General features: G+C 45.9%; 1 protein-coding gene across 1 annotated transcript; it reads right to left on the reverse strand.

Annotated features, from left to right (window-relative positions):
* Positions 1-11,331: 11,331 nt before the first annotated feature.
* MKLN1 (muskelin 1) lies at positions 11,332-94,390 on the reverse strand. The gene is given in 22 exon segments (XM_033161591.1): positions 11,332-11,742; positions 15,343-15,397; positions 18,761-18,863; positions 23,403-23,542; positions 25,145-25,259; positions 29,956-30,103; positions 38,453-38,542; positions 38,545-38,581; positions 39,524-39,676; positions 39,678-39,746; positions 40,221-40,336; positions 40,339-40,381; positions 40,383-40,433; positions 52,529-52,641; positions 61,672-61,737; positions 62,411-62,488; positions 69,375-69,567; positions 71,142-71,251; positions 76,361-76,449; positions 78,861-79,003; positions 80,952-81,021; positions 94,248-94,390. Coding segments are annotated over 22 exon segments (2,214 nt in total). The 5' UTR covers positions 94,358-94,390; the 3' UTR covers positions 11,332-11,620.
* Positions 94,391-144,179: the final 49,789 nt, after the last annotated feature.

Genomic DNA, 144,179 nt, shown 5'->3' on the forward strand with positions numbered 1-144,179 from the left:
AAGGCAAGGCTCACAGCAATGTTTATAGGCCCACTTTGAAAACTATTCCAAGGCTAAATATCAAAAAGAAAAAAAGAGGGGAGGATATAATATGCATTGAGCTGAAGGGATCAGCATCAATCTGAACCCCCTTCCAAGAGCATCTCATGTTTTTCTTCTTAGTAATAGCTATAGCAATATATTTACTCAATGCAGGTTGAAACAGCCACCTGTTGCTTTTATTGAAAGAGAAGGAAGGTGGGGGGTTTTGTGCCTTTGACATGCATGGTTGTTCCATAAACCCATTTAATGGTGCAATTTAGGGTGTAAAGCTACTGAGTGAGCTAACTTGCATGTGCAATAGGGGATCTTAGCTGTGGGGTCTGAAACAGTGGAACATTTGCAGAGGGAAGCTTGTATCTCTTTGGAATGGGAATTGCACGATGCCCCCAAGCCTTGTTGGGCTCTTTCAGGTTCCCAAATCTGCCCTTAAATTTAAAAAAAAAATCAAAAAAACCTCACATTGTTCTTGCCATGCTGCAAGCATGACCTTTCCAAAGCTCCGATTAATTTAAGCCTAATTATTGGATTTCACAATTATCGAAAGAGATGCTCTTAAGGACTTTACACAAATCGCCATGGGCACAAGGAACCAACCCTACAACTGTTCTGAATCCATCGCAAGTTGTTTCTTCGTCTCCTTGCACATTTGATACAGGAAAGTTGTCGAGAACATCTCACCATGCTTTTTGAGATAAGTTATAGGAATGGAAACAGCTAAAAAAAAAATGAGACCCCGTCCTAGTCCTATTCAGAAGACAAAGATTAAGGATGAGATAAAACATGCCTTAAGTCCCATTAATAAAAGACAATGTGATGGCTTCTGATGAATCTGCCCCTTTTGTCTCCCCTCAGCTGTGGGACCTCTGAGGAGAGACAATGGGATGGTGGGTGGATTCTTTGATATTTCCTTCCCTCCTTCTTTTTTAAAAGCAGATTTATGACAGCTATTTGGATTGTATCTTAGGTCAAATATAACTTTGGAACCCGCCGTCAGAAATCGGTAGGTTCCTAATCCATTTGAACAGGAACTCCCAACTCCCAAACATTGGCAAAGCCATTCTCTGGACAGGAGATGTAAATTTAGAGGCTGTAAATTTAGAGTCTCTTACTGGCCCGGCTTGAGTTCGGTGCAGGAGGAAGGAAGCGTTCAAATGTCAGAGCGCTCGGTCCTTGCATCTTCCTGTATCAGCCCAAGGAGATTCCAGAAACAAGGGGATTCCAGCAACTCCTATTAAATACCTTGCCTTTGCAGAAAAGATCAACGTAACATTTTCCTATCTTCATCGGTAAATACTAGAGTGACTGTGTGTGGCTGTGCCACACTGATTTTGTTTTTGTTTTTTTATAAAAAGGAACTATTTCTAGCATTCTGCTATAACCATAAGAAAATTAATATTGTCTTGTAGGCTCACACCAAGGTCCCTGATCCCAAACTGTACCTCCATCACTTGACCACCCTTCCTGTTCCAAGCAAAGGGCCCCAGAGAGACTTGTTTCTTAGTGCATGGCTGCTAGTTGATGGGAGAGGAACCTGTCCTCTTCAGCCAGGTGTGTCAAGAGGTAGTGATGGCATGGGGGAGATTAGAGTGTATTTGTGCGCAGCTCAGGTCTTTCAAGTGGGTACCAGCTCTGGGCTGGGGCAATGACATCAGTAGCCCGCTTACTTCACCCTCCAGTAAAAGCATCACAGTCCTTTCCTCAACGAAGCAGCCAGAGCTAATGTGGCTCCCCAGGTGTTGTTGTTGTTGTTCAGTCGTTCAGTCGTGTCCGACTCTTCGTGACCCCATGGACCAGAGCACGCCAGGCACGCCTATCCTTCACTGCCTCCCGCAGTTTGGCCAAACTCATGTTAGTAGCTTTGAGAACACTGTCCAACCATCTCATCCTCTGTCGTCCCCTTCTCCTTGTGCCCTCCATCTTTCCCAACATCAGGGTCTTTTCCAGGGAGTCTTCTCTTCTCATGAGGTGGCCAAAGTACTGGAGCTTCAACTTCAGGATCTGTCCTTCTAGTGAGCACTCAGGGCTGATTTCTTTGAGAATGGATAGGTTTGATCTTCTTGCAGTCCATGGGACTCTCAAGAGTCTCCTCCAGCAGCATAATTCAAATTCCCAGGTGTTGCTAGACTACAACTCCCATCATCCCTGACCATTGCCCCTTGCAGGCTGGGGTTGATGGGAGCTGGAGTCCAGCAGAAGTGCCACTGGTTTATCTCCTAGCTGGTGCTGGCACCTGACTGTCTCGAGAGACAATGGAGTGCGCCTCCGGGGTTGAAGTCATACCGCTGAGTTAGCAGCATCAAAATGACCTCTCTGGGACGCAAACCTTGGCAGTGTGCATGCAGGTCATGGGCTACCCAGATGACAAGACACCCACCCTCGGCCTGGCTGATGTGGTCCAAAGGTCATAGAAACATAGAATTGTAGTGGGGGGGTTTTTTGGAGAGGAACCAAGGGTCATCTAGTCCAACCCTGCCCCCCGGCAATAAAAGGTGCAGCAATAAAACAGCTAGCACAGGGGTCGCCAAACTTACCTGGCCTCGGGCCGGTTCCTCCAGCGCCGATTGTGCGGAGGGCGGGGGAGTGCGCACTCGCTTTTTCCGGCGCAGCACCAGAAACAGCTTGTGAGTGTGCGCACGGGGCCTCCGCAGACCCAGAAGTGCGCCAGAAATGACGTGTGCACAAAAGCTATTTCCGGCGCTGCACCGTGCCAGAAGTGCGCTGGAAATGACGCTTGCGCATGCGCACGAGCTATTTCCAGTGCCGCGCCAACCCGGAGATGGGCAGCCGCACCCTGCTGCGCCGGTAAGAGTGGGGGTCGGCGGGGGCCGGATAATTGGCTCGTGCGGGCCGTATCCGGCTCGCGGGCCTTAGTTTGGGGACCTCTGAGCTAGCACATTTGCAAAGCTGAGCAGGATTCGGTATAGTTTCACATTGGATGTGTTGAGATTCATGTATTGCACGAGGTTGCACTCTTTGATTTTGAGTCTCCATCCTTGCAGGAGAGCCTTCCTATTGTATTAGGTGCCTTGGGAGCAGCTGTGGTGCACATTTAGGGGCAAAGGGCTCCACCAAAGGACAAAGGCCACTTTGCTATTGTCACCATGGATGGAAACGGAGGGTGTTAAAGAGTCCTTTGCCCGTTTGTCAGATCCTGCAGAGTAAGTCAAGAGATCAGGGGTCGGCTTACAACCTTTAATCTAATGTAGAGCAGACCTATTCAAACAACCAAAAAATATGCACCTCTTTCTGATATTGGGTCAGGGAGACAAAATACGAAAGTCTTCACCCCAGTTACTAGTCTGTGGAGATATAAGACAATCTGAAGGGGGCGAGGGGGGCAGGAGAACAGACTTTCCTGTCACTTCCCCCAATTTTCTTCCTCTACAACTAGACCATCAACAATTCAGTCCCAAAAAAAGTTTGATCAGGTTATTTGGTTATGTTAGTTGCTCTGCTCCAGCTATTTTTCAGGTGTGCTGTTACTCGAAAGGGATGGGAGGGTGCTTTAATGTGTTACAAAGGAGACCAAGATTGCAAAAGTAAGTCACCCACCCCCCACCCCCCACCCCGGTTCATGCAAATGAAAGATGTGAACTTCTGGTTAAGACAAGGACCCCAAAACGACTGCAAAGTCTAAATTTTGGGAATCCTAACAGGAAATACTAATTACACCTTCAACATGGCACTACGAACGTACAGTGGTACCTTGGGTTACATACGCTTCAGGTTACATACTCCACTAACCCAGAAATAACGCTTCAGGTTAAGAACTTTGCTTCAGGATAAGAAATCATGTTCTGGCGGTGCAGCTGCAGCGGGAGGCCCCATTAGCTAAAGTGGTGCTTCAGGTTAAGAACGGACCTCCAGAATGAATTAAGTACGTAACCAGAGGTACCACTGTACTAGCAACTTGGGAACACTGCTAGACCCTCCTATTGCCCTGTTTGTTTTTATTGCTGCTACTGCAATTTACTGGGGGGGGGGGTGTTTTTGTTAAATCGTACTTTCTAGTGTACGAGCGGCTCCAGAATTCTTATGTCGTTATGATTTAAAACCACAGAGTGAAGCAGGTTGAGGGGAGAGAGAAGGCAGAGCCCCCCCCCCCCCGATTCGACACTGAGTTCCCCACATCCAGAGCCAATGTGTTTTCCACTGTACCCTGCAGGTCCTCGATGCGCCTTTTCGTTTGTGAATGGACTGCAATGTGCAACCTAGCCCCTTTCGATTGTGATATGTGTCTGAATGCTACTTTTTATGCACTGTGCAGCTTCCTCAGCGTACACTTAACTGCGCTGAAACAGGAGTCTGATATACACTGGAATTTTAACAGAGGAACTGGATTGTAAAGATTATCGTTGCATTTTCCTACAAAGTATATTTTGAAGACACCACTTATTTCTGTCAATAAAAGTTTCTTTTGTGAAGGGTTGGTGGCCCATCTTTTTATTTTATTTTATTTTCATAGTCACACAAGGTGGCAGTGGTTGGGAAATCTTACTACTTTCTCATGTTGCAAAATCTCTTTTCCAGTTTCTAAACTTGCCCAATTAAGTAACCTGGTTTATATCTGGATCTCAAAACTGGGAAGTGCGATGTCTGGAAATGATTCCTTTTATTACATGTGGGCAAGGATGTGTGGTTACAAAAAGGGGCCTAATATGCAAAGATAAAATTTATACCCCAGCGCTGCACACCTACTTTTGCTTTTCCTCTCCCCATCACTGGCCAGTGGCCCCTAGCACATGATCTAGAAGTCAATGTGGCCCTCAGCCTGAGAAAGGTTCTCGTCCAGTCATTTCAATGGATCCACACTCAAGTGACTTTTAACACTGGACAGCAGTCACTGCAAGAGGAGACCCAACTAGGTGGATATGGGCTGTCTTGACTTCCGTATCAGAACGGGGGTTATCTATCTGTGCTACATTGACATATGAAATCGAGGTCTGTGTTTTAAATCTCGCTAGGTAACTAAGCAGCAAAACCAAAATTTCTACCAAAGCGCTGCAAGAAGTGATTCCCACGACAAGATGGGCATTGATTTTTGTTGTTTTTATTAAGAAAAAAATGAACAAAATACATTCTCTCTCCGTATATACATTACATACAGCATAATTCTACATTGGTAAATGCTCTCATATCATTCCAAAGCAATCCTTAATACTTCAACCTGGGGTCACAACCATTTTCCTTATGCCAAGTTAGGAGGGAGGGAGGATGGGGGGAGAACACAAGGGGAAATTTATACTGCAGGCTGAGAAAAATGGAAGTACCCAAAAACAGCCAACAGCAGTGAACACAGTGTGGAAGGTTATATGACACAACGGATCTCGGCTCCAAAAATCCCACCCTCCCCTGAAGACGTCACCATAGAAGGAAGGAAGGATTTAACACTCTGCTCACTCGGCGGAAGATTTCGAGTCATGCAAAACATCCCGTGTTAAGTGCAGTCCAGGTCTTTCCTGGCGTGGAAGGCAGAATTGTAGAGCTGGAAGGGATCCAAGGGTCATCTAGTCCAACCCCCCATAATGCAGGCAGAATCAGTAGTCCAGAGCCCTAGCCGCGGGCATCGCCAAACCGCTACCTCTGATCCCTGCTGGCGGCATGATCAGGAGCTAGATTATGGGGAACAGGGTAGGAAATGGGTAGGCCTGACTCCACTGGGGCACAGACTCTTATAAACCCTCGTCTGCTTCTGTCAACTGCATTGAACTCCAGTGAGGTTTCTCCAAGAGAACTTCCTGGAAGACTGGCATTTCCCAAGCCGGTGAATCCACATGTTTTGGGCTACAGCTGCCATCAGCCCCAGACAGCATACCTGCAGCTGCAGTCCCCAAAAAATTGGTATCACCAGCTGTTTGTGGGTCTGTGGTAGATTTCAATCCAGTTGGGCACATGTGAGAGGGTAGTGTTTGGGGTTTTTTTGTGCCTCTGGAACCATGTCTTGGGGCCACTTTGTCTCTGATCTCAAAGTGTTCCCCAACTCAGATTTTTTTTCTTTTTAGTATCTGTTTTCTTCCACATACATATATACATCCATACCAGAATTGGGAGTCTCTAAAGCCAGGTGTAAGCCATCTTCAGGCTCACAAGAACCGTGGTTTCCACAAGGAACCTCAGGAGCTAAGTGCAAAACACTGTGAAACACTTAGAATGAAGGAACAAGGTTCTGCAAAACATCTGTGCAGACCACGAAAAAAAAAACCTTTCGGTCTCGGAACTGACTCCAGTCTTTTCGGGCAGAGATCCAGTCCTGGTTTCCCCACAACTGTTCTTAGGGGTGCTGTGTCCTGCCTGTGGTTGGCTACTGTGCAAAGCAAGATGTTGACCTGGACAGCCAGCAGGGCTCTTCCTATGTTCCTAGCAGCCTGCTTTGGAGACGGGAGCCTTCTTGTCGCTGCTGTCAGAAACCCTTTCCCCCTCTACTGAAAAACCACCCGGAGCCAGCAGGTCCCCCCCCCCCCACCTCCTGACCATCCTAGCTCTAAAATGCATCAAGCAGGATCCCAACAGGATCCCTTTCCCAAAAGTGCACAAGCTGCCTTACCCAAGCTTTGGAGGATGTTTTAATAATTAAATAATATTATTATTTATACCCCTACACATCCACTATTGTCACGTCCTCAAATAGCACACCGTCAAAGCGGATCAAGTAGATCCGCTGATGGGCTAGTTCTCCCCCAGGCATGTCCTACAAGGAGAAGCCTAGATATCTTCACGCCACTTCCTTCATAATGGCAGTTTCCTCCAAATAATCTTTAGGGTTTTAGTTGGGGTTGTGTTTAGAATTGGAAATAACTGCCTCCCTACCCACCAACTGGGTCTTCAGCTTTTAACGTTTTCTGTGGGGAGATTGGCAGGGCGATAGAGGAGTTGAACTAGTACAAACCCATCCAACATGCAACGCACGTCTAAGAAACCGACACCAATTTCAAGCTGACAGTAAGACAAGTTCCTGAGACAAGCATCCACGCCAGTGTGTGCATGTGGGGTTCGATGAAGCAGCAGCACCTTAACAAGCCGGGAGCTGTAGTGTTTTCATGATGACGGAGCAACGTGCACAAAAGGAAGCCTAGGGCTTGCCGATTGGTAGGTCGGCGGTTTGAATCCCTGTGACGGGGTGAGCTCCTGTCGCCTGGTCCCAGCTCCAGCCAACCTAGCAGTTCGAAAGCACGTCAAAGTGCAAGTAGATAAATAGGTACCACTCCGGCGTGAAGGTAAACGGCGTTTCCGTGCGCTGCTCTGGTTCGCCACAAGTGGCTTTGTCATGCTGGCCACATGACCCGGAAGCTGGCTCCCTCGGCCTATAGAGCGAGATGTGCGCCACAACCCCAGAGTCGTCCGCGACTGGACCTAATGGTCAGGGGTCCCTTTACCCTTTACCTTTATTCCAAGGGGGAAATCTATGCAGGCAAAGATAATTTCCTCCAACGAAAAAGAAACCTTTAAGAGCCATGTTTATGATATTGCAAATACCACGGAGCAGGTTAATACAGATTTTATATTCCTCTTCCTTCCCCATTACATAGCCTCAACTACTTAATTTATGGAACGAAAGCCTGGTATTGATGTGCTGTTTGGTTTCCTACACTTTACAAACCTGACGTGGTCGGGAAGTGCTTATGAGGAACGACTTAGGGACCTTGATATAGATGGAAGAGAAGACTGAGATGCTAGCCATCTTCAAGTTAACAATATGAATTTCAACAGGGACAAATGTAAGGTTCTGCACTTAGGCAGGAAGAACCAGATGCTGAAATGTAAGATGGGGGACGTCAGGCTTACTAGCAGTATATGTGAAAAGGATCCAGGGGTATTGGTGGACCACCGTGCTTAATATTGAGTCAACAATGTGATGCAACAGCAAAAAAGCTAATGCTATTCTAGTCTGCATCAACAGAAGTCTAGTGTCCAGATCAAGGGAAGTAACAGTACCACTCTCTTCTGCCTTGGTCAAACCACACCTGAAATACTGGGTCCAATTCTGGGCACCACAATTTAAGGAGGATGTTGACAAGCTGGAACATGTGCAGAGGAGGGTGACCAAGATGATCAAGGGTCTGGAAACCAAGCCTTATGAAAGGCGGTTGAAGGAGCTGGGGTATGTTTCACCTGGAAAATAGGAGACTGAGAGGATATATGAGAGCCATCTTCAAATATCTGAATGGCTGTCACATGGAACAGGGAGCAAGCTTGTTTTCCACTGCTCTGGAAGGTGGGACTTGAGGCAAGTTACAAGAAAGGAGATTCTGACAGTAACAGCTGTTTGACAGTGGAATGGACCTCGGGAGGTCGTGGACTCTCCTTCCTTGGAGGTTTTTAAGCAGAGGTTGGGTGGCCATCTGTTCTGGATGCTTGTGCTGAGATTCCTGCATTGTGGAGGGTTGGACCAGATGACCCTTGGGGTCCCTACCAACTCTACAATTCTATGAAATATCTAAAAGTGTGTCAGATAGGACACTTGTTTTCTGCAGCTCCAGAGGGCAGGACTTGAACAAGTGGATTCAAATTACAAGGAAGGAGTTTCCGACTAAACGTTAAGAATAACTTTCTGACGGCAGGAGCTGTTCAACAGTGGAACGGACTCCCTCAGAAGATGGTGGACTCTCCTTCGTTGGAGGTTCCTAAAAAGGGGGTTGACAGTCGTCTGCCAGAGATTCATTAGTTGGACTAGATGGCCCTTGGGGTCCTTTCCAACTCTACAACTTCCCCAAGAGCTGAAAATATTGAACATATGCTGGCTGAAGGGGGAAACAAATGGAAAAAATCAAAAAACTCTCTGTTTTTTTAATGAAATAACTAAGTTGGGGAAGTGCATTCTTTGTGAAGACAAGCATAATTTGAAAGTTATAGAGGCCTAGGAAGTTGCTGGATAAAAGCACCGAGAAATAGTTAAAGATCAACCCCCTTGTGTTTTCCCCAGCCCCCTCCCTCCCCACATTTCCCCTGTGCAAAAGGGCTGCACGGTGCAGGACAGGGAATTAACATGCCAGCTTAACCTTACGCAGCTTCCATTTCAAAGGCTTCTGGGCATGAGGTTTTCATCTCTGCCGTTCACCAAGATGGCCCTCCCACCATGAGAACTGTTGCTGAAACAGGTGGTGGTGGGGGGGTTGTGATCTGGTTTTCACCTTCACCCTCCCACGCCATCACATCGCTTATTCTTAAAGCATCTGCTTGCCAGGTTACAGGCGCCACAACCATAAATCTAGTCGACTTTTTTGGGGGGGGGGAGTGAATCAGCTGGCACGTCTTTTGGTGCTCCGCGAGCCAGCTGATTTGTGGGCCAATTCAGTAGCAAAAGAGGTGTCTTTTGGTGCCGCACTGCCCCGCAAGCCAGCTGACTGACGTGGGATTGCAACAGCGCCATTCAGCTAGAGGGAGTTTTCAGTCGCCAAACCTGGCGACAAGACATCTCCACTTGCTCGCAAAAGGCTGGTTGCCAGTCTCAAAATGTGACTGGCTGCTGGGGAATTTCGAGCACTAACTTATTCTTACAGCATGTGCACGCCTCTAACCCAGTCTACTTAAACTGCATGTATTTGGGGATCGCATTCTTACTGATGGGGCGAGCATCCCAAAACCTAGCAATGCACGCTTAATACACACCTTGGTACTGAAGTTTTAGTGTAAAGGCCTGGGGGAGGTGGAACGGAAGGAATAAGCTGCTTATGTTATCAAAAGTGTGTCTAAAGACAGGCAAACCTGCATGAGCATCTAAAGGGGAGGTAAATGCACACCCAACATATGCACAGTCCCCTTCAACTCACCCAGCACTACGACTACAGGATATACCTGATCTATGCTGTCTGTACAGCCTGCTGGGGAGAGTGTTGGTGTGGGATTCTTACCCCATGCCTGCCCCCAACTTTTCTGGCCAGAGCTAAGGCGTTAACTCAGGCATTTCCTGTGCAAACAGGTCACAGAGCAATGAACAAGGTGGAAGGGTTTAAAAGCAACCAGTCTGCATCAATACAAACTGATGAAAAGAGCAAACTTTTTTTTTTACTTTTCTTTTTTGCTACAACCTGCAGTTTGAAACACAAACTACAGCAGCTTCTCCTTGCAAAGAGGCAAATTAAGCAGAGCTTAGGATGGACCTGTGCAAGTTGTGGGAAAGTGGGGCGTAGAAGATAGAAGCTCTAAACCAGAGGGTAGCCAGCGTTTTGGACTACAATTCCCATCAACCCCAAGTTGGCCAAGCCAACGCTTAGCAAGGATGATGGAAGATGTTGCCCCAAACATCTGTAAGGTCAGCAGATCGGATACACCTGCCCCAAGCTCTGCCCAACGCCTACTTACAAGATTCTGTTTGAAAAACAGAATGGATACAAAGCTCACAGAATGCAGGCATGGCCAGTGTTCTTCACTGTGTTTGGTACTGAACTGCCACAGTGTTCTTCACAGTGGTGAAGGTGGGATCAGACTGCATTAAAAACAAAAAGCAATAAAAACCCCAGAAGCCAGGCAACTGTGGTAGCACCAACCAAGGGATGGAACTACTCATCATACATGAACTGAATGCAAAAACTGCAGCGGCTGCTTCTTGTTTAAAAACAAGGGGGAAGGAAGCTACTTCGGAAGGGGAGCAAACTGCTCCAGCTTTCCCCCCTGCCCTCTGCTGAAAATTGCCCCAAATCCCTCCACCAACATGTTTATCTCCACCAACATGTACCTGGAAGGAGGTAAGTGTGTGCTTATTTCCAGCACAAAAGCTGTGGCCGGGGGTGGGGGGTGGGTGGAGATTCAAGCGCCACCCACTTTCCCACTTGCATCTTCTTCCCGGCGGAAGTGGGGCTGTTGTCATTTTGTCACACGAGTTCGCGTTTCAAGAGTACTTCCCTCCCGGAACTGTATTTATGTTCCCATTTGCTTCTTCTTTGCAAGATCTAAAAGTTGCCCGCTAGAGGGGGCTAAGCTTCCTTCTCGGATTTCGCTTTTCCTTCGACAAGGTCACGCCACGACTGCAGTTTATGAGATCAAAGCCCACAGAGAGAGAGAGAGAGACGCGCACACGGACCCCTTGCGACACCGGAACCCACTGCCGGTGTTCACAAACGCCGAGAAGTAACGCTAAACTCAGCCAAGACAAACGTTGGGACAAAATTACAACGATGCCCCCAAATAAAACCCAAACGACCTCCCCCGCCCCCCAAAAAAATTATCCAAGACTTCATTTTGCACACACACACACAACAGGTGGTGGGAGGGAAGGGGTACTGGTAAGTATACATAACTCAGATGACCATGTGATTTGCTTTCTTCTCGTCAGCGTTCATTCACTTTTTTAAAAAAAAGCCAAGGTCAGAAAATATATCTATGTATGAATTTCCATCAGAAGTATGTCAGTTGCCTTTTATTAGCCCATTTGGTATTTATCCGTGAAGCCACCTCCCCGCCCTGCTCTGAAACCACCTTACTCTTATTATAGTGCAGTCCGCCAGTCGCTCAGTCAATCAAGGCAGGCACACACACACACACACACAAATTAAAAATACTGAAAAGCAAAAAAATGTCCTTCTCCCAGCCCCCGCCTTGCCGCCCTCCCCTCCTCCTTCCACGTGTCCAGCCAGTGCCCCTGTCACAGGGTGATGAGGTCTACCAGGTTGCCCTTGGGCGGCGTCATGTTGTCCGGAAAGAAGTTCACTAAGGTATCAAAGAGCTGAGTCCGTTGGGCGTAGATGTGGTCGACGTCAGAAAACCCTGGAGATGAGGAAGAAGAGAAGAATCGTTGAAAACATGGCCCGGTGTGTGTGTGTGTGTGTGTATTCTAGATGTTTATCTCCCACGCTCCTGGAGGACCAAAGGTGGGAGGGCTGCCCACCTGCCAATCACATGACATTAGGTGATGATCCGCTTTGAAATCCCAACTGCTGGGACTGCAAAGGGCATTCAAACAGCTCTTGCTAAACATCCTTGCATTCAAACACTTCCTATCACCCATCAGCTGATAAGAGGGGGAGCATGCCTTCAAACAAACAAACACCCTCTCTGCTTTTCCTTTAAACCATGTAGTTGGCATGACACCCTGAAAATGACAGGGGTGTGTGTGTCAAATGGGCAGGATTGGAGGGCCGTGTTTGCTCAGATGTTCCCCACCCTGAGTCCCCAGTGACTGGCAGTGGCTCTCCAGCGTTTCAGGCAAGGGCTGATCCCAGCCTCACCCGAGATCTTCTGCGTATAAGGTTTTTGGCCCTTCTTCAGCCATGCAGCCCACTGGTGGTCTTGGGACACTTGCACCTGCCCTAGCCTACCCCCCCACCCCCCGGTAACTGCAAAGATGGAAAATACAGCCCCATTCAAACGATGGAACAATTACTACAACCGGAGTCAAAATTAGTCCTGCTATCTCTGATTAAGAACAGAACAGAACCAATAAAGACTTCATCCTCTTTTATTAACTGCAGCAAAAAATGGGAAAACTTTAAACCAGGGGTCAGAAACCTTTTTCAGCCGTGGGCTGGTCCACCATCCCTCAGACCATGTGGGGGGCCGGACTATATTTTGAAAAAATATATATATGAACCAATTCCCATGCCCCACAAATAACCCAGAGATGCATTTTAAATAAAAGGACACATTCTACTCATGTAAAAATACACTGTTTCTCAGACGGTCCGCGGGCCGGATTTAGAAGGCGATTGGGCCACATCTGGCCCCCGGGCTTTAGGTTGCCTACCCCTGATTTAAAACACGTATCTTTCTGAAGCTTGGATTTTGCAAGTATGGGACATGGTCCTTATGGACAGATTAAGCATTATTTAACGAAAGGAACGTTGATGGGGGCGGCAGGAAGACTCAAACCTTTTATACAACACGGTATCCTTTTATTGACTTTGTTAACACAATCAAACATGGTTTTCGCCCTACATCAACTCATGGAACCTTACGGAGAGACACTTTCATTTGACTGTCTTTCTTGCAGCATCAAAAACTACAACCACCAAGTGCTATTTCTGTCTCTCCCATACAACTACTAAGCTCTGTTTCCCTTGCATGAGTATGTTTTGCTACTTGAAATAAAAAAATCATTTTTGAAAGAGAGAAGATTCAGCCTCGTATATGCAACTTGGGCTCCTCAGAGCCAAAGAAGGGTGAATGCTTCTAGGTTTTTTAAGATATATGGCTATTTTTTTCTTGGATACAATATGAAGGAATTATATTATGGCTTCTAAGGCAGATATCCTGTGCAGTCCAACAAATTATGGGTTTTATACACAATCATAACTTATTTTTTATCTGCTGCTGAGTTAGCAAAAGGCTGCATAGTTTGTAGCCAGAGGAATGAGCACCAGAACTATGCAACCAGGGTAAACAAAAGCTTACAAGCGACTGGGTCCAAATAAATGCTTAGGAGCCTTCTTCAAGCGTTTATCTAAAGAGGACTAAACTTCCACTTTACCCCCCCCCAAAAAAAAATAGAGGGATAGGGGAGTGGAATGTTAATTAAGATGGAACAGCTGGATGACAGGCCCACAACGTGCCATTGCACATTGTGTACATCACACAAGGGACCAAATGCTGTAAACAAACCTATCCTTCGAATCTGTGAGATGCCCTTGAAATGTTAAACCAGGCTTCCCGGATCTTGATTATTGTTTTTTTGGACTGCAAAACGGTTTGCCATGCCAGCCGGGGCTGAAGGGGAACCTGCAGCCTTAAATATCCAGAGGAGAGGCCAGGATGGGGGAAGGCTGAGTTGCACCAGAATGTAAGAGCTACAAGTTCATCCTGCTGGTTCATCCCACAAATGCTTCGGTGGAACGCAATTGCCCTGCAGCCGCCAGGAGCCAGGCCAAATGTAACCCAGCCAGAACCAGAGGTGAGGGCTTTGTGCTCCACCTAAGCAGTTTGCAGGCGTTTGTAACACAATAGGCAACGGAACAGTGGGGTGAACCTATGGGAAAGCGGTTCCCACGGCACTTTAAACAGAGCCTGATGGAATGAGGACCCCAACAGGGATTGAGCTTCGAAGGCTGACTCTAGTCTTCACATTCCATTTCAAGGTTTGATGCCAACAAGCAGGGTCGGATTTAGGTTTGATGAGGCCTTAAGCTACTGAAGGTAATGGGGCCCTTTAAATGTCCAGCTGTCCTTTGTCAACAACAAACTGTCACTGTTTTTTGTGTTGAATGTTTGCTATATGGCAATTTATGGACCTAATAGGTATCTAAAGCCATGAATGTTTGCTATATGGCAATTTATGGACCTAATAGGTATCTAAAGCCATTTGCACCTAACAAATGTGTGTGTGTGTGTGTGTGTGTGTGCGTGAGAGAGAGAGAGAGAAATTGCCAATGAAGATTGACAATGAAATCCAGAAGAAGGAGATCGAGGGAAGTCACCATTAAGATGTGAGGGGAAATATGTTAGGAATATATAAGAATTTTTTTTGTTATTTGTTTGCTTTTGTATTTGTATTTGTTGTATTATGTTTGTACTTCTTTTTGGAAAAATGAATATATATTTTTTTAAAGCCATTTGCACATAACAAAATAGGAGCCTACACAACACAAAACACTGTTGCTGTATGTAGGTTTTATTTTATTTGTTTTTTTTATCTTGTATTTTGGAAATGTACATCCAGGTTTTTGGGGGGGGTTTTGGTTTTTTGGGGGGGGCCCCAAGAGAGTGGGGCCATAAACTATAGCTTGTTTAGCTTATACGTAAACCAAGCATTGCCAACAAGCCTTTGATTCTGATGGTCGTCTTGCCTTCTACCTTGCAGATTAGCAATTCATGGGAGGGGAGGAAGATGTGGCTTGCGCAGCCCAAACCCTGCTTTTACAGCAGGGGTCTCACCTCTCCCACCCCCCACCCCCCCAGCAAGAGGCCCAGCTATCACTCAAGTTGCTGTTATAAAAAGTGGTCACTTCAGGGGGTCGTGGCAGAGGGAATGCGAACAGAGGATTATTTTAGTTTTGGGAGCTCAACTCCGGACTTTCTGGTTCTGAGAAGTTTGAAAACTTTGCTGTTTTCCTTGACACGCTGCCCAAGGAGAGAAACGTGCCCACGGCTGGGAAGAACAGCCTGAGTTCACGCACTTGAGTAACACAGTCTGCCACAGCAAGCGGAGGATCAGTCTCTGCCCTGCCTCCGTGAAGCAAGGCTTGCTGGGGCTGCCAGGATGACATGGCACAAGTTAATTTGTTTTGACCGATCCCTCCACGCCTGTGTGGCTAACACCACCGTCCCATGTCTGGAGTGCTGACAGCCTGAAACGGATCCCCATGGCGTTTCTGGGGATTTAGGACAGAGGCTTTTGAAACTGCACCAATTCCTGCTAGTCTGAAGCATACTCACCCAGAGCGCTCAGGTCGGAGCCGGACTTGAAGAGGGCTGAAGCAAGTAACTGGAACTGGAGAGGAAAACAAACAAGATGTTATTTAATTTTATTTTTAAGGGTTCAACATGTTCCCATGAGGGGCATAAAGGCTTCTTGATCAACAACAATGAAATCACTTTGGTTGAAGGTTGGGGTGGTTTTTTTTTCTTTTCTTCTTTTTGGTGGGGGGGGGGTTGTTTCTTGACACATCTGATGCCGCCAAACGGAGGATTAATGTTCTATTGCTAAGGAATTCTGCTTTTAAAACCAGGTCTTTCCGACCGCATCAATTTATTGCGCTGTCATCTTTGGCATTTCACAAACGCGGCCGAGCCTTCAAGAAAAACCGCTGCTCATTGCAAGCAAGCCAGACTAAAATATGAAGCCCGATTCTCGTCGGAATGGAGATATATGGGCAGTGGCAGCATGAGGACTCTCTCAGCTATGACGACGGAAAGAAAGACCCGTGCTCTTGTCAGGCAAAAGCTAGGACGACAGATTTATGCATCCTTAATGCAAGCCCTGAAATGGCTTGCCCTCTTGCTGAGTTTTATGCAGATGGCAGACTTCCCTGGGTGGTGGAGGAAGCCAATTGAAATCAGCCCTTCCCAACCTGGTGCCCCCTCCCAAAAAAGGTGTTGTGTTAAATACAGTAATAATTTTATTATTTGTACCCCGCCCATCTGACTGGGTTGCCCCAGCCACACTGGGTGACTCCCAACAAAATATGAAAAACACAATAAAAGATCAACCATTAAAAATCTCCTGATACAGGGCTACCTTCAGATGTCTTTTAAGAGTCATATAGTTGTTTATCTGCTTGACATCTGATGGGAGGGCATTCCACAGGGTGGGCACCACTACTGAGAAGGCCCTCTGCCTGGTTCCCTGTAACCTAAATTCTCACAATGAGGGAACCGCCAGAAGGCCCTTGGAACTGGACGTCAGCGTCCGGGCTGAACAATGAGGGTGGAGATGCTTTTTCAGGTATATTGAGCTGGTGCAATTTAGGGATTTAAAGTTCAGCACCGACACTTTGAATTGCGCTTGTTAAAAGCTAGACCACATGGCAGAGGGATGCTCCCTGACCAGCTGCCTTCAGATGTACATGGTACCAAGAGGGGCATCGCTGACAGCCAGCTTTTTGAAAATTGTGTGTGTGTGTGCACGTGTACACACACACACACGGCGGGACAACTGCACAGTCCTTATCAATAGCTTGGTGTGGAGCATCTGAATACCAAATGTTGTTGGCCCATATTCTGCTCGACAGCACCCAGGGGGCATTTCATAGGACACCAAGGGAACAGGACACTGGATTAGGAGGACCTTTGCTTCAGTCCCCACTGAAGACACTTCAAGACACCCCCAGGTGAGATCGTAGTTGCTTCTGAAAAGCTCTGCCTCTTTAAAGTCAGCAAAGGGGTTTAAATACCGCCAGGAACAGAGGATTCAAAACCATCAACCGTCAGGGGCTACAGGAGCATCTGCAAGTTCTCTCCGGGAAAGTAAGCTATAACTGTGGACTGCAGTTCTACTGGTGAGTATACCCCATGGAACTCAATGTGACCTGTTTCAGAATTGCATTTTAACACTCATTTAAAAACAAAAACAAATTTGCCTTCTCCTTCTGGGATCTTTCATTTACACTGTATTAGACTAATCCGATGCCTGGCCAAAAACTGTTCTGTCCAGAACACGGCGTTTGTTTCATTTGGCTGCGTGGCCTCAAGCTGCTGAACTAGTTTCCATTTATTAACGTCAGGCTCTCTCTCTCTCTCTCTCTCTCTCTCTCTCTCTGATATGTAATTCTACCTTTTCTGCAGTTATCGCTTGCAATTTGCGAGACGGGCCTCCCAGGAGAAACGTAAGTGAGTGTCAAAGGCTTCTCTCTGGCCCCTGGTTAATACGCTCACTCAGAATTGCACCATAAAGCTTTCCCTGAAACCTGCGGCCCTCCAGGCAGTGTTGCGCTAAAACTCCAGCCAGCTTGGCCAATGGTCAAGAACAGCAAGGCTGGGAGTTTGGCAACATTTGGAGTTCCCCACACCGGCACTAAAATATACCACTCTGGGATGAAAGTGGGAGGACCACAGGTCCAACTTCTGCCCATGTTTTGTTTTTTAATCGCCTGCATGTAGAAGACTAGTGTTGCAGGGAGAAGGCTAGGCTGAACCTCTCTCTCCAGCATTTTCTTTCTCCATAAAGCACTGGAACACACTAACACACCACACACACACACCCCTGCAGCCTGAAATGGTACATTCCAAGGAAAGTGTCATCCCTTGATTCTGCTTGATATGAAGTGGGCCTGAGAGTTCCAACTGCCCTAGAGTGGGGTTTCCCAAACTTGGGTCCCCAGCTGTTTTTGGACTACAATTTCCATCATCCCTGACCTATGGTACTGCTAGCTAGCGCTGATAGGTGTTGTAGTCCAAAAACAGCTGGAGACCCAAGTTCGGGAAGCACTTCCCTACAGCATCATCGGTGACCTCTAGATGTTTAGGACTACAACTCCCATAAACCTCTAGGCTGCCCTGGAAGTGTAGCATTGACGTACCCCATGCATCCAGTTCAGATAACAGGGTGATTCCTTCTCCTTTTACAGGAAGTTGCCTCTCCGGAAGACTACATATCCCATAGACTTTTAATGTCAAGGCTGTGGCATTTATCCAACAAGGTTGCTAGAAAAGCATGAGGCCCCAGCATGTTCCAAGAAGCTGGGACTTAAATCTTGGGAGATATCACAGATCCAAGCTCCTCTTTCCTACCTGTAAAATGGGGGTTGTTGGCTCGTGGTGAGGAGGAATGGAACTGTGAATAGAAAGCTGCTCCATAAGTTATGAAGAGCCACTCGCAACAAAGGAACAAGGAAGCTCGGACAGCAAGCAGGAGAGGAAAAGGGAGAACATGCGGGGCAAACCGGCGGGAGTAACTGCAAATGCAGCTGTCGGCAAGGATTGGGCTCTAAGGCTACGGTGCACCACTGATTAAGAAGGCTATAGAAACCAGCAATTTAAAAATATATAGTGTGTTTTCAATGTACGCGACGCATTGCAGATTAACAAAGAGGCCTTACCGCAGTCAGGAGCTGAAGATGGCAAAAATAAAAAAACGTAAGGGCAAGAGATCTAGGACAAGCTACTTCAAAAGGAAGCCTTGATATATCAATCCATCCAAATGCAGAGCAGATTTAGCTTCTCAGGAGATGGAACTGTGACACTCATCCACCACGCTAGCCAGGGGACCAGGGGCTTTGGCCCTGAACTGTTTTTGCATCTGCAAGCACAAATTCGTGGAGGCAGCCAGATGGCTCTGGGAACGCCGCAATATGAACCTTTCCACGTCAACGGGAAGAGGGAAGAAAGCTAGCCAATCCCCACCAACACCCCTTACCTCTTTCGTCTCCTCTGGGTCCGAGTGGTCTACGGTGACGAACAAGTCGTTCTGCAGGTATTTCAGGGCACTTAGAGGGTCTGTCTGGGCCTTCTCTTCAAACCTGGGGAGAGACATGCGAGGCAAGGGTTTATAGTTCACAGATTGCTGGAGGCGGCTTAAGAGATCGTTCTTTTGAAAAGCTCGGCTGCTAAAAAGAAATAGCCTATTACCTACCTTAAGTGATGCAAAGCTACCCTGGGTCATTTCTGCAAAGACTGCCTGATGATAGCATGAGCTCAGGCTCAGGCCTCCGTGCGAAACAGGGGCTCAAGTTTAAAGGTGTTTGGGAGAAGGCTAGATCAGGGGGGATTTACCTGGATTTTGGCTTGACTGAAGCAATATGAAACAGTAGGGACAATCCAGTTCAAAACAAGGTGCCCCCCCTCCCCACCGCCCACTCCATAGTGCTTTCAAACTACTGAGGTTGCAAACAAAACTTTCATCAATGCACCCGAAAAGGAAGGAAATATAGCCAGAGATGTCAGTGTCAGCCTCTGAAATGGAATTATTTTCAAGGGCCATCTGTCCTTGTGGAAATTTAGCTACAGGAATGGTAAGGCAGGGCCAAGCCTCATCCTTAAGTCAGCTCAATTGGTTAGATAATACCAGGGTTGCAGGTTTGATCCCCACATGGGGCAGCTGCATATTCCTGCATTGCAGGGGGGTGGACCAGATGGTCCTCAGGGTCCCTTCCAACTCTGCACAAGATACAATAGCCATCTTTCAAATATCTTAAGGGCTGTCGCATGGAAGATGGAGCAAGCTCGTTTTCTCCTGCTCTGGAAGGTAGGATTTGAACCCATGGCTTCAAGCGACAAAAGAAAGGAGATTCTGACTAAACGTGTGGCAAAACTTTCCGACAATAAGAGCTGTTTGAGAGTGGAATAGTCTCCCTCCGGAGGTTATGGGCTCTCCTTCCTTGGAGGTTTTTAAGCAGAGGTTGGATGGTCACCTGTCAGGGATGCTTTAGCTGAGATTCCTGCATTGCAGGGGGTTGGTCTAGATGACCCCTGGGGTCCCTTCCAACTCTATGATGTCACAGGAAACCACTCATTGAGAAATGCTGTCTTCAGAAAGACACAGAAACCCCAAAACGCACAAGACAAGCTCTCCACGATTATTACTTGGTAAATAATGAATTACTGAACAAAATTGTTTCAATTTATATCCCGCCCACCCTGCAAGGAGCCCAGGAAGACAAGCATCCCCCACCCATTTTAATCTTAGCAACCCAGCATGCAAGGTCGGCCTTGGTCAGGAATGTGGAACCTGCAGTCCTCTGGATGTTACTGGACTCAACTCCAACATGGCTAAAGTTCAAGGATGATGGGAGATGGGAGTCCAGAAACATCTGGGAGGGACGCAGGCTGCATGGTTTTGTGATCAGCACAAAAACCATGCTTTAAAACTAGGTCCTCAGCTGCTGCTGGACTACAAACCCCCATCATTCCTAGCTAACAGGACCAGTGCTTGGGGTGATGGGAGTTGTAGTCCAACCAGATCTGGGGACCCAAGTTCCAGAAACACTGCTTTAAAATATGAGCTTCCATGTGGCGAGGGGCCACCTCAAAGTCTAACAAGCTCAGAAGAGAGGCTATACATGTCAACAACTCGTAGTCCTCCCCAGGAAAGAGCAGCAGCCTCAAATGACCACGTCCTGCCAGGTTTAATTCTACAATGGCAGCTACAGGCTCCCCACATCTGAATTCAGGCTTGCGACACGTGACGTGTGTGAGTAAAGATCATGGGAAAGTCTAGCTTTGCAAATGACGGGGCACAACAGTGAGAAAGAGAAAGGATTTATGGGAGAGAAAGGATCCCTCTCCCTACTAGCCAAGAAGAGGGTGGGTGGATTGGAGAGATCATTTCAATGAGCTATGCTGGATTTCCATGGGAGACGGCACCCTATAAACAAACGGTTGCTAGGCAGGATAGCCATGTTCTCCCTCCACTCTCGGAGGCAGTATGCCTCTGAATAATACCAGAGGATGGGAATCGCAAGGAGGGAAGAGTGCTATTGCACTCAGGTCCTGCTTCCAGACTTCCCACAGGTATCTGGTTGGCCACTATGAGAACTGGATTCTGGACCAGAAAGGCCTTCAGCAGCGATGCCTCCAGCTCCTCACTGCACACACGCATTGCAGCTGTGATCTTATCTGTTTTTAGCATTTTTATCCTGCTCTTCAGCCAAAAAAAGCTCCCCAAGAGCTTTACAGATATTTAACGTCCAAGTCAGTCCCAGCTAGAGATGTGAAGGCCTGGAAAAAACCCAGGAAAAAAACGTTTTTTTCCTGAAGCCTTTTTTGTTTTTATCCGTGGAAAAAGTGAAAAAAAATGTTTCAATCCGAGCAAACATTCAGTTTTTAGAAGTCCATCATAACTGTGATAATGACAGACACAAGAGAGTAGATGCAGAAGCAGAGACTGAAACTGATACTGATCATTACAGTTCAGAAAATGATTCTGATTAAATTTCATGCCCATTTATTGAAATTTAGTCCCACTTCCTTCTTCAGTTCTTTTTATGAGAATGGTTTTTTTTAATACTGTGGAGAGGAAATATGAATAATTGTTACTTCTGGATTTTTAAAAATTGTTTTGTGGAGTTTGTTTTTGTTCCACATAAACTAGTAAACAGTTCAGGAGATTGTTGCTCCATTTGTTACAAATACAAATAAATATTATTTTAAAAGTAAATTCTGTTTGTAATAATTGTTTGGATACACTATATTTTTAATATGCTAGTTGTGATAATTTTATGCCCATTAAAATTGTCCATAGTTATATTTTATGTTTCTAAAGTAACAGAATTGACTTTCAATCTGGAAAAGAAAAAAGAAGTGCTAATGTAGCATTTTTTTTTCAATTTTCCCAAAAAAATTCGTTTCCACCCAGAAATTTTACAGCTCTACTCCCAGCCCCTCAGGCTTATAATCTAAAAGACACAGGGGGGGGGGAGGGGGAGGGGGAGGGGGCAGAAGAGTCAAAGAAGTAGCCATGTTTCCCTTCGCCTAATCCTTAAAGGGGGGGAGTGTCACCATCCAGGTGTCACTCTTTTCGTGGCAGCAACATTCATTCCTCAATGTTCTGTGGCTGATTCTTCCCCCTTGTCAGACAACAAATGTATCTGAGCAGTCTGGTGAAATTTCAGTGCTCAGGCACGTCTCATCGACTGCGGCCATGTTCCGTTGTTGTCGTTCCTCGTGTATGTTGGGAAAGCAGTGCATCCCAAGTAGCCTGCCTCTTGAGATTCATTTCCCATCTGCTACGCTCGCTTCCAGCTGCAGGTGTAAACAACCCATACCTTGAAGCTCATGTGCGCCACAAATGCAAATATTTTACTCCCAGGTAGCACCTAGCTGCATTATTGTTCTTGATGCCCGGGAGGAAATTGAGCTGCATGGCTGTGTCATGCATCCCTAGCCCACTGAAGCGACACTAAAACAAAACAGCAGCGCTTGAGTTTTCCTTCTTCCAGGACTGCAGTGGGGGGGGGGGCAGCTGTCACTCACCTATCATGGCTGGTAACCATTTATTTATAGGGGACAGCCTCCCATGGGGTCGTGGAGGAATGGTGGTGCCTTTGCTGCAAAGGGGAGCTGAGACACAGGGAGCGCTGAGTTCCACAGAACCAGTTCTATACCTGCCAACCATGTGCCTTCAGGCCTCTAAATCAGGGGTAGGCAACCTAAGGCCCGTGGGACAGATGCAGCCCAATCACCTTCTCAATCCAGCCCGCGGACGGCCCGGGAATCAGCATGTTTTTACATGAGTAGAATGTGTATTTGTAATTCATTCATTTTTTTCTTCAAAATATAGTCTGGCCCACCACATGGTCTGAGGGATGGTGGACCGGCCCATGGCTGAAAAAGGTTGCTGACCCCTGCTCTAAATTGTGGTTTCAAAGGATTACACCCAAGAGGTTGGATGGCCATCTGTCATGGATGCTTTAGCTGAGATTCCTGCATTGCAGGGGGTTGGACTAGGTGATGCTTAGAGACAGTTTCTTCCAACTCTACAATTGTATGATTTTATTATTATGGGAACCTTTTTTTAAAAAGGTGTATGTGCTTTTTTAAAGAGGGGGGAAATACTGAGGTTCAGTGCCGAGGGCCTTCTGGTGGTTCCCTCGCTGCAAGAAGCCAAGTTACAGGGAACCAGGCAGAGGGCCTTCTCGGTAGTGGCACCCACCCTGTGGAACACCCTCCCACCAGATGTCAAAGAGAAAAACAACTACCAGAATTTTAGAAGACATCTGAAAGCAGCCCTGTTTAGGGGAGCTTTTAATGTTTAATAGATTATTGTATTTTAATATTCTGTTGGAAGCCGCCCAGAGTGGCTGGGGAAACCCAGCCAGATGGGCGGGGTATAAATATATTATTATTATTATTATTATTATTATTATTATTATTATTATTATTATTATTATTATTATTATACTACACACATTTTGATGACAATAGGAAAGAACCTTGAGCCCTATTAAAGCAACAAGGCTGAGCATTTAAGAAAAATAATCACATAGGGTTTCTGGCATACTCCCACACACTCTTGCTTAATGCCAAGGGACTCGCTTCTGCAGTCTCTTGCAAGCCTGTACCTGTGTTTCCTAATTAGGTATTTGCAGTGGCGTAGAAGGTATTCTTTCGAAGGCCGGCAAAGCTTCAGGGACCAGAAATCATCCAGCCGCATCTTTGGAGAACAGGATTTGCCTGGATTCCCTCCAAACAAATAATGGACCTTGAAAGACAAGAATTGAGATGTCAAGTCATAAACAGCAGCATGGTTCAATCAAGAGTGCTGGATGAGCCAGCCCAACCTTTGATGTGCTCCCCCCCCCCCCCCAGGAGCTCCACCTGAGCAGCTGCTTGAGGGAAGGGGATGGGGGTTGATGCGTGCCCAAGCTGTTGGGTTTATCCCACATGCCTCTTGCGTTGCCCTCAAGGTACAGAGAAATAAAGCCGCAACTGCTCTGAATTACCTACTTTGTGGTAAAGCGGTATAGAAAGGCCGCACAGACACACACCCTCTGTTCAACTATTTCTGGCAAACCACCACTGGTCAAATGAGAAACTATCCAGCAAGATGGGCAGTAAGAAAGAGATAAACTGCAATGAGCTCAATGAAGAGAGATATGACTGTATACCCAATACATATGCTGAAAATCATTATGCCAATGAATCGGATATGAAACCGGCTGCTTGATTCTGGGAACCCAGTCACATAACGCACTCATCTGTCCTCTAGGAAGCACACATGTATCAAAAAGTTGGCATAGGGCTTGAACTCAAGCCTCAGCCCCCTGGTGGCCTTTATATTTGGCTTGGCTTCCCAGGGACAAGCCAGGCGTCGATAGGCAGGACTTGCTTTGCAAGAGGAGGGAGGGGGGGCACTTTTGGTCCATGGCGCAGCTCATCCTCACATATGCACTGACCTGGTGCCCACCCCACCACCCCCAGAGCTCCAGGCCACCAGCAGCACACAGAAAGGAGATAAGATGCATCAAAATGGAGCCCAGTTTTGCTCCTCTTGGTGCCATGGTGCCACCTTATCCTGCACTCGATGCTTGCTTTGTAAATGGATGTTTATGCATGCCGAGAAAAGGGGCAAGGAAGGGTTACTTTAGGTGTGCTGTTTAATTTGGGTGTGTTTGCCTGCACCTGTAGCTAGTTAAACATGTGAGAATGAGTCAGCAATCTTGTGAGAATGACTTGGCACAATCTACATTGTAAATGCTATTGCGTTTAAGGCAAGTTTGCTCTTGGCCAGAGCACAGTATGTATGCTGTAAGGCAGGGGTGGCCAACTTCCAAGAGACCGCGATCTACTCACAGAGTTAAAAACTGGCAGTGATCTACCCCCTTTTGTAGGGTTCAGGTCAAAGTTGTTGAGCTTTTTTTAGGAAGGAAAGCCATCCTTGTTTTGGGGGGGTTGCGTCAAAGTTGAGCTTTTTTTTTTTTTAGGAGGGAAAGCCCTGTTTGGGGGGCTTCAGGGCAAAGATGGGGAGCCAAAGCTGCTAAGCTTCTTTGGGGGGAGCCAGTGAACTACCAGTGATCTACCACAGACGTCCAGTGATCTACCAGTAGATCACGATCTACCTGTTGGACATGCCTGCTGTAAGGGGACTGTAAGGAGGCTCTATGCTGTATCTACAACTGTATGCTTTATATAAGTTCCTGGAACTGAATTATTGCCAGTAAAGCAACTGACTCCTCTTAGAAATGTTGGGCATTTTTCTGGTCTTTGGCACATTCCGCTGGCACTGGGATGGGCACTCTTGCAAATGCCCCAACATACTTAGCATGGTTGACCCGATTCCCGCCCTGTGTCCAGACAAGCTTACCTTGTGCAATTCATCATACACAAGCTGGTGTGCAAAACGCGGGCAGGGCTCCTCCTCTTGGAGGCTTTTGCTTGGATTCTCTTTGGCGGCCTGGTCGTTCTTGTAGACACAAGACCTGCAATGCAATACGAGATGAAGCGATTCAGAGTTGCCAGGCACCAACAAATGCCTAGCTGTCACCTGTTTAGCAGCGGCTTGTACCACTGCCGCCATCAGGATTCAAACTATCTATTTGCCAAATAAAGGCTACCTGGGTGCTGTCATCAACCCCTCTGTAATAAACTTGCGGCATTTGTAAGCACTCGTTTTTTAAACAAAACTGCTCTGAAAAATGAAAGAAGCTATTGTGAAAAGCAATGAACAAGAGCCAGAATACTGAAGAACGCTGCCAGGATAGTTCTCAGGCAGGAGGAAGAAACAAAAACTAGGGAGACCACTTCCGGGCATGCGCAGGTGGTGGCATTGCGGGCATTCACGACCCGATCACACGCACAGGGACTGAGAGCTCAGCCCCTGTGCAATTGGAAGGATTCCAGCCGCATCGCCCAAAGGCCGACCAACCTGGTCGGCCAGGAGGCGTGTCCTGCTTCCCTTTAAGCAGGAAACGGCGGGAATCCTCTCTCTTTCATTCCGGACCCCAGCTGCATAGGTTCTCCCACCCACCCATAGCTCTTGACCTTGCTATGGACTTCAGTTGGTTGCCTCGGTTGGCCAAGGGGCCTGGTAGGATTTTTTCCACTTGGACTAGCCAAGGCGGTTTTTTTCACCTACCTCATAGCAACTCGTCACAACTTTGGTTTGGTGGTTAGGCATTGGAAAACATCAATAGAGGTGAGAAGGGGAGGTAGTGCCATCACCTGCCCCTCATTCAAAGGGTATTCCGTTAAAGGATTCCGGGGGCGTGGCCCTGTCCGAAGCCTAGGGAGGTTAGGGCCTAAGGCACGTCCCTAACGGTGATCACAGGGGGAGTTCCAGTAGATACACATCACTGGGCTCCTTCCTGGTGGTTAACCCTTTCTGGACTTCCAACACACGGGTTGGGGTCGGATATAGTCAGTTAGGGTCCAATGCCTAAGCCAATACCACTCAACATCCGTAACCAATAAAGTTGTGGCCTTTCCGCCCATTAAACCTATATTACATCTCACGTGTTATTATTTCCCACGGGGAGGGAGGGACATTGCCATGCAATAGACAAAGCTCATGGATGATGATGAGGAAGCGGAATGGTGCCTATCCATGGTTATTAGGCCTGATAACTTCAGAAGCAGAACTGCAGAATACAGTCATACCTTGGTTATCGAACAGCCTAGTTCTCGACCGTTTTGGCTCCCAAACGATCAAGGCCCGGAAGTGAGTGTTCCGGTTTTCGAACGTTTTTTTTTTTGGAAGCCGAACATCCAACAGGGCTTCCGCGGCTTCCGATTGGCTGCAGGAATGCTTTGTTTTTTTTAATGTTTTGGAAGTCAAACGAATGGATTCCGTCTGAATTCCAAGGTACAACTGTACCTCCGAAACAGCATTTGTTGGTTGCAAGCAACAGGGAGGGCTGCAAACTTCACACACTGCTCATGGGCCTCGTCCAGAGAATAATAGTTGGCCAGTGTTGGAAACAAAATGCTAGAGTAGGTGAGAATGGATCAGGGCTGGAGAACCTGTGGCAGACTAGGTGCTGCTGGACTCCAGCTCCCCACAGTCCCGGATTGTTGGCCATGCTGGCTAGGGATAATGGGAGTCCAGCAACAGCTGGAGATCCTCAGGTTGACCAGCCCTGGAAGAGAACGTTAAATGGCCAAGAAGTGTCATAGGATGCTAATCTATATAGCGCAACTCTACTGACTCCCTGCATGCCGATCTTCACTTTTCTCATCCCCCCCCCCCTGCACTTTGAAAGGCCTTTATCTGTCAAGGTAACACCTTAAGCTTCCCCTTGTCGACTCCTCCTGCGCTTCCAGGTATCCCCACTCATCACTATTGGGAACAATTCCTGCCCTTCCCGCCCCCTCCCAAGCTGTAGGCTTGCCCATATTCTTCAACATATTTTAATGCCACTTGTCGGTTTAACAAAAGGGCAGCTCTTTAACAGTGGTAAGAATGTCGCACGCAGCAGAACAGTAAAATGGAAGCAGGGATAAAAACAGCAGTGCTGCAAAAAAAAACCAAACTCATCTCAGTAAATCCAGCTTAGACCTGCTGGAAAACCTGTGTGGGTCAACAGAAACCTAGAATTTCAGTCCCAAATGAGCCTTTCTGCATATAGAATTCCACATGGAAGGGGTCACATCTGAAAAGCCACCCCCTCCTCTCCCAGTGACCGTCCATCTTATTCAGAGAAGGGTCTGTTTGTTCTTCCTCAGATCATCCTTTAAGATACCCAGTTCCCAGCCCATTCAGGCTTTAAAAAGGAGAGACGTTCTTGTTTTCCAAGTTGCCTTCAAAAGCAGCTCCACATTCACTGCATTACAGTGTTTTAAACTGGAGATTATCACAGCATAGATGGCCTCTGCATCACTTCCAAGCAAGGCCTACCATGGTATTAGTACTGACTATTAATCATGTAAGGAAACTGGTTTATTATTTTTTAATCTTTGTTAACATGTATAATATATACTTGGAGCAATTCCAAATAACCAACGACACCTACACTCCCCTTTCAGAGGCCGCTGCTGAACCAGACACCACAGAGAAAATGTCCCCATTAAACATTTCCTACAGGAAAATTGGCCCTTAACTGCCCGGCATTTGTAACTCCTTTTTCCAGCGCCGTCCCCTTTGAGTTTTTCTCGGCAACCCATGAGCACCAGAACATTTTCCCCCTTCTCAAAAAAGTGCTGAGATGCTCCGCATTCCTGATGCTATGCCAGAATCCACACAGACAACATGCAAAGTCTTGGTCTTGCAACAGAAACTATCTGGGAGGCACATTCCAAATCACAAAAGCACAAGTCTGGATTAATATATCCAGAACAAATGCCACCACCGGGTTCTGTTCAGAAATGCCCCCAACAGAGGCGTCCAAACAAAGGGAAGGAATTGAGGAATTAGGAGAGCATGGGTTTGCCCCCTACTTGGTCACTGTGTGATGGGCCTCACATCCACACAGGAACCTACAGGTAAAACTCAAAAAATTAGAATATCGTGGAAAGGTTCATTTCTTTCAGTAATTCAACTTAAAAGGTGAAACTAATATATGAGATAGACTCATGACATGCAAAGCAAGATATGTCAAGCCTTTGTTTGTTATAATTGTGATGATTATGGCGTACAGCTGATGAGAACCCCAAACTAACAATTTCAACTTTGGGGTTTTCATCAGCTGTACGCCATAATCATCACAATTATAACAAACAAAGGCTTGACATATCTCGCTTTGCATGTCATGAGTCTATCTCATATTTTAAACTCCAGTAGCTAATGAAAACAATTGCTTACATAAATGGACTTTTCCATGATATTCTAATTTTTCGAGTTTCACCTGTACATGCTCAGAGACTAAAGGCACCAAGGCCCCAAATTTCCAACCAGTTCACAACAAAACCAGAGGGGAAATGCTGTGTGGCTTGGACCCACACACCTCTGACGCTACACACACAGGCTGTGATGCTAAAGCTATACCCAAATCCACAAGTGACCAGTGTGTGTGTGTGTGTGTGTGTGTGTGTGTGTGTACTCACGCGGTCATGCTGACAAGCTGTGACACTCCCATCCCTCCACCTCCGTAGGCCTAAGAAAGCAGCCCTGCTGGATAGGACAAAAGGCCCATCTGAGGCAGCATCCTGTTCTCAGTGGCCAATGAAAGTCCCCAAGCATAACCATCGAATTGTAGAGTTGGAAGGGACCATGTGGGTTATCTAGTCCAACCCCCTGCAATACAGTAATTTTTCGTCCAAGCTGGGGCTCGAACCCATGACCCCGAGATTAAAAGTCTCACCCTTCACTGACTGAGCTATCACAGCTGCTGCGTGTGATATTCTTTCTGACAGTGGCAGTAGATTACTTAGCATTCATGTTACAAGTTAACGGTTGATGCTATGTGAATACAGTCATACCTTGGTTCTCGAACACCTTGGTAGTCGTACGTTTTGGCTCCCGGACGCAGAAAACCCGGAAGTTAAGTGTTCCGGTTTTCGAACATTTTTCAGAAGCCGGACATCCAACATGGCTTCCGCTTGAGTGCAGGATGCTCCTGCAGCCAATCAGAAGCCATGCCTTGGTTTTCGAACTTTTTCGGGAGTCAAACGGACTCCTGGAACGCATTAAGTTCAAGAACCAAGGTTCCACTGTACTAAAAGTAATTGTTCCCGGCCACATTTTGAAAAGCATTCACTCCTTTTTGATCATCTTATCAGGGTAGCTGCCGGAAGGTTTAATTTTCATGACCATCAGCTCTTCCTCAATGCACGTTTTTCTACACATCACTCCTCTGAAGCCTCTACTTCGTATGAACAGAAAGTGCCGAAGAGCACTAGGAAGTGCAAATGAACCTGTTCCTGGTGCATGTTTACAAATATATGCAAAACCAGACTTTTTACTGGGTCTCTTGTCTGCAAGACTGAGAGCAGCTTATGGGTAGATATGGGACACTGCTTCCCTGAAAGGATCTGATGTTTCTTTCCAGGGAAGTAACTAATGGCAGTGATGTTTGAGGAGTGTGGACAAAATGCCACTTTCTCAGGCCTGGGTTTAAAAAACCCGGTATCGCTTCTGCTTACATGTGGCTACAGGAATACACACCCTTTGCGAATTAACACGAAGAGGCAAATACTATTTCACTCCAGGGGGAGGGCGGAGGGGAACCTTCTGCCACTCACCAGCTGTTCCGTACAATGTCATAAATCCAGAAGGAATTCCGAACATTCTCTTCCCTTTTCTCCTTGTCTTTGCTAAGTCCAGACAACACATGGATTTCGTTCAGTTCCGGGTCAATGGTAGCTCTTTGGGTGAAGCCGGTCATTGGGACTGTTGGTTGCGGGGAGAGAAGAGCAAAGCGACACAGTCAGTGTACGGTGGTAGCTGCTGGTGGTGTATTGCTAAACATGGCTATTTGAACTACAGAAAAAGAACCACTAGATGGCAGGAAAATCACAGGACCTGAAGAGACCCAAAGAAGCTACTCCAAATGTCTTGCCCTAGTGCAGGATCGACGAAGCTAAACCCCCAGTTCTAGCCACAAAACCTTTTGCAACCCAGCCAACTCATCTCTCCTGTGCCTTCATGTATGCTAAATTTTGCGAAAGCAATTTCTTTTAATACTAATTTTACTGCATCTGCTCTTTTTAAATTCACGCTTATCAAAGTCAATTGGTGTGAGATAGGGCGATAAATGGTGCTTGGAACGATGGATGGCATTGCCTTAAACTTCACAGCAAAGCTTAAAGAAGTTCAGAAACAATAACCCAGGAATGCAATTCTTATTCCAAAATCAATATGCATCACAAAGGCACAGATATGGATTTTTTGCACATCTTTTGCCTTGCACCAGACACCGACTGCATGAAGATTTCCTATTTTATCAAGATTCATTTCTTCCCTCCCCCCCCCCCCCCAATCTCTTCTATCCCCAACATCAGATCTACTCCTCCTGGAATGGAAATTGACTGGAACCACACAATTTCATGGTTTGGTTAATCTCCAGGACCCTTATGTCTCAGTGAACAGGAAAGTGGAGGGCAGAATGTTTTGGGTGAAATGGGAAACTACAGTTGATTAGGGACTTCCACATTGCATCCAGGCCTGCCAGAAAGTGGGGGAGGAAGTGGCCACACATGCAGGCACAAGGCTCACATGTAAGCTGAGACGCGATCATCAGAACGTGGCCATTGACCTTAGAAATATTTGCCTCGCTGGCATGCTGTTCACTGTACTATTCCCTCCCCCCAAAAAACCCTGAACAGATATTTAAAAGGAAAGGTCCCTCTTGCGATAATTCTCACAAAGACCACAAAAGGGGCATATCAAAGCTGTCCATCCCCCCTTGCTTTTGCTTTCCCCCGCAGAGGATTACTGGAGGTTTCTCTTTAATTCCCATAAAAGCATAATCAAATAATTGGCCGCTCCCGTTGTTTGTTGGGCAAGTCCCTGCTCCTGTTTCCCTGGGCAACCAGGCTTTCAGCAGGCATGTGTGACCAGCATGTGATCTCTGTGTGCTGGTTCTGTTTTTCTCTCCCCCTCCTTCTGGATCAGTTTACAGGTATTGTTTGGGGTGAGGCGTGGGGTGGGGGCTGGAGGAGAAGCTCCGGGAGAAAGTACCTGGTTACCCAAGGCACGTTGCTCAGAAAAGACATGGCTTGCAGGCGCCGGCAAATCACACAACTTAACACTTTGAAAGCCACCTGCAAGAAGGTAATTTTCTGCACAGAAGGCCCCTTCCCAAGGAGTGAAAATTCGGTCTGCGGCTAATCTTGGTTTATGGCTGTTTCCATGCAAAGGAGCACAGTGTGCAAGCAGCCGAGCTCTGCCGGTTGCTGCTGTTTTTCCTCCTCTTAAAAGCAGGGAAAACATCATGCCGTGACTAAGCAGTTCTAGACGATGCTCGGCTCCCCCACAAAACAAGAGAAAGCAGCACGTGGCTCGTTGGAGGGAGAGAAGAATCCTCATCCAAACCCATCTGCCTTCCATTTGGTTCAAATTCGCTACCTCATTAGCACGGCAGTGGAAAACAGGGTTATCCCCCTGAGCTTTTTGGTATCCAAGAAAAGCATTAAAAAAACTGGCATGGCCCAAGGCTGACGTCCGAAACAAGGGATGCGTCCGGATGCTGCAAAGAAAGGGGCTTTAAGCTGTTCTCAGCTTTTGGCATGTTACATTTATCCCTGGTTTAAGACCAAACTGGAAGGGTCAGTAAAAGACCTGTGACCGGACCTCAAGGGTGTTAAAAACAGCAGCCATGGGATGCGGTGCAATTCAGTCAAGGCCAAACTAGAGATGCAGACTGGATAGGAAAATCTTCTTTTCAGTAAAGGTTGTTTTTAACGGTTCTCAGCCTTCACACATTGGGCTTTTATCCCGAATCTGACCATTAGTTCTATCTAGCTCAGTATTGCCTACACTGACTGGCAGCAAGTCCCCGGGGTTTCAGATGAGGGTCTCTCCCAACCGTAGCTGGAGATGCTGGGGATTGAACCTGCGACCTTCTGAATGAATAAATGGGATCTACAGCCAATCTGTACCACTGGGCTATGGCTGCCCTGAAAAAAGGTAGTTTCATCCTTTTCTGAAAACCATCAAAAGTAGTGGTGACCGTCACCACATTGGGGAAGCCAATTCTGGAACTCCAGTGTTGTGTGAAAGCTTCCTTTTGTCCGTCAAGGATTTCCTGCTAACCAATTTCATTCGGTGACCCTGGGAGTTTTAGTGTTATGGGAGGGAAAAGGGGGGGGGATTCTGTCCACTTCCTCTGCCCCACGCGCAGTTTCATAAAAACAAGTTTTACCGAGCCAAACAGCCAGCAAATAGCCGGATGGCAAAAGCAAACACAGCCAGTTACACGCAGCATGTTGGATGGGAGTTAAACTTTGCCTCGAGAAATGTAGCTGAGAGTTCACAGGAGGACTTTAGGAAGTTGTTTATAGAGTGTGTGACAAAGTGGAATATGACGCATGGGCCATGTGAGCTGAGCCATATCAAAACAGCACAATGGATGGGCATTCCTTCTTGTTTTTAAGTGGACACCTCATCTTTGCAGGACAATCCATCTCTTGCCAGAGACAGGAAAGGGGGCCCTCCCACACACCGCAGCATCTCAGATTAAATGTTACTGTAAATCAAGCGGGTTTCCCCCCCCCCCTTCAGCAAAAGCACACTTTGAATTTTAAAAACAAAGAAGGATCGCATTTAAAAAAATGCCAGAAGAGTAGCCCTAAGGAATAAAAACTATTCTGTAACAGCAGGAGAATTAAAGAGCATTATTAGCAAAGAGTAACAGCTTGGGAATCAGTCCAGATGTGATTTCAAAATGCACCCACTGCTATGAAATCCCTGCCCCAAGAGGGCATATGAACAGATTCTCAGAGAAAGGGTACCCTCTAGTCACCTTGGAATAACAGCACAATCTATTTCTGTATCTATCTATAATTTTTATTGAAGATTTTCTTGTTTTTTCTAGGCCCAGGGCTCCAATTTAATTACCCCACATGCAGACCATTAAGCAAGCCCATTTCTTGCACCAACATGCTTAACAGGGAGAACATTTTAAAAAGCTACTACTCCCTGCATGCGTCCCTCTGCACATGCCAATACCGAGTATCTATTTGGTATTAATGTTTTATTGAAAAGTTTTCAATTATAAAGAAATAAAGTGATACAGCGGACCCTCGGGTTACGCACCTCTCTGGATATGTAATCTTCGGGTTGCGAAAGCGGCAAACCCGGAAGTATTTTTCCGGGTTTCACCACTCGCGCATGCGCAAAGAAGCGGCACCTCTGGTTACGGATTTTCAGGGTGCACACGGACCGCCGGAACTAATTAAATCCGTATCCAGAGGGTCCACTGTACAAAGAAGAAAATAAAAATAAAAAGGCACAAAAATGTGTAGAGAACAAAAAATGTATACAAAAAATACCCTAACCCATGCATTCTTTTGAAAGTTTGATATTATTTTCCTAATACATATGTAAATATTAACAGCCTACTACATTTTGTTTAAACTCATTCTAAATATTGTCATATTTATCCAAAGCAAATCAACGTCTGTAAGCAATCCATTCGTAAGTTGCGAGTGTTATCATATTGTCGATCCATTTATTAAAGGGGATTATATATTTACTAGTACATTAAACCCGTTAAATTAACGGGCGCTAGAACATACGTTGTCAAATTGTTGCCCCAGCAACGTCGGGGACATGCGCAGAGCTGACTGAGCGGCTCTCGCGCATCCCTGTTGCCCTAGCAACATCGGGAACACACGCAGAGCATCTCTGCGCTCCAAGTCCCAACGGCTGTCCGTGGGGCACATGCGCAGTAGCGCAATCCCACGGACACAGGGACTGGACACAGAGACACTTGCACTTTATTATTGTAGATTCTTCTGGTTTATCAATGTAAGTCTCAGCTACCATTAGAGCGTGTAGAATCCCTTTATGTTGTCCAGTTCTTACCTTCCAATACTGCATATCTAAAGGAAGAGGAGGGGGAGCTCGCCACTACTGCGCACATGGAGGCTAAATCAGGTCAGGAGCAGGTGGTGGAAACAGGGATGGCCATCGCTTTCGTTAGGGTAGACAAGCGACGGCGCTTAGCACTCTTGGGAAGCTGCCTTATGCAAAACTAAGTTGCCAAAACTTTGGCCGATAACATGATAGAAGAGGCCATGTTCACAGCAACGAACTCCAACGGGTCACCCTGCAGGAGTTTAATGGGCAGCCCGGTGTACCAGAACAGAAAGTACTTCACAGCAATTAAGCTGGCAGGGCTGCAAGCTGGTGCAGCAGAGAAGGAAGACATGAGCCAAGATCTTCTGTCTTTCAGGGATTTAGTCAACTTTACCGACCCTCCTCTCAAAAAAAGCATGTGCAACTAATTCAACTGAGAGGCTACGATTGTGTACCCTGCTGGTTCACACAAGCCTACGTTTGTGAGTTTTAACGGGGATTCCTCTGCAACAGCGAAAGGGTAAGGCTTGCATGCCTTGCACCAACTGTTTTTAAACAGCCCTATTTGGGAATACTCTAGCCACGGTCGCTGTCAAGACGAAGGGGCCGCTGCCCTAACAAAGGACACTGAGACAGAAGCATCACTGCTGTGTCAAGTTAAAGCTCTGCCTCATTAAAGCAGAGAGAAACAGCAAGCGTTTTACAAACTGGGCTTGGGTCCGTTATAGCCCATCGTGCGCCTTGTCAGATATGCCTACTGGGCTATTAAATAAGTTCTGTGGGTCACTAGGGGGTGCAAGCTCTTCCACAAAGGTGTTACAGCAAGGCATACTAGACAGAAGCTCTTGGCAGCTGCTGTTCAGCTGCTCAAAGGCCTGGATCTGGACACCGTCTTAAAACCAGAGCTCAAGCATGTTTTGTATTAGGGTGCCCCTGTTGTCATGGGCTGGCCAAATGTACTGCAGCCTTTAATTAATCAATTAGATCTTTTGATGTAAAACTTTTTTTTAAAGAAATGAACTGAGCAACCCATTAGGTTTCAAATGTTTTGTTTTTCAATTTAAACAATTACCCAAAGGGGGGGGTGGGAACCAGCCAATGACAGGCACAATCTTAGGAGCGGAGGGTGGGGGAAATGCCTCTTCTCCTAAGGCATTTACCTTCAACTGGTGGATCAGGGCTCACTTACTGGGTCACATCCTGACCTATCATAGGTCAGAAGAGCAGCACAAATCCCATACAAATGTATGGTAAAAAAAAATTAAGAAGTGGGTCCTCAGTAAAAATCATATTATTATTATTATTATTATTATTATTATTATTATTATTATTATTATTCTGCCCATCTGGCTGGGTTTCCCCAGCCACTCTGCATGCATGGGCTAAAAGTGGGTCCTTAATTTGAAAACTACTTCCCTAAGGTTTCTTTTACAATATATGTTAGGGGTAATGTGAGTGGTTCATGTGCATATCAAAGAACATAGAAAGCATGCTGTTTCTTAAAGACTCAAATGTATGCAGATTTAATGCATTAATTCAAAACTCATCTGATTAATCCATTAAGATTTCTTTAACTGGATTACTGGCAGCTACTGAAATTTTTGGGTGCCATCTTTACAGCAAATAAAGGGGCCCCCCAGGCACAAAAGCACAGAAGTTTATGTTGTGTGTGCAGAACTCTCCTCTCGGTTTTTTTCCGCCTTCTTCTCAATTTGCATGGCATGACTATGCAAAACTTGGCCTCTTAACTGAAGCTATCCACGCTATCATGTATTCCGCCAAAGCTGGAGAGAACCAAAAATGCTCTCAAGTCCAGCTTTCATACATGAAACAGCTCTGCCAGAAAGGAGAGGGGAGCAACATAAAAATGGCACCTACTTCCTGAACAAGTCTGGGTCACAGCTGCTTCCCTCATTAAGACGCTGTCGAGCCAGCTGTTTTTTCTGGCTTACTCGTTACAATTGCTAGGTATGTTCCCACCCATAGTCTTATTGCTGGCAACCAAAGGGGAAAAGGTAGGGGGATGAACGTTCAGCACTGTGTAGTAAGTGCTGAGCACACGAACTTAAATCTAGAGCCTCCCTGTTCTCCAATCAGTAGGCAGAAGCTTAAATAACTGGAGTTTGGGTAGGTGCCCACAATATTCATAAAGCCAATTTGCAGGGCCTCCCCATGCCCGACAAGAATTATGATTCTCTGTAAGGCATTGAACTCATCGTACGTTTAACAACAGAAAGTTGCTAGATAATGCTGGCTGCATGATAATATTCTAGGTTCCAGTCCCAACTATGAACCAAAAACAAAGCATGTTGTTCTTGAAAAGCAGCCACAGTTGTGAAATGGCAGCTTTGATTTTGTTATTTTATTTATAAAGCTGTTAAGGTGTTGTGAAACTAAAAGCCTTATCCATGAAAATTAAAAACTCGGGACACTGGGGCAGGTTACAGCAGCACATAAAACGAACAGTAAGGAAACAAAATTAAGAAAGTCTAGATGCCAAAGGAGCCAGTGTGGAATTTTGATGTGCCAGACATGCTTTTGTATCTTCTTTATGTACAGATGCGCCAACCAGATTATGTCCCTCTGCAACCCTTGGGAAATTTGAGATATTTGGTTGCAATGTTTCAAAAACTGAGAAATCTGTGAATGTTTACACAGCGAGCATTGCTGAGACAGACAGACAGACAGACAGACAGACGTGTGTGTGTGCATGCGCTCAGACAACAATTATGAGTTATAATTAGGATTACTGGTTAATGTAGGAGAGTCAATCTAGGGGAGAGGGTGGGGAGAGGGACCTCTGCTTGTGTTCAAAATCACTGAAAACCAAGCCCCTCTAACGAAAGCAACTTGTCGTCAGCATTTGCAGTTTTGACTATAATGGGCTTTTGTTCTTCCTTGTTGGGAGGCCAATTCTAACATTTCCCTTCACAAACAAGGGAAATGTTCAGAGCTGTTTATTTACTTTCTTAGACACATGAGGACGGTAAAACTGGCATTCTATTCATTCATGATTTCTAATGAGTCACTCGATAACAAAGTCTGCTATTCAAAGTAAGCAGGACAGTTTTTTCGTTTTTCTTTTAAAAAGGCAGAGGCTAATTATGTTGTTGTCCTTTGTCTAACTGGAACATGCAATTAATGTATCTGGCCAGGAGAACATGGCTGAACGTGCTTAGCCATAAGACAGGGGTCTGTTTTCAATGGAAAGTGAACTCATCACAGGTGTTTGCTAAAAACAAGAAGCCACATGCTGTTGTACCAAAAGGAGGTGCGATTTCAAGGGATGGGGCCATGGCACTCACTCCTGGTGGTGTGGTAGGGAAGGACAGGCTTCAGGGGTTAAGCTGTCCACCTGACATCACCCACCCTAATTCACACTTTTCTTTTGGGAATCTGACAGCCCTCTGCACCTTATTTCGGCAACCATCATCCCTATGATCCAGTGAGAGACCATTCACAGCATTTGCCACCTAAAGACCAGCACAACTCTTTGTAATCTAACAGGGGCTCAGTGACGGCAGCAGTGTTGTTTGTAGCCCCTGCTTATTTATATACATATTCTCTGCATAGTAAAGCTAGTTATCAAAATACAACTTTGGAATAATTCTCATTTCACCCCTTCTTTCTGGATCAGCAACTGCACCATTTATGATGATGAAAACTATTACTTTTCTAGGAACGGAGGCTGGACTACGTGTTCTCTTAATTGCACGAAAGCAATTAATATGTACAGTTTCGATAATGCAAAAAGCTGCCACAGCGTGAGGAAGAGGCGTGGGCTCAGATGGATCAGGGATGTGGAACACATGGGGGTGGGTGTTAATCCTTTCCTCATTCTGCAGCTCTGACAAAATCCACCCCAAACCAAAGCTACCCTCAGTAGAGAAGCTTCCATCAGCTCCACACACCAGTGCCCTGATCCTACAAAGACACTCCGCATAAGGTAATTAACGTCATTTGCTTTTGTGCAATGAACCACAATGCGTGATCTGACCCCACAAGTATCTTAGACAGCAATTTGAGGTGCTATGGAATAGGGGGAGGGCTGCCAATTCTGTGTTGCAACCCTAAGAGTATCACCAAATTGCCTCTGAAACAATGCTAGGTATCTCTGGCTGTGCAAATGAGCCGTTGAAATGCTGCATCATACAGATGCCAGCTTCCTATACCATTAGCACGGACAGGAATTCAAACATATGCAGTGAAGCCACTCACCCATCCCTGAATCTTTCTTGGTTCCATCTGAGATGATATCCACGTGATCACTGTCTACATCGTAACTGAAGAAATCGTTGAGGTATGTTTCGACCTCTGGCCACCAAACACGTACAGGCAACGATTTTTCTGAAGGGAAGAAAAGGTGGCATTTCAGTGACCAGGAGGAGCTTGTGAGCACATGGCTTGCAGTTCAGATGCCACGCAGCACACCTCAGCTGCTCTCAAGCCAAACCCTCTCTGGAAACTTAGTGGGAACCACTCAAAAATACCCTTGGTTAAGTTATTTTTTGCCCTTTAATTGTATAATTGATTTATTACTTTGTTGATTAAATTTAGGAATTTATTACAAAGTGGTACACTTTAATAATATATACCCTATATGGTAACAATAGACTAACATAATTTAGGCAGAGGGGGAGAAAAATGAGAACTTTAAATGTCACTATTACAATCTGCTGCATCCCTGTTCACAGAATCCTGCCAGACGTTCAGCTGCTAAAACAGCAACTGGTCCAATTTCAAAGTTATGTATTTATGCTAACTTGTAAGGTTACGGCCAACGTACTATTCTGGCCAAACGCTAAGAAGGGCTCAGCAGTTGCTCTCTGGGAGCTTAGAAAAGGGGAGAAAAACACTACAGAATGGGCAAAAACCTCAAAAGGATTATGCGGGCAAAAGTGTGTATAACAGGGATTGCTACACTACCTTGATGTTAACTTGGAAGATTCCATAGATTGAAATTAAATCCCAACATTATCCCAGCTACTCAATGTATTTTTGAGTTAAGAGAAAAGAGACACACCTTCAACAAGCAAAAACTGGCACTTGTTCAGAAGAAAAAGCAACCTTTCAAACTTTCAAATTTCCTATTACAATAACATACCAGATCCACAGCAATTGGAAATAAGGAAGCCAACATTCCCTTAGTTCACAATACTGGAGATTAAAATTGGCCCTCTGTTGGTTAATCAACTGTGAGCCCTGCCTTTGCACTCGTTTTCAAGTGCTGCAATGCAACTGAGGCTAAGGGTTGATGGAATAGTGCCTGGGCTTAGTGCTAGTTCTTACTGAATGGAACAACATGCAGTGCCCTATTCTGGACTGGATGTCTTCAGGGCCAGCATTACAGGAATCCTCTCGCAAGAGTTTCCACGTCCGGCACCGGCAGTCGAAGGCGAAGAGGCCACTGAATTGTGGCTCACTGGCTCGGCTGTCGTCCACAGCTCCCGTTGCACGTCAAAATCCTTCCCCCGAAGGTGTAGATCATGTGCTTCTCTGAATCCATACACATCTGCAAGGAGAGGAAGCGTGCATAAAAAACCACTTAACGGTACGCTTTTCTATAACAAAAGCAATGTCAAAATCAATGGTTAGAAATATAAAGTAGTGCTCGTTGAGGCCGCTGACTTGGTGCTCTGAAAGTTGGCCCAGGAATAACTGGATTCAGAAGGCTCTCTTTCTTCAAAAGCCACAACTGGGCAGACAGCGTAGCACAGTGAACAGAGAAGAGAGCCTTTAAGAATCAGAATACTGAAGACACCAAATCTCCATTCAAACTTCTAATGGGGCCAATCAAGTAAAACGGCCTTGCTGAACAGTAGCTACAGCCTCCGTTCCATTCAGCCCCCAGTCCCAATAACCTACTTCAACAAACCCCTAACTGAAATTACGTTTCCTTCCCTATCCTCTGTCTATGTTGGTTTCCTGACTGTAACCCCTTGGGGCAGGGGCCTCCCCCCCTACATGGTTTGTAACACCTGCAGACCTGATGGTCAAACACGAGCTTGGGGCCTCCATCCGCAGCGGTGTCCTCGCTGAGCAACATCCACGTGTTTGTGTCGATGTCGTAGCGATAGAAGTCGCTTTTCAGAGACTTGCTGTCCTCACGGAGGAATCCAGGTAACGGCCCAGCGTGTAGATCTGCCTCCAGCTGGATGTCGATGCACATCTTGTGGCAGGACCTGGCGCTGGGGCCATTCTACGGAGCAGAGAGAAAACAGAAAGCTAGTCACGTCTCACAGCCAACATGGCTCAGGGTGTTAGAAACTCGCATATAGGTGCCAAATGGCACCTTAAACCTGGTTACGGTTGCTATAACAGAATGCCCAGGGGCCTTTCTTGCAGTGAGATTTGCTGCTGCTGCTGCTGCTGCTGCTGTTGTTAATTTTCATTTCTGTACCACTTTCAGTGTTCGAAACTCCCATTGTTCTAGGCGCATTTTGCGACAGGGAATTTCATTAGCGCGAGCTGTTTCTGAGCAGTTTCTTAGCTCCTATCTTTCAAGTTTCAGTTTCTAACACTGACCGCTTTATAATTTACAGGGGGGGAAGTCTCAAGGCGGTTTACAGCAATTAAAACATCAAATCCAGAATAAAACAAATTCAAGCTTCAAGGGAAATATTTCAGATCATTCTCTAAGTGTCATTTTGCTTTCCCCATATTATTTTACCTACTTAATTTTTAATACTGGGTTAGACTGGACTAGACTAGACTCACTTTTCTCAGTCTGACTAACATTACATTATAAAAAAATAAAAAAATCATTCCAGTAGCACCTTAGAGTCCAACTAAGTTTGTTCTTGGTATGAGCTTTCGTGTATCTGAAGAAGTGTGCATGCACACGAAAGCTCATACCAAGAACAAACTTAGTTGGTCTCTAAGGTGCTACTGGAAGGATTTTTTATTTTATTTTATTTTATTTTGACTATGGCAGACCAACACGGCTACCTACCTGTAACTTTCCCAAGGAAAATGTTCATGCTTTTATGCCCACCTGTATTCCGCCATTTTATTTAGAGTGAAGAAAATAACTCGGCAAAGTTGCTCGTTGTTATACCATGCTGAGTGGATACCAGTAAGTCAAGTTATGCAGGGAATTTAAGAGCTGCGGCATTCAGCCAAAATTTACAGGAATAAAACTGCTTTTGGGACAGTGGGCTTTCACAAGACGTAAGCTCCTGAGTCACTAAAACCTGATATGGAACATGGGAAGGTTCACTAGGAGTGGGAAGACAAATCCGTAAGATGACATTCTCCTTAAACACACTTGCCCTCAGTATCCATACCAAATTTTACAAGAAGCATGCCGACCTTTGTAGCTCAAAGTTAAATTTTAAAAGCCTATCTCAACCCAAGCAGCTCTAACACATCTTTTGTCCAAGGAGCAGTGTGCATGGTACTTTAAAAAAAAACAACAACAACAACCCACCACAACAACCCTGAGATATGGTTGATACAACCACAACAACCCTGAGATATGAGATAAGCAATATGGTGAAGTTGGGGTTTGAGCCTGGTCAGAAAATACAACCTACTTTCCCACTACTCTGAAAACAACTGGCCGTTTTATCGAGCATCGTAAGAGGGAAGAGTCCGAATTTTGCAGGGTATACGGCTGCATGAAGCTTCCTTACAGAGGGCCAGGTTGCTGGCTCATCTAGCCCAGGGTTTCCAAAACTTGGGTCTCCAGCTGTTTTGGACTACAACTCCCATCATCCCTAGCTACCGGGACCAGCGGTCAGGGATGAAGAAGCTGTAGTCCCAAAACAGCAGGGAAACCCTGCTGTAGAGCAAAATGAACTGATTTGAGCCATCATCTACATGTGTGCTCTTCAAACATCTGGATGGCTATAATATAATATAGACAACATTACGGTGGGAGTAGCTAAAATATCAAGCTCTCCATGGATGACTATTCCCTTAGGGAGGAGTGGAAGGCGAGGCAGAGAGAGGAAGCAAAGGCGGGGCTGTCGGGCTCCATCAGCAGCCAGCAAGACAACTGTGAACATCATTGCTGGAGATTTCAACCATGCTGAACTTAAAACTGTTCTCTGAACTAGACAGACCATAGGTCTCTGTTCCTTGTACCAACATACATCCCCTCAGGAAACGGGCTCTCAGTATAACAAGGACTGTTAAAATCTGGCATGAATGTGCTACTCACCAGCTGAAGGACTGTTTCAAGAGATATTTTCGACATCTATGCTGTATCAATCGCTGCACAAGTACTGTTTTTGTGTTGCTTTTTTATGGGAAAGCATCCAATTTCATTGTATTTGTACAATGACACTAAAGAAATCTTATCTTATCTTATATTGCCTCTTAATTATCTCTTCTCCAGGCTAAACTTTCTCAACTCCTTCAACCTTTTTTCTCACAGGAAATCTGCCTCCACGGCCCTCTTCATTTCTGTTGCCCTTCTCCGGACCCATTCCGGTTTTTCAATATCCTCTTTACAGCTATGAAAACCTTTAAAATCCAACAAGCATGGCGACTTAACAAAAGTAATCTAGTGAATCGGCAGTCCAACTTCTCTATGGCCCTTCTCACAACCAAGCTATAAGGTGATCAACCAGGGTCTGGACTGTACCAACTCACACGGGGGGGGGGGAGGCACTCTCTTTGTGATGGCCTGGGAGTCAGACTCAGATGCTGAACCTGAGGGATCCCAGCCTGCACAGGATTCCCCGGCTCCAGAACCAGCTGAGCCAGGGCTAGGGCTTGAGCCTGAAGGATCCCCACCTGTGCTGGATCCCCAGGTGCAGGCATCAGCAGATTCTGTTCTGGCTCCTGATGGGAGGGAGGACCCATTGCCTGCAGGTGCTCCACTCCCAGCCTCATCAGAGGAAGCTGAGGCAGCCCCTGGGTCCAGTAACCCACCAGCCTCTCCTGAGCTGCAGAGGCTCAGGGCAGAGAGGCGAAGAGAGCTAAGTGCTTACAGGAGGAGTGCTCGCCTCCAGGCCCGGAGGAGAGGCGAGTCTCCAGAGGATCGGGGCCGCCCTAAGCATAGGGCCAGATAAAAGCCAGCCAGCCCCAGCCCAAGTTGCGTGAGCAACTTAGCTGCGAACGTATGCTTGACCCGCAACCTCGTGCCTGCACCTGCCTTGGACTTTGACCTGCTCCCTGCCGGACTGACCTCCTTTGGACCCCTAGACCCAGGACTGGACTTGGACCTCGCTTCACGGACAAACCCCCGGGGCCAGCACACTCTGTTTGAATACTTCACTCTAACAGGCCACTTTTCAATGTGAAGTGATGACTGAACTGCTAGTCTTTTCCACCACACCTAGCTAGGAAGGTGGGACCCTGACTGACTCCAGCTACAAAAGCCGACTTGGGCTTATGGGTTTTTGTTGCTGTTGTTGATATTAAATTTTTGTATCTTTACTTTTAGATGTTATGATTGATGTTGAACTTGTTCAACATTCCTTACTATTTGATGTGTTTTATTTATTGTTTACGACTGCTTTTGTTGTAAAATCATAGAATTGTAGAGTTGGAAGAGATTACATAAAATGATGGAGATGATGAATTAAAATCTTGATGTGTCAAGCCTCCTGTATGCAATGATGTATTTCTTTTTCAATGCATTTGATAAGGCAAGCCTCCATGGACAGTCTTTTATGGGCGCAGTCCACACATGGGTTTATCACTTTGCATGTTGCTTTGTGAGGACTGGGGTGACATCAGTCCCAATGCAAGCACAGCATGTGGAATTTTAACGCTTTCACTCACCTTCTAAAACCCTCATCAGAACGAGCCTGGAAAACCTCCCCCAGAGAGGAAATTCCACAAGAAACAGCCAAGCCTTTGCTCCAAGGCAGCCAAGTTAACGCAATGCATAGCTACTTATGAAGCGTTAGGATTGCCTTTCCACAAAAGCCAAGAGTAGAAGCCAATTCCGACGCAACTTTTCCCCTTCCATGGAAGTGCACTGGGTTGATGGAAGAGCATAACACAGAACACCCTGCTGACCTTTCCTTGCAAAATCCAATTGATTCTTCATTCCTTCCTGGGAATCACTCCAAAGCCTTCCCATGGGAATGTTTTGGCCGGCCTAGCCCTAGAAACGTCTATTCGTAACTACTGCAATATACTCCTTTTAGGCTTAAGGCTGAACGATGAAAGAATGAGTGAGCTAAAATCTTAGTCAGAACCTTTTTTTAAAAAGGCAGCTTTGAAATTTCATATAGCATGAGCTAAAAGAGAACAAGCAACGAAGGACCTTATACTAGACAATGTCCACCTGACTGAGAATAGCAGAATGGACGGTTTCTAGTTAATTCCCTGATTTGAAACCAAAATCCCCAAATGCAAGAGTGAGCAGCCGTACCACATTTTCAAGAGTCACGTATCCTGTGCTCAAGCACAATATTTTGGTCCAGGCTGTTCTATGAACAAGTCCCTGCCAATGCAAACAAGTGGGTTTTGCTGTGACCAAAGGTCCTTTCTCCAGTTATAATTCAAAACACGGAAGAACAAGATCAAAAGCAAAGCAGTTCCTAGCATGCCAAAATGCCTTGTTTACCATCGCCTATTTAAGAAGAAGATTTGTGTAGTAAATGGTGTGGTGTGTGTTTATGGTAGACTTAAGCCCTGCTTCTAGAAGGGAAAGCCTGAATTCATGTCCCTGCAGGCTTCACCCTCCGAACCACTTGCATGAATAAGAAAGAAACAGAACTTGGGGGGGGGGGCAGAATCTTGGCCTTCTCGATTTTGGAATCAAACTTTCAAACAAAATGTTTGGTCTTAAGGAGCTTTGCCTGCGAAGGAATTGAGGAGGAAAGGCTCTTAAGAACGCTGATCTCGTAACATGCTGCAGGATGCCACATGCCCGGGCTGCTGAGAGATCTTGGTAGCGCTTTTCACAAGAAAGGAACAGGAAGCCTGGAACAGAGACTGCATTCGACTGCAAATACTTTGGCTCCGCTCAGAACATTTGAGAACTGCCGGATACAAAGGAGTGAAGGGGAAATGGAGAAAATGGGAGTGACCATAACAAGGCATTCCTCTATCTCCAGTACTATTCGGGACTCTCCCCACCCACCTCTGAAAATGTAGGACAGAGAGCTAGTATACTGCACTACTAGGAAAGTCCCCGACTCAAATTAACTTCAGTCACACGGCCACTAGGAAGCTCACAGGCGAGGCTTGTTCTCCAGATGACAACTATGTTTTAGTGCTACGTCCAAACGTAGCATTTTTCAACGCCATTTAAAGTCTGTGATGACACACCGCCAATCATTTTGCTGTCCGATATTCATGAGTACTTCGTGGCAGTTTCTACTTTTAAAAAATAATATTAAAACAAAGCAGTGCCATTTTAGAGAGGGGTTGGTTTAAGTGCAGCTTTGTCAACAATGGACTGTTTATGGTGAACTGCATAGGTGGTTTCATCCGATTCAGGAGGATTCTTCTCAAGTTCACAAGAGCGGCACCTGGGGACATTGTGGTGTAAGATAAGTGCAGCCAAGTGTTTGCTTTGCTGTGCGGAGACATGCCTGGGAGCTGCAGCCAACTCAAAAGAACAGGCAGCAAAAAAACGGGCAGTTGTCAAATGGCAGAATGCATGCTTTCTTCGCAGGGGGCAAGTATATGTGTTATGCTGGTCTTATTTACAGATAACAATTCTGTCCGGAACAAGCTTAAAAGGTGCAACAGAACACAGCAAAGTTCATGTGCAGGCGACAGCTCTGAAATCTCAGAATTCAATTCTTTGGAGAATGATTGCTGTTCTTTACTTACATCCCCTCCTTATTTTAGAATGTTGCTCTCACAGAAAGAAAACATAGAGTGAACACAAACATGGTGCAAAATTGGATTTTAAAGAATTTAAATTACCCCTTGGGAACAATCCAATGTTAGGCATAGTCAGAGCAGACCCACTTCCATCAATGGACTCGACAATGGGTCTTCTCTGACGTATTTGGTTCTCATCCATAAACTTTAAAAATAAGTAGTGTCAGACAGACAATCACAATGTTACTGTACGATATTGTGTCATTTGTATTTATTTAACGTTACTGCACTTTATACTGTATTATTAATTCTTCAGCAAAATCTAAAAGGCCGCCGGTTAGCTACACCTACTTTATGGGTAGCAACCAAATCATAGACAGAGAAATTAAAGTATAAATAAATAAGAAAATAACCCTACCTCCCTCTTTTAATTAAAACTTAAGCCCTAACCATGAACTGGTTCTGAAAACAAAATAAAAATTTTTTCCAGTAGCACCTTAGAGACCAACTAAGTTTGTTCTTGGTAGAGACTTAGTTGGTCTCTAAGGTGCTACTGGAAAGAAATTTTTATTTTGTTTTGACTATGGCAGACCAACACGGCTACCCACCTGTAACTGGTTCTGAAAGTTTTTATTTGTGCATGCACACGAAAGCTCATACCAAGAACAAACTTAGTTGGTCTCTAAGGTGCTACTGGAAGGAATTTTTTATTTTATTTGTTTTGTTTTGCTTCTGTTTTGTTCTCTGTTCCAGAAGTATTCGACTCTGCTTAAAATATTTATTTCCATTCCCTCCGAAGCAAGAAGACTATCTTCAAGATCAGCATCTTTAAAGTCCGTCCCCTTTAGCTCCTTTGGCAGACCAAGTAGTCACAAGACCCAAGAAACAAGTCTGTGCCGTTTCCTTCCCACCCCCACCCCCACAGAATTCTGACATGCAATCAAATGCAGTTATTAAAAAAGGCTGTTACCACTGATGGCAAGCAACAAGGTATTGTAAAGCCCAACTATTCGCACAGCTAGTTGTTTATTAGTTTGTCAGTCATTTCCAACTCCTCTGATTATTCCGTGGGGGACCCAATCCACAAAATATTAATGACATAGCGACTCCTACTAAAACAGGACAAGAGATGAAACCCAACGCACAAAACAATTAAACTCATTTGTTTATTGTGCTGCTTCTATTAAACGCTAATAAACAATTTATGATTTAGCAAGGGAAGAACGCTGGGACCAGGCAACTCAAAACCAAAGCAGGGGCATTGCTTCATGCTCCAAGTGCACAGCACAGTTTGTCCTAGGGCTGTTTTTGAGGTTTTATGCCTATCCATGCAAACAAGGAAGTCCTTCCATCCACCATTTCTCAGAAAGACCACCAACATGGCATGAAAAATTGCATGACAGCCAAAAGGAGCAAATCGTTCTAGGAACATCACCATGAATTGCAGCTCAGGAGTAACTACAAAAGATGTGTCCCATAGTTCCAAGAGATGACAAGCGTAACTTGATTGACTGATTGCCCAACTGCCTAAAGTGATGCTGCCACCATGAAATCTGAAATATTTTTCAAGCTTTCAGCTGGCACTGCCTCATTTTTATAATTAATCGCGGGGTGAAAATTTTATTCCCTGCACCTATTTGAAGAGTCCAAGCTGCTGTGCTGCATTAAATTTCCTGGGAGACATTCAACATCAAGATATGTGGGTAAGTTACCCTACAGGTGAAATGCGAAAATTAGAATATTGTGGAAAGGTTCCTTTCTTTCAGTAATTCAACTTCAAAGGTGAAACTAATATATGAGATAGACTCGTGACATGCAAAGCGAGATATGTCAAGCCTTTGTTTGTTATAATTGTGATGATTATGGCGTACAGCTGATGAGAACCCCAAATTAACAATTTCAACTTTGGGGTTCTCATCAGCTGTACGCCATAATCATCACAATTATAACAAGCAAAGGCTTGACATATCTCGCTTTGCATGTCATGAATCTATCTCATATATTAAACTCCAGTAGCTAATGAAAACAATTGCTTACATAAATGGACTTTTCCACGATATTCTAATTTTTCAAGTTTCACCTGTAGATGCTACGGAGAGGGAGGGAAGAATGAAACATTCAGTTGCTGTCTTTTTGGCACTGCATTTAATATAATATGTAAACCTGGCCCATGTCCCTTTATAAAAATCACACATGATTACAATGCTGCCATTTCAGTCTGTAATCTTATTTTTTTTTATTGACTAGTAAACCCATCTCCTCCTCTTGGAAATCTTACATAATAACTGTGCATGGGTGTAGAAGTTTACTTTCATACATTTGGCTATATCAGCTTTCTTCAACCTTTAGTTCCAAGGTGGTGTTGGACTAGAACTTCCATCATCCGTGACCACTGTCTCATCTGGCTGGAGAGGATGAGTGGTTGGAATCCAACAATATCTGGACCCAAGGTTGAAAAACTGTGGACTATACTGTGCCCCCTTTACGCTGCATCACCTTGTTACACAATGTCGGGATTCCAGCTAGCTTTAGGACTAGCAAGCTCCTTTGGAGACAGATCCACCGTGAAGTCTAGGCTTCTATTGCATGAGAAATTACCAGCAGGATACAATGACATCAACCTTTGCCGTGTCCTTGCAAAAACAAACATTTGCTTCTGTATCATAAGCCATCACCAGACAACAATTTTTATCCTCCTCCAACATTCCAACAGCCATGCGCTCACTTTTCTATCCTCAGGGCAGCATAAACGCAGAACCAAAGACCCAAATGTTCAAACAAGACCTTAGGGACAAAAAACAGCTGCAATGAGGAAAGATTAAGTTCATCTCAAGATGGTTGGGAGAGAAGCGTTCTAAGCAAAGCCTTTTTCCAAGTGTTATGTTTTCTGGGGTGAACATTCAAAAATTAAGTTCTTCCTCAATGGTGTTTTGCAGTGGTGCAATCCCAAGAGGATGGTACCACACCCCTCGGCCCACTTCAGTCAGCTTTGACAAAAGGGAAGAAATGCAAAATAAATCACAGTAGGATTCAGCAACGGGTCCCCCACGGCTTCTTTTTCAGCCGTTCTGTTACAATGGGCTGACTCCCTTGGCAATCTTGCCAAATTTTTCGCTCTCAAAAAAATAAGCCAAGTTTATAACGGAGCCACTACCAAACTGAAGGCTATAGGCATACCGCCATTCGAACACACACCTTCTCCATTTTGTCCCAACCTTGCCTGATCACTTGCATATACTAGGAAGATGCAGCTGAAAGCTTTCACGTCACCTGACAACACAATGGTGGCAGTTCAAAGGGGAGCTGAAAGTGTTCCTAAGGCACTGAGGGAGATGCACGTGAACAAGTCCTTCGTCAAGAGACTTGGCCTGAAGTCATCTGCTAAATTTCATGGCTGATCATCAATCAAGTCTAGGTTTCTTCACATGCGGACTCAACAGGTTTGCAGTATAAGCCCTGTTCTACCCCAAGTTATTTCACCTGTTTGGTAAAATAGGATGGACTGACTGTTGTCCCTGAACTTCCTTTGGTCCCTTTGTTTAAAGCGCTTTACACTACTACCTGCTTTGCATCTATAGCCATAGCCATCTCACGGTGGTGGATATTAACCATAAAAAGTGAAAAATGTTCTTCCGTGCTCTGGGTTCAGTTTTCAGGTTTCTGGTCCCGGTGTCGGTTCTTTTAAGGTGCACGTGTCATTTGGCTGTTCATATTTCATTGTATGTGAAGCCTATCAGCAGGATGGAATCCCACCCCCTCCTGGGATCTCAAGTGTCCAAAATTATTACGATGTTTGCTCCTTCCTCGTGCTGCCGCACCCTGTTAACTCCTCCCAGCTCTGGGACATCGCATAGTTTGAGAGGCACAGGTATGTGCTAACTTAGTTGACATTCTGTCTTAGGAACACCATCCTAGTTTCCTATACAAACATGCATGCTCTCTCCAACCCTGTCCACCAACTCAGCCTGCTGCAAATCTTGCAAGATCTTAACCGAATATAGGGAAATAAGCTTGACCGAGCATCCTCAAGCATTAGCTACAATTTGGCCTCAGTTGTTTCTTTACAGTAATGGGCACATAACCCAAGTCAAGCCATCTAAACTCTGGTCAAATGTACCTTCTTCTCTTCTTCCCAGCCCCATGCTTTCATCCTGCAGGCAAGCTGGCACAAGAAGCCAAGATCAAGGTGATGCAGAGCAGGGGTTTCAACATATTCTCACTAAGGGCGTTACAAATCTGGAGACACCAAGAGGAATAACTTATTCTAAAGCTTTCTGGTAAGCTGAAGTTGCCTACCAAACAAGATCCCCATTCACAGCCTTTAAAGTGGAAATTAATAGCCTGTTCCGTGACTACTGAGAAGAAAGTCCAACTAAGCTCACTGGAGTTTACCCCACAAATAACTGAACAAGACTGCAGCCTAAGCCTCACATGCAATACCAGCGTCGAGGTTCAGGATTTGAATAAACATGTTATAATTCAAAAGCAAAACATTTTTTTTCTTAGAATCCATTTGATATTCTCAACAACTCAGTACAACAGATTGTTCCTTTTAGTGGCTTGTTTATGAACAAGCTGCCCTTCCTCTTGCAGGAACATTGGAAGCATCTCCCTTGTTGAGCTTATTTATCCCGTTCCAACCGTGACCTTTGCAGTTGGCCTCGAGATTTTTGTCACAGTCCAGAAGCGTGAGTTTCCTGGCCCAGAAGCACACCGGCTGCTCTTAGTAGGGAGTTTTTCTCCTTATCTGCAAGAGGAGAGCTACACCATACCCTCCTTCAAAATAGTAAAATACTGGCTTCCACAGCAGATTTCACACACACAGCATATACTTAGATCTCCTCCTTAACTAACCATCTATGATCAAGAGGCCTCTTTCCATTTGCAGAAGGAATGGGGATCCAGCACAGCATACAAGGGAGTAGGTGGCACTCAGAGGGTTGCCCAACAGTGTTCGAAATTAGCCAGGTACCAGGTACCTAGCTGTCAGCCACTTGCGACCAAAAGAAGATGCCAGGGCAACAGGATGGCGCCTGATATCTCCACCATCTGGGGATCATTGGATCTGCACTGTTTTCACATGCTACTACCCCATCAGTTGTATTTTATCTGCACAGTTGGAATGAATTTCTAGAACCAAAATGCTTTTTCTGTGCAGCCTGAGCAGGAGCAGTCACCATTAAGAAAAAGAGGGTGAAATAGGTCGATAGACATGTGGACTGTCCCTGGATCAAGTGACTTTTCTTCTTTAAGTTCTCAAAGCCCTTAACCTAGCTCAAAGTTGTCATCTTAACTAGCCAGGTCAATCATTCAGTCCATTGTCTGAAAAATAAGACTTTGGAGCCATCTTGCCCCCAAAATGGCAACAAGACATTCTGTTTTGGAGACTGCAACCTTAGTTTAAGGAGTCATTTGGCACCTAGCTTAGATACCTGAGTTTCTAACAGAAGAAAAAGAAGAAAAGTTTGGATTTGATATCCCGCTTTATCACTACCCATAGGAGTCTCAAAGTGGCTAACATTCTCCTTTCCCTTCCTCCCCCCACAACAAACACTCTGTGAGGTGAGTGAGGCTGAGAGACTTCAGAGAAGTGTGACTAGCCCAAGGTCACCCAGCAGCTGCATGTGAAGGAGCGGGGAATCGAACCCGGTTCACCAGATTATGAGACCACTCTTAACCACTACACCACACTGGCCTACACTGTGGCCTAACCCTCCAAGGGAATAAGGACAAGAGGAAATTAATCAAAGTCTTCCCTTACACCTTCCACTGGTAGATACATCCCATGAGCAGAACTCTGCTCCTGAGATGCTCCCACTAGTGGAAGCTTGGTTAGGAACTAAGCCTTAGTATTTACATGCTGCTTTCAAGTGTCCAACATATTCTGCCTACAATTTTTTGTGCCATTTCTGCAACAATCCTGGAAGGCAGGCCAGTATTATACCCCCGATACAGAAGCCCGAGGCTGAGAGAGACTTGTCCAAGGCCACCTTTGGACTGCCTGGAGGAGAGCTAAGCCAAGGACTCCCTGATTCACTCCTCACTCTCTCTTAGCCATTCTGCTGCACCAGTTCAATCCCTGGGAGAGGGGAGGGGAGAAGAGAAAAGTCTTCCAAGTTTTACTTGAGTAAAACCCATTTAAAAATCATCCAGATACTCATCTCTTCCCAAAGTTTCATTTAGTTAAGTGCTTCTTCTGCATGTATATTTGGAGACATCCAGTAGTAGCTTTCGGTACTGATGTCTCCCATCAGCTCCAAACTCTTCATTAAAAAAAAAAAATTCATTCTGTTCTGCCAAAGCATCTTGTTTATTTCTCGGCAATGGAACGGCCAAACTTTTCCATCAACTATTATGAAATGCATTTGAAATCCAAAAAGGGTCATGACTTCATATTCTCTTAGAACAAGCACGGAGGGGATGGGAATGTTAGTTTCCGACATCACCTGGCTCAAGGCTGAGCTACAATCAGGGTGTTTTTAAGAATTGTGTTGCCTTGGCAAACACCAAGCTCTGGTCACATGGCACACTCATAAGAAAATGCTTGAAACTTGCCTCTTTTTCAGTATCTCTTGATATACACGCCCACTGGTTCTCCTTTACGCTGTAGGCCCAGAAGTCAGCCAGGTCCTGAGTCCCGTCCCAGCCGCCAAACAAATATACTGTTTCTAATCAAAATTTCAGGGGAAAAAGGCATTAGTTTGTGAACAAAACAGATTGAAGCATGAGATCATCGTTAGAATGTTTGCTTGCAACATCTATAAACACTTTCCAAATTTCAGGGTGGCACTCAACCAAGTTTAAATCAGTGGAGGCCTACTGAAATTAATGGACCTAATTTAGTCATGTTCCTTAATTTTAACTGGCCGATTTCAAGGAAAACTTGCCTGAGTATCACTTCCTTCGGAATATGATAGCTTATCCACTAGGAAGATGGTGGCAAACTCTTAGTGTAAAAAGCTAGCTGTATTCTAATGGGGCTTGGTCAAGACGTTCCTGGTGGGCCGTGTACCTAACCATTTGGAGGTTTTAGAAGCATATAGGCTTTGATACTATCTATATGAAAAGGATCTGGTTTTGTGCTAGGAGAGGCACTGAGTAGCTCTAACGGACCAAAGAGAGGTGGGATTAAACAATGCTGTCCAATCAGATAAAAAAGAAAGGATTGATGGACACTCAAGTGAACCTTCTACACACCTAGGATTCAAGCAGGGTAAGTGCACAGAGGCCCTCAGAGATGTCCTCACTTATTACGTTCCTTCACAAAGAGCAAAGTGAAGTTGCAGTTTCTGAGTTAAGACTATACTTTAGTGAATGGAGGGAGTTCATCTCAGTCATAAGACAATTGCATTATAGGTTGGCAAGTGGTAGCACCTAGGCCAGTTCTGCTTACACACCCTCCCGAGACATCCAAACGTTTATCCCCTTCCTATACTTCCTAAGCGGTTTGGAAAGAAAGGACTCTGAAGTGAGCAAGTGGGGAGGTGAGGACCTTTTGTAGCCCAAGGGCCACATTCCTTTCTAGGCAGCCGCTGGAGGTCCAGATGCTGCATGTGAGCATAGCCAGAAGCAAAAGTGGATGGAGCAACAAATGCAGATTTTATATTTGCTGTAGGGTCTTTTATTCACAGACAGACAGACACAGAAACACACACCTTTCTATCTTCCAACCAGACGGCATTATCAGAGTTATAGGTGAAAACAATTAGAGTACAAAGTAAGGCTGGAGTGGAGTATGGGAGACATCCGAGGGGCAGATACAGAAGCCTGCACTTGGCCCTGTAAAATATCAGTTATCCAGAAGTGGTAGGGGAATTTGTCAGTTTTTACTTGGCACCTGGTTGCACACTTCCTCCAGTTCCCAAACCTTTATCCTGAGTGTGGCTCAGTTTTACACCTATCAGAGAAGGAAACCACTTTGGAAAGAGCGATGGAGCGGAATCACAACCACAAATAAAGCCGGTGGACCTCAGGAGGAAGAGAAGTAGGGAGATCGTGATGGCAGCTGGAGGAACTATTGTGCCAAGGGAATTTCTACCTCAACCTGCTCCCCAATGGCTTTATGCTTTCTCCAGGCAGAGCACTACTGCTTTTTTTTCTACTGCTAGAGAATGAAAAACACTGCACAAGGGCCGCCCAGGTCACTGGTTAAGAGCCTCCCAACTACCACAAAACAGGTGAAAGAGGTAAGAGAAGAATAATAGAATTGTAGAGTTGGAAGGGATCCCGAGGGTCACCTAGTCCCAACCCCCTGCAATGTACAGAAAAAGAAATCCTGCAACAGGATCAAATGGCAGCTCCATTTTTATTTATTTGTTTTAAGTTAGCATCTTTTGGCAACTGCTGGTGGCTGGGGCTGATGGGAATTGTAGTCTAAAACACTGGAGGGCAGCAGAACACCTGCCTCCCACAACTGAATCTTCTCAAGCAACACGCAGACACGGGAGAGAAAGTGCTGGGTGTTTCCTGGCCTCGCTTCTCAGACGGCAGGCCTCAGAGCCTTCTGTCTTAGCAGACAGGCTGGTGGGAAAAGGGTTCCCTAAAGAGATTGGGGCGAAATGGCTGCTTTGGTCGGGGTAGTTGCTTAAGCCGACCCCAATGATTCCACGCCAAAACTACTTACTGAAATAAAATATTAACGTATTAATTCAAAGACATCTGGGCAGCTTTCCACCCGACAGCAATAACGCATCTGTTTTAGAAAGGGATTTTAAAAGGAGGCGGATAGGAATTATTGACCCCTGTCTGCAGCAGTGCTAGTGGCTGCCACTGGCACCATCGCCAGGAGGTTACCTTGGGTCATTAACTTTAATTACCCTTCCTTTCTGGGCACAGGGCAGCCAATGTTCCTTGCAAAGAGCAAGTCCTTTTGTGTGCCTAAGTTCTCACAGCTCACAAAACCCACATTTGCCACAATGGCCCGATTGATAACTGAGGAAAAAACACAGGGATTTGGCACGTGGTACATATCCTACTGGACCTTGGGCAAAACGCCATGCAAAGCACGGAGAGGCTGCACCGATCACAAACCTGAATTGAATCTGGTGGGAGCTGGTGGAAACAGCATCCACAAGAACTGGATCCATCGCCATCCTAGACTGAACTCATAAGATCACAGAAGGGACAGGAGAGAGGCAAGCTTGCTTTGCATCTCGCTTTGCAACTGAGCCTCAGCTCAAAAGACAGAGGCAGCATACCTCCTCAGTGGAATGAGCAACATTTGCCTCTCTCTCCTCTTGTCTCCTTAGCTGATACTATAAATAACAAAAGTTATTTTTGGTCTGCAATTGAACTTAAGAAGTACGGAACAAGCGCTGCCTTTGTAATGCAAGTCTTATCTAGATGCAAATGCTTGCTCCAGAATTTGCATCAGTCCCCATAGCAATGGAAAGAGAACCCAGATGAATCAATGGGCCAATGGCCCTCTAGCGCAGCATCCTGTTCTCTCAGTGGACGACCAGAGGCCTATAGGAAGCCTGGAATCAGGACCAGGATCGCAACATCACCCTCTGCTCCTGCCGTTCCAGCAACTGGGATTCAGGAGCATTCTGACAGTGGAGGTAGAACATAGCCCCCACCCCATTACAAATTTCAAAGCCCTCATTTAAAAATAAATCAGAACCAGGAAGACCATTTTATTCCCACCACCCCTTAAACATCTCTCCACAGTGTCCTGTCCATCCTCTTCATCCACGTTTCCTATGAAGGATTATCTTGCCCGGCAGAATATTCCACTGGTGAATTGCTCTTAATTAGAAAGCTCTTTCCCCATGTTTAAGATAGAGCTCTTTTTCCTTCAAGTCCTTTCAGGCCATCTGCTGAGTCCTTAAGGTGATTGCCTGCGTCTCCTCTACTGGTACATCTTCAGAATATTTAACGGCTGTTAAAACGCTCCTCGGAAATTTCCCTTCTAAGAAAAGCATTTGTTTCTTTCATGGAAAAGGCCCAAGTGGCAGGGAGGTATTTGACAGTCAACCTTTGCTTGCACAATCACAGTCACGTCAGCCTCGTCCGTAATTACCATTTGCCTGATACGCTTCACCAGAACACAACACACGCACTGCTCCCAAGTGAGCGTTTTCAAAACAGGCTATATTCCCGTGTCTTCCACTTATAGGCTCTACAGTCTCTGAAGCCTATTCTTCCAATACATACCTTTCAAGCATTGTCCCTGCCTGACGCCACCCCCCAGCTACTTTGACATCACAACCAGTAGTGTCTGCTTCTGTGATGCAAAACATGCATATAGCCAAGAAACGGAATTAACAAAACATGTACCAACTCCTTTTCATAGAATCAGAGAGTTGTGGGGGGGCTGAGGATCATCTAGTTCAACCCCCTGCAATGCAGGGATATGCAGCTGTCTCATACGGGGATCAAACCTGCAGCCCTGGCATTATCAGCATAGTCCTAACCAGCTGAGCTTCCTTTTATAGGAGGATAAAGCACAGCTGCTTACGTAAATGTAACTCATTTTAGAGCAGTAAAACACAGGAACTTAGGAAGCTGCATTATTCGGAATCGACCATCGGGTTCAGCTAGCTCAGGGGTCAGCAACCTTCGGCTCTCCAGAATGTTTCGGACTCAATTCCCATCATCCCTGACCACTGGTCCTGTTAGCTAGGGATCATGGGAGTTGTAGGCCAAAACATCTGGAGAGCCGAAGGTTGCCTATGCCTGAGCTAGCTCATCATAATCCATGCTGACCGACTGACATATTTAATTGATTTATATACCACCCTTCATCAAAAGATCTCAGGCCAGTTTGAAGTGGCTCTCCAGGGTTCCAGGCAAATGTCAGGGACTGGAATGCAAAGCAGGTGCTCTTGCCACTGAACTACAACTCCTACTGTTTAACAAGGGAATACTAAACCCTCAACGATCAAACCATGCAACAGCAGTCAAAATTACCACTTGTAAATTCTAACAGAAAAACAGCTTTAAAGTCACAATGGTATAATTCATTACAATGTAGAACATAAGAGGTTTAAGTTAACAACAAATTTAAGTCCGTATTCAAAAGTATTCAAAAGGGTTGTTTTGTGTGTAGAGATAGATACACACTGATCACTTCATACGTAGACACTACATGTGAAAAACATAGTACTCTACAAATTAACACGAACTCACAAATTAGCTGATGAAGGCGTTCATACCGAAACAGGGCCCTGTCCTGGGTTCTATTTCTGAATCGACTCTTGACTCCGGCTCTACACACAAAACGACCCTTTTGAGTACTTTTGAATACGGACTTACATTTGTTGTTAACTTAAACCTCTTATGTTCTACATTATAACGAATTATACTATTGTGACTTTAAAGCTGTTTTTCTGTTAGAATTTACAAGCCAGCAATTCTTACCAGAATATATACTTTTATTTGACTGCAACTCATGAGTAGGATTTATTCCTAGCATTGAAATTTCTGGCCAGAGCTCTTGGTGTACTTTGTTTCGGTATAATTAATAACAAGAACTCCAATTTATCTATCGTCAAAATTACTACAGCAGAATACAGGAACCACCCATTTTACTAACAGAAAATCAGATGCATTATCCATTCTCTAGAACAAGCATAGGCAAACTCGGGCCTCCAGATGTTTTCGGCCTACAACTCCCATGATCCCTAGCTAGCAGGACCAGTGGTCAGGGATGATGGGAATTGTAGTCTCAAAACATCTGGAGGGCCGAGTTTGCCTATGCCTGCTCTAGAACCACCATCTAAACAAATGCAGTTTCGCTTCCCAGTTTGGGGGTGGGAGGAAGAAAGGGGTGATACCCTCAAAACTTTCAAGGAGAGGAAGGAAGAACTTTCTGACAGTAAGAGCTGTTGACAGTAGAACGGACCTCCTTGAGAAGCTGTGGACTCTCCTTCCTTGGAGGCTTTTAACCAGAGGTTGGATGGCCATTTGTCAGGGATGCTTCAGTTGAGATTCCTGCACTGCAGGGGGTTGGACTAGGTGACCCTTGGGACCCCTTCCAACTTTACGATTCTATGAATTCCATATTCTAGAGACACAATGCTAGAAGCCCTGTTTCTTGTTAAAAAGACAAACCACTAGTACTTGGGAGTCAGCTCGATTAGGAGACCTTAATTTGGAAGGTGGGCAGGATTTACAGACTAGGAGATGCTCCCTAAGATTTTAAGCTTTAAGCTTGCTTGATGCCATTGGAGACAGAGGCCTGACCTCCGGTTATGAAAGCACATCCCCGTACTCCTGCTTGCAGCGACGCTGACGGGTTACGTAACCATCCTCCTCTGACAGGAATTATCATCAATTCCATAGCACTGTGAGAGCAAACACGCACACGGTTGCCCTAACAAAGCGTCTACAGTGATGTCTCCTGGCCTCGCGAGGCACTAAGCAAAATATTAAAATGGATGCCCACAAGACATGCAATAAATTGGCAGGGGGGGGATCTCCTCCGTCAGGTAGCTGGCTAGTGAGCCAAGTGCTGATTCATCCCCACGCCAGGCGCTTTGCTATTCATAGCTTAGCAATATCGTGTCATTTTTTATCTCGGTGGTGGTGGGAGGCTGCCTCCAACTCTAGGACCCCAGGCAGCCGTTTGCGCTAGACTGGCCAGAACCAGTCTTTGGGATTTATGCCCATAATGAGAAGAAGAGGGGCATGTTTATGGAAAAGTAATAAAGTACAGGTGTCCGTCTGCCTCAAGCAAACCAGGGATGTGTTGTTCCTCGGCGAGATACCAGAGGAAAAATCTTCTGGGCCCTTCTTAACTAAAGAAAAAGGAAGCTTAAGTCCAATGCAATAGAGACGGAATTTCCATTTAGCAAGAGATTGTTCAGGATACAGAAGGCCAATGTCACGTTCCATGGATCAAGATAAGTCTCGGACAGTAGAAAAACTAGGATGGGGGGACAGTAGAAAAACTAGGATAGGAAGCTCTCCTGTGATCAAAATAGGCCCCAAAGGTCACGTAGCAAATTAGAAGTTTTCCAGATGACATTAAGGCAGCTAACACTTTTTCAGCTTGGAATAATTGAAATATGCATCTTCAAGGCGGCAGATGGAAAGCTATGTAGCTCAGCTTTATCAGAGACTTATGGGATGTGGTAGCAAGCATAGGAGAGCTTCTCGTTGGCCGGTAAATTACTTAGAGCCACTGAATATTGGGCTGGCAGGAAATACAGGCTTGCAAATGTGGTGAGGGGCTGCTGAGAGGAGAGCAGCAAGCAGCAAGAGCAGTCCACCTTGAAATTCTGGCAGCGACTGACACACCTTTAAAATTCCTCAATCACACTTGGATTGTTCCAGATTGCACACATCCTGAAAAGTGTCAAACAAGCTTAAAATAGTGGGAGCACAAAATGTCCTGGTACTATTTGCCCAGAAAAATCAGACAAATAGCCACTGGTCACCAGTACCTTCCCTGAACATGTGGCAGTTTTAAAACGACAGCGGGTGTATGTCATAATTTGTTGAGACAAACTGCAGAATTCCAGAAACTGGCCTCCCTACAAAGTAACTTCTGTTATGCACGTCAGGAGGAAATTTCCTATTCTATTTCTGCCAGAATAATAACGTTAAAAAGTATTCCACTTTCTGTCCACTGGAGGGTGCTTCCCTGCTGCATTAACAATCCCTCCGGCATTTAACGGTATAACTATTATTTATTATGTGACTGTTAACTAGAAGCTGTACAAAAATGATAAAACAGTGTCCCCACACAAAATACTATGAACTAACAAAACAAACCATGAGGGAGGAAAGAAAATGAGGGAACGGTTAGGAGGTGTGTATATATATATATATATATATATATATAACCAGAAAGGCCTTGGATTGCTTTAAAGTTGTTTATAAGGTTTATATGCTGCCTTTCGAAACAAAAGTTTGCCCAAAGTAGCTTAGAATCAGTATCTAAACCAGTATCTAAAAAGTTAAAACTGAAACAGCAGTATAAGACAATTCCTAATCTAGACCCTATAGAAGAATGCTTACAATTTTTAACAGAGAGCAGCAAAAGTTTAAAAATCCAACCCATCATTTTAGCCCAAATGCAGCCATACTTTAGGACCGTATTTTCCGGCGTATAAGACGACTGGGTGTATAAGACGACCCCCAACTTTTCCAGTTAAAATATAGAGTTTGAGATATACTCAACCACAGATTCTCCACCCGGCGTATAAGACGACCCCCGACTTTTGAGAAGATTTTCCTGGATTAAAAAGTAGTCTTATACGCCAGAATATACAGTATTTTAAAGCCTACTCTAGGTCATTTCTCTTAATTCAGCATTCCTTGTACACATATGTCTACCCTGAAAACTCTCTGGTAGAGGTTAAAAGCAAGCAAGTTGTACTTCAGAATGAAATAGCTTTTCTATTCATAGGTTTATTTACTTATTACAGTACTCCTCGAAGCCCTTAAAACAGCTTACAAAACTGGGGAGCTGGTATGACCACAGTGACCTGAAAAACTGCAGCTAAGATTGAATAAAGTCCTCAGTGTTCAATGAAAATAAGAAGGGTGAGTGAGTCTATTTCAGAGCAACCTCTTAAACAGATGGTTCTGGGATACCGAAACGTATTTGGGTAATCCGAAATCACCCAATAAGAGTGCTATTTACGCAAGCACCAAAGAAAATTTGGATTCACCAAAAAAAAAAAATGTTTATCGTGACTGAGGTAATGGAAAGCAAAAAATAACTGCAGACCATTAGTCAATCTCCGCAGCAGAAAGGTTTCCTCCCAGCAATCAGACCCCAAAACACAAAGTAAAAACTCCATCCGCCAAGGACCTCAAAGAAAACTTTCTCCTGGTCCTCAGCCAGATGTCCACCCCACTCGGTGACATCACGTCTCTGGTTGAAACAGTCGCAGAAACCTCAGACAAAGGCAACCAGCCTTCCCTGACCCTTAGGGGCTCCTCAACTGATCCACCAAATTAAAAAATAACCAGTTAAACCAAGCCCGAAATACGACTGCTTTGTACACTGAGCAAGGGACGACACACTGATCGCCAGAGCCATGAACCTGAATCAGTCCCTGATTCAACACACCTGTCTTGACAGAAGGAAAGCTCAAGAAGCACAGGGCATGAAGCAGACAAAATCAGGACATGCCAGGCTAGGATCAGACGGGCACGGTCCTACCCACCAGCCAGGGTTGTTCATGTACGAAGATTCGGTATGCCAGGCAAACAAAGTATGTAGGCAAGCAGAGAGAGGGGTCCAGGAAGAAAGGAGGAAGAGACAGGCAGAGGAAGCATAGTGGAGCTAAACCAACTGCCTCACACAGGAAAGGTTGGAAACCTTTGGTGCCAAGTCTGCACAGAGTTCCCATGAAGCTATGCAGGACTCCTGGCAATTATTCAGGCTGCAAAACTAGGTGGGTCTGAGTAAGACAGGTCCCGAGAACTCCAGCCCCAAGAGCCTGATCCCAACATTGCATGCTGCAGAACAATTTTGTTTTAAGTGAATCTGCTTCTGGTCTGTGATCGTGTTGCGTTCCTCCAGTTAAACATATCTGTTTGCACCACTGCACTGGAGGTGGAAGGAGCTGGGGCCAAAAGCTCCCTGCCTAATTCAGCTATGGTCCTCCCTTTTGCTGGTTTCTCAACAGTTTAAGCTGAACCTTGAAATAAGGTCACCCACAGAAATGAGCTCTATAGCCAGATGCAAAACCAATTATAGTTTTATTTTAAAAAAGAAAAAAACACTAAAGGCTGCTCACCTGTCTGCACGTCAATGACCATTTGATGGCCGCCTCTCATTCCAGGCCTGCTGTCCTCACCATCACCTTGTTCGAGTTTAAAGGAGAGAAATCCTCATTATTCTACATGGTTGTGAGTTTCCCCACACACGTATTTAACTGCATTCAAGATGCGCAGAATTACATAATTCCAAGAATGAAAACGACAGCACTGGCTATTGTAACACAAAATATGCGGGCGTCAAAACAGAATGCTGAAATCCAACATGATACACTGTACTGGCTAGAGTGTTGGAATGAGACTGGGGAGACTTAGGTTTGAATTTCTATTTGGATTCAAAGTTTATTGGATGGCCTTGAGTTAGTCCCTCCCCAGGTTCTTGCAGGGATAACTTGAGAAGACCACATACGTATGCCACCCTGAGAGCCTGGGGAGTTAGGGTGGGATAATAATGCAACTTTTTCCCCCATCAACCCCATGTGAAATATGTGCATCTTGAAAGGACACTTTCCTCTTCTGAAAACAAAATGAAACGAAAAGGCTGGAGCATATTCTCACTGACCAGGTCACTGTATTATTTTCATGACCTTATGGGATCTGAAGTGCACATACAGCCAGTGAAAGGAGGCATTAAAATCCCTGCGGTCAGCTCCTGTTTGGACCATGATTCTTACACATTCTGCACTAGCTTCTGAAGATCTTCCAGGAATAGCCCGCTACAGACTGCGTTGCAGCGAATCCAATACAGTATTGTCTCACCTTTGGTGCTTTTGGGGATTATCTGACCCCACCGTGGTTTGTATTCCTGCTGACTGATGTACTGGTTGAACAAGCCATCTGTTTTAAGGGGGGGGGACGACAAAAACAGGAGAAAACGTCAGCAGCCAGCCGCTTCACAGAAAACATCACTTAAAAAAATAAACTCTGCTAAATACTATACCTTTAAAAAGTAAATAGCATGAATTAAAAACTGATCAAAAGGCACAGTGAGCATTTTGGAGCAGAAATCTTGGTAATAGAAATTGTGGAAAACCACCAAGTGGTATGATGAGGTATCACTCACAATCAAATACATGCCAAGTAAGAAGGATATACCTCCTCAGAAAAGGTGGGGAGCCAAACTTAGTAGTTTTCAGGTGAGGTGGCATGACTAGAGGCAGTCCTAAGGCGCAGAAAGAGAGGTTTGGAGGACCACATTGAGCCCCAAGGCTTGAGTTTCTCCACCCCTGATTTATGGTGTTTTATTGCTTCCATTGCATATTTCCTTTTAATCAGCCGCTCACCACTTTAAATAAATGGCAACAGCAATAATACCCTTTGACCAGGATAGATCTCACTATGTGGAGACAGGAGGGGAGTTCAGCCAGAGAAACTGCTGGAGAGCATCGCTAGCGGCTCAGGATGTCAGAATGTGTGCTCCTGCTCAGGCAAGCTGGATCCTGTCCTTGTTTTGAGGATGGATGAGAATGCTTCGAAGCGCAAAAGCCTTTGCATCTCATGCCTGCAGAATTCCCCTGGCAGCTCCTAAGACCCAAACGCAGCATGGTGCTTTTTTAAAGGGTCGGGTCAGGATCTCCAATCAACACCCCCCCAGGATGACTTGTGTCCCATGCAACGCTCTCCCACCTCCAGCTGTGCTTGTGACTTCCTTATAACCCGGCTTTTCTTGCGCAGGATGCTGGGCCTGGAGTTCTTCCAGGCTTCTTCCCAGAAATATTTCTCCCTTGGCAGCCACTCCGCTTTCAATCTCCTTGTGCTAAACACCAACAAAGGCTTGTTTTGAGCTGGCACTGGCCAGGGAGGGAGGGAGGGAGGGAGGGAGGGTGAGTTGGTTGAATCTTGTAGAAAGCACCTGACCCCTCTCCTCCCATTCCTCTCGCTGCCAAACCGCGCAAAGAAAAAATGTCACCGCAATGAACTGGATTCCTTCGTCCTCTGCACCGATGAGCCAACCTGGATCTGTTTAGGGCCATCGTACACTTATAACGAAACGGTTTAAAAATAAGGCTTTCGGCTGATTTTTAGAAACAGTTCTCAACCGCCTTGGTTACCAAAACATGTCTCCAAAGCCCTCATCAGCAACAATTTGGGACAGACTGTTACTTAAGGCAGCTGGTGCCAGGAGTGGGGCTTTTAGGTGCTTTGCAAAATGTACCTTGCTGGGACATCGCAAGTTCATCATTTCACAGAAGGGCCACTGGTGCCTCTTGAGCAGGGGATTTCTGGGATGTGCACAAATGACCTACCAACTCTCTTCATATTTTTTTTAAGCAGGCTGAGTTGCCTACCTTTAATTCAAGTGATAGGAGCTAAGAGAAAAGAATGGCTAGAGGAGACCTCTAGCTGGAGAAACTAGAGGTCTCCTAGAGCATACATCTTGAAGCTAAGGGCAGGAGGGGGGGGAACTGTGCAAGCCTCCCCAAGGATGGGTTTCATCAATGGCACCAAAATTTAAGAAGGGTGTTGACAAGCTGGAAGGTGTGCAGAGGGGGTGACCAAGATGATCAAGGAAACCAAGCATTATGAGGAGTGGTTGAAGATGCTGTACTACCAAGCTACAGCCCTCCAGTTCTGAAAGACTCTCCTGCTAATCTAGCTCATTCCACAGATCTCCAACATCTGATGCTTCCACACACGCAAAAGACTGTGTCCTATTCAGCCCTGACCAGCATCCCTACTTGATGGCCTCCAGATGTTCCAGACTACAACTCTCATTGGCCACTGACAGCATCACCAATAGTCAAGGGTGATGGGAGTTGTAGTCCAGCAGCATATGGAGGGCACCAGGTTGGGGAAGGGGCTCTAAGCAGAGGACTGAGGAGAAATAGCAAAGAAATGCCCCCTTATCCGGCTTCTGCGACATACGGACAGTTCCTCAAGTAGCAACTTGTTTGCCTACCACTTTGAGACTAAGCACATATTTTCTCAAGAAGCAGAGCAATTCTTTCAGATCTAAATAAATTTAGCTTGCTGCTAACCGAGCATTTCACAATGCACTGCAGTCTTTTCAAGAGTGTACACATAACTGAGCTGGAAACAGATGTTTGGCAGGCTCGGAAAGGCAAAATCACTGACCCGATAGCAGCTTGAAACAGTTCAAGGCTTGTTCTCCCATTACAAAGTGGGGAGTTCAGGGGCAGTGTGAACTTACCAAGGCTCACAGACACAAAGTGGGACTCAGACCCAGGGAAGAAATGAAGGCTGGGGGGGGGGTCACAGATGATGCGTTAAGTCTACACCAGAGCCAGTTCTCCCCCTTAACCAGTCCAAGAGTGGGGTAGACACAGCTCCCTGACCATCCCACATTGCTACCAAAGCCAGAATACAGAAAAGTTGCAGACCCTATGTCAAAATACTACCCTGAACACACATAACTCATCTGATCTTGGAAGCTAAGCAGGGTCAGGCCTAGTTAGCACTTGGATGGGAAACTGCCTGGGAATACCGGATGCCATAGGCTTATACAAAACTATAGCTCGGTCATTAGAGCATGAGATTAAAAATCTCATGGTAGTGGGTTCGAGCCCCGGTTGGGCAAAGGATTCCTGCATTGCAGGGGGTTGAACTAGATGACCCTTGTGACCCCTTCCAACTCTACTATTCTATTGTTCTACCTCTGCTTCACAGACAATAGAGTATTCCCACTAACTCTCACCACTTTCCCCAGCTGGTCAATATGTCTATTGCAGAGATGGCTAGCCTGTGGCCCTCCAGATGTTATTGAACTCCAATCCCACCAGCCCCAACCAGCATGACCAAAGGTCAGGGATGATGGGAGTTATAGACCAGCAATGTCTGGAGGTTTTCTACCCCTCTTTTATTGGAAACAACTAAATTGCAGCCTGGTAAATTAAAGTCTGGCTGCTTTGTTAAAATAAAGGCAGCCACGTTCTTCTTTATTTCTGCTATCTGCCTATCCCAGGAACCTGTGCTGGGGTTTTTTTTAAGGTTTGACACAGATCTGGGTTACAAACCAGACTTTATGATTTCTCAAGAGATGGGAAGCCGCCATTTCCTTTTTATGCCCAGAATACTAGTTGTGCAACCTGAGATCTGAGACTTATTCAGACAACAATCTCCATCTTGGAACAGAGCTTGCAAGTTGACCTCAAAGCTAATTGTTGCATGTTGTTTTTCCTTGTCCTCCTCACTGCTTGCGTTGTGTAACATCTTTCCTGATGGAAGTGTTCTGGAGAACTTGAAAGGTTGCCATACTTTATTAGAACTAAAGATTTCAGCAAATATATTGCCCAACTGGGATCTGTTTTCTTATGGATCATGAAGGCTATTTTATTTCTTCTTCTTCTTTTAATTAAATTTGTATATTGCCCTGTACCCACAGATCTCAGGGTGGTTACAACATAAAATCACAATATAAAAACAAAATACATAAAAAAAAACATATTTTAAAAGGGCATTGGATGTCTATCGGCACAGGGCCTGGTTAAAGAGGAATATTTCTGCCTGGCACCTAAAGGTGTATAGGTGTCAGGTGAGCCCACCTGGGGAGAGCATTCCACAGACAGGGAGCCACTGCAGAAACCTCCAGATCCCTTATGTCCTTTGTGTCACTCCTCTATGCCTATCCAACTCAATAAACCTGACTCAATAAACCCTACCAAACACTTGTGCCAAGCTAAGGAAAAGATGGGGCCTGTTGCAACCGGTTACCAAGATCTAGCTGTCTCCCCTATTATCATCACTTTGTAATCAATACCCACATTCCCCAAACAGCACAAGCTCCTTTTTTAAAAAAGGACTGCCTATAACCAATTTAGAGAATTCTTTCATACTTCAGATGAGCATCCATGTGGGGAATTGGTGAAAGCCCACTTGGCTTTAGCTGGCCAAGAAGATACTAACTTCCTGTCTAGTCATGGGGACCAACATCTCTTACAAAAGCCAAGGGAATGGTCATTCATATGTACATTTTCCACATGTATTACTTGGAAAAGGAAAAGCATTGCATCAGAATCAGCCCCTAGCAGTCCTCTGCCAACAGATACGCAGTCATCGGAAATGGGCAAGAAGTCATCCAGAGTCTTGACTCAGGGGCAGGAGCGGGTGGGTGTTTGTGAATTTACAAGTTTTCACAGCTCTGGCGAGATGAATTATTTGGAACGCTTGGTGCCTGCATCTGGAGGCGCTTCCAAGCAACACTATTAAGGTAACCCTGCATTTGGCATTTCTACCATATGATTGAACTTTCTTGAGAGCTAGCCAGAATATAGGCTGCCTGGAAGCTCTAGGAACGAATCCAAATATGAGGTATTTAAGCCCCGGCTGTGAAACAGCTGAGTTTCAAGGAAACCTTTTTTTATTATTATATCCAAGAGGAAGTCCGGCAGCTGCCTGAGTTTCCATCTGCACATTTTCTGAGAATTTCAGAAGACACCGGAGGGGAGGGGGACTGAGGAAGCATGCGTGGCCGATGACCAATAGACACTGAAAACACATTATCTGGATGCAGGGCAAAGGGGTGTCAGCCTGCCATGGACTGGTCCCGGCTACAGCCAGCTCTAGCCCTGGGCTCCTCACCGCTTCTCTCCACCCAGTCAAACACCCTCTGCAATATTGTGAGAAAAATAAATATGTGGCACTTTCAAGCACAAGTGCAAGCCCAAAACCATTTCCAAGCCATGTGTACAAAAGCCAACAGTTTAGTTTTCCAGAAAGCTTCATTTCTGCTTTGGCCAGTTAAAGCAAGGGGGAAATGTAGGCCTAGGGAACTTGAGAAATTCCCAGGAGGAGGAGGACTTGGTAAGAAAACTGGTGCTTTGGCATCTCCGTAAGAGCTTCAAGGAAGCACGCAGCCACAAGGAGGTGTTTATGTATGAGCTGCCCGGGGCTTTGCCAGTTGGTAAACAGCTGCCTCATTCTTTGCCCTGGGTTTAGCTCATGCAGTTGAGGGATTCACCTGTGGAAAAAGCATCCCTGGGCTCAGTCCCAGCCACTGACAAACACTTCTTTGGTTAAAGTCCACTCAAAGGCAGTCTGAACACTCTCACTGGGGAGAATGTTTCTTGCTCCTGTCCCTGGCTCTCTCCCCACACACCTGGCACGCCACCCACTGCTCCTTAACCAGAGAGGGAAGGGGAGGAGACACCTGCCATTTGGTAACAGCCCTGAAACCCAAAAGGCTGCAGTCAACACTGCTAAGCTAGCTTAGGCTTCCTGAACTGTGCGACCAGGAATAAGTTGAATAAGTCACATGATACAAGTGGCCAGCCAATACCATATATTACAGTGAGACGCTGTGGGCCAGGTCACACACCTCCAAGAATAGGAATACAAATGCTTGTGCACCCCCACCATGCCTACTGGGAACTGTATTTTGCAAGCTTCAAAAATGTTCACCCTTGTGATGGTGAGGCAAACCCCTTGTTTCCCAGACTCAACGGTGAACCCGTAAATCACATCCCTCAGAGGCGCTGCATCTGGAAATCATTTCCCAAAGGCAAAATGCTCTTGGCTCCATGGCAATAAATCTAGCTGGGGCAAGGTGTCCTGATAAGTCAGTAATGTGGAGCTCCTCTTGCACTGGAACTCCGAGATCCCAGCTACCCATTCCGTTTGTCACATCACAAGCAGCCATGTGCAAGCCAGATCCAATAACTATGGCACTCCCCAGGAGAAAGACAGAGGAATCTCGAGGGGATGGCAAGCAAGCATGCAGGGAAACAGGAGCCTCTAACCACCTTCTTTCATGCATTATTTCTCTGCTTATCTTATCTTTCCTTTAACAGCTAATTATCCCTGTTCCTTCCCCTCACAGGAACCCTAGGGGACTATTGGCTGTTAAAGGAAAGATAAGATCAGGAGAACAAGAGAGGGATGCAGAAATTTAGCCACTCCTCTCTGCATTCCCCTGCTATTCCCTCCAGAGTCAACTGCTTGCCTCCAGGGCAGCTGCAGCATAGTCAGCCAGAGCCAGGCTTACACATGATGAGTACTTTTGATGTGATGGACGTGACATGCAGCCACATTAGGGAACACTCCTCTGAGTGGGGCAAGTGGGGAGTTTGTTAACAGGAAGATTTAGTTCTGTAAAGTTCGTTCCGGGTTGGCTGCCTGCCAAGGTGCAAAGAAGATTGTATTTATATTATTCATATTCATTCATCCCTCTTTTATTCAGAAGGGTCTCAAAGCAACTTGCAATTGTTTGGCACTGCCAACAATCTGAATGACATAGGGCTGGCGATATCTGGTTTTCAACACTATCTAAACATCGTGGTGTACCGATATATCACGGTGTCTGAAATAAGGATGGAACTATGCAGTATCACTGACGGCTTCACGGTTTTTCCTGCATTGTGCTATTTGCCAGTGCCGGCTCTTGTGATTCGATGGTCCCTGCATGTGGCACAGTTAACAGGGGTTGCAGGAACTGAGAGAAGCATTGGCTGGCTTCACGGTTTTCCCCACATTGTGATTTTTGCACAGCGCACGCACACACACAAACACATCAAGATTTGTGATATATTGCCAGGTGAAAAATTATGAAACTGTTATCACGATATGGTCTTCAAACCAGTTTTGGACGATCTATTGAAATACTGCCCAGCCCTCGACTGAAGCTTGGGAAGGTGATGGATCCTGTTTGATTGACGACTTACAGAGGTCAAGAATATAAAGGGACCCCAAAAAGCCCAGCTAGAGCCAAGACATCCATTCATTTGCCAATCTAATTCAAAACGTGCCTTGCTCCCTGCTCTGCCCTTACCATTCACAGCTTTCTCTATCAACTCTTCACAGGCATTGAAGTCACCCTTCAGGACTAGCTTGTCGTGAAGGTCTGTCAGCATGGGGTGCTCCAGCGCAATCTTGGTTTTCTTCTGCAGGGACTCGAAGGCCTCTGTGTAGTTGTGCTGGCGAAAGTGCTTCAGGCAGAGGCGAATGGCTTCCTGTTCACGGTACTACTGGAACACAAGGAAATTTATGAGAACAGCACTGTGGATCTCCCAGCCAAATGCTGCCAGACATACCTCCGGCATTGGGTTGGATTAAACAGGGACCAAAGCCCCAGGGAGCGGATGAGAGAAAGCAATGCCCAATTTTAACTTTACACATATGTCTTCTTACTGAATTCATAGAATCATAGAGTTGGAAGAGACCACAAGGGCCATCCAGTCCAACCCCCTGCCAAGCAGGAATTAGTTGCCTACTTTTAAAATTACATTTATATCCTGCCTGCCTTCCACCATGGAACCAGGCAGTCACAGACACCCAGGCGCTGATCATGCTCAGACCTGCTTAGCTGCAGTGCTGATGGATTTGCACCGATTTTATCCGCACAACTACCTTGCGAGGTAGGATCATGCCCAAGTGAGGATTTGGATCTGTATCTCCTGGGTCCACGTCAACCACTTTATCAGCTATACCATGAGGGCCCTTGGAAAGGAAGAGCTCTTGGGTAGTGTCTAATAGCCAGGAAATTTAAAAGTTCCATACAGTCATACCTCATGTTGCAAACGCTGTGGGTTACACGTTTTCGGGTTGTGCTCGGCGCAGAACCCGGAAATACTGGAACGGGTTACTTCCGGGTTTCAGCACTTTGCGCATGCGCAGAAACACCGAATCGTGACCCGTGCATGTGCAGTCGCAGCACTGCGGATGCTGCAGGTTGCGAACGCGCCTCCTGCACGGATTGCATTCGCAACCCGAGTGTCCACTGTACTGCTTTCATCTTGCATATTTTTAATCCTAAAACGATTATTGCAATTTCCGTATTGTCAGATAGCTCAGAAACCACCCCTAACCACGCATGCTTAGAAGCATTTATAAACTGTTTGAATGTTTTAAAAATCTCCAAGCGGTGTACAATATTTTTAAAAACTGTATCATTAAAAAATACAGCCTAAAATCAAAACAAGAGCAATATAAAACAGGAATCAAGGGTTTCAAACACATCAAGCAGGATCAGATTTCATGGGCCAAGGAAAAACTGGGCAAAAAGATACATCCATCAACTACCTACAGAAATATATGAACCTTCCATATACCGAGGAAGAGTGTTGGCCTATCTAACCACTACTGACTACTCTGACTGCCAAAAGCTTTCTGAAATTGCATGTATAGGCTCCCCCCCCCCCAATATACTGGGTACTCGGGATCTTTTTCAATTGCAGAAAGGTCAAACCAGGACAATAATATCATTATCATTGTCGTTCTTATTAAATAATATCCTTCTTTTGGAACTGAGGCAAGCTATAAATATGCTATCACACAAAAGTCAAAGTTCTTCCATTATGAAATGCTCATGCTTCTCACAAAAAGCGGAATATTTTTCCAAAGCATTCCCCAGATTCACAGAGACACTGCCAAACCTAAAGCACCACGTCAAACAGCTATGTCTATAGAAATAATGGTATTGATGCTGTGAGTGTCATACAATAGTTGACTGCTTGAATTCAAACATGGTAACTTATCCACCAACCAGAAAATTGAATTTATTTCTCTCACAAAAACCTCCAGCAGTTCTGCAGCCTACCTTGCTGTACCAATTGAGGCAGGGTTGTACCACATCCGGATCGTCGATGCCGTTAAGTTCAACGTACCAGATGCTAAAATTGAAGCTGGGACCCCACGACAGCAACGGAACTGAGGAGTAATAAGAAAGGAGAAAAAGACATTATGTACTGACATGCTGGTTTCTGTTGACCACAGGTGGCAGGCACTGGCTTGTCTGCCATCATTCCTCCCAGACAATTTTGAAGTATCACTGGGCCGTTAAAGAAAATAGGGCAATGCAACAGTTGTTAAGTGTACATAAACAGTAGGAGGACAACATGGACTGCTTTTGTGTAGCCCAGTTCCATTGCATTATCTCACTCTGGGAAGGAGGTACCAGAATCCACGGGGCCCTCGAAAATTGAGTGTTACAGTTCAAGCCAAGCAACCGAAGACAAGCGGCCTGCAAGGCAGCTTTGCCCATCTCACTATTCACCGCTTAAATGTGCATCAAACACAGTGAACTCACTCATGGATTCCCACGGTAAAAACAAGTGCCACTCTACAGGCCCCAGTCACAATGGGTTATACAGGTATGAACTGTGCGTGCAAGCCCAATCCCCTTTTGAAAGGTTTGTGCCCTGTGTGCACACTCCCTACCACCCAGAAGATAGAAATCCACTGCCCTGTCCTATAGAGCATATCCCAGTCACTCAGGGCCTCTGAATTCCATGTGCATTCTGCAATTGCCTTCTACGTGCCGTGTACTGAAGCCATGTGTGCCAGCTATGATTTCTTTAGATTTCCGCCCACTTCTGTTTGAGCTCTCTCCCTCTCCCTCCCTCCCTCTCGCTACCCAGCCAATCCTCAAAATCTCTCAGATGCCAGATCATTACTTGAAAGTTTCCACAGACAAGCTCAAAATGTCACATCCTCTCACCTGGGAAAACCCTTCACTTTGACTTCCAGGTGTGCAGATTCTGCTTGGGCTAACTGCACACACTGCCCTTCGCCACATACCCCAGGCTTAAACTAAAGTACCGAAACTAAGCCTCTGTGTCAAATTAAGATTTTGAGTACCTGTGGGCAAAGGCCACCTTCCAGAACATGCAGAATGGTGCATAAACTGTGATCCATAAAGCACACTTTCAAACTGCAGAAGAAATAAAATACTACGAGTTTTAGAAGCAGCCCGTCACCGTGTCTCAATCTCACCTACCCTACAGAGATGATGCAAGGTAAAAAGGGCCCAAGTTCCTGGGAGGAAATGGTTTTTTAAAAAAATAATCAGATAGATCTTTTGATAGGATCCTTTGAAAAGCCAGCTCTCCAGGAGACCTGTGATTCCTGTCACTAAAATACAGCTGTCTAGAACATAGCTGTCAACTTTTCCCTTTTCTTGCAAGGAATCCTATTCGGAATAAGGGAATTTCCCTTAAAAAAGGGAAAAGTTGACAGCTATGGTCTAGAATGTGCAGGTGCACAAGCAGTTAAAATACAAACGAAACCCAAAGAATCCCATTAGCATTTAGAAGAATACATCATTTAGACACCTCAGTCCTGTCCTGGAGGTTCTGCATAAATCTGAAATAATGGAGCTGCAGTATTGTGTGAAAAGTAGCTATGAAGGCGCACAGCCACAGTTTTGTATGGAAGCAATTATATTCCTGACACCAGCCTTTGATCATTTTGAGTAAAGTACTTCTGTGGCACCTAAGGAAAGGGCCACTGACTCAGCTTATCTTGGCCAAGTTCCCAGTTCTGGCAGCTAGTGATTCCCAGCTCCAAAAATGGAAGCTTAGAATTAAATTAAGCGGTGCACTTTGAAAAACAAAGCTTGCCTATGGATCAGCAATAAGCAAATGCAGTTAAAATGGTCCAGTGTGGTAGCTTTTCATGTTTCATAAAGTTATCAATAAGGTAATAGTGGAGAGTTCGCCCGTCACTATGGATTTTTCCCTGCAGTCCAGATTTAGCAGGTGTTCTAGACCAAATTCTTGGTTCTGCAATCTTAAGTGTCTGGTGTTCTGCCCGACAAGACTGACTGCTTTAAGTGCCAGTGCTTCCCTCAGAAAGGATCCTGGCAATAGTAGTTTTTCCAAAACATTAGCCCTGATAAAGATCCAATCAGAGAGGGATAATTATCAAGGTTCCAGGGTGGAATGAGAGCCACATCACACAGTGTACCTGCCATGAAAAACACCTGCAATGCACTTCGTGCGTACCCAAAATTGTGTGTACACCACCATTTCCCTTTCACAGAGATTACAGTAATGCACAATTTGTCCCTCTGCATTCACATCCGATCCACACAGTGAGAAACATGATGCAAGCCCAGCAATCCCTCCGACTGAACTAGCCGACCTTAAAAATCAAAAGCAAGCTTTTGAGTTGCACAGAACTCCTATTCGTGCACTCACATCAAAAGGGACTTTTCGCACCAGCTGCTTAATAGACGTTTGCCCGTGGCAAGTGGCTAACAGAAAGGGCATTTCCTACATCTTAGCATTTTAGACCCAAGAGCCTGGTATGAAAAGAACAGACGGAGCGACTGCTAACGAGCCATGTTCCCAGTACAGCCCACGCACTGCACGTAGACAGCTTACAGGCTGTGCTGTGAATGTCACGGGCTGAGAACACCTTCAAATCCACCAAAAATCAAGTGGGTCTTTTCAAGCTTGGATCATCTCTACCCTACCATCTTCAATCCACAGCGCCGGAGCAGAGAATCATCCATTCTGTCGGTCTTTTAGAACCTCCTTCTCCATAACCAAGTCCCCCTTCCTGACCTCTCCCCTCCAGACACGGTATCGCAGTTTATTTTAACCTAACAGCCGCTCTGCTGGAGCAGACCCAAAGGTCCATCTCACCTGTGTTCCAGCGCCACTGTCATCCAGACAGATGCTTCTAAGCTCCAAAGCAGGGCATGAAAGCAGCAATTCTCCCCGTTTGCACCCGGCATATGGCACAAAAGTGTACAGCCCCTGAACATGGATGCTTCCTTCAGCTATCATGGTTAACTGGCAGGTCGGGCTGGGGCTGGTATGGCACAGCACTGCTAGGCTATATTTGTGTCACTAGTGTGTAGGGGAGGCGTAGGGGGTGTTAAGGAAGGGGCAGTATCTCTGGTGGGGGACATGGCCTGCTCCTTCTGGGTAGTTCATCCACCATTAACCGGACCCCCACCTGCACTCAACTCTCATCTGTGGCTCCTAGAAGCTGTCGGCATGCACAGCATCCACACCCCAGGAACAGCTTCGTCTAGCCGGCTAAACCAGGTAATCCTTGGTGAATTAGGGACGCGCCCAGCAAGTCCTGCAGCTAAGTTGGTGTTAAACGTCTTGCTCTGCTTTCCTTTGGACCACATCAATGAGGCCAAGACATCGGTCTTGTCATCTGGGTAGCCCAGGACTTCCACACATATTGCCCAGGCTTGCAGCCCATGGAGGTCACTTTGGTGCTGCAAACACAGTGTGTAGGAACCTTGCAGTGTGGACCGCTGCAATTCCTTGGACGGCTTTAAGCAGAGGCTGGATAGCCATCTGTCATGCATGATCTAGTTGAGATTCCTGCATTGCAGGGAGTTGAACTAGAAGGCCCTCAGGGTCCTTTTCAACTCTACGGTTCTAGGATTCTGTAATTCGGGATTCCAGAATAATGGATGACCAAACAGAACTCAAAAGAATGATGGCGCTACTCAGAGTGGCCATTTCTTTCCAAGGTTATTTCACTTGTAACTGCCTATTTCACCCAACTGCAACCTGGTGCCCTCCAGTTGTTTTAGATTGTAGCTCCAAGCTGTAGTCCAAAACATCTGGAGGAAGGCTAATATACTGTGTATTATCAAACTCCAGCACTAGAGTGGACTTTTTTGGCAAGTGGGGTGGGAAGAGTGCGGGAAGGGAGAAAACTATAGTTTCCCACATAAGCAGCCTCTATGCAAATACTGACTTTATTGCACACAAGATATTGCTTCCCCTAAATATATTATTATTAGATAATCTACACAAAACTTCACCATTCAAGCAAGTGTGAATAAGGGGTGAAAGTGGGGAAGGGGGGGGGAATCAAGATTCTAAAATGAGAAGGAGATCAATGAGCAAAATACCCACGTAATCAATGAAGCAAAACAAGAGTACTGGTGTAGTTGCTCATCTGTTGTGCAAATTCTTTTAAAGCAAAACAAACATAACCAGGACATGAGCTCAGATTAGGAAAAAACTTGCCAGCTTGTAATGTTTTACAGGCAAGGCCACCCAGTGAGCATAAGGCAAAGCAAATGTCCTTTTTTATTATTAAACAGATCTAATTCACTTAATCCAGAGATTGCTGCCCAGCATCCCACAGATTTCAAGATAGATACCCATTTGCAAGAATTGTCCCCACTCGAGCAGGAGGGCCAAGAATTCACAGTGTTATTCCTGTTCTTATACGAGTCTAGCATCAACTGGTGTTTCAGTCAACCACATTATTTTAGACCAAAATGAAGCCTTGCAAAGCTGCCATAAATTGAGGACAATGTTTGGAAAGTAAAAGTACTTGGTTTAAGTATTTATTTTAAATGGTCTGTATCCAATGCTAGCTCAACCTAACAGCAGACCCACTGAAATCAATTGACATGAGTAACTTCAGTTAATTTTAATGGGTCTACTCTGAGCAGAACTCACTTGGCTACAATCCAATATTTATTCCCTGTCTTTCAACTGCAATTTCCGAAGGAGTTGTTTACATAGCACTTTTTTACTCTAAGTGTTTTATACACTTTACAAAGTTTGACCCACTTTCCCCAAAGCATTCCAGGCAGAGTTCATGGGGCTGGTTTTAACCCAAAGGCCCCAAACACTTAACACTTGTTAACATTTGAACCCATCTCCTCCCTTTTGGCCCATGACCATATCTCTAAGGAGGCCAAAACCAACCAAAGCATGACTAGAAAGACACTCTTGGTGGCCACTGCCCACCAAGGTGCTCTCAATAACGCTGACAAAAAAATCTATTTATATACTGGCAAGAAGATACAGGAGTGACAAAGGAAGTACTGCTTCACATGGCTATCATGGAACTGTGATGCCACCAAATGCGACAACAGCCCTTAGCTTAGACTGAACAAGTTTATGAAATATAGGCCTATAAACAGCCATCAGCCATGGTGGTTATATAGAATCTTCCAGGTTTGGTGGCAATGACTACCAGACAGCAAGGACAAACTTCTGATAATAGCACGTATTCCCGGGGGGGGGGGGGGGAGGATATATTTACCTATCTTAATAAATCGACAAGGGAACATCTGCTCATCAATCTTATGCTTCAAGGTGAACGTTTCTTTATTATAGTCATTCTTTAAGCCACTGTGGAGGGAAGGACACAAGGTTAATAAATCTTTTTATGGCTAAGTAGGAGATAAATTTTGTTTCACTACTTCAATTTGTAAATAGACATGCTGCTACAAAATATGCCATCACCACCCTCAGAGAACATTTATCTGAAGAAGTGTGCATGCACACGAAAGCTCATACCAAGAACAAACTCAGTTGGTCTCTAAGGTGCTACTGGAAAGAATTTTCTATTTTGTTTCGACTATGGCAGACCAACACAGCTACCCACCTGTAACTGGATTTATAGTGGGGAATAAGGATCAGGAGACCACTGATTATGGCTCTCCAATCACTGCAAGTTTTTTGTTTGTTGTTTTTTTTGTAGGGCAGGGACCAACTACACCCATATGAACCTACCCAAGTCCTCTTTGCAGACCTTGTTCTGGGGCATAGAGATAGCTTAACTAGGGATTTCTCTTCTATGGCAGGTAGGCAGAGCAGACCATTTACTAGTGCAATGTTCAAGAAGTGGCCAAGTTTTACATTCAGGTCAGCAGCCAGACCCCGCCACCTGCTAAGGTCTTGCACAGGAAAGCCAGCCGGCTATCTTTATAAATGTGAAGGGAACACATAAATTAATGCTTTCTTTCTCTCACACACAAAAACAAACAAAGCCCATATGGCACAGAAAAGTCCAAGGAGCTCAAGTGAATGTACAGGTGAAACTCGAAAAATTAGAATATCGTGGAAAGGTTCGTTTCTTTCAGTAATTCAACTTAAAAGGTGAAACTAATATATGAGATTGACTCATGACATGCAAAACGAGATATGTCAAGCCTTTATTTGTTATAATTGTGATGATTATGGCGTAAAGCGGATGAGAACCCCAAATTAACAATTTCAACTTTGGGGTTTTCATCAGCTGTACACCAGAATCATCACAATTATAACAAACAAAGGCTTGACATATCTCGCTTTGCATGTCATGAGTCTATCTCATATATTAAACTCCAGTAGCTAATGAAAACAATTGCTTACATAAATGGACTTTTCCACGATATTCTAATTTTTCAAGTTTCACCTGTATTATTAGGCTTCTAGTGTTGTGATCTGCCAAGAAGCTTTGCCTGAGGCAACAGATTTGGCCTTGCCAGTGGCTTGCATAACAGTGAGCTGTCCAACATTCTGAAATGAGTTAGCTTGCTTTTCTGGAATTCAGATGGAAACGTGGATGAACCTGAGGCTGTCCCATGTAAACCAAAAAGAATTTGCTTTTGATTCATTGGGGAAAGTGTATACCGGTAGTTGGCTCACCAAACCAGTGCTTTAAGGTATCTGGAAGAACACAGAGAACAGCCTCACTCCAATAATGTCATTTTTATCACCAACAGTAATGGGGAAGAGGGAGTTAAAGCATAAACCAGGCAGAAGGGAGGGAGTTCCCAGTGGAATGAGCTTCATTCAGGTGGTCTATGGATTTGTGATGGATTTGCCAGAGTGGTGCATGCTCTAGTTATCTTCCGCTTGGACTACTGCAATGCGCTCTACGTGGGGCTACCTTTGAAGGTGACTCAGAAACTGCAATTAATCCAGAATGCGGCAGCTAGACTGGTGACTGGGAGTGGCCACCGCGACCATATAACACCAGTCCTGAAAGATCTACATTGGCTCTCAGTACATTTCCGAGCACAATTCAAAGTGTTGGTGCTGACCTTTAAAGCCCTAAACGGCCTCGGTCCTGTATACCTGAAGGAGCGTCTCCACCCCCATCGTTCAGCCCGGATACTGAGGTCCAGCGCTGAGGGCCTACTGGCAGTTCCCTCACTGCGAGAAGTGAGGTTAAAGGGAACGAGGCAGGGAACGGTAGTGGCGCCTGCCCTGTGGAATGCCCTCCCAGCAGATGTCAAGGCAATAAGCAACTATTTTACTTTTAAAAGACTTCCCTGTTTAGGGAAGTTTTTAATGTTTGATGCTGTATTGTTTTAATATTCAGTTGGAAGCTGCCCAGAGTGGACAGGGTATAAATATATTATTATTATTATTATTATTATTATTATTATTATTATGAAGACAGGAGATGGCACATTCATCAAATTAAATATTCATATATTTTTAAGTGTATTTTCATTCCTTTTGTTTCTTGTATTTTATTACCATATTGCCATTTGAATTCTATGGAATGCAATATGTAATAAAAGCAGCAATCAATGACAATAAAAAAGCACATAGCCTCTAGCACACGGTGCATTAGAATTGCTACAGAAGGCAGAAAAGTAATTAAGAGGTCTGCCAAAACTCTCACCAATTTTCAAGTGGTCTATAGGGGGAAAGATTGGGAATCGTGCACTAAAGCACATCTCATGGCTGACTATACGCCGCCTTATCAGTCATGCGATGGAAGACATTAAGCAAAGGCCCAAAGCACATTTGAATATCCTTCTTACCTTGATAAGAGATCTGTCATGTTTTCTTCATTCATCCCGCCAAAAACTTTAAACTTCTTTAAATTACAGACATGGGTCTTCTCATATTTTCCAAATGTGATGCTCTGGACTATGGCAGGCCTTTCAAGTTTCAGGATCAGATACTATAGGGGATGGGAAAAGAATGCACATGGTTCTTTGTTCTTGTTTTAAGTGTATCACATCGCAAACAAGGCCTAGAGCTAACTAGAACCTGAAAACAAACCAAGAGAGGATGTAAGCAGAACGTGTTTCGCAGGTGTGGAAATTCTGTTCTGCACTGTTTCTTGCCACGCTAATGAAAAGAAACTGGGAGGAAAGTCTTTGACAGCTTCCATGGCAGCAAAGACAGGCTTGTGATGGAACATGCATTGCCCATGGCAAGGAGATGCAGCCCAGACCATCTTGGCTCACTGCTGGGTGTATGTGAATGGCATACAGCAGCCTACCTGGTGACCGCCAGAAGTTTTGGACTACCACCGGGGCTGGGGCTGATGAGAGTGGTAGCCCAAAACATGGTGGGAGGGGGCTCCAAGTAGGCAACGACTGTGTAGACACACCTCTAAACTTATTCCACGCATCATGTCTTTAGATATAAATGTTAGTGTGGATGCATTCACATTTTTTATTTGGGAAATTTCTGCCTGCTCTGGATTGTTATAATGACGCAGTTCTGCATTTCATTTGCAGGACTGCGTTAGTACATTTTTAAAAATTGTACATTTTGTAAGCCACCCTGAAGGTGATGACTGCGAGATAGGCATTTCAAAAAAATAATTATTTTAAAATCCTTGGGTGTTAAATCTACTTGCAACATAAATGATAGCTCTAGCAATAAACAAAAATCATGGTTTGTGGCTCGGCCTCAAGTGTGCACTGAGCCACAGTATATAAAATATGCTTGTTTGTACATAGCTTGAGTGCATCACTGTGGCCAAGAAAATTGCCTTGAGACTAAAATATTTTGCCTGCCACTTGCTCCAATGGTCAATACCACTGCAAAGACTACCTCGCAACATGAACCAAGATGTATCATGCGAAGATGCCTGATTTACAAAATGTATTTGCTCGCCTTAAAAATTTGGATGGCCAGGTCCCTGTAAGAGGGGAAATAACATGTATGCTCCTCATTTGGTCATTCTTTTTGGCAAGATCCAGCCTAATAATTATACACTCAAACATTCAAAAATTAAATTCCACTCATCAAGAGATGCCAACCACCACCATCCACCAAATTCACTTAAGGCCTCTAGGGCATCATACTAACCCAAGACTACATAATACTCTCAAGACAATGTTAACATATCATTTTTACACTGCTGAATATCACAAAAAGGAATCTCTGCCAAGAAGAACTATTAAAGACCATCTGGTAGACGCATGCAGGAAGAGCAGAACATGACTATTTAGCTGGTTATTTTTAGCTGAAATACTAGCTTAGGAAAACCTACATTCAGAAATGTTGGGTGTTTTTTTTCAAAATTAATGCTAAAAATAAACAAGCTAGAATTTTTCCAGTAGCTTAGGTGCCATGGACATTAAAACCAGTGCTTCTTCAGGGACTGGATGAGTTATTTGCAAGTGGCAAAGGGAGTGGGGGTTGAGGAGAATCCTGATTCATTTTATTCCCAATAATATTAATGTTGGCTTGAGCTATTCCCTCTGCCGTGGTGCCCTTATCCCAGCACCATGACTTCCTATACTCCCCTACTCCCCAGGAAAAGCTAATAAAGTAGTAATTGGAAGACAGGCAACTGTAAATGTCCCCAGTACTTGCCTAACAAAGGTAGATTATGCTGACACCTAGGAATCAGTTTCCTTTTAATACAGAGTTGTTTTACTTGTTCAGTATGCCTTAATCATAATTAGGAGAGGCCCTTTTGCAGCATTTTGCAGCATTTTGCGGAATTTAAATGCAAACACCAACTTAATCCAGCCCTCTGAAAAACCAATCCAGAAAGAATGGTCTTGCAATAATGGCACCATTTATTCAGTTAAATAATAGACTCAGAAGTATTGGTGGTGGTAGTAACTGAAGGGTTTGAGATGCCAAGGGAAAATTCAAACACTTACCTGGGGAGGGTAGTTGCTTTCAGAAGACCACCGCGAAGATTGATCATTGGGCTTGTCTACTAAAATATTCCTAAAAACACATACACAAAGAGAGGTTCAAAGCACTTGTATGTTACCCACTTAATACTCTGTACTAGAGGTCAATGCAACTCCTTCCCTAAACCCAATCTGAGTAAGAACTACTTTGCAACCCAATGCAGTTTTTTTTTCCTTCCCCATATGCACAAGGGCCGTCTGAAGACACACTATCCTCCCTGTGGCTACCTGTAGGCAGCCGAGACAGGTGGAATGTTTCATCTGGAAGATTCAATCTTTGTCATTTCCCCCACTAAAGACCATGGAACATAGGAAGCTCCTGATTCAGAGTCAGATCACTGGATGGCAACAGCTCTCCAAGGCTCCACACAGAGGACATTGCCAATCTACCTGGAGATCCCAGGGGTGGAGCCTGGGACCTTCTTCATGGAAAGCAAATGATCTACTACTGAGCTATTGCCCTTCCCTGGATGGGCTCTTTGAGGTGTGTCTATGCAAGACAGTCACTGTTCACCCACAAACTTGTAAATAAAAGGTGCCAGAGCAATTAAACTTTACTAAAGCCTCTTTGAGAACCTAAACACTCTTCTCACGCAAGCAACCAGATGAGAACCTGTTTATACCTACAGGTCTTGAAGTACCTCAAACCTAGGTTTCAAACTTCCAACAGTTGAAATACACACAGAACAAAAGCAACCAAGAGTTCTGTGGCACCTTAAAGATGAACAAGTGTATTTATTACGGCATTAGCTTTCATGGACCACATCATAATAAATAAATGCATTAGTCTTTAAGGTGTCACAGCACTCTTTCTGGGGTTTGCTGTAACAGACTAATAAAGCTAACCCTCTAGAAAGTTTAACACACAGCACAAAATGTCAGCCAAGGTATCATCTGTATTTAATACCCCTCCATCTCAAAAACTCTGCATGTCTTAAATAACATTTGGCAACCAGGGAAGGGAGGGAGGGAGGAAGAGAGACCCAAGATACATAGATGTACTTGCTCTGTTCCATAGCCAAACCTGCTAAGCTAGGGACTTGTCTTTTGTTTCACGCAACTGAGCAAACTGTATTGCAATGGAACATGTTAGAGCGGCATTCTCTGTTAGAGGCCACCTAACTTAAACACTATTCCAGTTTGGTGAGCCACTCTCAACGTTTAAATCCTATTTTGATGGTGCTTCTTATAATCTCAAAGAGCTACCTAAAACTGCCCAAGTGTTGAGACAGAATCAAATGGGTGTGCTTCTAGCAAGCTAGGAAAATGATTTGCAGAGCTTTGCAATCCTGGCCTGAAGAGGCATATTTCCATTTTCCTTTGGCTCTACTCATTGCCAAGTAGCAGTCTGCATCATCATCAACATCTAGCAAAGCTAAAGTCCCAGAGAGCTTTAAGTCAATAGGTCAAATTGTTTCATGATGGACTGGCCACGATGATTTCGCTCTTATTCTGAAGCTAACCATAGATATAAACACACATCTCAGGGATTAATTCCAAAGAAGCACAAACAACATTAAAAATACTGTACGTAACTAAAGTTAACATTCTGGTTTGTTGGTTTGTTTTTAATGTCAATCAATATAGAATTGAGTTAAGAAGAAAAAACATTTCAAAGAAAACACAGCTGTTTTGGAGCATGCATGTATGTGTTACACACTTCCTCTATGCACTTTCTTGCTGTCACCTAAAATTTATATAAGTAGGACTAGAAACAAAAACGTTTTGAACTACCAGGGACCTCTTTCAAACTGGTGAAAGGGTTTTTGTTTAATGCAGGGATGGGGAAGCTCAGGCCCTCTAGGCCTTTCTGTCCTAGGACACGGGAGAGCACAGTGGGTAGACCATAAAATTTTTAATCTCCGTGTCATGGGTTCAAGCCTCAAGCTTGGCAAACGATTCCTGTGTTGTAGGGGGTGGAATAGGTGACCCTCATGGTTTCTTCCATCTCTACAATTATTATCTGGACCTTAGAATCCTCCACACTCTCCCCAGGACACACCCCTTCCCGGCTTTCTGTGCACTCTCCAATAAAGCTTATTGACTGCTCAGATGGACAACCGAGTAGAGGGTACAAGGGTGTGTAGAAACTGTCCTACTATACAGAGTTAAAGTTCACAATTGTTTGCTTGTTTTCTGACTGCTTTGGTCCTACCAACCACTGACATACGGCCCCCAGAAGGGAATGTGACCCTCAGGCTGAAAGATGTTCCCCCATGGATTAATGCAAGCTCGCAGCCAACTAAGCTCTACAGCCCAAGATACTGCTAAGAACCAGCAATAGAAATAAAGCCTGACCAGTTCTGGGTACCTGGCAATCTATGACGCCAGTTACCAAGGTTCTGGAGTCTGCACAACTGACTGTGTAGCAAGCCTTGGAAACCCAAGCTGACATCCCTGCTCAGCTGTGAAGTTCACTGAGTAGCGTTTGGGCAAATAGCATTATCCCAATCTAACAAACATGCCAGTTTGAACACCTTGGAGGTAAACAGCATTCAAAATTCACCAGCATTTTGCACCTGGCTATCGGCCACTTGCAACCAAGTGAAGATACCTGGTCGCCAGGATGGACCTGACCTCTCCACCATCTAGAGGTGCATGCCTGGGGATCCTTGGATCTTGACAGTTTTCTTACACTAGCAACACATCCTGCAGAATTCTACCCAGTATATTTTATCCGCACAATCAGAATGAGTTTCAGGAACTAAAAAGTTGTATTAAAAACACGACCTTTGAGCCACCTGGCCCAAAAATGGCAACAAGGCATTCCGTTTTGATGACTATAACCCTGGTTATGGAACCATTTGGCGCCTAGCTTGTATACCTGATGTAAGGTCCATGTGACTCACGAGTAACGAGGCAGGAGCCCAACCTGTCTGTTTACAGGTTTGTTGTGCAAACTATTTACAGTGCAGAGCTACAAGTACATGTCTGTCTCAATCACTAGCAGAATCCGGGAGTGGCCCCTTCTGGCTCCTTCCCCAGCATAAGAGATTCGGCACCCCAAATCTCCTCCTACCCTCCTTGCATTTCACCCCTCTGCACAATTGGGGCACCGGAAATGGCGTGCTTCCCTCCTGACCAGCCAAGCGAGGTGAGCGCAGGGTCTCTGCAACATTCCCAAGCCGTCTCCCCGCCAGATTCCCTGTTTGCAGATCCTGGTTGTCTGAGGTGCTGGGCCTCTTTGCAGCATCCCCAAGCCCTCTCCTCTCCCGGCTGGCCCCTTCCCCTTCCTCCCCACTGGAGGTGTGGCTGCTTTTCACACTGGAAGAGGTACTGCTGCTCGGTTGGCGTTGGGGCTCCCTGTATCCCAACAGTTCCTCGGGTCCCCTCAACGGGCCAGGTGGCAGTTCCCTGACACCTGAGTTTCTAACACTGGAGGTAATAAGCGTAATAAGCACAAAGAGCCACAAGTCCACCTATGAGGAAGCATAGCCCGTGCCTCTATGCTGTGCAATGCTAGATGTACATTGCCCAGACCAACGATTGCTATAAAGGCGTAGAAGAGGGAGAAGCACCTGGCCAAGCAGATGCAGACGCATGAAGACGCCGCGTCCGAGAAAACCACACACAGGTGTATAATTATTTTAAAAGGTTTAACACAGATTGCTACCCACACTAGGCCTTATACTGGGGCAGATTACCATCAGCCAACCAAGATTAGAAGACAGCATTGTGTGAGTATTCTATAAACCGAGACTAAGCAACAGGAGTGAGTGAAACTTGTCTTGCTTGCAGCAAGATCTTTTGAGCTCCCATCCAGGTCTTGCCTCAACCTAAGCAGGCAAGGTTTCCAGGAAGATCCATGCCCATGCCCAATAAAAGCATCTCTCGCAGATAATTGTTTAGGCCTGGCATTTGCATCTGCAACAGAGCTCTAAATTAGCACAACACAGACATCATCTTATTTTTTAAAAGCCAAACAATGTTCAATTGGCTCTTAAGCCTTCTTATGCAGTACTTTCGTGATGCTCAAAGCACTGCAATCGTTTTATGGGGCATTTTATAGTCTGCCTTAATTCTGGTATCCGCAAGGGAGCCAGAGACTTCCAGTTGCTAAAATATCAGTGTGCACCCTTCTAAGTAGTAATGCATCTCCTTCAATCCACACACCCTTCAGTCAGTTTCCCCCCCCCCCAAAAAAAATCCCGCACTCTTAATTGTAAGAATGCTATTTAGTACATAAAGTTATGTTTTGGGGTATTAGTGAGTTTTGTCTGTATGCAAGGAAGACGGCCATAGCAGAAGCAGCATATAAAAGATTCTCAAATTGTGGTCCAAGAAATTGCAGTTGGTCAGCTGAAAGGTTGTGGCTCAGTAGTTCATATCTCTACTTGGCCCTGCACCTGTTTTTTTTCTGAATGCAGGCCAAGGTCATCAACATGATGTCCATGAAGGCCTCAAATGGTGCCCATAGACTGGAGAGGTGCCCTTGACCAAGCACTAATTTTTTTTTTTAAAAAAAAAAAAGTCCGCAGCCCTCCTAGTAAGAATATTCAAATTCTCTCTCAACCGTGAAGACCGCAGGGTGGCCCTGGCAAGTTACATATCTCCCAGTCTAATGTACCTGGAGGGCTTTATCATGGATAAAATAGAATTCTTATTAAAAGAAATGAAAAACATGAGATGATCCAGGAACATCTGCAACTCCCAGTGCCAAGCAGAGAGCTGTCAATGTGCTCATATTTAATACTGGGGGAGGGACCTGTGAGGCCCCTTAATTGTTAGAAAATAAGCTTTTCACCATTTATTCTGAAGGCACAGCTGAAGAAAACAGCATCACTGCAATTTTCTTACTTTTCAAACACACTGGCATGTTTGCAAAGGAGACAAGAAATGGAATTGACTAAAGAAGCACTCAAGTAACAAATCTTGTCCTTTGAAAATCTTCAATGGCGTTCTCAGACATAATTGATTAGAATCGTTAAGTCATTAAAATCTTCCATACATAACAAGGACCAAAAAAATAAATCTTCCTCATTTACATGGTGACACCAACAGCTGTATGTTAGGAAGCCTACAATTTTCAAGAAAACTTTTTCTCCCTCAGCTCCTTTTTGCTTATTTTGATTTTGTACATTTATTATATATGCCAATGACACAGCACTTTAGTTATTAGTAATAAATAATGGCACCTGGATTACTTTCAGTTACAAGAAAAAGAAAAAGGGTGGGTTTTTTTGAGCATGGCTGAAAACAGCAATCAAAGTCAACACTTCAACTCAGGTAAGGCCAGCTTTGCAATTGGTATTTCCCTGTCTCATAGCTCCTGGCAGAGAGTCATCCTCTCAAGTTCTAGCAAAAGCAACACAGCCTTACTGCCAGACACTCTGACATTTTGAGAGATCAACTAGCAGCTGTCATATTCTTGCTGTGATATTATGCAATATCTACTTTCTGTGGGCTCTGGTCTTAGGCCAACCTTGCTAGAATACCCTACTGCACTGGTCTTCAACTGGCAGATCAGGAATCACTAGCGGGCTACAATCTAATCCAAGATGGGTCACAACACCACCACTACCACCATATAAATATACGGCCAAAAATTGAGAAATGGGTTCTCAAACACTGGTATGGATTGGAGGTATGTCCCAGGTCCAAAAAGGTGGGAAACCACTGCCTTAGTTCTTGAGTTGCACAGAACAAAAACTTGGTCCAAAACCAAAAAGCAAGATGCATTTATAACAAGGAGGAAAATGCACCCTTTCATCGCTTTATCTAACTCTCTAGTCTAACACAAGTAACTTAAAATTATTACGTATTAACTGACAGAGCCTTCACTTTTGAAGCAAAACTTTTTCCAGAAGACAGGCTCAGCTGCGCAAACCTACACAGATGAGCTAAGGAGCAACAGCCATAGCCAGTCCAACACAATTTCCCCCCTCTTCTTTAAGGGCATCAAGGCAGGTTTTGCTGTGTGCTGTTTTATAGATTCTTCTGCTGACTTTGTACAAGTAGTAAAATGAAGAGCTCACAAAATGTATTGATGCTCTCTTTCACATTACATTTCTGCAAGTTTTGTTAATTCCCACTTGGTCCCTGGTCCCCCCCCCCCCCCGCACCCCGGATTCCTTCTGCCTTTGATTGGCGACATATTTACAAAGATTACAGTGAGGGACAATGAATGCTGTGCTGGGAACTCCAAGAAAGAAGTGCCAAGGAACAGCCCTTCCTGTACACAGAAGATGTACAGATGCTACATGCCCCAGGAAAGGGCAGCAAGCAAATACCAGTAATAGATAATGGGCTTAGATCAGAGAAGCCTCAGTTCAAATTCTCACTCCTGTGATGAAGCTCTATGTGCAGTGACTTGCCCAAAGTGCTCTCTCAGCCTAATCTACCTCAACCTTGCATCATTTTTGTAAGGATAAATATACTACCTTGTGTCCCATTCAGAAAAGCGGGGAATGTGCTAGCTAAACAAATAGGAAAGTTCCTGAGCTTCCACGGCACTGACAGAGATATTGTCATGGACAAATCCAAACATTTATCCCATTTTTGTGCTTATTTGTTTCTCCATGCCAAATGAGTGGGGGCAAATGACAAGAAATTACAGGGTGGTAAATTGCAGGGAGAAGTATTCAGTGAACTAGCCCCCAAATGACAGCCTTCAGAAACCTGTCCACAGATTTAAAAGGACAACGAAAGACTTAAGAATTTCAAGTTTTGCAATTCCTGATTACACTGCTGAAACTTACAAGATGGAAATAGTAAAACAAAGCAAATATGCATCTGAAACAAAGCACCTCTGTGATTCAGCTTGCCAAGAAACAGCAGTTGTTCCTCCACTAGCATTTTGATAGTTCTTACTGAAATATTCTCCCCTCTGGTGTTTCAAGTCCAGAAAATTTTGAACTGGAAAATTTTCTGGGAAATTATCCTATGCAAATTAGCATAATTTGCTTTGTAAAATTCTCATGCCCTAGAGCATGGGTAGGCAAACTAAGGCCCGGGGGCTGGATCCGACCCAATCGCCTTCTAAATCCGGCCCGCAGATGGTCCGGGAATCAGCGTGTTTTTACATGAGTAGAATGTGTCCTTTTATTTAAAATGCGTCTCTGGGTTATTTGTGGGGCATAGGAATTCGTTCATTTCCCCCCCCCAAAAAAAAAAATAGTCCGGCCCCCCACAAGGTCTGAGGGACAGTGGACTGGCCCCCTCCTGAAAAAGTTTGCTGACTCCTGCCCTACCGGTAGAGAGTGGTCTAATTTAGAATGTTTATTTTACTTGTAATTGGTAAACAAAGCTAAAAACCTTTGGACCTGCCAAGCTTATGCAACATAACATTTATTTGCGACTGGCATCCATTCTTTGTTACCAATGCACTCATGAAACTTAACATCTTCTGCAGAAAAATTAAGCAATGGAAAAATATTCCACCCCACACCACTGAAACAAACTAAATGTTCTTTGGCTGCCAAACCCATCTATAATGCAGTTCCATACACCTAGGACTCCAACTCCATTACTATGGAATTTAGCACAAAGGTACAACTAGGACTGAGACCATGCAAGATGTTCCCAATGCTCAAGGGAGATAGTAGTGCTTAACACCTTCCCAGTTCTCCTTGAAATTAGGATAATAAGCTGAAGTAGAAACTAAGAATTGCTAAAAATTAAACATTGTTTTCATTCTAAAATCCATTTTCAAGGCAGAAATTTCATCAATGTGTTTTGCAACATTCCTCCTCTTCCAATAAAAAGAATGCAGAGATCAAGCTGGTATTTGTACAGCACTCAAAACTTACTTCCTGAATAGCTGTACCAAATTATATTCTATTCTCTCACCATTTGTTGTCTTAACAACAAATTTGGAGAGGATGCTAAACAAGCCCAACTAAAAATCTCACTTTGATCAGCCAATGAGTGCTGACAACGCCATATTTGAAACTGGTCCCTCCGTGTTATGGGGGCAGAATATGGCTCATGTGAGAACTGTAAAAGACTAAATGTGGACCATGGTGGTCACCCATACTAGCAGGTTTAGCTTTTACATGGCTCTAAGTACAGCAGCAATTCCCTTTGAGATAACCAATACAATCACACTAACTGTACCTCAACATATTATTAGGAAGCCTCCAGAGCGTCACCAAATCCAAACACAGTGGTGCAAGGCCACAAGGATAATGTAGATGCAATTTCTGCCAAATTTCCCAATAAAACGTGTCCCTGGTGAACTGCATTAACTCTGTGCGAGCTTCAAGCACTGGGAGAGTTAAATGACATCTCTGAACCACACCATCTCCTGTTCCTACACGTCCATTTCAAAATTCTGCCTCCCCCTCGTACTGTTAGCACTTTGCATTTGCCATTTCAGAGCTAATATTTTTCTGCAGCCTAAGCAACAAGACACCTTGTTTTTACTTGCATTGTTTGTGTTTTGAGTTGCGTCCCAAACCACCACTCTCAAAGGGAGATCATTACTGCACTCCACTGGGTATCTCATTGCTTACTCCATGCTACTGTGCATTTGTCAATAACCTTCCAGAAACTTGAACGTCACAGCTGATAAAAGATTGATGGTGAAAAGGACTGAGGCTCAGTAACTGTACAATGACATTAAACAGGATGGCAGTTCCTTTTTTTTAAAGAGGAAGGCCTGAAAAGCAAGTGCTAAATGCACAGTCATGCAACATGAGTCTGGATAGAGAAAGAGAGTGGCCACAATCAGGCACAAGCCAAGATATGAATAAAAAATGCATTCAGCCCCATCACTCCTCCCTTCATGCAAGTGAGCAAAACAAATAGGAATAGCTTCCCAGTTCAAGGCATCTTTTGTCCAAGACAAAATCCCATACACATGGAGTCCAGAGTTCACTTACAACAGTAAACATCAAGCAAGAAAACATTTGCAGCACACAGGCATGCAAGTCCAAGTTCACTTCAGAGTCCAAAAGTGAAAGGTGAACTAATGTCACAGGAATCTAGTTCTGCGTTCTCTCTCATGTGCACAAACTCATGCAGAGCTGAGTGGTAAAAAAAGACACAATCATCACCCTTACCCAAGCCCCAAAGTATGTCTACAAATATTAAAGAGAGAATCAAGCTCTAATTAATGTTAAAAAAAAAACCTTTTTCACCATCTGCTTTGGTTGAACACCTTTAAGAGAGACAATGAGACTGGATGCTAATACCCTTATGTTGTAAACTAATCGTGCACAAGCTGCAGCAGAGTCATGCAAAGGCTACATGCACAAGTCATCTCACACCTTGCTTTTTCCTGTAAGACCAATTGCAGTCGTTAACAGTTGTCAACAGGTTTTCCACACCTATCAGCCAATCACCCATTCCCACCACCCTTCTGAGTCATACCCCTCCCCACCCTCCCACTATATATAAGGGTCTGGTGACTTCTGTTTCAGTGTACCTGAAGAAGTGTGCATGCACACGAAAGCTCATACCAAGAACAAACTTAGTTGGTCTCTTAAGGTGCTACTGGAAGGAATTTTTTTTAATTTTTTATTTTGTTTTGACTATGGCAGACCAACACGGCTACCTACCTGCACAAGTCAAAGTACTAGATAACTTCATTCCCCATTTACCCACAGCCTCAGCTTCAGAGGCATCCATTCTGGTCCTCTTCTGAAAACCAGTACCTTTTCGCACAGCTTACAGATTTCATTTCAGTTGGGGACAGACTCTAAGGGGTCACACGTATTCCCTCCCTTAGCGTTCCCATTCACGTTTGCTTTAAGCAGTGGCCTAGGATGGAAAAATTCCCAGTCCTTTATTTTTTCATGGAAACCTTTCCATTTCATAAGTTCACTAAAAATGATGAATGGGTGCTAAACAAAACATTAGGCAAGTTTGGCTGCTTCCAAGTTTTTAGCTTTGTTTAGGAAATACAAGTAAAATAAACATGCCAAATTAGATTATTCTCTAGGGCATGGGGGGAATATGATGAAAACCGATATTTTTCTGATGCTAATTACCCTAATTTGTGTAGGAGGGAAATCCTACACCAACTAGGGTAATTGGCACCAGAAAATTTAAACATTTCTTATTGTTGGCTCTAACCTTACCAAACACTTTTCCAATTTTGCTGCAGCAAAACAAATTTACCCTACCATCAAATAGCCTTTCATTCTCCTTCTCCATACCTAGCCTGCCCTGACCTCATGAATCCTCATCAGCTTTCAATTATTTTCATCTTAACTCAGGGGTCAGCAAGGTTTATCTTGCCTGGGCCAGATCAGTCCCACAGAGATCCCTCTGTGGGCCAGATTGTGTGCGCACATGAGTGATTTTCAGCGTCTGTGTCGACGCGATTTCCGGCACTGCGGAAGCGAGTCCCCGTGCTGTGCTGTGCCGGTTTAGCGCAGTGCGCGAGCGGGCAGTTCAGTTCAGGGCAGCTCATGGGCCAGTCAAACGACCTCCATGGGCCACCCCTGCCTGGCCCATGGGCCTTAGGTTGCTGACCCCTGCTTTAACTCTCCACACCAGGTAACTCTGGTTCTGTCTTGTACACCTCACTCCTGCCTCACTTTCAACCCACCTGCCTCTCCTCACTTCCAAAGCATCTGCTCAGAGTGGAAGTTGACATATCAGCAAATCCAAGTTGGATTATACAGTAATGCAAAAGGTGGGTGAGGGGAATGCCTTGTGTGGAACAAGAGGAAGGTGGGGGGGGGGGGAGTTTAATCCCACCTGCGTCCATCAGCAGTCCCCTGCAAATGCCCCCATTCTTCAAAGGCCAGTCCACAAAACACCACAATCTGGAATCAATTGTTTTCAGAATCCAGCTTGATTTTAAAACATCCTGGGTTGGTATTTGCAGACAGTCAGCAGGGGAAGGATTAAAGGACTTTCTCCCACAATCACCACCAAGATTCCCATAAAAAAATGCCCCCACCGACATTTGTCTTACAAAGGAAACATAGGGTTGAGACGCCCATGTTTTCATGGTCCCTGTCAACTTGGAAGTGAAAGAACATGCCCTTCAAGGCAGACTAGCAAAGTGAACCTGCAAAGGATCTGGCAAGACCTGTCATACTGGGCATAAAAAAGACACGAGACAATATTTTGCAAAGCAATGAGAAATATTTAGAGAACGAATGTTTGCAGAAATTCAAAACAGTTTACATGCATGAATAGTGCAAAGGAGATGTGGCATCTGTGATACACTTCACAGGTATTCTAGCAACAAGGTGAAAAGTTTCTGCAGCAGCAATTGGGACCTTCAAGGACAGATTCCTTAGACCATTTGTTCCTGCAAACCATGCTTTCATTTTTTATTCCCTCTGCTCCCTATATCACCATATCACTACTCCCCACACCACTACATTAGGTCTACTGTCCCACTCCGCCACGTCCTGTGTCTGCATAAATCAGCCCCCACATACGTAATCAAAATTTCCTCTCACATTGCACATCAACCAACCCCTACTATACCTGTCTTTCCATATTTCTGCTGCAGCTCTCCACATTGCATCCCTTGCTCCTTGCTCCTTAATAGTCTACTCAGAACACTCTGCTTTATTTTAACCTAAGAACGTAATAAGAGCCTGCTGGACCATCTAGTCCAGAATCCTTTTCTCACCATGTACCTGTGGGAAACCAGCAAGCAGGATTCGAGCACAAGGACACTCTTTCCTCCTGTGGTTTCCAACAAGTTCACTGCTCCTTGCATCTCCTTCATACAGTACCAGGAACCAAGGTTACCAGCACCCTCACCTCCCCAGCACAATACTGCACTACCCTTTTGCCAGTTTTCAATGCACACATTTCAGAGGTACAAACATGTTAGGTGTGCTGTAGGGAGCGAAGGGAGGAGAAAAATACACAGAGTCACCAATGGCTCTGTGGTACCTTAAAAAGCAACACAACTGTTAGGTCTTCAGCTGCCTGGCCTGGATCATGGAAGCTCACTCCATCAAATGCACAAACTGTGCAGGTTGTTTCCCCATTACCAGGGTTTACAGGCCCCATTAAATGGCAGTTAAAAACAAAACGTCACAAGGGGATTCTGGTGACAGACCACATGGCCCAGCTCACTTCCTTTCCACCTTTAGCCATGCCTTCCTTAAGGGACTCATGAAACCAGAACCAAACACAGCTTCCACCAGTGCTAGAAAAATGGAGAGAGAAAAGGGGGGAGACATTAATGAAACCCACCCACCTGACACCTCAACTCTAAATGCAGACCTGCAACGGAGCTTTTTCAAATGTCTGAATTACTTGCCCAAGCCCCTCAATTTCTCCAATTTTGTTTGTTTTCATAAACATTTCTATCTTTCACTTCCGGTGTAAAACTACCACACAGGATAGCTGGAGCCATATAGAACATTACAATTTCACAGAATATCAAACGGTTACAGAATAAAGGAGCAAATTCAGCAGCTGCCTTGTTCAACCATGGCATTAAAAAAACACCTATGTGATAAAATAAACCCATTGTCAAAAACTTCCAGAATAAGGAGGTCTTCAATAACCTGCAGAAAAAAGTGAAGAAGGGGGCCAACCACACTTCACAGGTCAAGGTGTGTAAACTCCCCCAAGAATACCCCCTCAAAGACGACTACCCCAACAATTCTGAAGGCCCCCTTCAACAAACCCCCTCCAAGACCATCCCACCCCAAGAACAACTCTGGAAGACCACCCCCTCAAAGACCCCAAGAACAACTCCCATGACATCCCCCGATTTGAACTCCCAACACCTCCTCAAAGACGACCACCCCAAGAACAATTTCAAAGGCCCCCCCCACACAACTCTGAAGACCACCCATCAAAGACCCTCAAAACAACCCCCATGACGAACCCCCCAATATGAACTCCCCCTAGAACACCCCTTCAAAGACGACCACCCCAAGAACAACTCCGAAGGTCGCCTGCCCCCCAAAACGAACCCCCCCAAGGCCCCCACCCCAAGAACAACTCTGAAGACCACCCCCACTTCAAAAACAACTCCCATGACCTAATCCCCCCATGTGAACTGCCCCAAGAACTCCCCCTCAAGAACAACTCCGAAGGCCACCTCCCCCCCCCAAAAAAACCGAATCCCCCCAAGTCTACCCAAGGCCAACCTCCCCAAAGATCCAGCACCCCACAGAAAGGCTCCCCCCTCCAGCTTTCTCCCTCCTTCCCCGGAGCCCCTCTTAAATGGGGCGCCCCCTTCCTCCGCCTTTTCCCCGCTCCCCCATAAGTACCACAGGGAAGGAGGGAGGGAAGAGAGGGAGGCCCCGCAGCCCCAACCGACCCTCCCTCGGCCAGGCCCTTCTGGCCTCCGCCAAGCCGGGCACGGGGGTGGGGCCGGAGACTCACTCGGGCAGGTAGGTGGAAGAGAAGCTGCTCCAGCGGTGCAGGGTGTAGGCCAGGACGCGGCTCTCGAGGGCGCCCGCCGGGCCGAAGCCTGGGCCCGCCGCCGCCGCCATCTTGTCGTCCCTAGCAGCAGCGACGGGGAAACAGGAGAGGGAGGCGCCCTAGAGGTAAGGTGAAACGCGCGGGCGGCTGTCGAACGAGCGAGAGAGAGCACGCGCGCGCGCACTTCCGGATTCCGCTCGGAGCAAAGCGGGGCAAAGGGTAGGCCGGAGAATTGACGCGTTTAGCCCAAGCGACGTTCTGAGGGGTTTGGCCACGCAACACAGACGCGGGGAGGGAGGTGTTCGCTTGGGAACCGGAAGCGTACGCTCGCAAGCGTAGGCTGCGCTGGCCGGAGGGAGGAAGTTTAAAAGGACCGAGAGGGATCGAACCGAGGGGAGGGGGGAGAGAGTGAGAGAGCGACAACGCCGCTCTTAAAGGGGCCGCCGCGCACTTTGCCGCTTACTTCCAGCTGCTAACGTGTTTGCACATCTGCCAGGGGTGTTGCTCGGTTGCTGCCCGTGCTCAGTGTTTCTGGGGTCAGACTGCCGTCGGGTGGTTTGCAGGGCATGTTTTTTAATTATTAGTATTATTATTTGTATGCAAATAATTATTAAATTATTAAATATTAAATAATTGTATGCAAATAATTTGTATGCAAATAATTATTTGAAAGCGCAAAATATGGTCTGAAGCTCAACATCAAAAAAACTAAGATCATGGCCACTGGTCCCATCACCTCCTGGCAAATAGAAGGGGAAGAAATGGAGGCAGTGAGAGATTTCACTTTCTTGGGTTCCATGATCACTGCAGATGGTGACAGCAGTCACAAAATTAGAAGACGCCTGCTTCTTGGGAGAAAAGCAATGACAAACCTAGACAGCATCTTAAAAAGCAAAGACATCACCTTGCCGGCAAAGGTCCGTATAGTTAAAGCTATGGTTTTCCCAGTAGTAATGTACAGAAGTGAGAGCTGGACCATCAAGAAGGCTGATCGCCGAAGAATTGATGCTTTTGAATTATGGTGCTGGAGGAGACTCTTGAGAGTCCCATGGACTGCAAGAAGATCAAACCTATCCATTCTCAAGGAAATCGGCCCTGAGTGCTCACTAGAAGGACAGATCCTGAAGTTGAGGCTCCAGTACTTTGGCCACCTCATGAGAAGAGAAGACTCCCTGGAAAAGACCCTGATGTTGGGAAAGATGGAGGGCACAAGGAGAAGGGGACGACAGAGGATGAGATGGTTGGACAGTGTTCTCGAAGCTACTAACATGAGTTTGGCCAAACTGCGGGAGGCAGTGAAGGATAGGGCGTGCCTGGCGTGCTCTGGTCCATGGGGTCACGAAGAGTCGGACACGACTGAACGACTGAACAACAACAACAACAACAACAACAACAACAACAACAACAAAATGCAGTATGTGTGCCCGCACCCTACACTTTGGAACTCCCCGCCTATTGATATCCAAGTAGGCGCCTGCGCTGCGTTCTTTCCGTTGCCTGCTGGAGGCATTGTTGCTCAGACATGCCCACGCAGATGCTTAGAAAGCTTTCCTCATGTTTTGCCTACAACAACAACAACGACAACAACAAATATTACTATTATAATTATTATTAGGTTCACAGCCTAAATTCAACGATCGAATCAAACAATCCAGAAGAAAACATTAGTGAATGCTGGACTTGTGACCCCTCTAGGGCTTAAGTTACCCCACTCCTCACTCTACAGGGCCGGACCCTATATTTTTGCTCGCACTGCAAAACACGAAGCACATCGGTGGCAGATATAAGCAGCAAGAGCTCGTCTCTTCCATAATCCACCTTTCCAACGAAATATTACTACACATCAACCCATTTCGGAGCAGGGAGAGACTCCCGGGGTTCCAAGCACCTTACCCAGGGTTCAGTTTCCTTGGAATGAACATCAGCAGAAACTGGCGTTGCTAGGATACGTGGATTTATTCACACACACACACACACACACACACACACACATAACCTGAGCATAGGATAGATCAGGGGTGGCCAACTTCCAAGAGACTGCGATCTACTCACAGAGTTAAAGACTGGCAGTGATCTACCCGCTTTTTTGGGGTTCACGTACAAGTTGTTGAGCTTCTTTAGAGAGGAGGAAAGCAAAATTGAGCTTGTGTTAGGAAGGAAAGCCCTGTTTTTGGTGGGTCGGGTCATTTTAGGGGTGGAAGGCAAAGATGTTGAGTTTTTTTAGGGGAGCCAAAGTTTTTTAGCTTCTTTGGGGGGAACCACTGATCTACCAGTGATCTACCACAGACATCCAGTGATCTACCAGTAGATCACGATCTACCTGTTGGACATGCCTGGGATAGATAATAGGATGCAGAATTAACTTGCTTCTCTGTTAGGCTTCCAGGTAAAGGTAAAGGGACCCCTGACCGTTAGGTCCAGTCACGGATGACTCTGGGGTTGCGGCGCTCATCTTGCGGCAAACCAGAGCAGCGCAAGGAAACACCGTTTACCTTCCCGCCGGAGCGGTACCTATTTATCTACTTGCACTTTCACGCCCTTTCTAGCTGCTGGGTTGGCAGGAGCAGGGACCGAGCAACGGGAGCTCACCCCGCACAGGGATTCGAACCACCGACCTTCTCATCGGCAAGCCCTAGGCTCAGTGGTTTAGACCACAGCGCCACCCGCGTCCCTAGGTTTCCAGAGAAGCAGCCAAATCACAGCCTTGGGCCCAGCACAGAGCAGACACATGATGCGCATTGCACACAGGAGGCGATTGCTCCTCTGCTAGGATGACATCCCATCCAGCCAGATGAGGTGGGAACCCCCCCCCCCCATTTGTCTCTATGGTAACAGAGCTTATTCTTTTAAGATGCAAATGGCAGTACTTAGCTTAGCAGCAGGTTGCAGTGCCCTTCTGGACATACCGGTAGGATCTGGTTCAATGGGTTTGGCAAGCCTTCTCCAATAGATACCACACAGATACAAGATTGCAGGTTTGGAAGGGACCCAGGGCATCATCCAGACTAACCCCCCCCCCAAAAAAAATCATAACAATTCGTTCTCCATTTAATCCCCTTTTCCCACCCAGTCTTCTTACCATCAAATAGCCCCGCTTCCCAAATACCCAAAATGACCCTCGTCCTACTCCCTGCCCAACTTAACCTCAGTCTATGAAATACAGATGTTTCCCCCCCCCTACATTTTTTTCTTGCTGTTCTTTGGCTTGAAGGAAATAAGAATAATTCCAGATCCTCATATGCCTTTTATAGCTCTTTTTTTCCTGTTCCTACTTAATTTGGTAACCATTCCGACTGACCCATTCAGTCTAGGATCGAAGCCAAGGAAATGAAGGACTCCTCGAGTGCAGTTGATATTTATAGTAGGCAAACAGAGTTTAAAATTATGATGCATCATTAAGAGTTCATTGGGGCTTTTGATTTGAGTTCCGCAATAACCGCTGACCTAGGAGTTTTTCCAGTTTATAAATATATTTAACTTACTGAAGAGTTAAGTGCCTAATTATTGACAATGCATTAATACATGGTTGTGATTATTTGCATTCATATAGGAACCTCGGGGTGATAGGGCATTAGCAAATCATGCTCCTTCTGGGGTAGTTTTTCCACCTTTGGTCCCCATCCTGCATGCTCATCGCTCACCAGTGTGGAGCCAATGTGGTGTAGTGGTTGAGAGCAGTAGACTTGTAATCTGGTGAACCGGGTTCGCTTCCCCGCTCCTCCACATGCAGCTGCTGGGTGACCTTGGGCTAGTCACACTTCTTTGAAGTCTCTCAGCCCCACTCACCTCACAGAGTGTTTGTTGTGGAGGAGGAAGGGAAAGGAGAATGTTAGCCGCTTTGAGACTCCTTCGGGTAGTGAAAAGCGGGATATCAAATCCAAACTCTTCTTCATCTGTGGCTCTTAGAAGCTATCAGCTCATAGAATTGGAAAAGACCCCATCTAGTCCAAGCCTCTGCAATACAGGAATCTCTGACAGGTGACCATCTATCTCAGAACAAAATCGAAAATTCTTTCTAGTAGCACCTTAGAGACCAACTGAGTTTGTTCCTGGTATGAGCTTTCGTGTGCATGCACACTTCTTCAGTATCTGAAGAAGTGTGCATGCACACGAAAGCTCATACCAGGAACAAACTCAGTTGGTCTCTAAGGTGCTACTAGAAAGAATTTTCGATTTTGTTTTGACTATGGCAGACCAACACGGCTACCCACCTGTAACTGCATCTATCTCAGGGGTCAGCAAACTTTTTCAGCAGGGGGCCGGTCCACTGTCCCTCAGACCTTGTGGGGGGGGGCGGACTATGTTTTGGGGAGGGAAATGAACGAATTCCTATGCCCCAGAAATAACCCAGAGATGCATTTTAAATAAAAGGACACATTCTACTCATGTAAAAACACGCTGATTCCCGGACCGTCTACGAGCCGGATTTAGAAGGCGATTGGACCAGATCAGGCCCCCAGGCCTTAGTTTTCCACCCATGATCTATCCCCTGCATAAAAACCTCAAAGGAAGGAGAGTCCACCAACTTCTGAACGGATCTTACTATCAGAAAGTTATTCCTGGGGTTGAGTCAGAATCTCCTTTATTGTAACTTGAATCCATTGATTGGGGTCCTACCTTCCAGAGCAGGAGAAAACACGCTTGTCCCCCTTTCAGATATTTGGATATCATATCACCTCACAGTGTCCTCTCCTTTTACCCAGGCTAAACATACCCAACTTCCTCAACCATTCCTCATAGGGCTTGGTTTCCAGGCCCTTGATCATCAGGGCCTCCTCCGCACATGTTCCAGCTTGTCAATATCCTTCTTAAATTATGGCGCCTGGAATTGAACACAATACACCAGGTGGGGTCTGACCAAGGCAGAATAGAGTGGTACTTGGACTTCCCTTGATCGGAACACTATATTTCTGTTGATGCAGCTTAGAATAGCATTAGCTTTTTTGCTGCTGCGTCACCCTGTTGACTCATGTTAAGCTTGTGGTCTACTAAGACCCCTAGATCCTTTTCACGTGTACTATTGGCAAGCCAGGTGTCCTCCGTCTTATATTGGTGCATCTGGTTCTTCCTGCCTAAGTGCAGAACCTGACATTTGTCCCTAAGAATTGATGCTTTTGAATTATGGTGCTGGAGAAGACTCTTGAGAGTCCCATGGACTGCAAGAAGATCAAACCTATCCATTCTTAAAGAAAACAGCCCTGAGTGCTCACTAGAAGGACAGATCCTGAAGTTGAGGCTCCAGTACTTTGGCCACCTCATGAGAAGAGAAGACTCCCTGGAAAAGACCCTGATGTTGGGAAGGATGGAGGGCACAAGGAGAAGGGGACGACAGAGGACGAGGTGGTTGGACAGTGTTCTCGAAGCTACTAACATGAGTTTGGCCAAACTGCGAGAGGCAGTGGAGGATAGGCGTGCCTGGCGTGCTCTGGTCCATGGGGTCACGAAGAGTCGGACACGACTGAACGACTGAACAACAACAACAACAAATTGTGTTAAAGTAAAGATAAAGGGACCCCTGACCATTCGGTCCAGTCATGTCCAACTCTGGGGTTGCAGCGCTCATCTTGTTCTATAGACCAAGGGAGCATGTGGCCAGCATGACAAAGCCACTTTCTGGCGAACCAGAGCAGCGCACGGAAATGCCGTTTACCTTCCCTATTTATCTACTTGCACTTTGACGTGCTTTCAACCTGCTAGGTGGGCAGGAGCTGGGACTGAACAATGGGAGCTCACCCCGTCGCAGGGATTCGAACCGCTGACCTTCTGATCGGCAAGCCCTAGACTCTGTGGTTTAACCCACAGCACCACCTGGGTCCCTTATTCATTGTGTTAGTTTGGAGCTAATTCTCCAATCTGTTACGGTCATCTTGAATCCCGATCCTGTCTTATGTCGCATTAGATACCCCTCCCAGATTGGTGTCATCTGCAAATCCCTTCAATTCAAGTCATTTATAAAGATATTGAACAACAATCTGGTTTAGCTGCCTTTGAAGGAGTGGGGGGAATCTCAAGCATCAGGCTAAGTCTTCCCAGAAGCAAGTCTTCTTTTTGGACATCCGTTCCAAAAGCTTTTTAACTTCTTCACTCATGGTAGTGTTAGGGATGAACAGCCACATGGCCAAGTTTGCTGGTAATAACAGATTGTTCGGGGTGGTTAAAACTGAATGGAGGAACCCCAAAGGGGTATCTCCAAACTGGGTGAATGGGCAGTAAAATACCAAATGCGGTTCAATGGAACCAGGTGTGAAGTGATGCAGAAAACATCCTAATTTCGTATGTATATGAAATAACAGCATCTGAACTGACCCGGAACAAGATGCCAAACGGAGAGAGGGTAGCTTTCCAATACTGCATATATAATGTTATGTATTGAAGTTCTCACCCTAGGCCACTAGGGGTGTGTGTATATAGTTCATTCTGCTGCAGTTCTCACTCAGGTCCGCACATGCAAATGAAGGATTGAAAGTGACGTTCAGGGATTGGGTAACTACAGAAAGTTGTTACTGTTGCTTGTAGCTGAGTTCTATATAAGCAGGCTGCTGAGCCCTTCAGATCAGTCCTGTTCCAGCCTGAGAATAAACAGAGCTGCTTGAAGAACCACTGTGTCGTCTGCTATGTCCACCCACTATTTAATATATAATATACATTGCTGGTGCAATGTTCATTGCTTTGCTTATTGTAGTAGTCATATTAATGTATTATGGTCACAGAGCAAGAAAATTCAACACAGAATAAAGCGTGCATTAAAACACATCGCAAGTTTCTTGGCAATCAGCAGGATTTCCCCCCCTCCCTGATCTGCAATAATATTTACAAAAACCCAAAGTCCTCTCAGTGAAACCCAAATCACAGGAGGACAGAGGGATGTTGTGATGAGATGCTTCTCAACGGCTTCCCATAGGCATCTGGTTGACCACTCTGAGAGCAGTGTGGTCCACTGGTCGGACCCATTAGAACTCTACTTGTGTTCTTACGCTCTAGCCAAGAGTATATACTGTAAATGCAAAGTCACAATATGCGCCCTTGCTTTGTAAATTTGAAATGTTTCTGGGGACCACGGATATTCTAGTACAGGGGTTGGCAAGGTTTACCGGCCATGGGCCGCATCACTTCCATGCAGATTGTCCATGGGCCGGACTGGTGCAGCACGATGCCGGAAATCATGTCTGCACATGTCCGTGGTGCCGGAAATCGTGCCTGCACATGCGCAGACGCTGAAAATCGCGCCTGCGCACAAGCAATTTTCAGCGTTTGGACATGCGCAGACGCGGTTTCTGGTATCTGCACATTCGCAGATGCCATTTCCGGCACCACTCGGCGAGCCGCGCTGTGCTGGTTTTGCACAGTGCACGGAAGACTTGCCGAGCGGGCAGCTTGGTTTGCGGGCAGCTCATGGGCCGGTAAAACGGTCTCCATGGGCCGCATCCGGCCCATGGGCCGCAGGTTGCCGACCCCTGTTCTACTACAAGAAGGGAGATGGCTTGTGCCAGGTTGTTGTCAGCCCATCAATGGAGAACTATGAGTACCCACTCACGCATCCCTTCACAGCGGCTCTCAAAATGCTTCCTCCAGAACGCCATAAAATGCCGAACTGCCTTTAAGAACAGCATTGCTGTGAGTTTTGGCCATCTTGGTTATTGTAAATGAACCTGTCACCTGGCAACTGGGGGTGATCCGGGGCTTAATGTTCCTTAATGGCTGGAAATCTCTCTCCAGACTCTTGGAATGACTCAGCCCTCAGCTCATGGGGAGGAGCAGGGAAGCAGCTGTTGCAGCTTCGATTTAGAAATAGAAAGAGATAAAAAAAAGTCCCCTCCAGAATGACAGGACATTTAGGCGTTTGCAATTAAAGTGGATTAAAGTGCTCTGTGAACCTAGCAGAACAAACCCATCCTCCTCCTCCTCCTCCTCCTTTTTAGAAAAGGACAGGCAGGGCACTGCCCAAGCAACCCCAGTCTTCATTCCCGGGCCCTAAAGAAGCCAGACTATTCCTCCACCAGGGCCAGGGCCTTTTCAGTGATGGCTCCGACCTGGTGGAATGCTCTGTCCCACGAGACTAAGGCCCTGCAGGACTTGATCTCTTTCCGCAGGGCCTGTAAGACAGAGCTATTCCGCCTGGCCTTCAATTTGAATTAGCCTGATCCTCTATTCCCTTTTCCCTTTCCTCTTCTATGAAGAAGCCCTTTCTGGGACCCCACATTAAACTCTTCCCTGGTCTCCTTGCTGGCCGTAGTAGGACCAACTTGGCCAGTTAGCCCTGGTGATCATTTGATGTCTACTGACTGGGGTTCCCGCACCGCGCACCCCCAATGACCCCTGTATTTTTGAATTTTATTGATATTGATGCTGCATTTTATGTTCTATTTTATGCTGTTTTAAGCTGTTTTTAAGTCACATTTTAATCAATGTTTTATATTTGCTGTTAGCTGCCCTGAGCCTGGTTTTTAAACCGGGAAGGGCGGGGTATAAATAAAATTATTATTATTATTATTATTATTATTATTATTATTATTATTATTATTCCTCCCAGCTCACATGCCTTCACGTGTCATGGACTGGTTGGAGGCAGAGGAATGGTGGGAGGAACTGGCTGGGCAACCCCCAAGGGAAGAAGGCTCAGAGCCCGGGGAGTGGTGGTGGGATGGCGGTGAGTGTTCAGGGGGAGAAGAGGGAGAAGATGAGGAAGAAGAGGTGTCGGAAGCTGAAGGGGTAACAGGGCTTAGTGAGCAGGGAGAGTCTGTGGCAGAGAGAAGTCCAGAAACAGAGGCTGAAGCAGGGGAGGAGGCCAAAAGGCAGAGCTGAGTCAGGCTGGTGAAGAGGCTCCACTCCTCACTTGTCTCCCAGAACCAGAAGAGGGCTGAAAGAGGCGTAGCGGCACACAGGCGCAGTCTCTGATTGCTTGGGGAGAGCCCTGGAGAAGGGGGCAGCAGATGTGAGAAGGCGGGGACTTTCAGTCTTGACAACAACAGCAACAAATAATAATAATAATAATAATAATAATAATAATAATAATAATAATAATAATAATAATTTATTTATACCCCACCTGGCTGGGTTTCCCCAGCCACTCTGGGTGGTTCCCAGCAGAATATTAAAAACACGATAAAACATCAGACATTAACAACTTCCCTAAACAAGGATGTCTTCTAAAAGTCAAGATAGTTGTTTATTTCCTTGACATCTGATGGGAGAGCATTCCACAGTCCGGGCGCCACTACCGAGAAGGCCCTCTGCCTGGTTCCCTGTAGCCTCACTCCTCGCAGGGAGGGAACCTCCAGAAGGCCCTCGGAGCTGGACCTCAGTGTCTGGGGTGAATGATGGGGGTGGAGACGCTCCTTCAGGTATACTGGGCCGAGGCCGTTTAGGGCTTTAAAGGTCGGCACCAACACTTTGAATTGTGCTTGGAAACGTACAGGGATCCAATGTAGGTCTTTCAGGACTGGTGTTATATGGTCCCAGCGGCCACTCCCAGTCACCAGTCTAGCTGCTGCATTCTGGATTAGTTGCAGTTTCCGGGCCACCTTCAAAGGCAGCCCCACATAGAGTGTATTGCAGTAGTCGAAGCGGGAGATAACCAGAGCATGCACCACTCTGGCAAGACAGTCTGCGGGCAGGTAGGGTCTCAGCCTGCGTACCAGATGGAGCTGGTAGACAGCTGCCCTGGACACAGAATTGACCTGCGCCTCCGTGGACAGCTATGAGTCCAAAATGACTCCCAGGCTGCTGATTTTCATAGAGTAAGACTACCGGGGGCAGGGTGAGCTGCTCTGCTCATTAGGCATTTTTGCCTCTGCGTCTAATCTTGCCCCTTTCCAAAAATTTATTCATTGGTGTGCATTTTTCTTTTTGTAAATCTACCAAAGAAGGCTGATCACCGAAGAATTGATGCTTTTGAATTATGGTGCTGGAGGAGACTCTTGAGAGTCCCATGGACTGCAAAAAGATCAGATTTATCCATCCTTAAAGAAATCAGCCCTGAGTGCTCACTGGAAGGACAGATCCTGAAGTTGAGGCTCTAGTACATGACTCCCTGGAAAAGACCCTGATGTTGGGAAAGATGGAGGGCACAAGGAGAAGGGGACGACAGAGGATGAGGTGGTTGGACAGTGTTCTCGAAGCGACTGGCATGAGTTTGGCCAAACTGCGGGAGGCAGTGGGGGATAGGTGTGCCTGGCGTGCTCTGGTCCATGGGATCACGAAGAGTCAGACATGACTGAACGACTGAACAACAACAACAACAACCAAAGGGGTTTTCTCCGGACGGTGGAGGGTGTGTGTGCCCTGTCCCATCGGTGAAGGGGGGGGTGGCACTTGACTTTCTTCTGATAGAAAATGCTCTGCAGCAGGAAGAAGACAAAAAAATGGGGGGTCAAGGGGGATCAGTTGGGGGGGGAGTATGAAATGTCCTTATTTTCAGCTGAGAAATGTTGGAAGGTATGAGACTGGACGTTGTCTAACCTCTACACCAGCTTTGTGAAAGCAAATCAGGGGGAAGGCTCAGTAAACGGGTCCTGTGGGGCACATCAGGGAAGGGGGGAGTTGGATAAAGTGGCTGCAGTCAGGTCACGGGGAGGGGATGGAATAAAAGTGCTGCTTCCTGGGGAACCTAATGTAGGGTTAGCAATTCTCCGACCTACATTAGCATCAGGAAAGTGAGGCTCGAGACGGCGAGGTGAATTTCTTCCCTAACAATATAAATGTGCCTGAATTTCCAAAGGCCTGTCTCAGCTTCGAAGGTGAGAGGCTTTGCTAAGGGCTTTTGACAGCTCCTTCCTTACTGTCCTTTTTAGATATCCAGCTGCACTTGTGTGTCTTTCAAGAGCTTTAAAACCCACCTCTGACTGGGCTGCAAAAACACTGGAAAGCATTCAGATGCACTCTCTCCCCGCCCCCCCAGCCCCAAACCCCATCCAACCCAATAATTTTTGCCCTAGCAATTAGACTCATTTTTGTTTGAGATTGGTATTTCTCGCTCACTCAGTCTTCCACTTGCTGTTTCCCCTGTCAGGCAGAACGGAGGGTGCAAAAAGCCTCTCCAATAAGTTTTACAAATCAGTGCTCTCTCCAATCTCTCTCTCTCTCTCTCTCTCTCAATCTCTCCTGGAAAATATTAAAGAAGACTCAAGCTTCAACTTCTCTAAGGGGACCTGATCGTGCTAGGTTAGGTGCCGATGAGAGCCAGCAATAAATCACACCATTCAAGTTGGGAGTTAACTCTTTATTAGCAAAACCACAATCTTCACAGACTTGGTGGAGTATCATGCCTAATGAGCATAGCAGCTCATCCCCAGTAGGTTGCCGAGATGGAAAGTCATAGAATCATAGAGAATCATAGAATCATAGAGTTGGAAGAGACCACAAGGGCCATCCAGTCCAACCCCCTGCCAAGCAGGAAACACCATCAAAGCATTCCTGACAGATGGCTGTCAAGCCTCTGCTTAAAGACCTCCAAAGAAGGAGACTCCACCACACTCCTTGGTAGCAAATTCCACTGCCAAACAGCTCTCACTGTCAGGAAGTTCTTCCTAATGTTTAGGTGGAATCTTCTTTCTTGTAGTTTGAATCCATTGCCCCGTGTCCGCTTCTCTGGAGCAGCAGAAAACAACCTTTCTCCCTCCTCTATATGACATCCTTTTATATATTTGAACATGGCTATCATATCACCCCTTAACCTTCTCTTCTCCAGGCTAAACATACCCAGCTCCCTAAGCCGTTCCTCATAAGGCATCGTTTCCAGGCCTTTGACCATTTTGGTTGCCCTCCTCTGGACACCTTCCAGCTTGTCAGTATCCTTCTTGAACTGTGGTGCCCAGAACTGGACACAGTATTCCAGGTGAGGTCTGACCAGAGCAGAATATAGTGGTACTATTACCACCCTTGATCTAGACGCTATACTCCTATTGATGCAGCCCAGAATTGCATTGGCTTTTTTAGCTGCTGCATCACACTGTTGACTCATGTCAAGTTTGTGGTCTACCAAGACTCCTAGATCCTTTTCACATGTACTGCTCTCAAGCCAGGTGTCACCCATCCTGTATTTGTGCCTTTCTTTTTTTTTTGCCCAAGTGTAGTACTTTACATTTTCCCCTGTTAAAATTCATCTTGTTTGCTTTGGCCCAGTTCTCTAATCTGTTAAGGTCATTTTGAACTGTGATCCTGTCCTCTCCCTCCCCACAGGCGTCCAAGTTCCCTCCTCTCCAGGGCTTTTTCTAAGCAATCTGAGACTGCATCTGCGCATCACCAAACTCTCCTCCGCCTTTTTCATGCCTCTCCTGGTTCTGTGAGACAAGCGATGAGGGGAGATACCCGTGACGCTTCACCAACCTGACTCAACTCTGCCTCTATTTCTGAGGCAGAGCATAGCCATCGTGGCTTGTAGCCATTGATAGTCTTCTCCTACGGGAATTTGTCTAATCCATCGCTGCCTCCTGTAGGAGTGAGTTCCAGAGTTTAACTGTGTGCTGCATGAAGAAGTGCTTTCTTTATGACGGAGGAAGGAAAGAAGCAGCACAGGTCAGAAGCGATTCATATTCAATTATTAGTTGCTGCTGGGAATGGAACCTGGGGAAGTGTGGTGTAGTGGTTAGAGCGTCAGTCTAGGACTAGGGAGACTTTGGCTGTGTGCACATTACCAGCTTAAAACGCAGCTAGGTCATTCTCAATTTCGACTGAAGCTGCTTTGGGCAGAAATGCCTCGAAATGTTGTTCATAAGGAACAACAGGACAGATATGGATTGTAGATAATGTTGGATAGACACCACTTCCCAAGCCAGTGGCGGGAGCACCCTAAATGCAGACTGTGGGCACAGCTTTAGGTTCAAATCCCAACTCTGACAGGACAGGTTATGTTTTAAAAAAAAAAAAAAAAAAAAAAAACACCATCGAAACCATTAGAGAGGAATGAACAATTAAAATATCCACAATAAAAAGCACACAAGGGTAGGTCAAGAGGAAAAACATCCACTTAACCGAATGCTATTAGGAAAAAAGCACAGAAAGATAAGGTGCGAGACCAGAGACCACCCTGGCTTTGATGTTCTGGGCCAGCCATTGTGGAGCCCTGATGCAAATCAAACACAGATTTTTTTCCCCCTCCAAAAGCCAAACTCCTTTAGTTATTAGCGATTGGCACAAGCAATAGCATTTGAGCTGGCTTCCAGTTTATCTCTCAGGCAGGGCGATAATACACATGTGTGTCTGTGTGGGAGAGGGAGATAGCCAACTAGCCTCAAATCAACCCGGAGCCCGTATTATTAAGAAGCTAACCCAAATGCCCCCTCGTGCACTGACAAACAGGGCAAACCTTTTCCCCATTCTGTTTAGAAGCGAGCAAAATTGACTTGTAAAAATGTTACGTGGAAAAAAACACGAGAGAGACATTGCACTACCTTTGTAAATCAGGAAAATCTTTAATAAAAAGAAGAAGAAGTGATCGAGTGTCTAGAAGGGATGCAGCCTCCAGAAGGGGTGCAGACTTTTGCATTGCAATCCAGAGCAACAAGGAGGAAACAGTGGGAGGTGGGCAGTGGGGAGGGAAAGAAAGAAAGAGAGAGAGAGAGAGAGAGAGAGAGAGAGAGAGAGAGAGAGAGGGAGAGAGAGCAGCATCTGCCAGGGAGCTGGTTATATTACCAGGAACCCAGCAGAAAATGAGATCCAGCAGATGGGGAGACAAAGTTCAGCTGATGAGAAGGATGAATCACTGGTTTGATGGACTAGGGGGGTAACAAAAAATAATAATAATATGTGTGTTTGTGTGTACACACACGTATACCCAACCTGGGCATGACAACAACAGGGTTTGGAAAACAGAATCATAAAACTGCAGCGTGGAAAGGGACCTCATGTGTCATCTAGTCCAACCCCCCGCAATGCAGATGTTTACCGCCACGTGGTAATTCTAAACTGGAAAAAGAGGGAGAGAGAAGCAGGGAGAGAATTCCCAATGTAGCAAGGAGTAATGCTCATGGAAATATTCCTTTTAGGAAATGTATATTGAAATGTATATTCCTAAATGTATACATTTAGGAAATGTATATTGTATGTATTGGTTATGTAAATTTCTTTTTATTATGATTACGTCTTTTACAATGTAAGATTTGGAAAGAAATAAAGATTATTTTAATAAAAAAAGAAAAAAGAAAAAAAAGAAAGATTCCTTTTAGTCTTATCTTGTTTTTTTGTTTTTTTGTTTTTTTTACATTTGCAGACAATGGGTAATGGATGCCTGTTTTTATCTCACTTATTGGTTTGTTATTTGTTGCATATATATCCCACCTTGTTCTCCGAGGAGCTCAAGGTGGCTTACATGGTTCTGCCCCCATCTCATTTAATCCGCGCAACAACCCTGTGAGGCAGGTTAGGCTGTGATAAGACAGTGACTGGCCCAACATCACCCAGGGAGATTAATGGAAGAATGGGAATTTGAACCCTAGTCTCCTGGGTCCTAGTTTGGTCCTCTTAACTAGTGTTAATTCTTATTCTTATTATTTATTCAGTTTATACGCCGCCTTTTGTATGAGGATCACTGAGCTGTTTTAAGTATAAAAGCATTAAAAAATGCATAGCATCGTAACAAACAAAATAACAACCCCCACCCCAAATTGAAAAGGCCACAGATTATTTAATTCGCCAAAGGCCTAGGCAAAGAGGCACCAAAGTATATTTCTTTATACAGTTATTTATTTCGTAAATTTTATACACCGCTCGATTGTGTAAAACCTCACACCAGTTTACCAAAGATAAAGCTGTAAAATCAAGAGGGGGCGGGCAGGTTGGAAATCACACCCATACTTTAAAACCCGCACGAGTTAAGAAAACAGAAGCAGGTTAAAATTGCCTCAACTTCCTAAGCATCCAAGTAGGGCTTGTCGAAACAAGAATGTTTTCAGCAGGCGCTGAAAAGAGTAGAGTGATATCAAGAGGCAGGGAGTTCCAAAGTTTGGCACTGCCAAACTGGATGACTGAGAATTTACAAACGGGGAAGGGGTATTATGTGGCACCTGTAGTAGTGTCTATTCCCCCAATTGGAGCAGTTGAACAGGCAGGTGTGGGGTTATTGTCAGGGGAACCTCCAGAGGCTGCGGAGAGCCAGCGGAGGTGGAGGGAGGGACCCCTGATGCTGAGAGTACCCAGCACTGCCCAAGAAGCCCTGAGACATCCTGTGAGAGCGAGAGACAGGATGAGAGCTCCATGGTGGAAGGGCTGTCGGATGCTGCGGGGTCCAAACACCCAATAAGCAGTTCAGGAACGGAGGGGGAGCTGGTAGTCCCGTCGCCCCAATTACGTAGGGGGCTCAAATGGAAAGGAGGAGACTTGGGGTCCCCAGGTTTCTCTGCTGGAGGCACTCTCACAAAGCACCACTTCCAGGATCTGAGAGTGACTAAGACAGTCATGGAATTTCGAGCTCTGACTTGTACATATCTGTATAAAAAACTGCTTGTAAATATACAGACACTGAGTCACCACCTTTTTACTTGTGAAGAGCACCACGAAACCTTACAGTTATGCAATCCAGTAAGGATAGGTAACGGAGGGGCCAGGCAAGCCTCCCTGGGGAGAGCATTTCACAAACGGGGAGCCACCACAGAAAAGGCCTTTACATCTGTTGCCACCTTCCAATGGCACACCACACTGGGTTTTATAGATTACTTTTAAATGGTTTTTTTCTAGGTTTTTGTGTTTCCTCGCTATAAACCGCATACAGTGGTACCTCGCAAGACGAATGCCTCGCTAGACGAAAAACTCGCTAGACGAAAGGCATTCGCTAACGAAAGGGTGACTTGCAAGACGAATTTTCCTATGGGCGCGACTCGCAAGAAGAAAAATTTTCGAGTTTTTTTCCCTCGTCAAACCGCGCTTCCCCCGTCCGTGCTTCGCAAGACGAAATTTTCGCTAGACGACAGCACTCGCAGAACGAATTAATTTCGTCTTGCGAGGCACCACTGTGTATATATATATATATATATATATATATATATATATATGGAGACATGGAGGTATAGAAATATTCTTATAAACGAGGCCTTGGTGCGATGTTGAGCTCTTGCCTCCGGCCAAGCCGCCTCTCTCGCAAAGGAGGTTGCTTTTGTCTGCCTGATTGATATCCTTGCCCGACAATTAGCCTATCGCACAAACACTGAGCTTTTCCAGGAAAACATGAGCTGTCCAGCAGACTTGGGGGGGTGGGGGAAGGGGATGGTGTCACCGTTTTTCTCGAACTTTACCTCAGCGATTCTCCCCACCCGCATGCGACTCAGAGCCGGTTGACCTCATTGCTATTGCTGTCCTCCTGCATCAGACTGGAACACAAACATCCAAAACCAACGCTGGCAAGCCCTCTCTGCCACGGAGTCACGAAGCAGAAGGCGCCCTCCGGCCCTTTTCTCCCCACCTCCTCAAAATCACTCTTTCCTGCCTCCTTTCCCCCTTAGGTGCTTCAAATCTTTGCTTTTCCGAATGCCCGGGCAGAACTGTTTCAAGAAGATCTTAAGAGCTGGTCGTTGGATTTCTTTGAACTTTTGAAAGCACACAAGGAAAAGCACTGCTGGATCAGAGCAAAGGTTTCTAGCATCCCATTCTCACGGCAGCCAACCACTTGCCTCTGTGCAAAGTCCCGGGACCTGAGTGCAACAGTATAAGCCAAACAAGCTATAGCTTAGGGCCCCACTCTCTTGGGGGACCCAAAAAAAAATAAAGGAAAAAAAACTGGATGTACATTTCCAAAATATAAGATAAAAAAAAACCTACATACAGCAACAGTGTTTTGTGTTGTGTAGTCTCCTGTGATATTAGCCTGCTCCCTAAAATATCACTGGTTTGCTCATTTCTATATACAGTGGTACCTTGGTTCTCAAACTTAATCCATTCCAGAAGTCTGTTCCAAAACCAAAGCGTTCCAAAACCAAGGCACGCTTTCCCATAGAAAGTAATGCAAAACGGATTAATCCGTTCCAGACTTTTAAAAACAAACCCCTAAAGCAGCAATTTAACATGAATTTTGCTATCTTAATTGTATTTCAGGTCAACAATTACTTTGATAAAATACATATTTTGCTATGTGCAAATGGCTTTAGATACCTGTTAGGTCCATAAATTATCATAAAGCATACAGTGGACGCTCGGGTTGTGAATGTGATCCGTGCGGGAGGCGTGTTCGTAACCCGCAGCGTTCGCAACCCGCAGCACAGCGCCTGCGCACGCACAGATCGCAATTTGGCACTTCTGCACATGCGCAAAGTGCGATTCAACGTTTCTGCACATGCACGAGCGCCGAAACCCAGAAGTAACCCGTTCTGGTACTTCTGGGTTCGTTGCGGTGCGCAAACACCCGAAAACACGCAAGCTGAAGTGTCTGCAACTCAAGGTATGACTGGATATTCAACACAAAAAACAGCTACAATTTGTTGTTGACAAAGGACAGCTGGACATATAAAGGGCCCCATTACCTTCAGTAGCTTAGGGCCTCATCAAACCTAAATCTGGCCTTGGCAACAACAACTCTTCCCACTTGTGATTCACTGCCACCCCCCCACCAACTGCCGCCTGAGGCCATTGCCTCATTGTGCCTAATGGCGGGACCGGCCCCCCTTCACCCATTTGTAGATCTATGTTTTCCCAATGCTTCTTGTTATGTACTGAAGTTCTCACCCTAGGCATATGTAGTTTCACTCTGCCCACCGTGACTGCAGTTCTCACTCAGGTCCACAACATGCAAATGAAGGATTGAGAGTGCCGTTCACGGATTGGGTAGCTAGAGAGAGTTGTTACTGTTGCATGTTACTGAGTGCTATATAAGCAGGCTGGCTGAGCCCTTCAGTCCAGTTCTGTTCCAGCCTGAGAATAAAGAGAGCTGCTTGGAGAACCACTGTGTCGTCTGCTATGTCCACCCACTACTTAATACTTCTTCCATTCTTTTTCATACTGCAGAAAGTCTGTCTCTTTCTGTAGGAGGACAGTGGGTAGCATGATCTCCATAGCTGTAGCATGATCCTTTTTAATAAGTGTGTGTTCGATGTGAGCAGTGATGTATCAGGCAGGCGAACCCATCGCAGCTAAGCACACGTCCCCTGTTTTGTGGTAGACGCAGTTTTATCGCCACATTCGTTTTTTTCCTAGTAAAATAAAACAAAACCAGTCTCTTAATTAGAGCGAAAATACTTTTCCAATTAGAATTGTTACGAAAATATTGGTGGAATGGTGCTTAAATTAGCCAGTGTTACAGTGCTAAAACACTGTATCACTTGTAGTTGAAAACATACAGTGGGGAGGAGGGACACTTTCCAGTCACTACCATTTTAGCGCTGCAATTTTTAATTAAACACTTCCAGTCTACACTTCTGATCCTAAACAAACACCAAACGCATATTTTTTTTAAAAAAAGGATGTATATATACAGAGAGAAATACGTATTTCATGGGTAGCAATGGGCAGTCACATTTAAGTTAATAAGCACTTAGCGCTGAATAAATATTTTTTTAAAAAAACTTTTTTGTAAGAATCACTCTGAATTTCAGAAGATTTATACACTGCATGATTTATACACTGCATGATTGTAATAACACACCCTCCAAGCGCCCCTATTTTCCAGGGACAGTCCTGGATTCACAGAAGCCCTCCCGGTTTCTGATTTGATCCTAGAATGTCCCACTTCTTTTCTCTCTATACACAAATGAATGTACCTCAACTGATCCATCGGTTAAGATCTTGAAATTTGCTGATGACACAACAGTTATTGGGCTTATCCAGGAGGACGATGAATCTGTGTATAGGCGGGAAGTAGACCATCTTGTTTCGTGGTGCACCGAAAATAATTTGGTACTAAATATCCAAAAGACAGTAGAAATGGTAATTGATTTCAGAAGGCACTCTTCTGTTCTGCCACCACTTTCCATTCTTGGTAACATGGTTGTAATAGTAGAGTCCTTTAAGTTCCTGGGCTCCATAATTTCTTATAACTTAAATTGGTCAAGCAACATCAATAGTATTATTAAAAAGGTCCACCAGAGGCTGTATTTCCTGCGTCAACTAAGGAAATTTAAATTGTCCCAGGAAGTGTTGATTCAATTCTACAGAGGCATCATTGAAACTGTTCTCTGTAATTCTATAACAGCTTGGTACGGTACAGCCTCTAAGAGAGACAAGAAAAAGCTCCAGCGAGCTGTAAGAATTGCAGAAAGGGTAATTGGTGTTAGCTTGCCTTCAATAGAGACAATTTATGCTACCCGAGTAAGGAAGAGAGCAGAGAGAATTGTAGCAGATCCTTTACATCCCGGTCATCATCTGCTTGATTTACTTCCATCTGGACGTCGCTACAGGACTTCATATACAAAATCGGCCAGGCACAAGAATAGTTTTTTCCCTTGTGCCATTAAATTGTTAAATTCGTAGTTGTATAGCTTAAGGGGAGGTAAAATATGGGTGGGGTTTCTTTACTTCTTTGTATTGTGAGAGGAACAGTGTCTGTATGTTTACATTGCAATGTAGCCGAAACAAATTCCAAGTATGTTGGAAAATGTACTTGGCCAATAATAAATTATTCCTATTCCTATTTTCTTAAAGGTAAAGGGTAAAGGGACCCCTGACCATTAGGTCCAGTCGCGGACGACTCTGAGGTTGCGGTGCTCATCTCGCGTTACTGGCCGAGGGAGCTGGTGTACAGCTTCCGGGTCATGTGGCCAGCATGACGAAGCCGTTACTGGCGAACCAGAGCAGTGCACGGAAACGTCGTTTACCTTCCTGCCAGAGCGGTACCTATTTATTTACTTGCACTCTGATGTGCTTTTGAACTGCTAGGTTGGCAGGAGCTGGAACCGAGCAACAGGAGCTCACCCCATCGCGTGGATTCGAACCGCTGACCTTCTGATCGGCAAGCCCTAGGCTCAGTGGTTGAGACCACAGAGCCACCCGTGTCCCTTAGGACGTCCCTATTTTCATCGAAGAAATGTTGGATGGTATGGTAGGCTGTCCCTATTTTCATCAGATAAATGATGGAGGATATGGAGTTATGCAACCCCTGAGCCAAGGATATGAGTGACTGTACAACCTTCAGAAGACATCTGAAGGCAGCCCTGTATAGAGACGTTTTTAAATGTTTAATGGTTTATTATGTTTTATATATGTTGGAGTGAGTGGGGTAACCCAGTCAGATGGGTGGGGTATTATTATTATTATTATTAATAATAATAATAGGAAGGCCCTATTTTTATCGGAGAAATGTTGGAGGGCATGCGCTCCCTCCAGCCAGCTGAGACTTACATCCAGCGCTACCCATTATTTTCATTCAAGTACAAGGTTTTTGTTTTTTAAATAGTACGTAGAAATCAAAAGCAGCCGTGGAAAAAAAAAATAACGACAGCCAGGAAGCTCATTCTCCACCTGCATCTCTTCCAAACTGGGGGAGAACTGATTAAAGTTTTCCAGCATGGAAATTTCCTGGGCGAGGAAAGCGATTTTCTGAGCACTTCTCTTTTGTTTTGATTCTCTGTGTGTCTTCTCTCTCCCCCCCCCCACCTCCTTCCTTGCAGGTCTGTGAGCAGAAGAATGGAAATTTCCAATTAGTGCATCAAAGGCTGTTGCTCCTCTGACAGCCGGCTTGGGCTGGGGTCATGTGCTCCTCAGCCAGGACATTAAATAATTCAGAGATCAGGAAGGAGGAAAGCACAGGTTCCTGTTGGCAAAACAGAAAGCGTTCCCTTGCCAGCTGCAGCACAGTTGGCGGAGGTGGGCACGATTTGGGGCTCAGTTTCTTATAGGACCTTTGGTGCTCTGGCTCCACCCCCTGGTGTAGAAAGACCCGCCCTTCAAGTTGGAGGCCACGCCCACCCACTTCAGCCCAGGCTCCACCCCAAACTAAAATGGGGGCTCAGCTCTCTCGGGGGCTGGGGGAAGGCAACCTTTCAACCTTCATTAAATCTTATGGAGAAGTCCATCCATCTCAGAATTGGAGGAGCCAGGATCAGAGTAGACCAAGGGTGCAGATTACTGATGGCCCAAGATTAGGGGGCCACCACCCCTTGGCTCCGTAAGCTCATCCCCAGTGCCCCCTACCCTATAAAAAGCAATATTCAGAATACGGTCGTACCTCGGAAGCAGGTTTGATGAGGCCCTAAGCTACTGAAAGTACTGGTGAGGCATTGCATTGAAGATTTCATTCCAGCTAAGTGTTAACCACAAGCAGGGTGCTACAATGGGGCCCTTTATATGTCCAGCTGTCCTTTGTCAACAACAAATTCTCGCTGGTTTTTTTGTGTTGAATATATGCTATATGGTAATTTATGGACCTAATAGGTATCTAAAGCCATTTGCACATGCAGAATTTAGGCACCCTATATATAGAAAGGAGCAAAGCAGTGATATTTTACAAGCAGGCTAGCAGACAGGGCCCATTACTTACATCATAGGAGCCTACACAACACAAAACACTGTTGCTGTATGTAGATTTTATTTTATTTGTTTTTTTAACTTAAATTTTGGAAATGTACATCCAGTTGTTGTTTTCCTTGGGGGGTCCCCCAAGAGAGTGGAGGCCTAAGCTATAGCTTGTTTAGCTTATACGTAAATCCGGCACTGCTCAGAAGTCGAACAGAATCCGTTCCGGAAGTCCATTCAACTTCCGAAACGTTCGACTTCCAAGGCTTTCGGGAGCCGAGGTACGACTGTAGTGGTTTGCGTTATCCATGAAAGAAGAGAACACAATAAGATTCAAAACGGTAACAGTTAGTTGCACATGTATTCAAAATCCAGTTAAAACTTTTGCGTTCAATGGCTTCAACAAAATGCATGAACTTGGAATCACAGAACTGTAGAGCTGGAAGAGACCCCGAGGGTCATCTAGTCCAACCCCCCTGCAATGCAGGAATCTCAGCTGAAGCATCCATGACAGATGGCCATCCAACCTCTGCTTGAAAACCCCCAAGGAAGGAGAGCCCACTACTTCCCAAGAGGTTTAGTGTTACATTCAAACTGGTACCTAGTGAGCATCACTGGCTAGGCCTAAACCGATGCCCCTCTCACCCTCTGGCAAAGGTGGACCTCCTTGTACGAGTCTCGGGAGTTTGAGGTGGCATCTGGACACCTTCCCCTTCTCTCTCTCTGTTAAGTGTCCAGGAGACTCTGCAAAGAAGCAATAATTTATGAAACAAGCCATGCAGCAGAATCCTATGCAGAAGGCTCCAGGGGATGTTTATCCCAGGTAAGAAGAAGAAGAAGAAGAGTATACCTCAAGGGAGGTAATAGTACCACTATATTCTGCTCTGGTCAGACCTCACCTGGAATACTGTGTCCAGTTCTGGGCACCACAGTTCAAGAAGGATACTGAGAAGCTGGAACGTGCCCAGAGGAGGGCAACCAAAATGGTCAAAGGCCTGGAAACGATGCCTTATGAGGAACGGCTTAGGGAGCTGGGTATGTTTAGCCTGGAGAAGAGAAGGTTAAGGGGTGATCTGATAGCCATGTTCAAATATATAAAAGGATGTCACATAGAGGAGGGTGAAAGGTTGTTTTCTGCTGTTCCATAGAAGCGGACACGCGGCAATGGATTCAAACTACAAGAAAGAAGATTCCACCTAAACATTAGGAAGAACTTCCTGACAGTGAGAGCTGTTCGGCAGTGGAATTTGCTACCAAGGAGTGTGGTGGAGTCTCCTTCTTTGGAGGTCTTTAAGCAGAGGCTTGACAGCCATCTGTCAGGAATGCTTTGATGGTGTTTCCTGCTTGGCAGGGGGTTCGACTGGATGGCCCTTGTGGTCTCTTCCAACTCTGTGATTCTATGATTCTAAGAGTTTGGATTTGATATCCCGCTTTATCACTACCCGAAGGAGTCTCAAAGCGGCTAACATTCTCCTTTCCCTTCCTCCCCCACAGCAAACACTCTGTGAGGTGAGTGGGGCTGAGAGACTTCAGAGAAGTGTGACTAGCCCAAGGCCACCCAGCAGCTGCATGTGGAGGAGCGGGGAATCGAACCCGGTTCACCAGATTACGAGTCCACTGCTCTTAACCACTACACCACACTGGCTCAATGTTCACAATGCTTCCTCCCGCAGAATCCTCCTCTCATTCCAACAACCTTGCAAGGCAGACTCGAGGTGGCAAGATTCGAGTTGCACAAATAAAGATTCCAGCTGCCTCGGCCGTCTCCTGCTGCCCCCAGAACAGTTCTGCTTGCCCACCTGAGTCGTGAGTTGGTGGTACAATGTGGAGACTTTGCCATTTGCCTCCCCCTTCCCTTCCCACCCATGGTTTATGCTCTGCATTGGCTTCTGGAGTCTGTCCGGATTGCCTTGCTGGGTTTCCTAGCCTTGGCTCCCGCTCGCTCCTGACAGCCGAGCAGCTGACTCACGATTCCCCGTGACGCATGCGAGTAACTCCATCTACAGCCCTGTCACTCAGAGGCAGAGAGACCCGTCCAGCACACTCACAGCCTTCGCTCGTGCTTAGCCCCACGATTGCCAAGTTTTCAGGGTACGAGCTGGAGATTCAGCATTTTAGCCGTCCTTGCCAGGACTCTGAGGAAAGAGGAGACATCAGAACCGGGGTCCGTAGGGTTGGGGGGGGGGTGGGGAAACTGTTTTTCTGCTGTGCTTGAGAGCATTAGAAGTTTATAAAATGAAGCAAGGTGTTGAGAAAGTAGCTAGAGAAAAATCCTGTTTGTTTTCTTTTTCTTTCTTTCGTTGTTCTCCTTTTTCCTTTTATTAATTAAAAGTTGCAAACATAACAGCCCCCCCACACACACACACCCAGAAAAGGATCAAATATTTAAACCATAAGGCATCACAGCCTGGAAGGATAAAAGGACAGAGATACATAGAATTGTAGAACTATAGAGTTGGAAGGGACCCCAAGGGTCATCTAGTCCAACCCCCTGCAATGCAGGAATCTCAGCTAAAGCATCCACGAGACATGGCCATCCTACCTCTGCTGAAAACCCTCCATGGAAAGAGAGTCCACCATCTCCCGAGGAAGGCAGACCCACGGTCAAACAGCTCTTGCTGTCAGAAACTTCTTCCTGGTGTTTAGTGGGAATCTCCTTTCTCGTAACCCGAAGCCATTGATTCGGGTGCCACCCTCCAGAGCAGGAGAAAACAAGCTTGATCCCTCTTCCATGTGACAGCCCTTTAGCGATCTGAAGGTGGCTATCATATCTCCTCTAAGTCCCCTCTTCTCCAGGAAAAACATACCCAGCTCCTTCGACCATTCCTCATAAGGCTTGGTTTCCAGACCCCTGATCATCTTAGCTGCCCTCCTCCTCTGCACACCTTCCAGCTTGTCAACATCCCTCTTAAATTGTGGCTCCCAGAACTGGACACGGGACTCGAGGCAAGTACACACCACAACTCACACCAAGATTCCTTTGCAAACAATGAAGATTTATAAAGATAAAAGTATTCTCCACCTTTGAGTTCCGTTATTATTGAGGGTAAAGGTTCTATATACATGAGCCAGACATTTGCATATACAGTACTGACTGGCCCTGAGTGTCCATGTGCTTCGATATTTGCATGAAAAAGCACAACAGATTATGCATTTCCTCGAGGAAGTGGAAGCTTTCTCCCTCACTCATCACACCAGAGGGCACCCAATGAAGCTGGATGTGGAAAGGTTCAGGACAGATCTGCAGTGCATGGTTCAACTATGGAACTCTCTGCCACAGGAGGCAGTGAAGGCCAACAAGCTGGATGGTTTTAACAGAAGATGAGACAAAATCATGGAGGAGGAGAGGGATCTTGGTGGCTACCGGCCATGATGGCTGTGCTCGGCCTTCACAGTTGGAGGCAGCAATGCTTCTAAATACCGGTTGCCAGAAACTGCAGGAGGGGAGAGGGCTCTTGTGCTTGAATCCTGCCTGTGGGTTTCTCACAGGCAACTGTCTGGCCACTGTGAGAACAGGATGCTGGACTAGATAGGCCATGGGCCTGATCTAGCAAGCTGGTCCTGAAGAACAGGTAGTTGCAATTTTACCTTCTGTCCACCTGCCATGGACCCCAAAAGCCATGATACTACCTGCTTCTACAAGCCATCATCCGCTTCATGAGGGGGGTTTCTCCTCATGGCTAAAGAATCCCTGAAACTCCTTTATCACCAGTGTTAAGTTGTGGGTGGACACAGCAGAAGACACAGTGATTTCCAAACAGCTCTTGTTTATTCTCAGGCTGGAACAGAACTGAGCTGAAGGCCTCAGCAGCCTGCTTATATAGAACTCAGCTACAAAGCAACAGTAACAACTTTCCACAGTTAACCAATCCCTGAACGTCACTTTACAATCCTTCTTTTGCATATGCGGACCTGAGTGAAAACTGCAGCAGAATGAACTATATACACACACCCCTAGTGGCCTAGGGTGAGAACCTCAATACATAACAACCAGGCAGGGCCGTCCCAAGACATGTTGGCACCTGAGGCCAGTTGCGGACCTACATTTGGGGGGCCCTGAAGCTCGAACTGTCATGGGGGCCCCTTCGCAACCAGCAACGAGGTGCTGGGTGACCCCTGTCATCTTCTTTGATGGGATTGTTCAGCTCAACACACCTTTGCAACATCTGCTCTGCTGACTCTCAAAACTTTGGGGTTGTTGGAATATGTACGACAAAAACAATCCTTTTGAGTTGTTCCACTCAAATTGGGTCTACTAGAGACCCCCCCCCCCAAAAAAAATTAAGCAATGTGGACTAAATTTGCCCCGGGATTGGGGCCCTGAAGCTTGAACAGTTCTGCAGTACATCCGCCCCTGCCTGAGGCGGACCCCAAAATGGTGGCCCTCTTCCACACCAGAGGGGAAAAAAGGGTTAGGGAAAACCAAAATCCGGCGCAAGGGGGGAAGGAGGGAAGGCAGGGAGAAAGAATGACATTGGGATCTGCTAGTCTAAGTGGATGGTCTGAGGCAGTCTCCTCGCCTCACCTCATGGGTGTGCTGGTCCTATCTCCTGCATCTGTTGTTTGCATGTGGCCAGAGTAGATAAAGCCCACCTCTTCAGCCTTCCAGTTGCTGGACACAACACCAGTTTCTGTGTCAGCTGAAGCCAAGGGCATACTATGCTCTGAAAGCACTATAATAACACCTTAAACAGCCATGGCTCTTCCCCTCAAGAATCCCAGGAGGAGCGGCAGTTTGTTCAGTATGCTGAGTGCTGTTGGGAGACCCCGTTCCCCTCCGAGAAGTACAGTTCCCAAAGTGGTTCAACAGCCAGTTCCTTTTCCCATGGAACTCAAGGAGTTGTAGCTCTGGGTGAGGACTAGGTTGGTCAAGCCCGTCGGGTGACACGCTGCAAATTCCTTGCTTTCCTGCCATGTCCCTTAAGGCCTGGTTTTGTCATCACTGCTCGGCAGAAGATTTACCAAGGTGTTAAGTTTTCGCTACTTACTGGAAGAGCGGAAGCTTTGCAGCATTACCTCATTCTCACATGAAGGCAAGTGACGGAGCTCTTTAAACCAGGGGAGAAGAGAAATGGCATGAAACGAGAGCGGGGTAACTCATACATAAACCTCCCGATAAAAGAGAATGGCATTAACCAGGCAGACTATTGCCCTAACGGTGGGATGAGAGAAATTAGGCCCTCCCTCTGTGCTCTACGTTTAAAGCAGAATGATACCACTTTAAATAGCAATGGTTTCCCCCAAAGAATCCTGGGAGCTGTAGTTTGTTAAGGGTGCTGAGAGCCACAATTCCCAGAGTTCCCTGGGAAGAGGGATTGACTGTTACACTAAGCTAGGAATTGTGAACAGCCCCTTCTTCTCCCCAGCGAACGCTTGGATCGTACCACTGTGTAGTTCAGACGGGGACTTACACAGTTTCAATTTAGCAGCTGGATAGCTCAGTTGGTTAGAGCGTGGTGCTCATAATGCCAAGGTTGCAGGTTTGATCCCTGTAAGAGACAGCTGCATGTTCTTGAATTGCAGGGGGTTGGACTAGATCAGGCACCCCCAAACTTCAGCCCTCCAGATGTTTTGGACTACGATTCCCATCATCCCTGACCACTGGTCTTGTTAGCTAGGGATCATGGGAGTTGTAGGCCAAAACATCTGGAGGGCAGCAGTTTGGGGGTGCCTGGACTAGATGATCCTCAGGGTCCCTTCAACTCTATGATTCTAGGGTTCTAAGGTCCTAGTCTGACGTGTTAGCCATTAAACCACGCTGGTTACACATGGAGATTCTTCTCTTGTTTCCCCCTTTCTGCTTCCCCCTAGAAAGTTCAGAGGTTTCCCAAGCTCAGGCTCCTTCTTCCTTTCTCTTGCTGAGCAGTTGTTTTGATTTTAGCGCCCTTGTTTTTTTCCACTTCACCAACATGAGCTGACTCCTGGAACGCCTCTCCCTGGCTTCGTATGCCAAATACCACCATTTTAAAGCCAGCTGCCCAAGAGCGCTTCTTCTTCTTCTAGTAAAAAAAGGAAAGGTAAAGGGACCCCTGACAGTTAAGTCCAGTCACGAACGACTCTGGGGTTGCAGCGCTCATCTCGCTTTACTGACTGAGGGAGCTGGTGTTTGTCCGCAGACAGTTTTTCCGGGTCATGCGGCCAGCATGACTAAGCCGCTTCTGGAGAAACCAGAGCAGCGCACGGAAACGCCGTTTACACCACTGCCTTCGGGCAAGAGATATAAAAGCAAGAATTAAAGCAAGAACAAATAGATTAAAAAATAGTTTCTACCTGAGAGCTATAACCATCTTAAATGCTGTAACCAGATAATATGACCTTGGAGAGTTGTGATGGGTGTGTACGTATGTGCATGTGTGGCTGACAATGTGGTTTTTTGTCTTGTTTTTATGGGATGGCGTTCAGTTTCGTTGCACTCGTACAATGTTGTACTTGTACAATGACAATAAAGAAACCTTATCTTATCTAACATGAAATTAGAGTTAGCTGTTTTGTCCCGTCCCCCCCAATCTTTTTTGCTACCTTTTTCACACGCACAGCAGTTAAATATCTTTCCTCCTTTTCCTCGCTCCATTTTCTTCTTTCCTGGATCCTCTTCTAAGTTCCCACCTGCCCTTCTCACTTTAAAGGCCTTCCTGTGTTGAAGTCTTTCCCACTGTGAATCTTCAAGCTTCAGCTGCACTTTCCCTTCTTACAAAATGGCGCCCCTGACTGCCTTTTAAAAAAATAAAATCCAAAGGGTTAGAATGCTCTAACTTAATTACGGACTGTCATAATGTGCGTATTATCTGGTATTGATTTTATCATGTTTGTTTTGTTTTGGCCACAGTGTCTTAGAACAGCTATACTCCGTGCTGAGCAGAGACGGAGATGTGGAAACCTTTTGCTGGTAGTGACAATTTTTGTCTTTCAGAAGCCCAGAGACTTCACAACTCCTCTGCCTTTTCCCCAGCAGAGAGATGTCGCAGCTTGCCTCCTACTCCTCTCCGCTTCAATCGCTGCTATTTTAAGACGAGATATTAGACTCGCAACACACGCATACACACGCAGGTATAAACACATTAGTTTTGCGGTCATGGATAACCCAGGTGCGCCCACAGATTGCAGGGAAGGAAGCATTGCCTGCAGCGGCAGAACTAGTCTCTGAATTGCAAACTGTTGGGTAATAAAACAAAGACAGGCTTCAGGGTTTGCAGCGCTGGGTCCTCAGGAGAGCCAGTGTGGTGTAGTGGTTAAGAGCGGTAGACTCGTAATCTGGTGAACCGGGTTCGCGTCTCCGCTCCTCCACATGCAGCTGCTGGGTGACCTTGGGCTAGTCACATTTCTCTGAAGTCTCTCAGCCCCACTCACCTCACAGAGTGTTTGTTGTGGGGGAGGAAGGGAAAGGAGAATGTTAGCCGCTTTGAGACTCCGTCGGGTAGTGATAAAGCGGGATATCAAATCCAAACTCTTCTTCTTCTTCTCAGGTGGATAGAAACCATGAAACAGACTTAGCAAGTCATTTGTTCGTCTGATTTCCACACTCACGCTTTGAGCATCACAACAGGTGGGCTTTTGCACCCACACCTCCTGAAACCAGCTCTTACGCTGGGACTGCAGAGCTTAAGGAATGAACACAGGATGATGGCACCCTAGACTAGGGACCGGGGAGTTCAGGGTTCAAATCCCCATTCAAACACGAAACTCACCAGGTCATGTGAACCTCTAAAGCCCTTCTGGCAGAGGGTGTTTGCAGAAATAACCTCATGTTGCAGGTCAGTCTGTGGAATGTACCCCGTTTGGGATGGTTAACTAGTTTTAAAGAAGGGCAACCTGACCTTTGTTATGAAGAGATAATTCATTTTCTTTTAGCAGCGGCACACCTACCAGTGGCACAGAAGCAGAAAGGATGGGAACATCTGCGTATCTCTCTTTGGAAATAGAATGTATGGTCTATTGCTGCGTCAGAACAATTAACAAAGAGATTACATGCATTGAATGAGAGAAATGATGTAGACGATTTTGTTGAGATACGGCATCCCTGAAGAATGGCAGCTACGAAAATCACAGATTGGACTTAACTGGATTGATCCATCCTGGAGGAGGGCGAGTTGGGATTTTGTTTCTGTAACTCTTTTGTGGGAGGGGATGGTTATATATTGGGGAATTTTTTTTCCAAGTATTTTTTAAAAAGAAAAGAAACTCAACTGTGATCTTGGATCAGTCCCTGCCTCCTAGATCAACCTCACAGGGTTGTTGTGGGGGTAAAACGGGGAGGAGGCGAGAAGCCACACACACCACCTTGAACTCCTCGGAGTAAAGGCAGACTAACAGTGGAATACATAACTAACGGATGCTCAATGGCGTAGCGTGGGTTGCCGGTGCCCGGGACAGGGCAAGCGTTGCGGTCCCCTGGTGGACTGGGCAGCTGGGGTGGGGGTTTGCATCAGGGGGCCCGCACGGACAGTGAACGGAGCCCACCTCCAACAGGCTCCTTGCCCGCTGCCTCCGTCCACCTGCCCACTAGACCGTGGGTTGGCAAACTAAGGCCCAGGGGCCGGATCCGGCCCAGTTGCCTTCTAAATCCAGCCCGCGGACGGTCCAGGAATCAGCGTGTTTTTACATGAGTAGAATGTGTCCTTTTATTTAAAATGCATCTCTGGGTTATTTGTGGGGCATAGGAATTCGTTCATCCCCCCCCCCAAAAAAAATAGTCCGGCCCCCCACAAGGTCTGAGGGACAGTGGACGGGCCCCCTGCTGTAAAAGTTGGCTGACCCTGCAACCTGCCCGCCACTGCAACTCAGCTGCCAGGTCTCCGTGCCTGTCGTGGGGGCGCCTTGTTGCGCCCCCTAAAAAATGTGTGCCTCTGCAGACACTGTGGTCCAACACACCTAGAGGGCATGGCGGTGGCATCTCCCGCAATAAGTAAGAATGCAACAGCTTGCTTGTGTTTCATGGGTGTCCCAGGGAGGTGAACCAGCAATGGTATCCCAGAGTGGGGCAGGATGCTATGTTAGCCTTGGATCCAGTTGAAAAACTGACCGAGCACTTAAGTCACCCAGCAGGGAGCCGATCATTATTTTCCCCTTATCAGTCCTGGATAGATGGAAGCTGAAACAGCCCGCTGGCCGGCGCATTTCCCTGTGTCATGCTGGTGGACTTTCTTCCAACTACATCCGCATCAGCTGTTGCTGCGTCACCTTAGGAATGAGAAGGATAATCCCTGCCCGTTGCATGTAAACAGAGCTTTATTTGACTTCATTGTTGACAGCCTGCTGGAAAGAAAAGCATCCAGAGTTCCCACCCTCCCCTGAAATCCTTAGCTGTGACCTCGCACATCACAACTCGTCTTGCTCCCCCTCATCTTTTAGACACTGGGGAGGACCGTATTTTTGTTTTGAAATATCGTGGGGGCATGGGTTTTTCTTTCTTCTTCTTCTGTGAACAGGGCATTCTTTCTTTGCTGCTCCCTGTTACGTGGTTGCCAAGATGTTCCTGCTACTCTGAACTGCCGAGGTAGTACAGTACATGCCAATCTCTCTTCCAGGCAGCTGAGGCACACCCTGCAACATTTCACTGATGAAAATAGGGGCACCCTATTTAATAATACTAATACTACTACTACTAATAATAATAATAGGGCGCCCCTATTTTGGTTATTTCCCTGCTTATTTAACTTATATGCAGAATTCATCATGCGAAAGGCTGGGCTAGATGAATCCCAAACTGGAATTAAGATTGCCGGAAAAAATATCAACAACCTCAGATATGCTGATGATACTACCTTGATGGCAGAAAGTGAGGAGGAATTAAAGAACCTTTTAATGAGGGTGAAAGAGGAGAGCGCAAAATATGGTCTGAAGCTCAACATCAAAAAAACTAAGATCATGGCCACTGGTCCCATCACCGCCTAGCAAATAGAAGGGGAAGAAATGGAGGCAGTGAGAGATTTTACATTCTTGGGCTCCATGATCACTGCAGATGGTGACAGCAGTCACGAAATTAGAAGACGTCTGCTTCTTGGGAGAAAAGCAATGACAAACCTAGACAGCATCTTAAGAAGCAGAGACATCACCTTGCCGACAAGGGTCCGTATAGTTAAAGCTATGGTTTTCCCAGTACAGTGGTACCCCGCTAGACGAAAATAATTCGTCCCGCGAAAATTTTCGTCTAGCGGGGTTTTCGTCTTGCGGAGCGGCAATGGGAGCCGCGCTCCGCAAAACGAAAAAAAAAAAAAAAAGACGAAATTTTTTCGTCTTGCGAGGCAGCCCCATAGACTTTTTCGTCTAGCGGGGCTGCCTCCCGCTAGACGAATGCTTTCGTCTAGCGAGTTTTTCGTCTAGCGAGGCATTCGTCTAGCGGGGTACCACTGTAGTAATGTATGGAAGTGAGAGCTGGACCATAAAGAAGGCTGATCACCGAAGAATTGATGCTTTTGAATTATGGTGCTGGAGGAGACTCTTGAGAGTCCCATGGACTGCAAGAAGATCAAACCTATCCATTCTGAAGGAAATCAACCCTGACTGTTCACTGTAAGGACAGATCCTGAAGCTGAGGCTCCAATATTTTGGCCACCTCATGAGAAGAGAAGACTCCCTGGAAAAGACCCTGATGTTGGGAAAGATGGAGGGCACAAGGAGAAGGGGACAACAGAGGACGAGATGGTTGGACAGGGTTCTCGAAGCTACTAACATGAGTTTGGCCAAACTGCAGGAGGCAGTGAAGGATAGGCGTGCCTGGCGTGCTCTGGTCCATGGGGTCATGAAGAGTCGGACATGACTGAACGACTGAACAACAACAACAACAACAACACTCCACCCAACTGGCTGGATTGCTCCAGCCACTCTGGGCTGCTTCCAACACATATAAAAACATAACAAAACATTAAACTTTTTTTTTTAAGCCTTCCCTATACACTGCTGCCTTCAGATGTCTTCCAAAGGTTGTATAGTTACTTATGTCCTTGGCATAACTCCATCCCCTCCAACATTTCTCCAATGAAAATGGGGATGTCCTAAGGAAAAGCGGGACATTTCGGGATCAAATCAGAAACCAAGACAGCTTCTGTAAATCTGGGACTGTCCCTGAAAAGTAGGGATACTTGGAGGGTCTGGTGAGGCCAGAAAAATTTGGTACCCAAGAGAGCACTTGTAAAAGTGGAGCTATATACTGCAGCAGCCAGGAGGATCATCTAAGGTGTTGGAAACCTGGAAACCAAGACTCAAGTTGGGGGCAAGTACTCTTTGGTGGGAGAACCCCACCTTGCCTCATGGGTGTGGGCTTGAATTCCAGCACCCCATTCTCACAGGGGCCAACCAGATGTCTATGGGAAGCCTGGAAGCAGAAGTGGAACGCAACAGCACTCTCGCTTTGAGACACTGGCGTGAAAAGCAACCACCCCATAGTTTGATTGGGAGTGGCTGCCGAGTCCTAAAAGACCTACATTGGCTCCCAGTACGCTTCTGATCACAACTCCAAAGTGTTGGTGCTGACCTTTAAAGCCCTAGTCAAAATAAAATAAAATAAAAAATTCCTTCCAGTAGCACCTTAGAGACCAACTAAGTTTGTTCTTGGTATGAGCTTTTGTGTGCATGCACACTTCTTCAGATACACTGAAACGGAAGTCACCAGACCCTTAAATATACTGACTTCCGTTTCAGTGTATCTGACTGTGGCAGACAAACACGGCTACCTACCTGTAACTGTAAAGCCCTAAACAGCCTCAGTCCTGTATCCCTGAAGGAGCGTCTCCACCCCCATCGTTCTGCCTGGACACTGAGGTCCAGCTCTGAGGGCCTTCTGGCTGTTCCCTCACTGCAAGAAGCGAGGTTACAGGGAACCAGGCAGAGGGCCTTCTCGGTAGTGGCATCCGCCCTGTGGAGCACCCTCCCGTCAGATCTCAAGTAAACAAACAACTATCTGACTTTTACAAAACATCTGAAGGCAGTCCTGTTTAGGACAGTTTTTAATGTTTTATTGTGTTTTTAACATTCTGTTGTGAGCTGCCCAGTGGCTGGGGAAACCCGGGCAGATTGGCATGGTATAAATATTATTATTATTATTATTATTATTATTATTATTAGTTGTTGTTGTTGCTTTTTCATTAAAAAATGTTTCACATCAATTACAATATGTCAGCCCTTGTCATCAGTAATGGGTTCCCTGTTCACAGACTACCAGCCAGTTGCTCAGAATGAAAATTAAGATTGTGATCTACTACACATCAACATGTTTTTTTTCCTGCTCCAAGGTCAGAATAAAAATGTTTCATGAACACCTGGGTGGAGCCTTGTATTTCTTTTGAAACCCCATGGGATAGAGGAATCCTTTCTTTTTATTTCTGCATCACGCCCTGCTGTTTCCGTTTTATTTTTTGCTGTTTGTTTTAAGAATTTACATGCCACTTTAACTACAATCATCCCTTAGCCGTGTACGAGAAACACAACATAGAAAAATGGGTTTAAACCATGAACGTCAAACTTCTGCGAAAATGCCTGCTGAAATAAGCTCTGCAGCAGGCAATGGAAGTTCAACCGGGAGTGCCATGAAGTTTGGCCCACAGTCCCAATGGATATGGGGGAACCACCAACAGTGACTCCTCTGAAGACCTCAGTGATCAGGCAGGGAAGTAAGGGATTAGGCGTTCCTTGAGGTATCCTGGACTCGTTAAGGGGCCTTGTAAATTAATACAATAACCTTGAATCTCACCCGGTACAGTTTGGGCAGCCAGTGCAAGCTTTTGAGCACTGGAATCATGGAGTTGTCAAAAGGTTCCACCTCCTCCATGGGAGCTGGGGGTGCCAGACCACCAGATCTGACCTTCTCTCCAGGTCTACCTGACCCACACCCCACCTTCGGGTGGCAGGCAGAGGGCTTGACTCTTCAGGTGGATACAGGTGGCGCTGTGATCTAAACCACTGAGCCTCTTGGGCTTGCCAGTTTGAATCCCCACGACAGAGTAATAATAATAATAATAATAATAATAATAATAATAATAATTATTATTATTATTATTATTATTATTATTATTATTATTATTATTATTATTATTCCCCACCCACCTGGCTCCCGTTGCTCTGTCCCAGCTCCTGCCAACCTTGCAGTTCGAAAGCACACCAGTGCAAGTAGATAAATAGGTACTGCTGTAGCGGGAAGGTAAACAGCATTTCCGTGCGCTCTGGTTTCCATCACGGTGTCCTGTTGCGCCAGAAGCGCTTTAGTCATGCTGGCCAAATGACCCGGAAAGCTGTCTGTGGACAAACACTGGCTCCCTCGGCCTGAAAGTGAGATGAGCACCGCAACCCCATAGTCACCTTTGACTGGACTTAACTGTCCAGGGTCCTTTACCATATTTATATAATATAATTATATACATGCCATGTTGAAAGCAACCACCAAAGATAATGATCCCAGTTAACCTATAGCAGATGGAGAGGCCACAGAGACTCAGCTTTTAATAGCCATGTTTTTAATAGCCAATTTTAAAACTGTGTAATATCCAATATTACAACAAGATAGAGAAATCTAACTTATGAACTGAATTGTATTATTTTTCTGCTGGTCTTTGACATTATTAAAGTTTTACAACATAATTATACATAATTATATAAAGAAGATTTGTGCTCACCACTTGCAAGCTTCAGCCCAGCAAGAGCTAGCTGCAAATGACAGCAAAACATCATATATACACATTGCAATTATTTGCAAAGCTGTTTTGAGAATTGGGGGCTGGTGGGGAAGAAAGTGCTGTGTTGGGGATGTCCCAGATGCTAGCCAACCACCACGGTCCTCAGCCAGCATTTCTCCAGGTCAAATCTCAAACGCTCCCAAAAGCTACAGAGCAGGTTTTTTGTTTGTTTGTTTCCGAGTGTGTGCCCGGAAGAAGTTTCATTTGGAGTTGATCTGGCGAGGGCTCTACAAAACTAGCCTTAACAGATCTAGGGAGATGTTACACCTGTCTTAACACGGTTGTCAATGAAAGCCAAGGCAGTATTTGGTTTTCTGTGCCATGGCACTGCAGTCATTCAGATTATCTCGCTCTCATTCTCTCTCTCTCTCTCTCTCTCTCTCTCTCTCTCTCTCACACACACACACACACACACACACACACACACACAACCATTTTCAGTCTCTGAGTAACCTTTGGTCTTGTAAACACCATCAGAAGTGGACATAAATCAGTTATTGCAGCATAACTGATAATGTAAACAAGCCCCAAAGTAGCTTGCATGACTCCACTAGGCAGAGCGTGTGATACACTGGTGTCCCCTTTCATGATCGGAAGTTCTTGCCAAAACACACAGATGAGTTCAGCTGTCAGAAAGGGATCGAATATCCCTACTAGGAGGCGGAGACAGAGAGCACAAAAGCAGCGTTTTATCCTCACCTCCTCCCTGAAATGCTATTTTTCTAGGTGCAAAGAACTTCTTTTAATATAGAGGAGGCGCATCTGGTCGTGCAAGTATTTATTAAGCAGCAAAGCAGAGCTGCAAGTTTGTTAACTCGGCGAAGACCACTTTCAGGTGTCATTCTCAGTGGGAACGAATCTGTGATGCAAACTGCCCAGGCTGACAGATTTCGGTGACGTCTCTGACATTAAAGCAAAACTGAAGATGGGCTTAACGCTATACTCTACAGGAGGATTTCCTGTAGCTGAAGGCTCCTTGTACACACCTCTCGCCTTCTCCTAGGAAAACAGTTTAAGACCGGGCTCAAGGACATATGGCTCTCCAGGGCTTCAACTCCCGTGACCATCAGCCGTGCTGGTTGTGGATGATAGGAGTTGGGAGTCCCATTAACATAGGGAAGGCCAGAGGCTCCCTATATCTCACTGTGTTAATGGCACACAAGGACAGGTCCCGTTCTCTTAAATGAGGGACAGGAGAAGTTCGCTGTGGACACTGGGGCCCTTGTTAACCAGCGGAAGGGGCCGCCACTTGGATTTCCCAGCACCTCAGGCCTCAAAATGTCTTGGGCCGGGACTGCGTTGTGTCAAATCCATGACTTTTGAGGGCCTCGGGGCACAATTTTCCAGATTTCTCCCCCGCCCCCCCCCCCCCGCTCTGGCTTCTGACTCAACACTTTTTCCGGGTAATTCATTTATTTTATTTTATTTTATTTTTGCACCGCCACCGAGGAAAGAGAAACGCAACTAAATAGGCTCGGAGGGCAGGGCTGACATGGTTTTATAACAAGCCCTCTTATTTATTTATTTTATTCTTGGCAGCTGAGGCAGGAGGAGGGGATGGCAGCAGCAGCAGCAACAAAAATCTGTCCAAGGGCCTCCAAAACATTAGGAGAGAAAAAAAAAATCCAAAACAAGATTCTTCTTTCTTTTAAAGGGACGTATTGTTTTATTTTCCTCTTTTCCCTTCTTGGCTGAAACCTGAAATGCTTCGACTTGAGAGGGCAAGATAAAGCTGTGCAGATCAGCCATCCCTGGAAACCACAGCGTTGTCTCTCCTCAATCTCTCTCTCTCCTCTATTGGAGTCCTCTCCTCTCGGCAGCAAAAGCACCCCTGGAGCACCTCCGAGTTCATCTGGGCTGCAGGCTCTCTTCTCTCTGGCTGGCATTCCTTCCACCACGCTCTAATCCCGCACAGATCTTGTGATCAGGTAATTCTCTCCTCTGCCCACTTGATATGACGCAGCAAAATTAGTACTGGGGTTTTTTTGGGTGAGGGGGGGAGAATGGGGGTGTGGGAAGCAGCTTTGGCCTGGCTGTGCTTCTCCAAGGCATAATTTGCTTTCGTGACCTTGCTTAAGGGTGTTTTAAAAGCCTCACATTTTAAAAGAACACAGAGAGAGAGAGAGAGAGAGAGAGAGAGAGAGAGAGAGAGAGATGAATAAGCAAGTTTGCAGCTTCTCCTTCCCTTGTTGTCAAGGAAAAGCTGAACAGGCATCTATCACAGAACTATCGGAAATTCTCCCTTAGTGCAGGGCCTCAGGTTTCAAGAACCAGCGGGTCTTTCCAAACGTATCAGCATGTTTACATTACATAAAACGGTGAAGGCCATGCTAGGGATTGGTTGGAAAGGGACTGAAAATAAAACTGTCAATATCATCATGGTGATAGAAATATAGATATAGGACACGGTGGAATGGACTCCCTTGGGAGGTAGTGGATTCTCCTCCCTTGGATGTTTTTAGGGAAGTTTTTAAACTGTGATATTTTAAATGTATTTTAATGTTTGGTGGAAGCCGCCCAGAGTGGCTGGGGAGACCCAGCCAGATGGGTGGGGTACAAATAATAAATTATTATTATTATTATTATTATTATTATTATTAAGCAGAGGTTGGATGACCATCTGCCCTGGATGCTTGAGCTGAGATTCCTGCATTGCAGGAGGTTGGGCTAGATGACCGATCCTTGGGGTCCCTTCCAACTCTAAAATTCTGTGATCCTAGTTTAACTATCACGGTTGTTCCACCACTACCTGGGGACAAGATGGAGCCTTGGAGAACTTTGCTTGGGGGAACCCTGATGCTTTGCAGAACTGCCAGCTGAAGAAGAAGAAGAAGAAGAAGAAGAAGAAGAAGAAGAAGAAGAAGAAGAAGAAGAGTTTGGATTTGATATCCTGCTTTATCACTACACAAAGGAGTCTCAAAGCGGCTAACATTCTCCTTTCCCTTCTTCCCCCACAACAAACACTCTGTGAGGTGAGTGGGGCTGAGAGACTTCAAAGAAGTGTGACTAGCCCAAGGTCACCCAGCAGCAGCATGTGGAGGAGAGGAGACGCGAACCCAGTTCACCAGATTACGAGTCCACTGCTCTTAACTGCTACACCACACTGGCTCAGCACGCTCTAGGATTGCCCTTCGAGGACCAAACAGAACCACACACTAGTTGGTTCCATGAGCACCTGCTAGGCCACCTAAGCTGCATACCTAACACCTCATGTTCTGTCAACCACACTGAAAACCACTGAAAGTTCCAACCGGATGAACAGAATACAGTTTCCCACACTGAACACCAAGTGCAGATACAGACTCTAGTTAAAAAGCAAACTCTCAGTTTTCTACCCGATTGCAGGAGAAATAAGGAAACATGGGCCCAGATGTCGGTAATGCTTAGGCTGGAACCTTCTCCAAATTGTTTGGGGTGGCAAGCCGTTACACACTTATCTGGGATTTAGTCTCATTGAACTCCGTGGGACTTATTTCTGCAGAGGCACGCATATGATTTTGTGCTGCCAGTTTGGTGCAAATTTGCAAATTATTGAAAACAATTCTCCTGAAATGGGTGGGGTGAAAATTATACTTCTGGTGTTTTTTCTTTAGGTGGTGCATACACCACAGCAGAAATCATCATGGCGGGGGGGGGGGGGGAATGCATTCCCTATCCCAGCTCAAGGGGAAGTGGATTGCAGGAGAGGCAACTTCTGGTTAGTCCACATTGCGTCAGGTAAAACCATACATATCTCTGGCTATCACACACTTCCCAAATCTAGATGTTGTTCAACGTAATATCTGACCGTTTGCTATGCTGACTGGGGCAGTTGAGAGTCTGAGTCCAAAACCCATGAGGGGCACCAGGATGGGGAATGCTGATCCTAAGTGCTTTTGTGGAAAAGATTCTGGGATCAAATGCAACACCTACAGTCCAATCCTATATATGCCTACTCTGAAACAGGCACAATTGAATTCAGTGAGGCTTACTCCCAGGTAAATGGGTAAAGAACTGCAAACATGGGGCCACTCTTTTGCTGTAAGGAAATCGGACAAAAATGGTTCTTCCCTCCAACTGTCCAAAGTCCAGCACTGACCCATACTGAATAAGACCGAATATCTTATTAGTGGCAGGGATCTGACCGTCGCACGATGTAGCTTTTCTACAGCCGCGCCTGCCAAAAATATGAAAAAGTCATGTAATGTGATAGTCTGATTTCTCCCACTAATAACATACTCAGTCTTCCTCAGTGCCAACCACCAATATATCTGCCATAATGTATACACATTTTAAACGGAAAAAAGCAACGTTATTTGCTGTCACAGGGGAATATTGCTGTTAGGGTTCAGCATGGGTCTCTTCATGAGATTTATTTGTGTGTATGTGTTTATGTGTTGTTATGTGACTCGACGCAATTAGGGTTATGGGCTGAATCAACACGAAGTTGCCCGACCCAGTTCCACTTGGCTCCTTTGTTTGCTCAGCTGGTATGGGGTCAAGTCATTGCAAGCAAAAAACGTTGTCTTGGTAGGGTTGAGAGCATGATCCGAGATCTCCGCAACGGCCTTCCTTGCAGCTTTTGAGGCCTGCACAATGGCAGCCTCCTTGCGTATGGCCCGGCAGCTGAAGCTCTGGAGGGAGAGTGGGAGAGATTCTGACTCTGGCAAGCAGTTTAGGAACGTGGACCACCTCTCCCCTTTCGACACATTATTTCAGCAGAGCAGTCAACTTCAGCACTGCCGTAGGAACAGCAACAGTGCGAATGATCTCCCGCACAGATCAGCCGACCCTCGCCCCATCCGCTCTACGCAGCACAGAGATTTCAGCAAGCAGGATTTCCGACCGCTGTGTTTCCCAAGCTTTGGATACTTGGGGAATTAAATATGGAGGAAAATTTGAGGCATGCCTACACTCAGAAAGATGCGTGCAGATTTTCCTCAACCCTCTCTCTTCATCCTTGCGACAAGGAGAAAGTTGTCTTCTCCTTACTAATCAGTCAAGGCTCAGAGACGAGGCAGTGCTTTCTGGGCAGGGGAGATGCTTCTGCGATTCTCTCATGCCTTTCAGTTGCACTGGAAATCCTAGTGACCCCTTACTCTGTCTGTTGAGGTGATGCCAGTCCCCAGATACTGGCAAGAGACTAGGGAGGGAATCAGTGTTGCACCAGGCCTTGCTTTTCCAACCATTATACTGCTGTGCGTGAATTATAACAAGCCAGCTTAGTTTTTCCAAGTCCCATTTTTTGACTCCTCCTGCATCTCACTTAAGAGTTCCCCAGCACAGAATTTGGGAACGGGAATGTCTTAGTGGGTGCGAGAGAATGTGCTGGGTGCGTGGAAAAAGTAAGGTTCCGAAAGAACAATAGGGAGACGTTTTGTTTCAGAAACGTCACTGAACCTTTCAGCTTGGCTGCTCAGCGCAAAAGTCTAGTTAGCTAAATAACCTCGTTGTGGAAACTTAAAACACATTGTGGAGATGGAGAAATTTGGAGAAACAAGAGAGGTATTAACCTAGTACGGAAACAGGTTGTTGTTGTTGCTGCTGCTGCTGTGATCAACAGAAAAAGTCTTATGAGACAACTCATAGAATCCAATAAACAAACAGCATCTCAGGAATTTAGGATTACATCACATGGGACCATAGTAAACACTTATCATCAGATTAATATTTTTGCATAATACAATGCATTATTGTTCTCCACCCTTGATTAACAGTTTGTAATTTTGACATAGTTTCCCCAAGTCTCGATAACGTGGCACACTTTGCTGTTGCCCATAATCTTACCAAACCCCCCCCTTTTTTGTTAAGTTTCCAAATGTGATTGCTAATATTTCTCAAGGCATGGGAGTTAACAAATATAGGTCTGCTTCATACTATTTTGCTGGGATAACATATTTTACATAAAATAAAAAATCCTTCCAGTAGCACCTTAGAGACCAACTAAGTTTGTTCTTGGTATGAGCTTTCGTGTGCATGCAGATATCTGAAGAAGTATCTGAAGAAGTGTGAATGCACACGAAAGCTCATGCCAAGAACAAACTTAGTTGGTCTCTAAGGTGCTACTGGAAGGATTTTGTTGTTTTTTTTACTATGGCAGACCAACACGGCTACCTACCTGTAACTGGAAATATTTTACATAGTTTAACAGAAATATTAATGGGTCCACATTTTCTAGGGACCTGGATAATGAACTTCTGATTATTTGTTTATAATGAAAAACCAGGTATTTCCTCAAGCTTAAGACAAGGAGATGTTTGGTGATTTAAAAGCATTTCCAAATCTCTTACTGTATATAGTATATACTGTGTGCAACATAAAACCAATGCCCATTAAAACAGAAAAACAACAACCTAAAATAATAAAGCAATGGTACAAAAACTGATAAAAAGGGAACAAAACAAAACAAGAAGATTCAAACACATAAAATACATCATTTTGATCTTAAGGGTCAGGGAAAGCCTAGGCAAACAAACAAACAAGCCTTTACTAGACACCTGAAGCAAGTAATAGTTGCAGCTTCATTTATGGCAAAGGGAAGAGCAATCCACAGTAGAGGCAACAACAGAAAATGAATGTTTTGGGGTCACTGCCCTATGATATTATGTGGGGTGCAGTGCCACAAGCAGAATTTCCCTAGATGTGCTAAAACTAAATGATCTTACAGGCAGCATCTAATTGATGTCTCATATAATTAGTCCCCATGCTACCACTCTGAAGTACGGTAGATCATTATTCCCATTTTACATCAAAATAAGGCTGAGACTGGGAGACAGGTTCAAATCCATTAAATAAACCCATGGCTGTGTTGGGATTGAAACGCAGTTTCTCCGTGTCTATATGGCTTGAAACCGAACCGATTGGCCTCATATAGGCCACTTGCTGGTGCATCAACCAGTGAGCATTAATGTGCGAGCAGGCAAGGATGAAAATAATTTATGCTTGATGTGGGCTTCCTGTAGGCATCTGGTTGGCCTCTGTAAGAGGATGCTGGACTAGATGGGCCTTTTAACACAGGGGATATTAAGGGACGCGAGTGGCGCTGTGGGTTAAATCACTGAGCCTCTTGGGCTCAGAAGGTCGGCGGTTCGAATCCCCGCGACCGGGTGAGCTCCCATTGCTCGGTCCCTGCTCCTGCCAACCTAGCAGTTCGAAAGCACGTCAAAGTGCAAGTAGATAAGTAGGTACCGCTCCGGCAGGAAGGTAAATGGCCTTTCCGTGCACTGCTCTGGTTCGCCAGAAGCGGCTTAGTCATGCTGGACACATGACCCAGAAGCCGTACGCCGGCTCCCTCGGCCAGTAAAGCGAGGTGAGTGCCGCAACCCCAGAGTCGTCCGCAACTGGACCTAATGGTCAGGGGTCCCTTTACCTTTACCTTTGCAGGGGATATTAATGTTCTACCCATGGTTTTAAATGTGGGCTTGCAAAGACAAACAAGTCATCAGTTGATGTTGAAAGCATAAGTGTATTAGTCTGAAGTCCCTAAACCGGAGACAGCCAACATAGTGTCTCCAGATTATGCTCCTAAACAATGGGGATAAACCAGGTTCAAGCCTAGGTTCAGGTCTATAAACCACGCACTGGATGGCCCAGAGAAGAGAGGGCACACATTTCTTGCCTTTATGAGTCTGCATTAAAACAAAACTATCGACTGCGAGATGCATCCTATAGAAACAACATTTTGCGGAGCAAATCTTTCAGGTCCCATCTGCTCAGGCTGTCACTTCTCTCCCCCTTTCTTTCGACACAAACAAGTTTTTTTCTCCTTCCTCGTTTCTGCTTCTGTCAGCACTGCAAAGGCCCAATACAGCTGCGGGAAGAGCAAAGCTGCATTTTCTTTATGCGCGAAGGCACCTTTCCCCAAGTTGCTCAGAGGGGCTGTGCTGAGAACCTGTGCAATCCGAGGCCCGTGGCAAACCGAGTGATGCCACCTCCTAGCAAGCAGAACACAGGCAGGTTTTTGTTTTTTGGGGGGAAACAAGCAACCTATTTACTGCTTCTTCCCATCCATAATCATCATCATCATTATTGCATTACTCCACAGGATAATAATGCATCCCCCCCACCATCAATTCCTTTTTTACTTGTTAACTTTTTGGAAAGCTATTCCTGCTGCTTAAAGAGACCCCCTAGCATCCCACTCTCCAGGGGCGCCCCCCTCCCTTGGCAAATGTGCTTGCTCATTACTGTACACCTCTTCTCTTGCTTGTTGGAGAGGCATCTGCGCTGGATTCTCTCCCGTTTCTGATCTCTCCCTCCAGCAGCGGTGTGGTTTTTCCCCTCTGTTGTTGTTGTTGTTCCTTGTTTTCCTCCAGACAAAACTTGGTGGTGCTGGTGGTCTGTTGCAAACAGCCCGGCGGGTTGCGTTGGCGGGGGTTAGGCAAGATGATGGTGTTTGGGGTGTTTTTTTTTGGTATTTTTTTCATTTTTTTGGCTCGCTGCTGCTGCCGCCGCTGCTCCTGCTGCAAAGTCACGTGGGAGTCCCCGAAGTTTCCATAGCGAGGCCTCTCGGCGTCACATGATGGCCACGATATAATGAAACAACATTGTAGCGAGGGAAGCAGTGCCCGAGCGCCGGGCGGCGGCGAGAGAGGCGCGCGGGGAGCCGCCGGCGCGCACGGGAGGCGGAGAAAGTTCTCGGGCGCGCCGGCAGCAGCCTTTAGGAACCCGGTGCGGCTTCGGGGAAGGGGCGTCGCTACCGGTAGGGCAGCAGGAGAGCCGGCCGTCCGGCTTTCTTCCCAGACCGGAGCGAGAGGAACTTTGCGCGCCAGCCTGCGTGGGAATTGCACCTGCTCCGGGCCGGAGAGGCTAGCGCGCCTGGCCATCATAGGATTGGAAGGGATCCCGAGGATCATCCAGCCCCCTGCAATGCTGGGAAAAAGGGGTCCGCGTGGAAGATGACGGGGTTTGGAAATTTTTGCTTGGGGAAAATTATTTCCTCTCTCCCCCCCCCCACTTCCTTCCTTTTTTTCATCGTGTTTGGGAAGAAGGGAGACGCGCGCCTGGATCGCGAAGGTGAGTTTATTTATAGGGAGGATTTGTTGGGAGCGGTGGTGGTGGGGGGCGCGCAAAAGGATTGAGGAAAAGGCAAAGATGCGCATCCCCGGGCAGGAAGGATGGCGCTCTGCGTTGGGTCCGTTTTCGAGACGCTGCGTTTTCGTTTCGCCACCTCTTGGCAATGCCCGGTTTCCCCCCTGGCTCCGCTAGGAAGGCAAAGCGAAGGCCGGGCTATTCGTAGGATTTTTTTTTTTTAATTCTCTTTCTTTTTTTAAAGAGGCGATTGCTCCATAGTGGCGGTGGTGCTGCTTGGCGGCTCCGCTTTCGCGCGGGGCTCCGGGCGCACCGGGCTAGGCGGGCGCCCCTCCTGCGGGCGGCGTGGCGTGCGTGCGCCTCTCCCCCCCTGCGATGTCCGCATTCCAGCTAATGTTGCGCAGATAAAATTCAAACTTGAGGTAAACAGAGGAGGAGGAGGGGCGGGAGGGAGGTTGTTTCCATCCTTAGATCCCTCCTCCTCCTCCCAGGCGGAAACACCTCCCGGTTCAAGAGATGAGAACAGTCCCCAGATCTCCTCCAGCACCGACAGCCCCATCCATCCATAGATTCCTTCACTTCCTAGGTGGGCAGGGGCTCCTAGCTGATGCCCGGAACTCTCCACCAGGGGTGAAAGAGCAGGTGTCTTTGCAACCCCAGGAATCCTCTCCCCCCCTGCCCCCCCCCCAAGTTTAACAATCCAAGACACCTCCAATGTTGGGCTTGTTTTTTGTTTACCATTTGGAAAACACCATGCCCCTTTCCCGGTTAGCCGCAAAACATCTTTCTCCAAGGAAATGGGTTTGTTAGAAGTACAGTATTGCAATCTCCCTAACCTCCCCATATTAAAACATCCAGGTGTTTTAATAAGCCAGAGCAGTGTTTTTGTACAGGGGCATCGAGTAGTCGGTTAGGACTTGCCATCCGTTATCTTGCACTCCTGACAACAACCTTGCAAGGTAGGCAGGTGTTACTGTGCCTGCGTTGCATTTCGGTGTGGAGGCGGTAAGAGGGGAGGGGGTTGTCCCTGAGGCCTACGGGTGAGTTTCTGGTAGAGAAGGAAACACTCTCTCCCTGCTTCAAGGCACAATCCATGGGCGAAACAAGGCTTTATTTCACCCAGGTCAAAGACCCAGTTTGGGGCACACTCCCACACCCCATTGGCGTACCTTTGCGTACACACACAGGCTGGGAGCCTCAATGGCGCCCCTCTGGAAAGCTTCAGCTGGGGCAAAAATCCAGCTAGGTAACCCCCCCTCCCCGCCCCATAGCTATAGCCCTGGCAGAATCCCTCCTCTCCCCTTTTGCTTGGGCTCTTCCTCACCTAAAAAAAAAAGCTCTTTGTGTATGTGCAGACAGAGAGAGAAAGGGCAGAAAAGGAAATACTGTATGGCCCTCTTCCCCACCCTTGGCCCAGGAAACCCAAGGCTTAAGGTCCGCTTCTCATTTTGCTCTTACAGTACCTCAGCCTTGCTGAGAGCAAGAGGAGCTGTACGGTAGGGAGTTTTGGAGAAGTGGAGGTTACATCTGCAAAGAGGGGGTTGACTAACATACAGTAGGAGCGAGTGGAGGAACGCTGGGCTGGTGGGTTGTGGTTGTTTTTGCCGAACTTCTGGGCAAAGGAGAGAGCCTCCGGGGCATTCGGTGGGTAGACATTTGCTGAAAGACCCTCCCTCTCCCAGGCACCTGCAAGGAAAGGCACGGGGAGTCTTGCTCTCTCCTCAGCCTCTGGTCCCCTTAAGGCTTCTGCAGTTTCAGGCATATATCGCTGGTGACATGCAAAGCGCCGTAATAACAGGGTGGAGGTTTGTGGGGGTTTGTGGAAGCGACAGCTGGGCGTGCATGAGGTTAGATGGTGTTGACAGCTGGCTGCTTATGTGGCACAGCGGTGTTGGGGTTGGGGGAAAGAGGAGAGTGAATGGTAGTAGTGAGGGGGGCAGGCACACAGGTAGTGTGTTGGTGGTTTTTGTGATGTGCATCCTGCGGGGTGGGAAGCAGACGGATGCTTTTTGCCCACTGGGATTCTTGAGGCTGTGTTGACATGAGTTAAGAGAAAACTTCCCCCCCTACCCAACCGCTTGGAGGGAGGTGCAGGCAATGGATTGGTTAATTGTGGGTGGAGATGTTTCAGGAAGTGCTTGTTGTGTTGAATAACAGGCTAGATGTTAAAAGAGTGTTGCATGCCTGCCTGGTGTCTGTGGTTGTTCCTCCACCGCCTCCCCAGGCCTCCTTGCCTTCCAGGGTAATACTTAGCAACTTCGCTTGTACGTTTTGCATCCAGAGAGAGCTGCCTGTGCAAACATTTCACTAATTAATTGATGCAAGTTTCCCCTCTGCGAATGTTCTCTGGTGGCAGGGAACAGCTTGCCTCCAGTGGCATGCAGAGAGAGACAGAGAGACAGAGAGGTTACTGAGGAAGCCCAAAGCTGGAACATTTAACTGAACAGTCTTAAAGGCATATACATATGCATACATAGGTCTATTTTTTTCCTCTCTTTTACTTACACACACACACACACACACAATTGCCTCCTAGCTCAGCTCAGTTTGGGTAACAACATGTTATTTAAAACTGTGGCAACGAAACCGGAGAAGTTGAATTATGAGGAAGTGATTAGGCTTTTCCGGTAAAAGGAAAATAACCTAGATTCCTCTCTTCCCCTGTGGTGAGACGTCTCCTTTAGTTTAATAAAAGATATTTCTAAGATATTTGTAATACTGGGTCCCACCACAACCTTCCTCTCCTTCCTTCCCCCCCCCCGAAAAACCACCCTTTAAAGCTGGGATGAAGGTAGGGTTTTGCAGATTGGCTGGTTAGAAGAGAAGGCAGGCTTGTGGTTGTGCTACTGTCTGACCGATGTGTGCGTGTGAAGCGTTCGAGAAGGCAAAAAGTATGAAATATGCCATTTCATGGAGCGGGGCATTGGATGTTCACGGGTTGCATTGGGGTAATCTCAGGATAAAGGAGCAGGAATCACACACAGATGAGTTAAGGGGTCTTTATTTGCTATGGCAATAACAGTGTTGGTATCTTAAGATTAAAGACCATATATATATACAGACGGAGTTGATTCTTCTAGGTAACACAGCTTAATTGGGAGTATGAAGCCTCCCCCCACAAAAGAGCCTGGGGGAAATTTGGGGCCATTTGTTTTCCAGCTGGCTTAGGCTGAATGTAAAAGGGCCTTTGGTCTGATTGTGTGTGTGTGTGTGTGTGTTGCTGGCAAGCTTCCTCACACTGCTGTGCACGTTCCACGGCAAACTGACCCCTGTGTGTGTGCGTTTTTAGCCTAGCACTACTGACCCACAGCTAGGATGGTTTGTGGCAAAGTACAAGGTGTTCAGTCCTGTGCATGTGAAAGAGCTTGCAAATTACCATCTCACTGCAGGCTGGGAAGCAACCAGCTGATTTGTGCCTGGCGAAAAGCTGCTAAATGAGGGCAAAGGGCCAGTTTGTTGTTGTTGTGTGTCTCATTCTGGGGAGAAAGGACTCTCTTATAGAAAACACAGAGGTCTCTCCATAGAGGAAGGGCAATAATTTTTGAGCGACAGGTTCTGAGGGTACAAACACAGGCTATATTATCATAAATATATGCTTTTTAACGTCTGAACCAGCATGCTTTACACTTATTGGACTGGCTGAAAAGTACGGTAGTTTTCGTAAGAAAAGGTGGAAAGTAATCTGCATTATTTTGTATTGAAGGAGGGTGTTGCTGTGCTGGATAATTAATGCGTATGATCTTCTGTACGAAATGTGGGCTGTTGTGCGTTGCGGGCTCTGTGTTAAGATTCGAGAACTGCACTGGGGAGTGATTTGTGTTTGGGAGTCCAGGGTTCTTAATGGCAAAGATGATGATGGTGTTACGAGGCGCAGAGGATAATGCAGAAATCATGGGGCTGGATGCGACCGGGGAAGCAACAGAAACAGAAAATGGTTACCAGAAATGGAAGTGGGCGGGCGGGAGAGGATTCGGATACCTGTGCGCATGTGTGCATGAACACAGGGCAAACATGCACAAACACTTGTAGCACATCCGTACACATGAAGACCTGTGGTGCCAGGGCGAGCCTTGTTCTAGTGTGGGGTCCTGCAGAAATGGCAAAAGTGCTGTTTGCTGCGAACTGGAACGAATGCACATGGTGCTGCCATGTGAAGATCTGTCCCTCGATAAGAGGGGCATGGAGGTGGCCAGCACCATTTTTGTAAGGCTGTGGTGCGTGGGGATCTCATATCTGCTGCATAAAAACTAGCCAATGGATGGCATCATCATCTTGTTCCGAGATGCTCCTTGGTTAGCACAAGATATGTGGGCCACCATAAATACGCAGGTTGAGAAAGAGGCACCAGATCCCACAGCATGGCCAGATATGCTTCAGAAAGACGCGGGGAGTGTTCCTCTTGAGAAAACATGATTTTGCGCATGTTCACACAGGGATGGCACCCAGATTGGTTTATGGAATCCTCCTTGGGGGAAAGCTGTGCCCAAAAGCACCCTGCCTTTCATAGCATGCTTTCCAGAAACCGATCCGTAGCCATGTACCGGGGTTGTGAAGAGGTTTGCCCTGCTGTGTCGTCTTGTTTTGTGGGAGAGAAAGAGAGAACAGGTGCTGTGAAGAGATTTCATTTTGTGGGGCTGCTTTCTAGAGGGAAGGAAGCCCTGGTTCCCTTTCATTTCTCTTGCATGACGATGGCATTAAAGTCAAAAGGGCATTTTTGTAAGGGGGGGGGCAGACGTTGCAGTCCCTGATGTATTCTCAGGCATTGTGTTGAGTTTGGGGCATTTGTTTTGTGGAACAACGGGACAGTATGGATGCAATGTTTCCTTGCTCTGTGTTGGGCTGGAAAGTCCTTCGCAATTTAGGCTTCCCTTCACGTATTTTGTGGGATACCTCGCACTTTATATATACTGTATAAAAAAAATTCCAAGCTGGCAGCCTTGTTAGTTCGCCCCACGCACGCACAGAGCAATATCTATCTGTTGCCCTTAGGGGCCCCCCACAACCCCCCTTTCACGTGTTGCGAGGTTCACACGTGCACCCGATATGAGGCAAACTGCTCTGGAACTGCGAGTATCGGCCTCCTCGGATTGGCTCCCTTTCTGCGCCTGCCTGTCCTGCCCCCCGCGAACGCGGGTTTGGCTGCCTGACGCGTAACGTGAGGAATGTTGTTGTTGTTGTTGTTGTTGTTTTGTTGTGAGGGGAGACTTTTGTGTGGGGAAAGTGTCGGACTTGTTTTCAGGCGCGTCTTGGGAACGAGCGGCTTTCGCGTGTCTGAGGAGAGAACCGTGTCTCTTCCTCCGTGTGAATGTCTATGGATCGCCTCAGGAGTTTGTTTTGACAGCCGGGCTTTTCCTCCCTCCTTCCCTCCCTCCCTCCTCACGGTGACGTGAGCAAGCCCCGCCCAACCCTGCTGCGCTCCCAGCCAACACGAACACGAACGCAGCTGCCGCTGCCAAGCAGCGGCTTCCGCCCTCAGGCCTCCCAAACCCGGCCGGCGCCACCTCGCACTGACTGCGGCACCGCCGCGGCGAGCCCGCCCACACACTCGCGGCCGCCTAATCGAAACCCTCCTCTCTCCCCCCCCCCGCGCCTGCGTTCCTCCCTACGCACTGTTGCCAGCCAATCAGAGCCTAGCGCCGCTGCCTTCGAGCCACGCCCTCAGCTTCCCCCCTTCTCCCCCCCTCCCTGGCGCTCTCCCCCGCGCGTGTGCTGATTGGCTTCTCCTCCTCAAGTACGTCTCTCGCTCTCCTCTCCTCCCGCCCCCCCTCCCCTCCCTGCCTGCTTCTCCAGTGTTTGTTGTGGTCCGGCCTCGTGCCGCCGGCTCATTTTGTCACGCGGCAGGGCCTCGCGCCGC

This window comes from Lacerta agilis, chromosome 10 (assembly GCF_009819535.1).
Source record: "Lacerta agilis isolate rLacAgi1 chromosome 10, rLacAgi1.pri, whole genome shotgun sequence".
NCBI lineage: Eukaryota > Metazoa > Chordata > Lepidosauria > Squamata > Lacertidae > Lacerta > Lacerta agilis.